This window comes from Anastrepha ludens, chromosome 3 (genome assembly GCF_028408465.1).
Source record: "Anastrepha ludens isolate Willacy chromosome 3, idAnaLude1.1, whole genome shotgun sequence".
Classification (NCBI taxonomy): Eukaryota; Metazoa; Arthropoda; class Insecta; order Diptera; family Tephritidae; genus Anastrepha; species Anastrepha ludens.
Genome location: NC_071499.1, coordinates 54,624,900 through 54,746,075, shown reverse-complemented (window position 1 = coordinate 54,746,075; position 121,176 = coordinate 54,624,900). Strand labels below are relative to the sequence as shown.

General features: G+C 36.9%; 15 protein-coding genes across 27 annotated transcripts; 8 read left to right on the top strand and 7 right to left on the bottom strand.

Annotated features, from left to right (window-relative positions):
- Positions 1-2,891: 2,891 nt before the first annotated feature.
- Positions 2,892-9,412, top strand: LOC128857978 (aminoacylase-1-like). Of its 5 annotated transcripts, none has more exons than XM_054093850.1 (7): positions 2,892-2,955; positions 7,233-7,329; positions 7,738-8,082; positions 8,250-8,396; positions 8,457-8,740; positions 8,861-8,994; positions 9,082-9,412. In XM_054093850.1, the coding sequence occupies exons 2-7, from the start codon at positions 7,245-7,247 to the stop codon at positions 9,284-9,286; spliced, it is 1,200 nt and encodes a 399-aa protein (XP_053949825.1). In that variant the 5' UTR covers positions 2,892-2,955; positions 7,233-7,244; the 3' UTR covers positions 9,287-9,412. The 5 variants fall into 5 exon arrangements, with proteins under 5 accessions (XP_053949825.1, XP_053949826.1, XP_053949827.1 ...); XM_054093851.1 differs by lacking the exon at positions 2,892-2,955 and adding an exon at positions 2,962-3,054; XM_054093852.1 differs by lacking the exon at positions 2,892-2,955 and adding an exon at positions 2,971-3,073.
- Positions 9,413-14,391: 4,979 nt separating this feature from the next.
- Positions 14,392-23,354, top strand: LOC128857977 (aminoacylase-1-like). 4 transcript variants are annotated; one of them, XM_054093845.1, is made up of 7 exons: positions 14,392-14,562; positions 14,971-15,067; positions 20,244-20,588; positions 20,646-20,792; positions 20,951-21,234; positions 22,932-23,065; positions 23,131-23,354. In XM_054093845.1, the coding sequence occupies exons 2-7, from the start codon at positions 14,983-14,985 to the stop codon at positions 23,333-23,335; spliced, it is 1,200 nt and encodes a 399-aa protein (XP_053949820.1). In that variant the 5' UTR covers positions 14,392-14,562; positions 14,971-14,982; the 3' UTR covers positions 23,336-23,354. The 4 variants fall into 4 exon arrangements, with proteins under 4 accessions (XP_053949820.1, XP_053949823.1, XP_053949824.1 ...); XM_054093848.1 differs by having other exon boundaries at positions 14,392-14,568; XM_054093849.1 differs by having other exon boundaries at positions 14,394-14,465.
- A 3,159-nt stretch (positions 23,355-26,513) lies between these two features.
- Positions 26,514-30,633, bottom strand: LOC128857976 (band 7 protein AGAP004871-like). The gene is made up of 6 exons (XM_054093844.1): positions 30,489-30,633; positions 30,276-30,426; positions 29,822-30,187; positions 27,554-27,719; positions 27,323-27,479; positions 26,514-26,747 (listed from the first exon to the last, which is right to left on the bottom strand). Exons 1-6 carry the CDS (start codon positions 30,526-30,528, stop codon positions 26,665-26,667), a joined length of 963 nt encoding a protein of 320 aa, XP_053949819.1. The 5' UTR covers positions 30,529-30,633; the 3' UTR covers positions 26,514-26,664.
- A 4,932-nt stretch (positions 30,634-35,565) lies between these two features.
- Positions 35,566-36,346, bottom strand: LOC128856452 (uncharacterized). The gene is made up of 2 exons (XM_054091755.1): positions 35,952-36,346; positions 35,566-35,891 (listed from the first exon to the last, which is right to left on the bottom strand). Exons 1-2 carry the CDS (start codon positions 36,068-36,070, stop codon positions 35,606-35,608), a joined length of 405 nt encoding a protein of 134 aa, XP_053947730.1. The 5' UTR covers positions 36,071-36,346; the 3' UTR covers positions 35,566-35,605.
- A 983-nt stretch (positions 36,347-37,329) lies between these two features.
- Positions 37,330-38,594, bottom strand: LOC128856451 (band 7 protein AGAP004871-like). The gene is made up of 5 exons (XM_054091754.1): positions 38,489-38,594; positions 38,283-38,433; positions 37,831-38,196; positions 37,608-37,773; positions 37,330-37,547 (listed from the first exon to the last, which is right to left on the bottom strand). Exons 1-5 carry the CDS (start codon positions 38,541-38,543, stop codon positions 37,458-37,460), a joined length of 828 nt encoding a protein of 275 aa, XP_053947729.1. The 5' UTR covers positions 38,544-38,594; the 3' UTR covers positions 37,330-37,457.
- Positions 38,595-41,083: 2,489 nt separating this feature from the next.
- LOC128857513 (uncharacterized) lies at positions 41,084-46,246 on the top strand. Its single transcript, XM_054093264.1, has 3 exons — positions 41,084-41,605; positions 41,738-43,395; positions 45,502-46,246. The coding sequence occupies exons 1-3, from the start codon at positions 41,084-41,086 to the stop codon at positions 46,244-46,246; spliced, it is 2,925 nt and encodes a 974-aa protein (XP_053949239.1).
- A 2,529-nt stretch (positions 46,247-48,775) lies between these two features.
- On the top strand, positions 48,776-62,289 carry LOC128857975 (cell division cycle and apoptosis regulator protein 1-like). 2 transcript variants are annotated; one of them, XM_054093843.1, is made up of 12 exons: positions 48,776-49,306; positions 54,531-54,765; positions 54,821-55,149; positions 55,237-55,740; positions 57,659-58,112; positions 58,806-58,908; positions 58,978-59,282; positions 59,349-59,537; positions 60,372-60,946; positions 61,013-61,206; positions 61,277-61,512; positions 61,591-62,289. In XM_054093843.1, exons 1-12 carry the CDS (start codon positions 48,888-48,890, stop codon positions 62,050-62,052), a joined length of 4,005 nt encoding a protein of 1,334 aa, XP_053949818.1. In that variant the 5' UTR covers positions 48,776-48,887; the 3' UTR covers positions 62,053-62,289. The 2 variants fall into 2 exon arrangements, with proteins under 2 accessions (XP_053949818.1, XP_053949817.1); XM_054093842.1 differs by having other exon boundaries at positions 57,659-58,154.
- A 2,888-nt stretch (positions 62,290-65,177) lies between these two features.
- LOC128856450 (uncharacterized) lies at positions 65,178-67,690 on the bottom strand. Its single transcript, XM_054091753.1, has 5 exons — positions 67,469-67,690; positions 67,208-67,334; positions 66,342-66,540; positions 66,024-66,270; positions 65,178-65,951 (listed from the first exon to the last, which is right to left on the bottom strand). Exons 2-5 carry the CDS (start codon positions 67,331-67,333, stop codon positions 65,864-65,866), a joined length of 660 nt encoding a protein of 219 aa, XP_053947728.1. The 5' UTR covers position 67,334; positions 67,469-67,690; the 3' UTR covers positions 65,178-65,863.
- A 3,090-nt stretch (positions 67,691-70,780) lies between these two features.
- Positions 70,781-75,712, bottom strand: LOC128857972 (N-acylneuraminate-9-phosphatase). Its single transcript, XM_054093840.1, has 3 exons — positions 75,272-75,712; positions 71,930-72,415; positions 70,781-71,864 (listed from the first exon to the last, which is right to left on the bottom strand). Exons 1-3 carry the CDS (start codon positions 75,461-75,463, stop codon positions 71,364-71,366), a joined length of 1,179 nt encoding a protein of 392 aa, XP_053949815.1. The 5' UTR covers positions 75,464-75,712; the 3' UTR covers positions 70,781-71,363.
- Positions 75,713-77,351: 1,639 nt separating this feature from the next.
- On the bottom strand, positions 77,352-80,480 carry LOC128857971 (pseudouridylate synthase RPUSD2). Its single transcript, XM_054093839.1, has one exon. The coding sequence runs from the start codon at positions 80,385-80,387 to the stop codon at positions 78,717-78,719; it is 1,671 nt and encodes a 556-aa protein (XP_053949814.1). The 5' UTR covers positions 80,388-80,480; the 3' UTR covers positions 77,352-78,716.
- A 1,370-nt stretch (positions 80,481-81,850) lies between these two features.
- Positions 81,851-83,208, top strand: LOC128857973 (protein lin-52 homolog). Its single transcript, XM_054093841.1, has 4 exons — positions 81,851-81,960; positions 82,027-82,113; positions 82,723-82,827; positions 82,887-83,208. The coding sequence occupies exons 1-4, from the start codon at positions 81,924-81,926 to the stop codon at positions 83,033-83,035; spliced, it is 378 nt and encodes a 125-aa protein (XP_053949816.1). The 5' UTR covers positions 81,851-81,923; the 3' UTR covers positions 83,036-83,208.
- Positions 83,209-85,032: 1,824 nt separating this feature from the next.
- On the top strand, positions 85,033-86,595 carry LOC128856449 (uncharacterized). Its single transcript, XM_054091752.1, has one exon. The coding sequence runs from the start codon at positions 85,418-85,420 to the stop codon at positions 85,964-85,966; it is 549 nt and encodes a 182-aa protein (XP_053947727.1). The 5' UTR covers positions 85,033-85,417; the 3' UTR covers positions 85,967-86,595.
- A 1,666-nt stretch (positions 86,596-88,261) lies between these two features.
- On the bottom strand, positions 88,262-93,668 carry LOC128857969 (regulator of telomere elongation helicase 1 homolog). Of its 2 annotated transcripts, none has more exons than XM_054093836.1 (10): positions 93,422-93,668; positions 90,959-92,072; positions 90,580-90,905; positions 90,302-90,508; positions 89,771-90,185; positions 89,470-89,718; positions 89,257-89,402; positions 89,053-89,182; positions 88,685-88,978; positions 88,262-88,624 (listed from the first exon to the last, which is right to left on the bottom strand). In XM_054093836.1, exons 2-10 carry the CDS (start codon positions 91,991-91,993, stop codon positions 88,412-88,414), a joined length of 3,015 nt encoding a protein of 1,004 aa, XP_053949811.1. In that variant the 5' UTR covers positions 91,994-92,072; positions 93,422-93,668; the 3' UTR covers positions 88,262-88,411. The 2 variants fall into 2 exon arrangements, with proteins under 2 accessions (XP_053949811.1, XP_053949812.1); XM_054093837.1 differs by lacking the exon at positions 93,422-93,668 and adding an exon at positions 92,131-92,220.
- LOC128857970 (DNA replication complex GINS protein PSF1-like) lies at positions 92,204-93,210 on the top strand. The gene is made up of 3 exons (XM_054093838.1): positions 92,204-92,376; positions 92,430-92,494; positions 92,553-93,210. The coding sequence occupies exons 1-3, from the start codon at positions 92,287-92,289 to the stop codon at positions 92,998-93,000; spliced, it is 603 nt and encodes a 200-aa protein (XP_053949813.1). The 5' UTR covers positions 92,204-92,286; the 3' UTR covers positions 93,001-93,210.
- A 1,639-nt stretch (positions 93,669-95,307) lies between the features above and the next one.
- LOC128857966 (integrator complex subunit 6) lies at positions 95,308-106,150 on the top strand. 4 transcript variants are annotated; one of them, XM_054093831.1, is made up of 3 exons: positions 95,308-95,935; positions 98,110-98,322; positions 100,526-106,150. In XM_054093831.1, exon 3 carries the CDS (start codon positions 100,719-100,721, stop codon positions 104,052-104,054), a length of 3,336 nt encoding a protein of 1,111 aa, XP_053949806.1. In that variant the 5' UTR covers positions 95,308-95,935; positions 98,110-98,322; positions 100,526-100,718; the 3' UTR covers positions 104,055-106,150. The 4 variants fall into 4 exon arrangements, with proteins under 4 accessions (XP_053949806.1, XP_053949804.1, XP_053949807.1 ...); XM_054093830.1 differs by lacking the exon at positions 95,308-95,935 and adding an exon at positions 97,490-98,021; XM_054093829.1 differs by lacking the exon at positions 98,110-98,322.
- Positions 106,151-121,176: the final 15,026 nt, after the last annotated feature.

The following is a 121,176-nucleotide window of genomic DNA, read 5'->3' as shown; positions in this document are numbered from 1 at the left end:
TTGAGTGGATATTTTGCAAATTTCATTTTATCATTCGTATGAGCCCCTCAACACTTAACCATTTCCAAAAATTTTACATGGCGGAATTTCTATCAATTCAGCTCAAAATCTTCAAATCATTTTCAACCAAACATTAAATTATGATCGTCGCATATGTAAATACATACATACATATATTCGTAAGTAAACTGTGCGCGGTGCTTAGCTCGCTCTGAACTACACAACACCTTTACTCCTCAAAGTATCTGCATTTTAATCGTTAAAACATATAATATCACCGGGATAACGGGAACATCGTATGGTTGTGAAATTTTTCTTAATTGTGGTTATGCGTAATGTATGGTTTGATAATATTACCGTTATGCGTGCGAAATCAAGGCTATAAGCCACGTTTCCCATTTTCTTCCACGTGCCTGGATAAGCCTTTTCAATTCAGATCCTTCTTACTTTTACATACTGTTACTATTCGAAAGCACCTGGGTACCTCGCTCTCAGAATAGCTGCCCCGAAATCTGTGAGAAACGCCACACTTCTCACTGCCACCCACAACGTGTTTGTAATTTTGACATTTTTTGATACGGCCCCAACTGATCGTGAGAATTTCTAATGATCATCCTCACATACATACGTATCTGTATAATAAATATAACGTATACAATGGCCATAACAAAGCTACCAAATGAGATAAAACAAAACAGAGAAATTAATTAATATGTAGTGGGAGCAACACTCTCTGAAATGATCGCGGCGATAGAGTAGACTGTTCGCCTGTACAAGTTACACATGTATATGTATTTGAATGTGCACATAGCACATATGCGGAAAAATATGTAAACATATGAGTATAGTACGCAAACCCCGTTGGGAAAACTTGTACTTGTACGATGGAAACAAGCAACTAATTTGACGATCGTCCATCGTTGTTGTTTAACTATTGTTGTACAAGCACAGGTATGAACATTAAAGTATGAAAATCAATAATTGAAATGATTTGGTGCTCCCAAAACCAAATTCTATCGGAATCGGAATTGTACACTCGCGTTCTGTAATACTATCGATTTAGATTTATCGGAAAATATGTTTGAATCTGATTGTTGAGCGTATTTGGTGTTCTGCATGTCGATTTATCGGAAATTTACATTTTTAAAAAGCCGACAAGGTGGCCGAATTCGAGAATTTTTTGATATTGTCGTTTTAACAAAAATAAAATAAAGAAGTGTAAGTATAAATGCTTCTCATTATTTATTCATAATTTATACATTTTTTCCTATGAAGGCGAAACCACAAGCATGCAGCTCAAGCCGCAACTTTGCTGGAAATTTATAAGACACAATTCTGACAAAGCCAAATGTCATATCAAAGGAAGCCACGCAAAACTAGAACAGCAATTACAAGATTTGACTGCCGTTTTAAATATTCAATGTACATTCAGCGATGCAAATGATTGGGAAAAGGTAAAATTTTAGTTTAAATAATCAATTTCCCAATTTAAAAGAAAATATTCATGGTGATAATATGATGATATTGATATTGTATTATATATTAAATAAATTAATATATATTTTCTCTTTTATTTGTACTTAAGCGATTAAAAAAAAATAATTGGCGCGTACACTTCTGTTAGGTGTTTGGCCGAGCTCCTCCTCCTATTAATGGCGTGCGTCTTGATGTTGTTCCTCAAATGGAGGGGCCTACAGTTTTAAGCTGATTTCGAACGGCAAATAGTTTTTTATAAGGACCTTTTTCATGGCAGAAATACACTCGGAGGTTTGCCAGTGCTTGCCGAGGGGCGACCGCTATTAGAAAATCTTTTTCTATCATGCACGGAGATTAGAATCTACGTACTCCCGGATGATAGCACCAACCAATTCGGCTACGGCGACCGCCTCCTAAGCGATCTAACAAACGGTTAACTCTTTGGCAAATTGTTCGCAATCTAGTGCAACGCGTAAACAAAATAACTGATTCGATTCCAACTTTAATACAAATTATAGCATTTTACGCTTCTAATTGAAAATTTCGCTAAAGAAACCACTGTCACGAAGTGACCATTTATCAGATGTTTCAGAATGTCATGAAGAATTGAATCCAAATAAGAAATATATACTTGTGAGATCAAAAATACATACTATATTTTACTTTCCTAACTATCGCTGCCTAAAATTCAAATTTTATGTCTTAAAAGCCATTAAAAGCCCGCGTTAGTCGAATGAGTTGGTGCGTGACTATCATTCAGAAGTGCACTGGTTCGAATCTCCGTGCATGAAATACCTAATGACTGAAGAAGTTTTTTCTAATAGCAGTCGCTTCTCGGGATGTTCCTCTGTCAAGAAAAAGCTGCTCATAAAAACCTTTGCCGTTCGGAAACGGCGTAAAACATCAGGACACACACCACAGATAGGAAGAGGAACTCGGTTAAACATCAGGGTGTAAGCGGCAATTATATATATACATATATGTATATAGGAATGATATACTGCAAGATGGAATACAAGGCCATCCAAAGCAAAATTGTGAGAGTAACTTTGCTAATCACAGGGAATTGACAGCTCAGTTTTGCGTAGTTGACTGTGTTTATTTTTCCGTATATTACCACTAAAATCTCAGTTTTTGATGACTTCTGGCCTAAACGAACCGCTGTCATCTCCCTTATAACATCAGCAAATCAGATGATACAAATTCGCTGAGAGCCGATTAGTGGCTTGGTGTTGATAATATTTTTACATTCTGTACGTGTGAATCCACCAACTGGGGTCCAATTCATTTTCCTACAGGGGTGTCCCCTACATATAAGATTATATATGTATGCACGTATGTACGTGTATATTGTGTGTATCACAACGGTCCTCCATCTCTGGCCAAGTGTGCCGCATATCAAGTGTGCATTCAATCATACGTAAAGCGAGCGTCGGCTTATCAAATATTTCAAAGTGCTTAAATACTCCGTTGAACTGGGTAAACTCTTCAGTATTAAAAGTGTTTTCGAGTACTTTGAAGTGCGTGTAGATAAGTGGTTGTGTGATTTTCGAATAGTTAATTAGAAAGACGTGAAAGGCTAGTAAAATTCTCCAAAGTACAGAAAAGCAAAATATTATATAAAAGTAGCTCGATTTTGCTCTGCGATCGAATCGATCAGTTTCAAATAAAAGCATTTACTTCTAATCAGTGTAATGATGCAAAGTGTGCCAACCAACTTGATGAACGCACATTTGACGTTGCTTCATTTAAAAATATTTTAAGAAAAATAAGACAGAACCAAGGCGAAATTAAAAATATGAAATTACTGTTTAAATTTAATGTCATTGCAACCTGGCACACTTTGTATCATTACTCTATCCTACTAATAACCAGAAATACATTTGTGTACCTTCTATTTATTTTTAATTTAAACAATTAATGATTGTCATACGATGACAGCCGAGAAATTCTAAGGGGGCCTTTTTCTTGTTTTTTTTTTTTTTTAATTTAAAACTAATTTCCAAAATATTTGTTTGCCTTGATTATGTTTTATTCCACATACGTACGTATGTATGTATGTATGTATACATCTACTTCGTTTGGATAATTCATGAGAGTCATTTGGCATAGGAAAACTCGTCAACTTGGCGAGCATTTGTGTTTATTTGTATGTATACATACATACATATATGACCAGATTTTTGCCGGTGTTACATACTTATTAATTCCTAAGGTGATTCGTTTCAGAATTCACTCTCGTTCAGGTAATGCTGTTTCGCTTGATTCCTATAATGCTCTAACTAATGAAGAGAGAAAAGTTGGATTCGATTTATTTTATTTCATATGTCTAGTAACATAGTAAGTAGTTCATTCATAATAAATTTGCTTGAGCAACACATCCATGAATGAACACTAGTTTTCAGTAATTGAAATTGGAGGCAGTTACTAGGTTGTTCAATAAGTTTTGCGGTTCGATAAGAAAAACACAATTGTATGCTCTTTATTGTTCAGAACATCAATACACTTGCTCCAACGAGATTCTAATTTATGAATTTTATCCCTGAAGTGAGAATCTGGAAGGGCTACAAAATACACTTCCACAGCTTGTATGAACGTTTTCCACACATGCATTTTTTTTAGATTTGGAAACAGATGGAAGTCACAAGAGGTCACATCTCATGAATACCGTGGTTGTTCCAACAATTCGAACTTTAATTCATGAACTGTGGCCATTGTTAAAATGCTCTTGTAACACGGGGCAATGTTCTGATAAAAAAAAAATTTTTTCTTTCCCTAACTGGGCCTTTTTCTCCAAATTGTTTTCTTCAGCTGGTCCAAAAGGTTACAATAATATTCAGAATTATTTGTTTTACCAGTTTGAAACTAATCCACACACCACATTCCTTTCGCATCCCCAAAAATTTGATGCTAACAACTTCTCGGCCGATTTCCGGACACAAACTCGATTCAGAAAGAACCAGATTCACACCACTCGTTAGACTTTTGTTTTGATTTAGAATCATGGGGATAGATCACAGTCTCATCCATAGTGACGAATCGATGCACAAAATGCACTTTCTCCTTTCGAAAGCGCTCTAAATGTTGCTGAGAAATTCGCATTCGAATGTGTTTTTATTCCATTGTTAGCGAAGGCGGCTCCCATTTCGCACATAGCTTTCTGAAGCCCAATACTGCAGCCCAATGAGATGCCTAGGGATTCAGTTTTCTACTAAATCTCTTTCAGTCACTCGACAATTTTTCAATACAATATCCTGTATTTTTTCTATGATTTCTGGTGTTATTGTTGTTTTTGGACGTCCTTGACGTGGATCGTCTTCAAGGTTTGAATTCAGCAACCCATCTTTCTATTGCACTAATTGATGGCGAAAAATCCTTATACACTTTCAACATTCGTTCATACATTTCCGTTGCTTTTAAATCTTCCAAAAATAAAAATTCTATCACCGCACGATACTTGATTTTTTCCATTGCAGAAAATACTGTGACACGTCGGTACTAGATGGCTTCTAATCAAAGAATGAATGGACAGATTAAAATAAAAATTCACATACGTTCATATGAAGAGTGTACCAAATTACAAAAAAAAAAAAAATAGGCTAGTAGCAATGCCCTCTCTTATCGAACCGCAAAACTTATTAATGAACATGGTATATCAATAAGTTAATCAATTATATATACTTACGTCGTTGCTGTTTACAACCTCTTCCAATTTTATGATGCCATTTCGCCAAAAATCGCCTGGTCTGGTGTCAAAGGAGGCAGTAAGGGAGCCAGTTTTTAAGGGCCTCGTTGTTACCAAAGGTAACGCCCTTCATATGGTTTGTCAGGGAGCGGAAAAAATGGTAATGCAGATCCGGTTTGACTCTTGGCTTTGGCATATCTCCTGGAGCCACCCACTCCTTTCTTTGCTTCATATAGAGCGTATCGGCACCATTTCTCATCTACCGTGTCGATTCGGTACTAAAATCTCTGTTTATGATCGCGTGTCGCTCGATGGCGGACAAGATGCTGAGAAGCAATTTGAAGGTGACTTTCTTTGTTTTTCCTCTTGAACTCATGAGGCACCCTGGCTCCCAATTTTTCGGTAAATCCCATTGAATGAAGGTGATTAAGAATCGTTTTATGATCGCATTTCATTTTTTGCGCCAATTCACGACTGGTTTGGCGACCTTTCTCCTTCAAAAGTAATTTGACACGTTTTTTATCGAATTCAGAAGGCCTTCCGCTGTGTTACGTGTCATCGACGTCAAAGTCGATATTTTTGAACTTTGGAAACTATTTCCGTGCTGTAGACTCGCCTTTGACACCTTCTCCATATAAATACTTCGCAAATATCCCGCGTTGCTTCGGAAGCTTTTTGACCTCGACGAAAAGCAAAGAAGAGCAGGTGTCGAAAACGTTGATTTTTGCCTCCTGGGAATTCCATTTCTAGGCCTCAAAACTAATAAAAAATTAAATAATGCAAAAATACAATTAACATAGTTTTGTAGAGCAGAAAGAGTTGTATCGAATGAATACTTACCCTTTGCCAAACAGCTAGCAAATCATTGTAAAAGAAAATTAAATATGAAAACGCTATGAACTTATTCCCCAACCCAATAGAAAAATACCATTTTGACAATATATCAAACGCGCTCCGCTTAAATGAAAAATGCTGGGTATCTATTGCACAGATACTATTGACTGAATGTATGAATTAATTATATTAATAAATAAAAGGTGGCGCAAAATTAATAATCCAATTTTGTTTCTGAATAACTTTTTTACGAAACACCAAAATAAAAACAAAATGATTTTGAATAATGGAAATCTTTATTTTGCCGTATACGCGCTCCATTCCTTAATTGTTTTTATACTTCGGCTGTCTAGTTCACAAGGGTCAAATAAGATTGGGGTGCAATGTCATTCGCAAAAGGTGTAAATCTTCCGAAAGGTGATTAATTTTGCCCCACCTTGTTTATATGTAAAGAGTTTTCCAATAAGAGGTGTTATTTTGATATTCAAAGACAAAATGCTATTTTTTAATATAAATGATCGGATGAAGAGGAAGGTTAATAGTGGAAAATAACATCATGCAAATGACCACCACGTCCACGCGTACAGGACAATATTCTTTTCATGAAATTTCCCATAACCGAATTGCAAAGTGGCTGCCCTATGTCCTCGATAGCCTCACGAATTCCATCTTTGCGGTCTTGAATCGGCCCTGGGCTGTTGGGATAGACCTCTTTCTCGTGGCCCCAAAGAAAAAAGTCACAATGTGTTAAATCACAAGTTCTCGGTGGCCAAGTGTGATCACCTCTTCGAGAGATAACACGGTCCGGAAACTTTTCCCGTAAAAGATCAATGGTTTCGTTGCTTGTGTGGCACATAGCGCCGCCTTTTTGAAAATAAACGATCAATACCAGATCAATACGATCCAATTCCGACCATAAAAAATCGTTATCATCTCTCCTGTTTAACACCTAACACCTGTTACTGGAAACCCTTTATAATTGGCGCGCACATCCTTTGTTAGGTTTATGAACAAGCTCCTCGCCCAATTTGTGGCGTAAGACTTGATGATATTTCACATGCAGTTTTGTAAACGGCTGATGGGTTTCTACGAGCTGCTTTCTCATGGCAGAAATACTCGTATACTAGGAAGTTTGCCTTTGTCCGACACGCCAATTGTTCGTCTAGTTTTTCGCAATCTTAATCAAAATAGGGGTTTGTTCATATTTGTTAATACTTTCTAAATCTTGTGTGCACAGATCGCTGTTAAAATGAGCTCTTGGAAGAATAATCAAGAGATCGAAATATTTCGGGAATATTTACGCATACCAAGTGTGCATCCGGACGTTGACTATGGTATGCATAATTTAAATTATATTATTGGCAGGCGCTATGAAGATTGTCCATAACCGCACTGTATCCTTTCTTACATAACAACAAAGTAATGTTACGGGCAGCAATTTTTCGGGTTTTGTACAAATATTTAATATAAAATCATATTTTTAAAGTCATAAAGCTCTTCACTTAGACTGAAACAGGCCGATAGCCTCTGCCGCTAGTTGCCTCGATTTTGTAATATGATTATTTTCAATTATATTTCAAATAAATAAATAAATATTTATGTTAAAAAGAAAATTCTCTGTATCCGAGCTGCAGTGGTAGTGGAGTAAAAAGTTTGGTTCAATCTTCTTCGCTGCCTATTCAATTAGTTTTATTTACCAATTAAATATTCACAAATTCCTCTTACGACAAAACTATTTGTAGCGCCTTGCGTGGAGTTTCTGAAGAAGCAGGCAATCGATTTGGGATTGCCTATTGAGGTTTATCATGCCAGCGGCCCAACCAAACCGGTTGTTGTCATAACATGGGTGGGGCAACGCCCAGAATTGCCAACAATTGTTTTGAATTCCCACATGGATGTGGTGCCCGTATACCCCGAAAAGTGGACGCATCCACCCTTCTCTGCTGACATCGACGACGAAGGTCGGATCTTTGCGCGGGGTTCACAGGACATGAAATGCGTGGGCATGCAGTACTTGGCAGCGATACGTGCCCTCCGCAAGAACGGTGTCACCTTGAAACGTACTATTCATGTGATTTTCGTGCCAGGTAAGTAAATATGGAATTGTAAACCAGACGCTGCGGTTCGCGTTTAACTAATCTCATTATGTGATTTTATGATGCTCATCTCCATATTTATGAGTCTTGTTTACTTTTCTAATGTGTTATTTAAGCATTTACTAGATATCAGATTAAATCTATTCAAATGTTTGCAGATGAGGAAATCGGTGGCACAAAAGGAATGCGAGTTTTTGTGAAGTCTAATGAGTTTAAAAAATTAAATGTGGGGTTTTCCCTTGATGAAGGTGTTGCATCTGTAAATGAAACCTTCCTGGTTTATTATGCGGAACGAAGCATTTGGCGTATGCATTGAAATTATAATTTTTTATTTGCCATTTCTGAGATCTTCAATTTAACTTCAGATGTCCACTTTATTATTAGTGGCACTGCTGGACATGGTTCATTGCTGCACAAAAATACAGCAGGTCAAAAGTTTCACTATATACTGAATAAGTTAATGGAATTTAGAAAACAAGAAGAGGATCGTTTGGAAAATGATAGTTCTTTGACGATTGGTGATGTGACAACAATCAACTTAACCATTGTTAAAGGCGGTGTGCAAAGTAATGTGGTGCCACCTACATTGGAAGCAGTTTTCGACATGCGATTGGCGTTAAATGTAGATCACGACGATTTCGAGAAACAGGTGCGTAACAACCGAGAAGGAGAATTAAGTGATGAGCGGATATGATTCAACAAAGAACAGAAAAAAATGTTTCTTATTGCTTTATTCATTGTTTAATTTCTATTTACTTTCACAATACAGTTAAAGCAGTGGTGTACGGAAGCTGGTGGTGGCATTGAAATTGTATTTGAGCAGCAGCAGCCCAAGGTGGAAGCCACAAAAATTGATGATTCCAATCCTTTTTGGTTGGCTTTCAAGCAAGCAACCACGGAACTGTAATTACTAATTTCACTCTCTACAAATGCCTAAACTATTTTGATTAAATTTTTCTCTTTTTTTATTAAATCTTACTTTTACTTTAGTGGCCTCAAAATCCAAACACTCGTATTTCCTGGTGGCACCGATAGCCGTTATATACGCCACATTGGCATTCCTGCCATTGGCTTTTCGCCCATGAATCATACGCCAGTGTTGCTGCACGATCACGATGAATTTTTGCAAGCCGATGTCTACTTGAAAGGAATTGAATACTATAAGAAAATTATACCAGCCGTTACAAATGTTTAGCAGATTTTTATTCTGTATAAAATTATGTTATTTAAGGATTTTATGTACTTTTATGTGATGAATGATTGTAAATGAAATAAAAAAGGGATAATGATTGCTTACTATTACGGTGCCTGGGAAACGTCATCGAACTTTTTCATTTACTTTATGAGTGTTGCGGCAATTTGAGCTTTATTCGTAATATTCTGTGCAAATGAATGTTTTAAATGTTTAAAGATTAGTGTGAATGTAAAAATTACAAAAGAAAACCGTAATTTTATCGATCAACGCGAGTTTTGTAGCATTCACCTCTTCTTCAGTTTGTATATATATATATAATTGGCGCGTACATCCTTTTTGGGTGCTTGGCCGAGCTCCTCCTCCTATTTGTGGTGTGCGTCTTGATGTTGTTCCAAAATTCGGCTACGGCCGCCGCTCTGCTTCAGTTAGTACTAACCTTAAAAAGGCATCTGTTAAAATTTCATGATATTCAATTCATTAGTTTCGTGAGTTGTTGCGCGAGTGATGCTACTTTCGTTGTTTTCAAAACAACGAATCCTAAAGAACTTCGTGTTCTATTTTTACACTGCTTCTTGATGGCAAAAAATACCGTTCAAGCGAAACAATGACTTGAAAAGTGTTATGGGGACTCCGCTTAATCAGAAACAACAATAAAACAAGGGTTTGCTGAATTGAAACGTGGTCGCAGAGACACCGATGATGCACAACGCAGTGGACGCCCAAATGAGGCGATAACACCGGAAAACATAAAAAAAATCCACAAAATCGTTTTGAATGATTAAAAAGTGAAGTTGCATGACTTAACTTACATCGCTAAGATATCAGAAGAACGTATTGACTTTATACATTCTGTCAAAAATGTACCGGGAATTGTTCCATAAACCGCAAAATAATAGTTTAATTATCAAAAGTTATTTTGTCGTCTTCAAAATAGGTTCCATTCGAAGCAATACACTTAGGCCAATGATTAGTCCAGTCATCATCAAAGCACCTTTTAAACACGTTTGAAGAGATCTTCTTCAGCTCCTTCAGCGAATTCTCCACAATGGCCTCTATCGACTCAAAGCGGCGTCCGCGAAGTGGCAATTTTAGTTTTGGGAAAAGGAAAAAGCCACAGGGGGCTAAATCTGGTGGATACGGCCGTTGTTCAATGATATTTGTCGAGTTTTTGGGCAAACAGGGTTCACAATATGAGCCTTGTGAGACGGTGTGTTATCATGGTGCAAGATCCATGATAATCAAAGAAAACGAATAGCATGACTTTCACTTTTGACCGACTTTGACGTGGTTTTTTGGGTTTCGGCTCATGTGGACAGCGCCATTCAGCCGACTGGTTTGCATGTCAAACTTATATATCCACGTCTCGTCACCTGTCATGATGATGAATAAACGTTGGGTCCGAATTCACTTGCTCAAGCATGTCTTCAGCCACTTTCTTCCGATGAATTGTTTGAAAAAAATTCAACTCTCTTGGAACGAGTCGAGCAGCCACACGTCTTATGCCCAATTGACAGTGTGAAATATTGCGAAGGTCGCGAACTACCTCCATCAAACTTAAATGATGGTTTTCCAGCACCATAAATTGAACTTCGAATGGCTCCCACATCCACCGTATTCGGCAGATTTGGCTGCTAGCGACTACTGGCTGTTCGCAGACCTAAAATATGCTGAAACTGAGGTATATTTTGAGGCAAAGGTTAAATCTACAAAAGTGGTATTGAAATGTTAAAGTAGCGCTGAAATGATTGCTTTGTTCTTGATGAAAATCACGTTGATGAATAAAGCTAATTTTGAACAAAAAAAAAGTGTTTTCTTTGTTACGCCCAGGACTTTTATGTTCATTTGTTATAAAATCTTTGAATGATTCTCTTTGAGCGCACCGCCGAAAAAATTCAAGATCTGGTTACTGCATTCAGAGGATTCCGACACATTCACCATTCACATTCCATGCGTTATCAAATATTAAACAAAAAAATGTTTAAACGAGTTCACAATCATAAAACGGCTTATCTATTTGTAAGTGAAGGCATATAATTGTCGTTTGAAATTCCTTATGCTGGAAATAGTATTTACCTCAACTTCATATAGAAAAAGTGGAATATTTAAAAAAAGGCACACCAATAAAAACCGAGTTATATTGGAGCCACGAGAAAACTAAGTATATTTTGGGATTTTTTAAGCGGAACAATGAAATAAATCTAAATTCTGAGAAAATCCCTTTATTTTGCGTGTCATAAAATGTATAAATTATTGTTTTTAAAATAATGTCAAAGAAAATGGCGACGGAGCCTTTTTTCAATTTTTAATTTACGGTGAAAACGAAGTTTTATTTTAGTTATACGTACATACAGTGGCGGCGGCCGTAGCCGAGTGGTTTGGTAGAAAAAGTGTTTCTATTAGCGGCCGCCCCTCGGCAAGCAATGGCAAAACTCCGAGTGTATTTCTGCCATTAAAAAGCTCCTCACAAAAAACATTTGCCGTTTGGAGTCGGCTCAAAATTGTACGTCCCTCTATTATCATTAAAATAGGTACCCATATTTTCCCATAAATCCTTCTTACATTTGAATATTACCTTCCTGACTCGCTTCCTTAAATCTCCCTAAAGCAATTCCGAGTCTCACGGCATGTATACCTCGCGGACAGTGCCCCGTGAGGACGCCCACGAAATTTGAGTGCTGAGATTTTGTCATCCTCAGAATATTTCTCGAATGCCTCCGATCCACATGTGACTAGAAGGACTTCACGACCTTACAAGTTTGTGTACTTGCCCAGCGCTCGCTGAGTCAACCAGAAGCCCATATTTCCAGGAGTAGACCGCAGGTGGTTAAGGGAGTCTCCTTTCGCAAGGAAACTACCTCTCACAGGCTGAGGTTAGCAAGCTCATCCGTCTCTCAGTTTGCCACAATGACCAGGTACCCAGATTGAAACCAGGCATTCCCTGACCAGTTTTGATTGCACCACAATTGAGCCCAGGGCCCTAATTGCTGCTTGGCTATCGCAGTAAATATTTACCTTCTTAACAATTGTTACGCAAGTGAGGAGCCAATCAGCTGCTTCTATGATTGCGGCTACCTTTGCTTGGAACACACTGCAGTGATCCGGTAACCGGAATTTGAGTCTGATGGGGAGCTCTTTGCAGAATACTCCTCCTCCAATCCTTCCGTCCAACTTCGAGCCATCCGTGAAAAGGTTCACCAAGCCCTGTCCCCAAGTGTTGCACCCAATCTACTCCTCCCTTGATGGTATATGGCACCGAACCTCTTAGGCTGATTGCGGTACATGCAGCAGCAGTTTTGCCCACGATGTATACAGGTTCCACATTTAACATTACATTAAGCGCAAGAGTACGAGTAGTTCGAAGCGCCCCCCTGATTCCAATCAGGGCAGACCTCCAGCTTCTTTACCGGTGTCATTCTCTCCAGTGAGTTCCACCAGAGTATGACTCCATAAAACAAAATTGGCTTTATAATGGTATTATAGAGCCTAAATACAACTCTAGGCGAGAGGCCCCATATTTTGCCCATGCCGCTCTTGCATCCATATAGGCTTATATTGTTTTGCCTTCCTTACTCTCTCCTCAATGTTAAGTCTCCACGTTAGCTTACTGTTAGGCCTAGGCACTCCCCCTTATCAGAAAGTACCTTTTGAGGGAAATTAAGCTCTGGGTATTTTATATTTCCCCGTGAATACGACGAGCTCTGTCTCCGCTGCCCAACGAATAACTACATCTAGATCGTACAGGGTACCTACAAGCCTTCCTCTAACCATTAGTGCTTCGTCGTCCACGTAGGCAATCACCCTGCAGCCCCTCCTCACCACCTCCTCCAGAGAAATGACGAGAGAACACCGCCTTGCGGAGTGCCCCTACTCACCTACCGGCCACGATCGTTCTGTCGCTAAACATTCTGTAAATAAGTCTGGTAAGGTCGGCTCCAACCCCCAGTTTATCCAGAAACGTAGTAATTGCTCTTCGTAAGGCATGTTTTCTAAAAAAAAACAATTCCCATTTAAAGTTGAAATCAATGCATAAGAATTTCAGTTTGAGTTTCAGATTTGAGTTTCATATGGAATTTTAATAAAGGTGATGGTATTTATTCAATAATTTTTAGTCGAACTTTTTGCTCAAAATATTTTCATGTCGTCGTAGGATGAGGTTTTTGACTCGTATTCTTACAGCCCTTAGTTTGGTATATCACTATTCAGGGAAAGGTAAAGTTTTTTCTCGTTTTGAAACGAAACAGAGGTCTGCGTGACTGTATCCAAAAGCACGCAATTATGACAAAAATGCGTGCATTCTGCACTCCTTCACGTAGAATAAATGTTGTAAACGAATTCACTGCCAAAACTGCCAAAAAATATTATCGATCGTCATTGCATTCCTGCAGATCCTTCTTCTTTATTTTTCCAAAACTAAAATTACGAATATGACTCTGGAGTACCAGTTTTGAGTCACTTGAATCCATAATGAAGAAAATATCGAAATGAGTTAGTTATCTCTTCCTTTTAAAGAGTGAAAAAAGAAATATACTTTTAATGTTAAATATTGTAAAGGGTTTTTCAATTGGCGCGTGTCGATTTTGGCGCCCTGTGGCAGCCATTTTGTTTTGGTGACATCTGTCAAATCTTTTGTTTATTATTCAGTTGTTTATGCCAAATCATCATGGCAAGTTACACGATTGAACAGCATGTTCAAATGATAAAACTTTATTATCAGAATGAGTGTTCATTAACGCAAACGTTGCGCGCATTGCGCCCAATTTTCGGTAGACGTGGTGGCCCTTCCTATTTCTTATGGCCCATATTGAACCATATGGACCTAGACGACATGTGGTTCCAGCAGGATGGCGCTACGTGCCACACAGCAAACGCCATTTTATTCTATTTCAACATCTACCCGCCCTTATTGGAAAACCCTTTATTTTATGTTGATAATCTGCGGTTTTTTGCATTATTCTCGCTTTATCAGTTGAGTGTGAAAAGGGGCTCGTACTCGAACATAAGTATGCTAACTATGTACGTATGTATGTGTAGACACGTGTATACTTATATGTATGTAGTATCGAATCGCCTCAAAGTGCTTAAATAAAAGAACTATTCAGTTTAACCGCTCAGTATTCAAAGTTCCCTCAGTTAGATAGCTGAAAAGTTAACGTCTGTTTCAATTGTGCGCGTGGGGAAAGTACGGGCAACTTAGTTGCAATTCTTACAAGTGCACTTGTGTAACTTACATTATAAAGATAATATTAAATTTATAAAGCAGATAAGAATTAAACCACGTAAGAGTAGAATTTTCGCAATCGTTTTGCACAGAAACTCTCTGTCTATAGTGAATAATCCACAAAACAAAAAAAAAAACACATTTGATAATTTGTTTACTGTTATATTGACTGATAGCAGTGTAGAAATAATCAATTGTTGATTGTAAAATTGATAATTAATTGCTGGTGCTTTAATCTTACTCATTGTATCAAGCGTTTTACTGAAGCCACCAATACTTCTTAAGTGGAACATTTAGTGCGCATACTGATGTGATCAAATAGGAAGGTGAAACTGCCAACCGAAAAATATATTGTATGACATGTATTTGAGTCGAATCTTAAATTGAAGAGTCCCTTTCAAATTGATCACATACTAACTAATAAATATGTATATGTGTCTTAATTTACTGAGAAATATTATTGTAGACTGCTGTCAAAATGAGCCCCTGGAAGGATAATGAAGAGATCGAAATATTTCGTGAATACCTGCGTATAGCCAGTGTACAACCGGACATTGACTATGGTAAGAATGATTAAAACATTCATACAAGGTGAAGTCCAAAATAAACAAGACTGAGCTAAAATAGAAACGACGGGGGCTTTGTTCTGAAAACTTCGAGTTTATTTATTCAAAATAATCCCCTCTGGCTCGATATACCGTTTTGCGCGATCTAAAAGCTTTTCGAAAGAAAGAGTGTTTCAGATCATTGATCGGAATGCCCTTCAGGATGTCTGTACAAGCCTTTTGGAAGGCCTCTACGGACGTAAAACGTTTTTCCATTTCATGGCCAAATGCTATTTTCCGAATAGGTAGAAGTCACAGGGACCCTTATTAGGCTAATATGGTGAGTGATTGATGGTTAAAAAGCGATTTCTAGTCAAAAAATCAGTCACAAGAGTGGATCGATAGATGATGCATTATCATGCAATAAGCGCCAACTTCCTTCTTCGCGGTATTCAAGACGACAACAACGCTTCAAAACGCCAAGATAGAAAATTGCATTGACGGCCAAACTGTCAATGCAATTTTCTATCTTGGCGTTTTGAAGCGTTGTTGTCGTTGGCATGACCTCTTTGTGGACAATTCCCTTGAAATCGTAAAAAAAAAAGAGTATCAACTTGATTTTTAACTTCTCCAAACGCAATCTTTTGGGTGGGAGCTCGTCTGAGGCCTTCCATTTGTCACTTTGACGCTTAGTTTCAGGTTCCCGTTTCACCACCAGTTACAGTCTTGTAAAGGAAGTTCTCTTCTTTTTTCGCCTCTTTAATGAGGTCTTTCGAATGTTTAATTCTGAGCAATTTTTGGTTCTCAGTTAACTTGTGCGGAATGAAACGTGCACAGACCTTTCGTAAGCCCAAATGATCAGTTAAAATGCGATAAATCGATGTTTTGGAGACATTCAATTCCGATTCCATTGAAATTTACGAACGATGGAGTGATTACTGATTTTGGGCCGCCCGTATGTTCATTGTCATTTATGTCCTCACAATCATCTCTGAAAGGTGTAAACCACTCAGGAACTCTGGCACGAGATAGGCAACCATCTCCATAGAACTCAATCATTTCATCAATTCAAATGTTTCGGTAAACTTTTGACCGATTTTAAAACAAAATTGGATATTAGCTCTTTGTTCGAAACTCATTTTTGTACCGATGACACAAACATACTGACACTTTAGACGCAATAGCTTCGCTTCCGCTGAACTGAATGTCACCAAGCTTACACCGGGAGTCAGCTAGGATGTCACTTCCAACGCACTAAGTCATTAGAAAGATAGCACCATCAAAACCATTTTTATGACATCAGTCTTGTTTATTTTGGACTTCATCTTGTATAAAGTTTTTTTTTTCGAAACACGGAACCTTTTTTTTTCAAATAAAATACAAAGAAAAAAATTGGCTGCTTTTAGCGTGCACATGTAGTGTTTGCAAATAATTTCGAGCAAGTGCCAGCGCGACCGCATTATATGGTCTAATTTTGTGCCATTTTTCCAGCATAGCTAAAAGTCCTTATCTCTTTAATAAACGGCCGAATGTTAACTTTCAAATGTATTAGCATAGTGACTAACATATTGACCAGTAACTTGACGTGCTCTCACAAAAATTGATAAGTATGTATGTATAAAGGAGTGACAATTGTCATAATTATGAAAACTGTTATATTTTGGCATGCAGACAGAAATTCGAAACAGCTGGCAACCGTCGTTATTATTGTTATGACCTATAGCCCTACAAGACAGTGCTGAGCCCTTTCGACAAAAATTCCAACACATTTACAAGTATTTTAATATATTAGTATCCAATACATGCGCATTATCAGAATGGCATATACAACATTTTTTACTGGGGAAATCAAATATTTCATTTGATATTCCTTTCCCCTTGTCGGGGTAAATTCTACCTCTCTTTTACCAATAGCAATTTCATATAAGTGAAAAACATATCTACTGTACTTTAAATGGCAAGACAACTCATTTGTTTGCTCAAAATTTGGCTGTTCTGAAAAAAGTACTAGTGCGAAAATTTGTTATGTTTGTTGTATGGTCGCCATAGCCGAATGAAAATGCGTGAGTTCGGACTTCCGTGGATGAAACACCGAATTGATATGTAAGAGTTTTCTAATGAATACAAAAAAATATTAACTTTGTATATTTCAAAATCAACATTTTATGATAACGAAAATAAGCAGTTTTTGCCATCAGTGCTGATTACTTTTTGATAACGAAAATGAGTAGTTTGATTATTAGTGCTCAGAAGTTTGTGATGACGACAATGAGGAGTTTAGTTGACAGCAGTTATTACATTGTAAGAATAAAAATGATTAGTTGCCTTGCCTTTTAGAGCATGGTAGATATATAATATTTCTCAGTTATAAGAATTAACTGTTGGTAAAAGAGAGATAGAATATCACACCGACAAGGGGAAACTATCAGTACTTTCCCATGGCTAGAACGAAAATGTGTAGTTTCATGAGGATAGTGATGATAATATGAGTGCTTATATGATAGTCAGCTTTCTTGTAAGGTGAGGACACTATTATAACGCTGAATCGGACTACTACATACAAATGCCCACACAAGGTGATTTCGCTATAGAGCCGATTTGTTTTTTCTGGCGAAATAGCAATACGAACGTAAACAAACAAATAAGGCAACAACAATGAAGCGGGGTACTTTGATATTCAAATCACAAAAACCAAATACAGGGTGGCTGATGAATTTTGCTACATTAAGAAACTCAAATAACTTTTTTTTTAGTGTATGGAATTCATTTATTTTTTTTTTCAAGTTGAAGGTCATTAAATTTTATTAAATGTAGCTTAACTAGTTTTAAAAATAATTGAATTTAAATGCCCCCATGCTCGTTGACACAAGTGCGGCATCTTAGTAAAAAGTTGTTCATTGCTGCTTTGAGAATTGCGACAGGAATAGCCGCAATTGTTGCCCGAATGGATTGTTTTAGTTCATCCAAATTTGTTGGCCTTGTTTTATAAACTTCTTGTTTACATAAACCCCACAAGAAAAAGTCAGGTGCAGTAAGGTCAGGCGACCTGGAGGCCAACGAAATTCGTAGTTTCTTGAAATCAGTTTATTGGGAAATTTTCGTCACAACTCTGTCATAACAGTCTGGGCTATGTGAGACGTTGCCCCATCTTGTTGAAATCACACAGAGTTGAAAGGAATTCTCTTTCGGCGTAGTTCTGGATAGAAAAATTCTTTCAGCATTTTCAAATAACGGTCTCCAGTAACCGTAACGGTGTGACCATTTTCTTCAAAAAAATAAGGCCCGACAATACAGCGTGAAGAAACCGCACACCACACTGTCATGCGAAGAGGATGCAATTCCGTCTCGTGGAGTATCTGTGGGTTAGAAGTACTCCATATTCGACAATTTTGTTTGTTCACATTGCCGTTTAAATCGAAATGGGCCTCATCAGACATGAAAAGGCAGTTTAACATGTTTTGGTCTTCTTCCACCATTTGCAGGATCTTCTGGCAAAATTCCAAGCGAATCGGCAAGTCTGCTGTATTCAGTTTGTTAACCATTTGAATTTTGTAAGGAAATAAGTCTAAATCTTTGTGCATTATTGTTTGCAAAGACTGTCGGCTGACACCAAGTTGAGCAGATAAGCTTCTTGTTGAAACCCTTGGATTGCTTTGTATAGCTGCAGCTACAGCAGCGATCGTTTCCTCCGTCCGAACTGGTGGGTTTCGCTGATAAGGCCTTCTTGCTACTGTTCCTTGCTCAGCAAAATTATTCACCAGTCTCATTATGGTCCATCTGCTCGGGGGATCGCCGCCAAACATCCGCCTGTACTCTCTCTGTACCAAAACTACGGACTCCAGTGCGTGATAGCGGCGGACTATCCAAATTCTTGTTTGCGTGTCCCAGTTATCCATTTTAATAAATTTTAAAGATCAATCTGCAAATTAAAACAAAAATGGAACAGATAACTTAAAAAGAAAAAAAGTTATTCAATTTTTTTTTGGTAGCGGCTTTCATCAGCCACCCTGTACCTTAAATGTTGTTGTTGCTCTGGCAAAGTCACTTTTTATGAACTCGCCTTTATTTGTAGGCTCCATTTCTTTCCTTTTTTAGACTCACCAAGTGAAGCCAAGATCTTCTCCACCTAAGCTTTCCAACACAAGAGAAGACTTCCTCTTCGCCGTAAAGCGCACACAGCTCTGACTGCATTTACCTTTATAATTATTGCAGGGCTAGTACTGCCCTTCTTGTCTTTATTATGCATGTATGCAAGGCAGATAGATTTACAAAGTCTGGCCAATAACTAGAACAAAAAAAAATTGTGATGGCAGCCGAATTCTGCACGACAGTTGACATGTATTCACACACCCGTCCAATAACTCGTTGCTCAGATGACAACGAAGCCACATGGGCGAGACTGTTTTGATTTTTTTCATATATCATTAACACAATTGCACGATCATTTCACACTCGTCCAATCAGTTAGACATTGTGTTAAATTTTTTTGTATATCACTAACACTATCTTAGTTTTTTCGTAAATAATTCGGTTCGTGACTCCAGTTACGTCAGCCTATCAACTGATTCTGTCAAATTCACTGAAAGCCGGACAACGGTCTGTTATTGACCACACCTTCTCAAGTTTTTCCCCGATGGTATGTAAGTACATTTGGTACAAAGCAAAGGGTTTTCGGTGGCGCCCTACTATCGAGTGACTTCTTTAATCTGATGTTAGAGAAGAAGCAGTTCGCCAAGATATCATCTTTTCTAGAATCGTACTATTGCATCCACTCGTACGTGGCCTAGACAAGGCTATAAAGCTCATAGCGGCGTCAGCAGGTCAGCGCCATACAACAAGTTGATGACTAACTTATAAGCTTCTTTAAATAAAGTGGTTTTTGTTCATCGTGAGAGGAGTTATCAATAAAAGTAAAGAAAGTCCTCTACTACTTCAAACAAACTTTAAGGGCGAAAATACTCATCTCAATTTGCCATGAACTATCGAGAGGCAAAAACTTTTTCTACCATTCACTAACTAACTGTGTTTCTTCTTCGAAGTGTGTTTCGTTTCTACGTTCATCAAATAATGTAACAACTGAAAAATACTTTGATCCTTAAGTAGTTTGATAAAATATAGGAATGCTATCGTCAAATGAGTCCTCAATTCGTAGCTTTTCATAACTGAATATGAAAACAAATATATCTACTTTTAGCACCTATCGTGGAGTTCCTGAAAAAACAAGCCACAAATTTGGGATTACCTATTGAGGTTTATCACCCCGGCAGTCCCAGTAAACCAGTTATTGTTATAACATGGGTGGGACAACAACCAGAATTGCCAACAATTGTTTTGAACTCTCATATGGATGTCGTACCAGTGTACCCCGAAAAGTGGACGCACCCACCCTTTGCCGCTGAAATTGATAAGGAAGGTCGGATTTTTGCACGAGGTGCACAGGATATGAAATGTGTGGCCACGCAGTATTTGGCAGCGATACGTGCCCTACGAAAGAGCGGTGTCACCTTGAAACGCACCATCCATGTGATATTTGTACCAGGTTTGTAAAATGCAAACAAGTTTAGGAGTTCAAATTTTGATTCTTCTCTAATTGCAGACGAGGAAATTAGTGGCGAAATGGGAATGAAGGCCTTGGTCAAATCACCAGAATTTAAAAAACTAAATGTGGGATTTTGTCTGGACGAAGGCATTGCATCTGTAAATGAAACTTTTTCACTTTTCTATGCCGAAAGAAGCCTTTGGCGTGAGTTATATATTTATGGTTTAACTGGAGGCAGATGCTAAAAAGAAAAGAAAAAACAAAATTAGAAGATGTAGTATTTTTGACTTGAGTGCACGAAGCGCATCTACTAAAGTATTATTTTAATTTGATTTATTATATTGCATTTCATTATATTTCAGATGTCCACTTTATCATTAGTGGCACTGCTGGACATGGTTCATTGCTGCTCAAAAATACAGCAGGTCAAAAGTTTCACTATATACTGAATAAGTTAATGGAATTTAGAAAACAAGAAGAGGATCGTTTGGAAAATGATAGTTCTTTGACGATTGGTGATGTGACAACAATCAACTTAACCATTGTTAAAGGCGGTGTGCAAAGTAATGTGGTGCCACCCACAATGGAAGCAATTTTCGACATGCGATTGGCGTTAAATGTAGATCATGACGATTTCGACAGACAGGTGTGTACGTAACTATGGTTAGGCTAGGTTAGGTTGTCCCCTATGGGACACTCTCAGACTCATAGCCCATTGTGAATTGGAATTAATTATGTGTTAATATTGTGATTTTTTCCTTGTAAGTACCTTGAAAGGAATTGAAGATGTAATATTTTCATGCAATTCCATCACCTGGAATTGCAGGTGTAGTTTAGTTTTTTCGATTCCTCAAAGAAATTGTAAAAGTAATTGAGGAGCTGAAAGTTCAATCACGAAAGTTTGTCGTTTCCAAAAATTAAGGTAGGAACCCTACATTGGACATTTTTTAGCTTCGTCTACTGATCCTCTGTTCGAATTTCTAATTGGATCAAACCATTGAAGTTTTACTTCAGAATGCCACAATTGCACACTGATTTGCGCAGATAAGGTAAAATATTTCTCAAATAATTGATGTTGCTTCAGGTGGTATTAACAATACAATTAATTTTAGTTCAGATCGTCTCCAGAGTCAACTAGGATCCCATTTTCACCTTGCAAATATCTGCTGCGTCAGCAAAAGGCTTCATAGCAGCAGCAAATGCTCTAAGTTACAGGAAATTGAAGAAAGCGATTTCAATTCATAAGTCAATAAAAAATTTAATACATTTTTTTCGATTATTTTTTATATTACTTTGAGGAATCGAATGGAACTGAAGGCAAAATGATTATTTTCAATTGCATTCAAGGGAGTTAAAAAAAATGTATTGAATGTTCAATTCCTTTCAAAGTATATATACATATATTATTTATTTCTTTTTAACTAAATAGTTTTATATTGGCGAAACTTTGCAACTTCGCGATCGGTTTTAAATTTAACAATTAATTCACAAAATAAAATCTTGGATTAGGTGAAATAATTTCTTGTTTTAATATTAGACTTGGCAATTTCCGCTAATAACTTCTATTTGTACCATTTTTTACATTCAAATATTAATTAAAATTTATTTTTTAAACCGTTCGCAGTTTGTTTCTGCTACCATTTTTACCAAAAAGCATTTAATTTGTTCCACTTTATTCACCTTCTTAAATACAACCTTTTGTAAGGGAGTGTCAAAAATCGAATGTCACTAGTGAACAAATCTTTAATAATTGAATCACGCGTAACGAGTAAAGCCCTGAAAAATGTAGCTGGCTTTAGAATAAATGTTTTTGAAGGCGATACAAAACTTAAAAAAAATTATCTTAATCTTTTATTGAAAAATTTCTTATATTTGTAACACAAGTTGCACCTACATATGTACTATACATATTTATATATCGTTTGCCGATTTCTCACCACTAAAGTTACATACTTTTGCTTAGGCCCTTAATTGACTATTATCAAAGGTTACCAGGCGCGTGTCTCTTACATAACTACTCACACCTTTTTGTCTCACACGTATTTTGATTTCATATCAGCCATCTTATTTAGACCCAAAGAGTATAAGTGGAATGTTCTTTGTTGCTACCGGATTAAATTCAACTTCGTTACATTGAAGGCTAGACAAACACTGTACATTTGTTTACATCACTGACATGCAAGGCATCACCCCAAACAATACTTAATAGAATTTCGTTAATAACTGAAAAATCACATGAGTTATAGTTGGGCAATACTTTCAGCTAGTCAAATGTCAAATGTCAATCAATGATTTTGCAATAAAAAATTTCCTATTTTCTTTTTTTCTTGATTTTTGATAAAGCTAAGGACGTGGTGCACAGAAGCTGGTGGTGAAATCGAAATTCAGTATGAACCAAGAGAGCCAAAAGTGGAGGCAACAAAGTGCGATAATTCCAATCCTTTCTGGATAGCCTTTGGCAAGGCTACATCGGAATTGTATGTTATAATTTCTTTCTTTCATTCTATGTTTGTTTTAATCTCTCAAATTAATCAAAATTTAGGAGTCTTAAAATCCAGCCACTTGTTCTCCCCGCCGGTAGTGATAGCACTTACATTCGTGAAATTGGCATTCCAGCGCTTGGTTTTTCTCCCATAAATAATACTCCGGTATTACTCCATGATCACGATGAATTCTTACAAGCCGACGTCTATTTAAAAGGAATTGAAATTTATAATAAAATTATATCGGCTATTGCCAACGCATAAATCATTAAATAAAATTTTAATTAAATTAATTAAAAATAGTTGCAAATTTTAGTACCTGAGGGCATCATTTTTATTATAATAAACGCATAGAGGAGGAAATGTATTCAAAAACTTGTTTGGCATTCGTTTAATATTTTTCACCTTTATGGTACTCTAATTACATGATTTCGCTTTTATGGTACACGGTTTTTAAATCACAACAAAAAATTTGTTTTGGTTTTATTCTGGTAGGTGTGTGCGTTATGCCATTTACCCGTATCATATTGATGAATGTACTCTTTGAAAAGCTCGTTCAAAGTTACCAAACGCCCCCTTTTCCAAACGTCAACCGCAAATATTAAGATAGTAGAATTTTACGTGAGGAAGAAGAAGAAAATCTTCAAAGTCATTTGTTCCCATAATTATGAAAGTCATCTTAGTCAAAATTTCAAAAAAATGAGTATTACTTATTTCACATCCACATTATCTTAAACTATATGTATTTAATGTGATTTTCACGATATCGTCAAAAATGAACCTATAGATAGTGGATGCATTCTCAACGTTATACGGAATTCATTTAGTGTTAATTATGAAAGTGGTCTAAGTCAAAAATTTGAAGAGATTACATATAATTTATATTTACTGAGTGGAAAAATCCAAGTATGCAATAATGAGAAAGAGAAATTACATCTTAAAGAAAGTCATGATGTATCATACATTTACAAAATATCGAAAGAGCTAGGAACTGTCTTGCAGAGTACCAGAAAAACGCCAAAGAAAATTCCAGCGAATACTATGGATTCTCATTTAATTTACAAAAAGCACTTCCGCACCCTAAACTGTCTGTTTCGTTAGCCCATAATATAAGCGAAATATGCATGTTTATAACTTTTTTTTGTTTTTTACATCCCAATTTTTATTACATCTGTCCATGGAAACTTAGTTACTTTTATAACTTGGGTGCGAGATTAATTGTTACTTGAAATCAGCATTTAAATGGCATGCTTCAATGAATAGCTACATAGCTTACATTTAATACATATAACGGGTGATTTTTTAGCTATTATCTCTTTAAACAGTTGGTTTAAACAGCTGACGCACGTTTCGTGTTTTGTTTCACTGTCAAACATCTTCAGTTTGGTCTAAAATTTAACCATGAATCATCTTACAAACGAACAACCCTTGCAAATCATTGAATTTCATTATAAAAATGCGTGTTCTGTTAAGAAAGTTTATCGCGCGCTTCTTCCATTTTATGGTCAGTTTAATCGATCCACTGAAGCGGTTATTCGAGCTATTGTGACTAAATTTAGAACCAAATTTACATTATTGGACATCAAACCACCAACACGCTTACGTAGAGTGCGAACTGAAGAAAATATCGCAGCTGTATTGGCCAGTGTTAATGCTGGCCATCAATTATCGATCCGTCGCCGTTCGCAGCAATTGGGCCTCAGTTACTCAACAACGTGGACAATTTTGCGTAAGGATTTAGGTGTGAGGCCTTTCAAAATACAGTTGGTGCAAGAATTGAAGCCGAACGACCTACCGCAACGCAGAATTTTTGGTGAATGGGCGCTTGGAAAGTTGGCCGAAGATACACTTTTTTATCGAAAAATTGTGTTCAGCGACGAAGCTCATTTTTGGATCAATGGGTACGTAAATAGCAGAATTGTGGATTTTGGAGTGAAGATCAGCCAGAGCTACCAATGTATCCAGAAAAGGTCACAGTTTGGTGCGGTTTATGGGCTGGAGGTATCATTGGACCGTACTTCTTCAAAGATGCTGCGAATCGTAACGTAACTGTGAATGGTGAGCGCTACCGTGAAATGATATCCAAATTTTTTTTGCCCAAAATGCAAAAGCTTGACTTGCATGACATGTGGTTTCAGCAAGACGGTGCCACATGCCCCACAGCACGCGTAACAATGGACTTGTTGAGAGGCGAGTTCGGTGAACATTTTATTTCATGTTCGGGTCCTGTCAATTGGCCACCCAGATCGTGCGATATAACGCCTTTAGATTATTTTTTGTGGGGCTATGTTAAAGTTCATGTCTATTCAGACAAGCCTGCTTCAATTAACGCATTGGAAGACAACATTAAAGCATTTATATTTTTTCTGAATTTTACGTGTTTTTTTTTGGAAAACTTTCCTATAGCTCTTAAAAAATCACCCTTTATATATATATATATGTATAAGTATCCTGGCCTTGTCCTGGATGCCAAGCTTAGCTGGAAACTTACCCTAAGCAACAAAGGCTCTAAATGATCTACAAACGTCTAGCAGAAAAACCTTGGGTCTGTAGCCCAAGAATTCTCAGATGGATGTACATCACGATAATAAAACCAATGGTGACATATGGAACGGTTGCTTGGCATATTATTAAGATCGGATAACAACCACGTCCACTTTTTATTTTTGAAGACTAAATTTCTAATTACTCATTGCCTATTAATAACCAGACCAAGTTAAATTTTACTGAAGTGCGCGGGGGTGAGAAGTTCCATCCGTACCCAATTTAGCCTTTCTTACTTGTTTCTTTAAGATGTTGCGAGTTTTGATATCCACCTCAAGCAACTTTCTTTCGAGCGCACTCTCGAGATTTACTGTCACTCGCTCAATTTTCAATATTTCGCAATGAAAAATTTGGAGAAATTGTTCGAATGTTGCATTATTATACTAGAAATTTATTAAATATCTGCATTGGCAAAAACAAAAAATTCTTGAAAACACAACTTTCCTCACCGAATCAACCTTACCCTCCTTAAATCGGTGGGATTACACTGTTAGAGTATTTTAGAACAACCTCAGCGAAGGTAGCAAGTCCCCTGATAAATGCTGCCGAAACTGATCTGTTGTAATAAGCCACTACTCGATTAAAGGTTCTTACTGATATTTCTAATTAACCTCGCAGGATCCTTTAGCGAGATACCATTCAAGTCGTGCGTTTCCAGATAGGGTGCTCTAAAGAGGTAATACCCGGGGTTAGTGAGAGCTGCACAGTGATTTATTATTTGTTATGCTGCTTCCTGCTATTCGTCACAGAGCCTACAATGATATAATAGGCCTAAATATGCGAGTAAAACGATTCCGATCATCAAAGCGATCAATATTAAAAAAAAAATTGTAAATGTTTAAATCTATTTGTGTCATGTGGAGATCCAAATGTTTTTATACATGTCTGTATGTGTATTTGTATGCGCACATAATTTTATTTCTTTCTCATAATAGGTATTTAAGGATAAAAGCTAATTAAGAAGTAATGATTTACAAAAATTTATATTAGTAGTTATGCCAGAAGATGTTGTCCAATACCTCCAACGATGGTTATGCTCCTTTTTTGTACTATTCGATGCATCTACATATTTTAGCATCATCTAACGCCCTATATGCTTCTTCCAGTGCTTCATCAACAGCGCCACTTAATTCTAAATAGAAATTAATTTTCCTAATTGATTTTATTGCTAATAAAAGAGTCTTTCAAATGTCTCGCCTAGATGTTGTTTTAAAGCACGGCTCTTAAAATTTATATGTGAAAAATGATATCATTTAAATGTTCACCTTAAGCACGTCCACAGGTAATATCCGCCAAACAGTTGATTCATGAATGACTAGTCGTTGAGAATGTCGAGATATCGACGTTGAAGGTTGTTCAGCAACACCTTGCGCTACAGCAGCAATATTCTCAACAGAGTGTACAGTTTTTGATCTGTCAGTCCTTTTTTCTATTTTCGACAGAATCATTTTCTTGAAATTTTTTTATCAACCTTAAAATTGTCGACTCAATCGGATGATTTTTTCCACAAAAAATATCTTAAAGATCAACCATTCTAATAATGGGATTCAATAATTTCAACGCGTTGTTCTATCGTGTAAAATTGCACATCTGCCTATTTGTCAAATGTCAGAGATGATATAAAAAAAGTACTACCTAGAAATTATTCACTACTGACATCTAAGAGCCACTTTTGAAAGACCCTTCATAAGGTAACATTCAACAAACCCATTTCGTCTGGAACTTTTTTCTTAGATGAACTTCCCTGACTAGGCTCACTTCCTTTACCAAGCACTAGTTGTTTTATCAAATTCACGGGAAACGGAAATATTATATTTTTGTTTTGATCACCAGAAATAAGACTTAATGTTTGCAGATAACGTAACTAGATAAGCCAGGTTGTGATGAAAAATAAAGAAAAATTATTTACTAATAATCTGTGATTCTGTACAAATATACCTGCAGCGCTACGGGATTGGAAGCCATTACATCAGATGCAGCCCTAAGGGCCTTGGAAGCGCTCAGTTCGCCTTCCGCGGAAACTACCTTTGCTTTCGCCTCTCTGATTGCTTCAGCTTCGGCAGCCATTGCTCGCTGCAAATTCAATGGCAGGCGGACATCCTTGCTGAAATTCAAAGATTATTTTATATAATATGAACAAGAAATACAGCTCTGTTCTATTATTTTTCCCTCATCTCAAAAAGGCTAAGCTCTCGACAGTGACTAGGAACTTTGCAATCACAAACCATGGAAGGCGCAATTCTTCTCAGTTCACAGACGTGCTTCCCGCATTTTAATCTTAACCCCGATCTAGAGATGATACGTTAGATAGTGATAGTTCTGACGAATATTACTTTGAATCTGATAAGACGGAAGATGACGGCATTACTTCGTCAAGTGAAAGTGAAATCCGTGCAATGAAGAGTCCACTCAGGCATTATAGCATTAGCAGTGATAGCAGTTTGTTTATAATTATTTTTTTGATTTTATAAAAAAAATTTCTTGTATTAAATAAAGCCTTAGTTTTTATAACATTCAACGTATTTATTTTCTTTTCAGTGCACTCCTAAACCCATCGTCCTCAGCGGCTCCGTCCCCAAAGGGTTAATATTTGTCCTAGCAGCAATTTTTGATTACAGGCATCGGTTGTTGCAAGGCGGAAAAATACTGGCAGGTTTGCTTTAGGAACCGTTCTGAGCTATTTCCGCTAAGAAAGATGCAAGATTTTCTTCTCGAAGTTGTAAGTATTGGATATGGAAATATTGCCAGAGTAATCCAAATGCAAATATCCTTTTTAAAATAAATTATAACAAACGTATACATCATATAAGTGCATTAGGGATTCATTAAAAATGTTCACATTCCGTTTTGTCCGCATTTCACTCCATCCTCCAAAACCAGTTTATCGCCAAGATGACTGATAGACACAATTATCGAACTTACTATTGCACAAAAGATCGAATTTTTTAAAAGCTGTGTGCTGCAACACAAAACGCCCAAGAAATGTTGATAATCATTCACGTGTTAACGAATTGCAATCTTGCGAATGCAGTGCTTACTTTCAATAAACACTATGTTTGGGCAATCCACTTTGGAAATAAGTTTTTAATATTTCCCGAAGTTCAAGCTTAAAGCGACCCACTTCGTTTCGCGAAGCTATAATATCATAGCTGAAAGGGAAAATGTTGAACCCTCAGCATTTATGTAAAGCATAAAAAGCAACTCGTATTCGGTCCACTCTTTTTAGCTATAGATTCAAGGCAAATTTATTAATAGCTTCGCCTTGTATAGATTAGTTCAATTTACATTCGCTGTATTTAAGTTTTTAGGGTTCTTACAGTCAAGCAAGACAGAAGGTCGATGGAGGTCTAATCGTATCTAACATGTCTTTGTCAAATTCTTCTATCCCTGCATTGTTTCAAAAATGACGCCCAAATTTATTTTCACGATAACGCACAGAAGAACCCTTTTTGTATTTTATATTGACCAAAAAACAAAAATCGGCCGCCGTAGCCAAATGAGTTGGTGCGTGACTACCATTCGGAATTCAGAGAGAACTTAGATTCAAATTTTGGTGAAAGACCAAAAATGAAGAAAAAGTTTTTTCTAATAGCGGCCACCACTCGGCAGGCAATGGCAAACCTCCGAGTGTATTTCTGCTATGGAAAAACTCTTCATAAAAAATATCTGCGTTCGGAGTCGGCTTGAAACTGTAGGTCCCTCCATTTGTGGAACAGTGTATTCTTACTTTTGTATGATGCAAAATGGTGGATACCGAAGAAGTCAGGTTGATGAACTGATCGATCTTTCCAAAAGCATGAACGTAGCATTCATGCATGAAAAAAGCATTCAGAAGAATACGACTGGGTTATCTTGATCATGTCATATTTACGGACGGTGATGCTTAGCTGATCCGACATTCATGACTGTTAAACAACGACAATAATGTCGCTTGGCAGCGCAGATGGCAGGGTCAAGTTGAGAGAGAACTGTCTCCGTAATCAATTAAATAAAAAGTAATCAACTGCAGTGGCAAATAAGGCAGAATATCAGCGCCCTTGCATACCGCGCAGCAATTGTATAAATGATAAAGGAGTTGGTTACAGCTTTCGACAATCTAAAGCTCAATATTCGGTTTGCGGTTATAAACTTCTTTGGTGGGAAATTGCTTGTTCGTACTTTCTAACATCATCTTGGTTTCCTCTACTTCTATGTACTCTTACTCACATTTCAACACGTTCCACATACACTCCCCATGGTGTTGTAGCGGATTTTAAGATTGCTGCCATAGCCATCGACACTGAATCTTTTTCGGACATCAATTCCAAAACTTGCTTTTGTCCAGCTATATTGCGTAGTGTCGCCTGCGCCAGCATTCTGGTCGCGAAATGAACTTGCTCCACTTGTATTACGGCTAGCAATGGATCGAAAATTCTATAATAAACTGCTGCATCAAGACTAATTGTTACGTGATCCTTTGTGAGAATTTCCTGCGCTGGTACATCGTATGATATCGTACGCAAGTCAACTCTTACACAATAATCGACACATGGGATTCTAAACACAATACCAGGACCACGTGCTCCACCACGCCTGCAATAATGCCATAAATTTTCGAATTACATGGAATAATTGAAGCTTTAAAGGGAAGAAGACAACGGAAATGCATTGGTATACGCACTTTAGACGGCCGCATCTGAATATAACTGCCCTTTTATATTCTGGCATAACAATCAAAGATAAAAATATTGATATTGGAAGCGTTAGTACAACAAAGAGAAGGCTTATGAAAACGATGGCCTGTTCAATACAGCTTGGTTTTTGATTTTCACCTGAAAATATTGATGACCTTCTAATTACTGATTCATTTATGTCTGCAAGTGTATGATCTCACTTGTTGCAAAATATCGAATTTCTCTTCTGTTACGATTCATCTTTAATCTGCTGACAATTTTGCAACACAAATTGAATTAAACAATATTTCGAAATAAAATAATATTTTTTTTATTATTTTGATGTTTTCTTTAGTTTTTATTTTCCTATTTACATACATATCGAAACTGTATACCTAAGAAAAATCAAAAATTCGAAAAATTCAAATAAGGTTTTTAATTTACTATGCATCCCCAAGTAAAATAAAAACACTTCGTCTTCTTCTTCTTAATTGGGGCGATATTGGCCGAATTTAACAAAGCGCGCCAGTCGTTTCTTTCTCGTGCTAACCGGCACCAGTTGAACACACCAAGTGAAGTCAAGTCCTTCCCCACCTGATCTTTCCAACGCAAAGAAGACCTTCCTCTTCCTCTGCTACCACCAGCTGGTACCGCATCGAATGCTTTCAGAGCCGGAGCGTTTGTTTCCATTCGGACGACATGACCCAGCCAGCGTAGCCTCTGGATATTTATTCGCTCGCATTGAAAAAAACGACACACAACACACCTATGGAAAGTATTCAACGTCTTGCATGCGTACTCCTACGGCAGCACTCGAAAGAATACTCAACCTACCACCGATTGACATTGCGGCAGAAGATCTAGCAGCTAGATCTGCCGAGAGACTTAACGCAACGGGTGAATTTACCTGTAAAATATTAGAACATAGCTCAATAGGTATGAGCTATCGGACCAATACGGATTATATGACTCCGAAATACAATTGGGTGAAGAGATTCCGAACAACAATAAAATAAAAGGGGTGGAAAAGAGGTATGAATCCTGCCTCCAACACGCTTAATATATTTACTGACGACTCGAAAATAATGGACGAAGTAGGTGCAGGAATTTATTGCGCAGAGCTGGACATCAGGTGGTCAATTAAGCTCCCTGACCAATGCAGTATTTTTCAAGCAGAAGTATTTGCGGTAGGAAAAGCTGCAGAAATAGTACTAGCAAAGGCATCAAGCAATTCCAACATAAATATATACGTTGACAGTCAAGTGGCAATAAAGTCAATAAACTCAAAAACGTTCTTAGGACCTGGAAAGCCATAGAAAGGCTAGTCGCAGACAGAAGGTTACACATCTATTGGGTACCCGGACATAAGGGCATTACAGGAAACGAAATTGTAGATGCGATTGCCAAAAGCGCTGTTTACATACAATTCGAACAAGAAAACGTCATACTGAAACCTTTAAATACGGTATACGATGACATTGCTGCAGACATGAAAACACGGATAGACAGGGTGTGGAATAATCTAGCCACTTGTAAAACCGCGAAAATCATGTGTACACAGAATGCAGATAAATACGCCAGATTCGTACTAGCCCTGTCTAGAAAGGAAGGCAGAACTATCGAAGGTATACTGACAGGCCACAATTTGTTAACGGCACACGCGCACAAGATGGGAATTGCAAACATGGATAGCTGCAGATTTTGCAATGAACTACATAGAAGAGAGGGAAACTCTTGAACACCTTCTACGTTCTGGCCTTGCATTAGCTAGAACCCGAATGAAATGTTTAGGAGCTCTACAATGTGAGAGGTTCGAATGTCTCTCGGGGTTAGAACTTCAGAGTTTACTTAGATTCGCAAAAGACGCAGGCTTATTACAAGAAGCCTACCACAAGGAAACAAGGGCGAATAGGTATATGTGACCTAACCTAACCTAACTAACTAAAAAAATTTATTATGGCATTATTTCAGCTAACAAGTAATACATGCATGCAGTTTGTTAAGAAATTGTTTTGACATATTGTAATAAACTATTCACTTTATTTGCGCTTCTTTAACTAAAACCATCGCTTCTTATTGAATTTGCAGAGCCTTTCAAAATTGTTTCATTAACTTACATAGTTCCAGTTTCATGTGCTATTTCGAAAACATTGTGACCCTAGTACAATAGACGAAGGACTCAGAGAGTCCTGGGGACTCCACGCCATTCCATTTCCAAACTTTTAGCTGTGTTTACCGGCCATTGGACGGTCGGCACACGCGCGGAAAAGCTAGCTTTACCATTGCAGAAACTGTGGGGACCTTTCAGTGAAGGAGACTATTGGCAACTTTCTTTGTAAATGACCAGATTTGGCAGCTAGACAATTAAGGAGCAGTGCGCCAATCCCGTCAATCTTCTCCATTATATCAACAACTCTGGCTGGCTGTAGATATCTGCCTATTGGAGATCTCATAATGTTATCAAAACAGCGATTAGTGCTCCTTGGCGAGTACCAGAATGGTACTTCAACCATTTCACCTGCGTACTTGCCTACCAGTACTTACATGGTTATGAAAATCACGCCACAAATAGGAGGAAGAGCTGAGCCAAGCACCTAACAGAAGGGAACGCGGCAATTATTTATTTATTTTTTATAAATTATTTATATCAATTAAATAAAACCAAAGATTGGAAGAAAATTATGAAAAATATTTTCTTAAGTTATATGTCTGAATTTCGTTGAATTAGTAGATATCAAAATACGCTGACATCCTACTGTTTTACGGACTCTGCGAAGAAGTGTCGTCGCGCGCACGTAATGAGTACATGCACGGTATCATACTCGTCGAGCGTCTGATATTAGCGTCTTTGCTTGAACTAAAGACTACAAGAAACTGGTTCTGTTATGAGAAGACGTACTGACATAGGGCAACTCCGTAATTTTGACGAGAAACAAGAAAATGAAATACGTCGTCGCTTTTGGGCGTACCCAACCACATCTACGAACGTTGTTGCAGAACAGCTGGGTTGATCGCAGTACATAGAAGGAGTGGCTTGTAATGCATACTACTGGACAGTACTCATATCACTATATGCCTGCGGAAGTTATAGAAGAACGAAATCCTTTGAGGCGACTAGACTTTTACAGATTTATACTCAAATATACAGCTTTCTTCAAACACAAAAAAACAGGAATTTTGTGGACAGCCAACTACCACTTTTGATGACCGAAAGACGAAGACCACACAAATAAAAAGAGAACGAAATGGTCACGATGAAGATTTTAATGAAGAGCAAAATTGTAATGAATAAAAAAGTTTAAATTGTTGAGCATTTTGTTTTGGTCAAGAGTTTTTGAAGTTTTCCTTTTTTATGAAATTTTACCATCCACTGGTTGAGTCCTAAATCCTCCTTCGAACTACGGCCCCTATTATGAACTGCATTCGATCTTCGATATTCGTTGGTTGTCGAAGATCGAAAATCGAATGTCAATTTGGTATTATGAGCGGTGCAACGCTGTCGAAATTTGCGTTGTATACCGAATTTAGAGTCGAATGCAATTTTGCTTTCGATTGTGTAGCGTATTGTGGGAAAACTTGTTAAAATGTAAGTTGTTTGCGATTATTTATTGTTTTATAGTAACCAAATAATAAATATATACTAATTTTGTTAATATTATGCAGGAATATGTTAATATATTGCGAGGAATTTACAACGGAGCTGAATTGCTTGGGACCACCAGTTAGAACGGCAGCAAAATGGATTAAGGTTAATAATGTTTTTTTTTTGTGATGTTTATAGAAATACATTTTTATTTTCTTATTATTTTCCCTTGGCAGGTATGGGCTGAAATACGTAGAGGAACTGAAATACATATTTTTTTCGAATGACGAATAATTGAATAAAGAAAATTTATAACAAAAATAAAACAGAAACTGTGGCGTAAAGGTTTCTATTTAATACTTTTTAGATTTTTCTATAATATTCTAAGAATTTCATTTCTTATGTTTTCTGCTTCTCCGTTATTTGGCTCCACTTCAATATCTTCAGCATCGTCGTTGAGGGTCTCATCGGATAACTCTTCATCCGGAAGTTGAACATTATAAAACAAGCAAATGTTGTGGAAAGCTGCACACACATTAATAATTTGTGTTGCTTTTTTTGGAGAATAGTGAAGAGCTCTTGGCTCGGGTGCACTGCTGCAACTGGTTTTTTGTACTGGACAGTAGGTTCATAAACGGCTCTTTAGATAATCTAAAGTTCTTTAAAAAACTGTAAGGAAATTTCTGTAATATTATGTACGTCAACACATTTTGAAAATACTAAACTTACTCAGTGGAAGCCATTTCAAGGGGGTTGGATGCGCCTCTCAAATGTTTTCTACTTCTAGCTAGTTCCACTAATCTTTCATCGTCCGATAAATCGTCCAACCACACCTCCGTTGTACTCATTTTCACAAAAAATACTTTTTTTTAACTTTTAAAATTGTTGTTAGCAAAGAATTTCAACACAATCGGTATTTCTTTTATTTTGATTTGCTGTATCAGCTGAGAAAAATTATCGAGCGATCGAAATTCACAATAGTCCTATTCTTCAACGAATGAGCACCATAATACCAAATGAAAATTCGTTCGATCAGCACTTTCGACTATAGTCGAAGATCGAATGTTGCTCATAATAAGGGCCTACATCTTTAATTTAAGCTTTGTATTTTTTTGGGTAGCTAAAAATACATACTAATTTTTAAAATAACTCCTTGGAAACACTTGATGAAAAATCTTAAAATCAAAGGCCTCTATTATGAGTTGTATTCGATCTTTGATATTCGCTGGTTGTCGAAGATTGAAAATCGAATGTCAATTTGGTATTATGAGCGGTGCAACCCTATCGAAATTTTCGTTGTTTACCGAATTTAGAGTCGAATGCAATTTTGCTTTCGATCGTGTAGCGTATAGTGGGAAAACTTGTTAAAGTGTAAGTTGTTTGCGATTATTTATGGTTTTATAGTAACCAAATAATAAATATATACTAATTTTGTTAATATTATGCAGGGCGAAAGTCGTGAGTACCAAACAACAATTAGAAAGGCGAATCCCCAATTCGCAAAAGGGATTTGCACCAAACTTCAAGCAGCAAAAAAATGGGAGGAATTTAAAACGGAGCTGAATTGCTTGGGACCACCAGTGAGAACGGCAGCAAAATGGATTAAGCTTAATAATGGTTTTTTTTTGTGATGTTTATAGAAATACATTTTCATATTTTTTTCGAATGACGAATAATTGAATAAAGAAAATTTATAACAAAAATAAAACAGAAAGTGTGGTGTAAAGGTTTCTATTTAATACTTTTTAGATTTTTCTATAATATTCTCAAAATTTCATTTCTTATGTTTTCTAATTCTCCGTTATTTGACTCCACTTCAAAATCTTCAGCATCATCGTACACATTGGGTTGAGCAAGTCCTAGCATACCTTCATTACCAATACTCAATTGGTACGATCCCTGAGCACAAACTCGCAGAACTGTGACTAGCTTTAAAATATTTGGAATCAATTTGGCTCGGGTGCACTGCTGCAACTGGTTTTCTGTACTGGACAGTAGGTTCACAAACGGCTCTTTAGATAATCTAAAGTTCTTTAAAAATCTGTAAGGAAATTTCTGTAATATTAAGTACGTCAACACATTTTGAAAATTCTAAATTTACTCAGTGGAAGCCATTTCTAGGTGGTTGGATGCGTCCCTCAACTGTTTTCTACTTCTAGCTAGTTCCACTAATATTTCATCGTCCGATGAATCGTCGAACCACAACTCCGTTGTACTCATTTTCACAAAAAATACTTTTTTTACCTTTTAAAAATAATGTTAGCAAAGAATTCCAACACAATCGGTTTTTCTTTTATTTTGATTTGCTGTATCAGCTGAGAAAAAATTATCTATTGTAAATGCGTCGAGCGATCGAAATTCACAATAGTCCTATTCTTCAACGAATGAGCACCATAATACCAAATGAAAATTCGTTCGATCAGCACTTTCGACTACAGTCGAAGATCGAATGTTGCTCATAATAGGGGCCAAAGTTTTACCGAGCAGCCATTTCTAAGCGTTAGGGCATGGTTCAATATTTACAGACGATTTTTATTAATTGGTATGCTAAAAACAGGAACAAAATTTGACTCTTGAACGCGGAGTAAACACAAGTCTTTTGTTTTTGAGTTTGGTCCCTATAACGTCAAAATCTATACACACAGATTGACAGTTTAGAACATTGTACAAAGTTACGAGTAAAAACACTCTTCTTCTACTTATTTTTTTGACAGACACCTAGGTGTAAGTTTGATAGGCACCCAGATGTGTGTTGGTGGGGGTGCTTGGTCGTTTTGGTTGAGCATATTGGCAGTAAACATTTACGAAATATTGAAAATAATAGAATATCAACAAAAAATACATAAAAATGGACTTGGAAAATTTACAATAACAAAAATTGCTTTTTACTGAGAAATATCTGAATTTGTACGACATTTTTTTTACTTTTTGATACGATTTTCTATAAAATTCAATCATTTTTTATGCAACCATCTTACCGAAATGAGCGTTTTCAAATCAGTTGATCTCAGCTGTAAGCATTTTTTGACAACCAATTGAGAGTGTTTTAACTTATGTGTCTGTACAATGGTTTCAAGTAAATTAAACATAATTTGACATTTTAGGGGCCAAATAAATAGGAAAAAATCAAATGACCTGCTACTGCTACTGCTTGTTCAATGTGTCTTGGTTGCCACACATGTTACCAACATATATTGACAGCCGCGTGCACCTGGCGACGTTTTTCTTGCACCAAAACTGGAAACAGCCATGGTAGAAGGAAAATTCGTACATAAGAAAATACTAATTCTGCCAATCCTATAAGGAGCATTTATATAAATTTACGAACATCGATTTGATTACTGTTTCATCCTATGACATAACAGATTAACCACAACCAACTTCACAATTCTCAATATAAGTTTAAAAATTTCTTAACAATCCTACCTCTTCCTGTTAATCCGTATGTCGTACGTCATGCAACTAGTAGCCGTGAAATATACAGGTGGATTATCTCTTTATAATTATTTTTGCTTTCGTGAAATGACAGTCGGTTCGAATTAACAAAACAATTTATATATCTCATTATTACACTACTACACACATACTTGTACATACATATGCAATTTTAAACATCCATCAGCTCAATTGGAAACGGAAATATAATGGTTGTATTACGTTCAGCGGCTATTGTATTCATAGTTTGCAAATATCTCAACTAAACAAAGATTTGTACTTGAAATTGCTTTTCAATTTAATTTATTTTGTATTTAATTACTTGCAGTGCAATTGGGTTCACTCCAATTATATCCGAAGCCTGTTTCAGTGTTTTCGAAGCGCTAAATTCACCTTCGGCCGCTACAACCTTCGCCTTAGCCTCACGAGTGGCTTCCGCTTCCGCGGCCATAGCTCGTTGCAGAGATAGCGGTAGGCGCACGTCTTTGCTAAAATAGACAAACAAAAACTTAAAGGTTATGTAGTATAATCGGCAATTTACTTACATTTCTACAAGTTCTACTTTAACGCCCCAAGGATCGGTTGCTTCGTCCAATATGTTTTCAATGGCGTTCGAAATGGCATCTTTCTCAGCCAATAGCTCCATTAACATTTTTGTACCCGCAACATTTCGTAAAGTCGTCTGTACTAGTAGCATGGTAGATGCTTCAACATTTGCTACTTGAATAATTGCTCTCAGCGGATCCTGTATTCTATAATAGATAACGGCATCCAATGCTACTGTCACTGAATCCTTTGTGAGTACCTCTTGGGGGGGCACATTGAATGCTATCGTACGTAAATCAACACTTTGGTACTCATCGATGCAAGGTAAAATGAAAAATATTCCCGGACCGCGTGGACCACCCTTTCTGCATGCATGTGCATATTATGAATGCACATACATATGTATTGTGAATAATTTACTTTTTTTATGTTATTTTTCACAGAAACTCACCTTAAACGTCCTAACCGAAATACAACTGCGCGTTTAAATTCCATCATTGTGACTAAACAATAGAGAAGTGAAAACGGAAAAAATGCTAAAAATAAAAGAAATGAGCACGCGAATGCAACTCTCTCGAGAACGGTCTCATCCTGATTTTCAGCTAAAATAAATTTTATTTACTTCATGGATGTAATTTAGATATGTAAATATAGTACTGGTTGTAACGGGACGGCCGCCATCTTGAGAATGTTTTCCATTTAATGAAAGCATTACTAAGAATTTTCAATACACTTTATAATTATTGTTAGCGATATTAATTTTTAATTTTAAATGTCATATAAAAAAAACGTTCAAAGTTATTTTTAAACATTCACATATAAACATAAGTATGCATGTATGTATATGTATGTGATATGAAAAAATTATTATTAACAAAAAAATTTATCTCCTTTAGATCGGCATGCATATTTATGTATATACATACATACACAAGGTGTATTTATTAATTTACAAATTCGCCTTGTACATAGATTAACGTTCGTATCGAGACGGAAATTGAAAAACGGAAATCATACAATCGTCCCGCCAAACATATTATTACACATTATGTATGCATATACTTACGCACATATATACTTATAAAGGGTTTTTCAATTGGCGCGGGTCGATTTTGGCGCCCTGTGACAGCCATTTTGTTTTGGTGACATCTGTCAAGTCTTTTGTTTATTATTCAGTTGTTTATGCCAAATCATCATGGCAAGTTACACGATTAAACAGCACGTTCAAATGATAAAACTTTATTATCAAAATGAGTGTTCATTAACGCAAACGTTGCGCGCCCTGGCCCATTTTTCGGTAGACGTGGTGGCCCTTCCAATTTCTTATGGCCCATATTGAACCATATGGACCTAGACGACATGTGGTTCCAGCAGGACGGCGCTACGTGCCACACAGCAAACTCCATTTTATTTCATTTCAACTTCTACCCGCCCTTATTGAAAAACCCTTGTTACGCCAAATGGCTTAGAATTTTAATTTTTAATTTAATTTTATATATTTAATTTAATTTTAATCATTATTATAATAATTTGTTAAATTCCATAATTTCTCATAACGTTTCAATATTAAGCTTACTGTTTTCTAAAATACTGTTCAATTTTCGTATATGAATTTAAAAATATCACTATATATGTATAAACACCTATATTACATAAACGTAACAGAGCAATACATATTTACTGTAATTACATAAATTTGAACTCAATCCGTTAGGCTAAGACACTATAAAAACTCGAATTTAGAAATAAATAAATCACTTGTGAAGTTACCACCGAACGCGCTCGCATTTTATTTAACAGGCAATTGTTGTGTTCGCGCATCCTTCCCACGTAAAATAATTTCTCTTAAAAACGCTTAAGAATTTTCATGGCGCCCGAGCAGGGACCTGATGCGTGAGGCAGAATATACTTTGAACATAAGCAAACTATTAAGGGAAGTAATTCCAAATACAAAAAAAAATAATAATAAATTGGTGAACATAATCGGAAATTATTTCGAAATACACAAAACAATAAACATATAAAAACGATAAGTGCTTTAATTAGTAACAACAATTGCCTGCGCGGTCCGTTCACAAGCAAAACAAAAAGTCGTCTCGCAAACAAAAAATTAAAAAAAATAACAAAAAAGACAGCAAAACTAATATATGTACATACATATGTATATGCATATACAAAAAGTGCACAGTGACAAGTGAGCCCCCAAAAACCAAAAAAAAAAAAAAAACGTTAAAATTATTTAAAAAAAAAAAACAAAAAAATTATTTAACAACAATAAAATATTTATTGCCAAAAAAGTTAAAAAAAAAAAAATATATATAATAAATAAAAAAGAATAAACTACAATACACAGTGCAAAGCTGAAACAGTGCGGTGCTTATATAAACGGTCACAGTGATATTTCGTCGCCCTCGTGTATATATCACTGTCCGCTGTCACAGTTCTCGCAGTTATTGCCATACTCGCCGCTGCTCTCATCACTGTAACCGTCGCTGCTACTCTGGTCACTGCTGCTGCCGTCATCGCCCGCTGTCGCTGCAATCCCTACCGCTGGTTCTGTCGCCGCCAGGAATGACCTGCACCTGCATCCCTTGCAAAAGGAAAGTCAAGGCTTGCAATAAGCCTATACAGGTAACAAGTGCAATAAATTGAAAGTTGTGGTTGTTGTTGATAAACACTCTCAATTTTTTGCATCCCCTTTTCACTTTCTTGCATATATATACATACATATATGTACACACTCCCATATGTGTACATGTACCATATATACAATTATCTATACAAATATACGTATATAAAACTCCGCGAAAGTGAAACAAGGGTACGTTGGGATTTGATAATAAAGGGTGTGACCTTAAATGCGAAATCGTCAATAAATTTAAAAAACAAAATTAAAGAAATTGAAGACCTTTTTTTCGAACAATAAGTTCAATTAAATTAAAATTATTATAAAGTTAAATAAATTTTTCGTAAATACGGATTATTTACAAGGAAATAATTTAAACAAAAATCGATTTTTCGCAAATCTGTTGAACAATTTTCGTAGTGTTGTGCTACTGTGCTTGCTCATCCTTTCGTGGCCTGACCACAGCCTTGTCCAACAGCTATTTTTCGTTTTTCTGATTGAGATTTGTGCAGGCTATTCAGCCATCTTTTCGTTTTCGTTTTTTCAGCCACAAACTCTCACAGAAATTTTTTCGTTTCTGTGGACATTGAGCAAATTTTTCGGGAGTTTAAATAATTTAACTCAAAATGAGCAAGCCAAAGACAGCAGTTCCAAGTCTCTCTCCAAGTAAGGAGATTATGGAATTGAAATCACTAAAGCGCCAGCGAACTGTTGCGAAAAATAGTATAGTGCGCATAAAAACGGGTCTCCTCGATAAAACAATGTCGTTAGATCCAATTGAATTGGAGTGTCGACTGGACATTTTGAACTCTTATAGCGATAAGCTTATGAAGTGCCAGTCGAAAATTGAAGAAATCGACGAGGAAGACATAGCCCGTGGGGAGTTAGAGGACCTAATAGTGGAAACTAAGTCCGTTATAAAATCTATTCTGGCGAGAAATAAATCGTCAATAGCCGAAACATCCTTTGTTGCACCTCACAGCTCGCGACTACCGAAAATGTTGCTACCGAAATTTAAAGGGGAATATTCAGAATTTAAAAATTTTATGAGTCTGTTCGAGAGTTTGGTGCACAACGATCCTACAATCCCAGACATTGAGAAATTTAATCACTTGGTTAACTGTCTGTCTGGTGAAGCTTTGGGAACGGTAAAGGCCTTCCAAATGTCGGACGAAAATTATTCGAAGGCGTTGGCTAGTCTCAAAAAAGTTTATGACAATAAATGCTTAATATTTTTCGACACAATTTCCAAACTTTTTGAACTGCCAACTATCCCAAAGCCATCTGCGCTTTCATTGCGCACAATGATTGATACAGTGTCGGCTGTTTACGACTCGTTGCTGTCGTTAGGTGACGAGAAAAACATCACAAACGCTATCATAATTCATCTGGTAATGTCAAAAGTCGACACCGTTACTCGGTCAAAGTGGGAGGAACAGTTGGATTATGATAAGCTGCCATTATGGCGTGAGTGTGAGGCAGCATTAAATAAACGCTACCAACATTTATCTGCCGATGAAGCCTCAACGTCGAGGCTCAAGCCGTCAAGCAGTCACAGCATTCAGAAACCCCACCTTCATGCGGGAAGGACGAAAGCTGCCTTAGTGACTTCAAATATAAAACAGCCGGTGTGTCCGCACTGTAAATCAAATGATCATAGTATACCCGCGTGTCCTACTTTTAAAACTCTCTCTGCTCAGCAGCGATTTGAGTTTGCTAAATCAGTCCCCTTATGCATAAATTGTTTGCGAAAGGGGCACTCAGTTTCAAAGTGCAAAGCGGATCGGTGTCGTGTTTGCAACCGTTCGCATCACACGTTGCTGCACCAGTACCCTGTATCCTTTGCAACTGCACCACAACTTTCGACCTCGCATGCCATGCACACGACGAGTACGCCAGATCGGGTTATGTTGGCTACAGCCGTAGTCAACGTAAAAGGTAGCTCCGGAGAGTACCTTGCTGCACGAGCCTTGCTGGATTCTGGATCTCAGGTGAATTTCATGACAGAGGATTTGGCGCAGAAATTACGAATTCGTCGCGAAAGTACGACCTTAAATATTATCGGCATCGGAAATGCAACCAAAAAAGTAAGGACGAAATTAAATACGTTTGTAAAATCGCGGGTCAATAATTATGAGTTTTCGGCACAGTTTTGGATAATGCGATCCATTTCAGCCAGCCATCCAGATCGTAACGTAAATATTAATGGCTGGAAAATTCCTAAAAACATTAGCTTAGCGGACCCAGAATTTTATAAGGCTCAAAAGGTAGATCTTTTGTTAGGTGCTGAAACATTTTTCGAGCTTTTAGCTGTAGGCCAGATCAAGGCCAGCTCCAATCACCCAACATTGCAAAAGACACTTTTAGGCTGGGTTGTGTCTGGCAAATACGCCTCCAACCAACGTCCTCCTCCCACAGTCAGTAGCACATTATGCCATACTGAACAAGATCTAGCAAATATAGATTCCATTGTCCAAAGGTTCTGGGCGATGGAAGAAATACCTTCAGGGGCTAGTTCGACAAAATTCACACCTGAGCAAATAGAGTGTGAAAAATTTTTCGTAAAAACCACTAAAGTTTTGCCTTCAGGAAGGCTTCAAGTAAGACTGCCTTTCAAAGATGACCGTAAGTTACTCGGTAATTCCTATGAAACCGCGTCTCGGCGGTTTCAGGCCCTGGAGAGAAAGACCTTGAAAGATCCAGAACTTCGTCAAATGTATCTGGACTTCATGAATGAATACATCGAATTGGGTAACATGAGCCCAACAAATAATAAGATCCCGAGTGAGCCACACTACTTCATTCCGCATCAATGCGTTCTTCGGCCTGAAAGTACGACGACTAAATTACGTGTTGTTTTCGACGCATCAAGTCGTACCTCTTCTCAAATTGCGTTGAATGAAATCTTGATGGTTGGGCCGACCATTCAAGAAGAGCTGTATTCAACACTTCTTCGTTTTCGTTTGCATAAATATGCATTTACGGCGGACATTACTAAAATGTACCGCCAAATTCAAATGCACGAAGAAGACAAAAACTTTCAGCTTGTAGTGTGGAGACGGCATCCATCTGAGCCACTTCAAATCTTTCGACTTAACACCGTAACATACGGCACTGCGCCTGCTCCATTTCTCGCTACACGGTGTTTACAAATGCTCAGCGATGCCAATACACATATGTATCCACTCGGCTCAAAGGCAATAAAAGGAGATTTTTATGTAGACGACCTGCTTACAGGATCCGATAATTTCGAATCTCTAGATCTTATTAGAAGTGAGGTAGTTAAAATATTAAACTCGGCAGGATTCAATTTATCTAAGTGGTTTTCAAATCACCCATCATTTTTCGATTGTGAGAGTTCTGAGAAGGCCTTAAACTTCAATCACACAGACTCCACAAAAACACTTGGAATCCATTGGTTGCCGAAGGAAGATTTGTTTCGGTTTGTCTTAAATGACAACTGTACCAGTTTACGAGCCACTAAGCGAAACATATTATCAGTTTCGGCTCGTCTTTTCGATCCTCTTGGTTTACTTGCCCCACTAGTTACCAAAGCAAAAATCTTATTGCAAGAGCTTTGGCTGCAAAAACTAGATTGGGATGAGTCGATTCCATTGCACCTCGACACCAGCTGGGAAAATTTCAAAGCCAATCTACTGCAGCTACCATCAATAAGCATTCCTCGGTTTGTACACACCGAGTCGAGTGCAAGCTGCCAAATTCATGGCTTTGCCGACGCCTCAATACGAGCGTATGGCTGCTGTATATACATACGTAGCCATTCGGCTGGTGGAACGAAATGTACGCTGCTTACTGCAAAGTCTAGAGTGGCTCCGCTGAAGACTAAATCTCTTCCGCGTCTAGAGCTCTCGGCAGCCCACTTGCTGGCCAAATTATGGTCACGAATAGCGACAATGTTGAGTCGGCCAATTGAAAATATAAACTTCTGGACAGACTCCGAAATTGTTTTGCATTGGATCAAAACGCATCCATCTGTACTACAGACCTTTGTTGCAAACAGAGTGTCCGAAATCCAAGAGTTGACGGATAAAGCTACTTGGCGACATGTGCCAACTAAGCAAAATCCCGCGGATCAAGTGTCTCGGGGTTGTAACGTGGACGAATTGAATAATTCTATCTGGTTTAGCGGTCCACAGTTCCTCCTAGAAGACCCTGCGTTATGGCCAACAAACACCCACTTCCAGCTCTCTCCAGGAGACGAAGCATTAGAGAAGAAACGGAACGCAACAGTTTTAGTTGTTCAAGCAAATGAATCGCATCCAATTATGGAACTCACCAAAAGAGTATCTTCTCATCAAAAACTGCTTCGTATTGTCGCTTACATATTAAGATGGATAAAACGCATTAGAAACCCATCTGCGACATTCACACAAATGCTGACGGCTGAGGATATTAAATTAAGTTTCCTCAAAGTCATTCAGGTGGTTCAACATGTTGAATATGGTGAAGAAATTATGAAACTCACCAAAGGTACCACCCTACCCTCAAGTTTGCAAAAACTTAATCCATTTTTGCACAACTACTCGGAATTGTCGCTGTCGTTTAATTTACTCCGAGTAGGAGGCCGCCTATTAAATGCGCCTCTCCCATATGATGCCAAGTTCCCACTGCTCTTAAGCAAGAACTCGCACTTCGTTACCACATACTTACGGTACCTACATTTTCGAAATCACCATGCTGGAGCAAAGGCATTGGTAGCGCTTCTCCGAGACCGCATTTGGCTGGTCAATGCTCGAGAAGCTTGTAGTCGTACCGTTCGAAACTGCACACACTGCTTTCATTATAAGCCGAAGCTGCAATCCCAAATAATGGGAAATTTGCCTGCCGATAGGCTTCGTGCACTACGACCCTTTCTAATATGTGGAGTAGATTTTTGTGGTCCCGTATATACTACATTGAAAATACGTGGTAGACCCCCAGTAAAAACATATATCGCAGTGTTCGTTTGTTTCACTTCAAAGGCAGTACATTTAGAACTAGTAACAGACTTGTCTTCTAATTGTTTTATTTTCGCCCTAAAAAGGTTCATTGGACGCCGAGGAATGCCGCGGAAAATATACAGCGACAACGCCACCAACTTCGTCGGCGCCGATCGCAAGCTTCGCGAGCTGAGGGATGCTTTCGAGGCCCAACAACCGGAAGTACAGAAATACGCAATGGACGAAGGATTCACCTTCGCCTTTATACCACCCAGGGCACCGCACTTCGGCGGGTTATGGGAGGCGGCAGTGAAGTCCGCCAAACACCTTCTCGTGCGCGCAATCGGCAACGCGCTGCTCACCGCCGAAGAACTACAGACGCTGCTCGTCGAGGTCGAGGCCGTACTCAACTCGCGACCCCTGGTACCACTGAGTCAGGACCCGAACGATGGAGAGGCCCTAACACCAGCGCACCTATTAGTTGGGTGCCCCCTTCGAGCGCTGCCACCAGCCCAAGTATCGATGGACCCAATGCGTTGCTGCGACAGATGGCAACTTGTCTGTTGTCTCAAGCAACAGTTTTGGCGACTGTGGTCCAGGAACTACCTGTTGGGTCTTCAACAGAGGAACAAGTGGTTGCATCCGAAACGCAACCTCGAGCTGAACGACCTCGTCCTGGTTCAGGAAGACAACACACCACCGCAGCAATGGGTGCTCGGCCGCGTCGCCGCAATCGTAACAGGGCAAGACGGCAAAGTCCGCGTAGCAGACGTGGCAACCAAAGCGGGCGTAATTAAACGCCCCGTTCACAAGCTCGCCGTACTGCCATCAGACGTTGAAGGACCATGAGCCTTTCAAGGTGGCCGGTGTTACGCCAAATGGCTTAGAATTTTAATTTTTAATTTAATTTTATATATTTAATTTAATTTTAATCATTATTATAATAATTTGTTAAATTCCATAATTTCTCATAACGTTTCAATATTAAGCTTACTGTTTTCTAAAATACTGTTCAATTTTCGTATATGAATTTAAAAATATCACTATATATGTATAAACACCTATATTACATAAACGTAACAGAGCAATACATATTTACTGTAATTACATAAATTTGAACTCAATCCGTTAGGCTAAGACACTATAAAAACTCGAATTTAGAAATAAATAAATCACTTGTGAAGTTACCACCGAACGCGCTCGCATTTTATTTAACAGGCAATTGTTGTGTTCGCGCATCCTTCCCACGTAAAATAATTTCTCTTAAAAACGCTTAAGAATTTTCAACCCTATATATACATATTAGAGGCACAAAGTACAGAATGCAATGAATTTTATCATTCTTGTTTTAGAAATGCAAAGGCCATTTTGAAAAATTTATATCAATATGATAATTCTCGTAGGCTTGTAAGGTAAAAAAATTAACCATAGATAACAAATTAACTATCCCTACGGAGTAATAAAAATCAAAAGCGAAAGCAACAATCCTCTCTCAAAAGCAAGTATAGACCTTTTTTTCGCCAAAAATTGGCAAGTGGTATAAATGAACATACATATATTGGCAACGCTGACGCAGAAAAGTGGCGAATAGAAGGCGCCTATAGTGAGTTTTACCAGTTTTATGATGTATAAGGTCTATGAACCATATAAATCACCTATAAATCCACCAAATTAATCTACCCGTTCACATATGGCAGATTACCTACAAAATTGGCAATCAGCTTTCAATACTGCTTTGAGAGGTTTTTCTTCATAGAAATTATTTTGGTGGAATATTTCGGTGTTTTTGGTTTCTTTAATTATTATTAACGATATTAAGAAAATATAAGGAGAGGGAATAGCTAAGTTAATTGCACAATTAATTGGCTGCTAATAATAAACAGTTGGAGAAAATCCGTATGCGACGTTTACTGAGGTTGCAAAAAATTATGGCAGGAATGCGCATGGGATATTCTATATTACATTTTATAATAAGTAATAAGAGGACAAAACATTTATGGACACACGCTTTTTTCTGTAAAATGAATCCCTTCTTAATAATATTTAACAAAAATTGTATTTGAATTATATTTACGGACCTGCTTTCTTTGCCGGCATCTATTTCATGTAGTTTTTATTTTGATGTTTCTCCTTACATTCGTAATAATAATTATCGATAACACAGAAAACACAGGGCTCTATGTCGGAAAGTATCGTTATTATTTAGGATTATTTTATAATCTTAGATGTTGGGAGAGAAATTTTGTATGGGAAATCGCGCTTTTTAATTTTGAGTTAAGCGTGAGTTACTCGATGACTTTATTGTTGCTTTTGCACGCAAATTTTTCAAGTTAATCGAGCATAGGATAGCCAGAGGGGAAATAGCGAATAGAAGAGGCCTAAAGTTATTGAGCAAGATTCGCCGCTAGCTGGTATTGTTGACCTCATTTGACTGGTATAACTCACGACCTTACAAACCATGTAATTTCAGGCAGCTCTATTCCCGCGTTGCCAATATATGTTCATTTATACCAGTTGCTTCATCTATTCGCCACTTGCTAACGCTTGGCGAAAATAAGAGGCCTAGTGCGAAAAGCCTTAAGCGGAGCAGAATTTCCATCCATGGTTTTTGGCGCAGTGCGGGCACAAATCCCAAATTTTCATTGACCTTGGATTTGTTGTTAGTATGTGGCACAGTTTGCTGATTTTCTATTTTTTTTCAGACAGTCGTCGAGATAAGACTAAGCGGAAAAATCTCAAGTGTTGAAAAAAATATCCTCTGGAGCACTCATTTCCATATTTCGCACGTAGAGGAGCGCCTTGCTGATTAAGCAGTGTCAATCGTTAGCAAAGAGAGACCGACTAAATTGTCGGCCGATAAAGTATGCAGTGCAATGCTGCTCATTTTCCCATATTGGCTCAAATAAAAAAGTTCCCACATCCAACCTGTCTTAAAATGAATGTTGGTCTCGTCATAAATATATTTAATATTTATTGATATATTATCGATTTAAGACTATCGGTAATAAATTCCTTTGTAATATTAGGGAAAATATAAACAAAAGTACTAATTAAATGAAGTAAAATGAAAATATTGTAAATACTTGAGACAAAAATTTTCCATCAAAAAAATATTTGTTTTATATGATAAATCCGATACTTCGTTGGTAAAATATTTTTGTAAGCGTAATTTCTACAAAAAATAAATTTTTCGTGCTTTATTAAATATTTATTAATGGAGCAAAAATTTATTATATCCTCTTATTGAACAAAAAAATGAAAAAGTACTGAAATACACTTATGTTACACGAGGGCATCCCATCATGCTAAACGTTTTATTATAGATAAAAAGTACAAATACATCACTGCTATTTGATTAATACAACTCTGTAAAATCTTAGCATTTGACAAATAAATTTTTCAGCATTACTTCAAAGTGTGTAATCGTGAAATCTCTTTCTTAGAAAAAGCCGATTTTTTGTGCATATAATAATTTTGTGTGACAAAAAGTATGTCATTTGGTGGGCAGCAAAATCAGCCTTGGCAGCGTAAAGGCGGATTCTATCAGGACGCTGGACAGGGTGGAATGTTTATGCAGCAACATGCGGCTTCTCAATCTGCGTTTGGCCATTCGGCCATTTTTTCGCAAAGTGGCGCCGCACCCTCCGTATCTTATCCCCAGCAACGGTCGAATACATTGAATCCCGTTGCTTTTCAACAACCCAATAATGGTGGCCAAACAATGACCAATTCAATAGGCACCGTAACTAAAATCAATAATGATTGTGGGCTTATAAACGATGAAGTCTTCTTCTACCGCAATGCATGTAAGGGCGTAATCCCGAAGTTGGGTGACCGCGTCGTGTTCGAAGCTACTTATTCTACAACTGGACAATTCAAATGGAATGCAACATTGATTCAACTAATGGGGTAAGCAAATGATTTATAATAAAAAGTATGTATGAAAAAAATCGAATTTATGGGGCGCATGGAAAAATTGATCAAAAAAGTCAAGGGGAGGAATGATTATTTTTACAAAAGATATTAACAAAAAAAAAAACAGTTTTATAACGTTGCTGTTTTAAATGTTCTTTTCTCCGATCACTTTTACCACTTGGATCAAACCGAATGTTAAACTAAATCAAAATAACAAAAAGAAAAATTGGATTTCATATTGTAAAGTTCTTGTCAATTACATTAATATATTGTTTTCCCCGTATATCTCTGATAAAACATTATTTTATAGTGAAAATCTGGAATAAAAAATCACGCGAGTTTTTATTCCAAAGTTTCGCCTGCGGCACTGTTCTTATAAAACAGGATTCTAATATATTGATTTGCTGGTTTATCTGTTGTCTAAAATGTGGTCTCAAATATGTCTGCACTACAAAGCCAAGCCCACACATAAACATATGTATATGTACCTATATACACTTATCAGAAAAAGTATCCGTACACAAAGAAATAAAAGCAACATATTAAGTAATGGATCGTTAAAAAAAGCTAAAACATTGGCTGTGCTTTCCTTTTCTACCACGATATATTTGCTTATAATGTCTAAGTGCGTGGACCGAATTTAAAAATTATAACACGCAAATGTAGTCACTATATCAGCCTTTTGATTTATATTACTTTTTATAAATTAAAATTAAGAATTCATAGCAATTTTTAACGTTAAAAATTCATCTTTTTTTCATAAGCTTGAAAAAATGCCCTATTACAGACGCTTATTTCACTTAAATACAAACACAGAAAAGTAACAAAGTCACTTATAAACATTCTTTATTACATTAAGATTCGATTTAAAGCTATTTTTACTAAATAATAGTCCAAATTCTATTAAAATTCTATTATTACAAATGATCTTCTAACCGTTTGTAATACCGTGCAGAATAAATTTGAGGAGTGAACTGTCAAACGAACGATGAGAGAGAGAAGAACAAAGCGAAATAAGAAAAACCCAGTCAACCAAAAGGGAACAATTCTTTTATTATATATACATATATATTACAAAAGCAAATATTTTTACAAATACTGAAAAATTGGAATAAAAATCGCGCGATTTTTAGTCCAAATTTTCACCTGCTGCGCTTTTTTGATTTCAAATATACATGTATATTACAAAAACAAATATTTTTACAAAAAAAAAATTTTTATAAATAGTGAAACAATGCAAAATCGGACAATTTTTGACCTAAATTTTCGCCATCGGCACTCATAACTTTTACGATAAAACAACGTTTTCATAAGTGCTGTGAAATATAAAATCTAAGTTAAATGCTTGCTGGGTTGACGACTGCTGTATACTCTTCTCTTCAACTGTATTTCAGTACAAACTGCAAATGCGGTCGGAAAAAACCTAATTTTTAAACATCTCCTGGGGGTTCTATAGGGGCACTAGAAGGTTGGGACTTTCACAGTTATAATGGTACAACCTTGCTCTTTCTAATGGGCGTGGTGGGTGGGGCCACGCCCCCTCCCTCTTCGCCCCCCATTTAAATATATCGTGGTAGTAAAGGAAAGTTTTGCCAAAACATTTTTAACCTTGATGAGAAATGTTTAGTTAGTAATTTTTCTACAATTTCTATACATTTTTTCCTTACATTAAAAATTAAAATTTCCATTTCTTTAAAAATTAAATTTCACAAAACGAAAACAAAACAAACTTCACTTCAAGGCAGCAGAAAAAGTATTCGTACATTGCAAAATACGGTAAAAGTATTCATATTTTAAAATAAATTAGTAACTTGGGGGATAACCTTTCCGCTTGAGGGCCTCCGCAAGTCGATGTGGCATAGTATTCGTCAATAAATACGTTTTTAAGTATTTCATTGGAGGTCATACTGTACTGACGGATCCTGCGCTCCAGTAAATCCACAAATGCTCAATGGGATATAGGTCTAGGGATTGGGGCGGGATACTCAATTGGTGATTTGTGTCATGCAGCAACCAGAGCTTAACATTATATGGCGAATGCTTGGGATCATTATCATGCTGAAGCCAGAAATCATCACCAAGGTCCAACTTTTGAACGCTTTGCATCATGCTAGTCTTTAAAATATTTAAATAAGAAGATTTATCCATTGTTGACTCTATAAAAACAAGTTGGCAACTCCTTGTGGTGCCAAAGACCCCCAGACTATCGCACCTCCCCTGCCATGCTTCACAGTTGGTACAAAATTTTCTTTTTCGAACGCAGTACCGGTCTTACACCACACTAGTTTTTTTCCTTTAATGTCAAATATGCAATATTTACGTTCCTAAAATTTTGAAGTGTTGCTAACATATTCGTTTGCAAAATCCATGCTTTTTTTCTGTTTAATACGGATATGTACGGTTTTCTACGTTTTTTCATATTTGAGAAGCCGTAATTCGAAGATTATTTTTCACTGATTGCAATATGGTTCGTTTTTCACGTACGATCAGCTTGCTAGGTCAACCAGAACGGAGCTTTGACTCAATTGAACCAGTTGCCATAGATGACTAGATGTGAAACTCTTTTTCTCGTGAGAGCGCTGAAAAATGTGAATTTTTTATAACATTTTCCAATATTGTCACACCGGTAGAAACATGAATTGGGTATTTTTGAACCAAAGGTCTGGAATTTTTAGTTTCCACACCACCAATGAGGTTAGTATTTAGTGTGCGGTTGCCCAATAGCCTTATATCACTCGTAAACACCTATATATACTAAAAATAAGCACAATCCGTATGAAATATGTACATAAATAAGCAAAAAATTTAAAAATTTATATGTAAATGAAATTATTTAAAACTGAAATACAAAAGTAATTTAATAATAATAAAGTAATGAACGCGTAAATATCTCAAACACAAATTCAGTTCCCTTACCTACGCTTTTCAACCATAGAATATTTACGTATATACAAATTTACATAAACCAACACACAGCTTTCAATAAAATTACATTATGTACATAAGACTAATTAAAAGTAAAAGTCGAAAAGGATGTAACGAGCTTTGGATTCTACAAACTCACTTCAATTCAAATTATTACATTTCAATTGAATTAATTTTAAGACAAATAATTATAAGCATTTCAACATGTCATTTCTCCATTAAGCAAAAACGAACTGTTTTCGTCTGTTATTTTTGGCGCGTTTCTTCTGGCAGCCTGCCATTTCGCCTATCAGCTGTTCAAAATCCCATAATGTGTGAGTGCTGCCAAGTTTTTAAACGTCCTCATGGGCGAGCCCTCTCTCTAAATGAAGAAGTTTCACATCTTATTATCTATGGTTTGAACAGCATACTGTACAGAAGAGTGACTTCCTTCTATGATTTGCCCAATTTCGTGGAAAAATTTGCCTTCATTTGTAAATTTCAGAATAAATTTTCTCTCGCCAACACTAATTTCCTTAGTTTTGAGAGCCATCGATATTTCTTGTACACAAAAACTTTAAAATAACTCCAAAGTAATGTATGTAGTCACAGCAAAGTCAATTACAAACTAAAATAAAACCGTTATTGGGTATGAATATGCCACTGCATACTGCGGGGCATAGATAACTAGATGTGAAACTTATTCATTTTGAGAGAGAGCGCGCCCATGAGGACGGTTCAAAACTTGGCAGCACTCACACATTATGGGATTTTGAACAGCTGATAGGCGAAATGGCAGGCTGCCAGAAGAAACGCGCCAAAAATAACAGACGAAAACAGTTCGTTTTTGCTTAATGGAGAAATGACGTGTTAAAATGTTTATAATTATTTGTCTTAAAATTAATTCAATTGAAATGTAATAATTTGAATTTAAGTGAGTTTGTAGAATCCAAAGCTCGTTATATTCTTTTCGAATTCTACTTTTAATTAGTCTTATGTACATAATGTAATTTTATTGAAAACTGTGTGTTGGTTTATGTAAATTTGTATATACGTAAATATTCTATGGTTGAAAAGCGTAGGTAAGGGAACTGAATTTCTGTTTAAGATATTTTACAAAAATTAAAGGTAATCTGCTTTAACTTATTCTGTTCGTTGTTTGAGAATTTTTTTTTGTTACCCAATTTCTGTGTTATATTAAAAAATCGCAATAAGTCATGTTTTTAATTATAACTTATGTTTTTCGCGTTCATTACTTTATTATTATTAAATTACTTTTGTATTTCAGTTTTAAATAATTTCATTTACATATAAATTTTTAAATTTTTTGCTTATTTACGTACATATTTCATACGGATTGTGCTTATTTTTAGTATATGTAGCTGTTTACGAGTGATATAAGGTTATTGGGCAACCGCACACTAAATACTAACCTCAATGATGGTGTGGAAACTAAAAATTCCAGACCTTTGGTTCAAAAATACCCAATTCATGTTTCTACCGGTGTGGCAATATTGGAAAATGTTATAAAAAATGCACATTTTTCAGCGCTCTCACGAGAAAAAGAGTTTCACATCTAGTCATCTATGCTGCGGGGAATCCCTGTTTTCATGTGTACGGAAACTTTTTCTGCTTCGTTTAAGTGAAGTTTTTGTTTTGTAAAATTTAATTTTTTAAAATGTACTTAGGAAAAAATTTATAGAAATTGTAGAAAAATTACTGATTAAACATTTTTCATAAAAGTTTAAATGTTTTAGATTTCCTTTGAAGAATTTCTTAATATGTTGCTTTCATTTCTTTGTGTAGGGATACTTTTTCTGGGAAGTGTATATAAATTTCTCCGTAATATATTAGTAAATATTTAAATGCTGCAATATTAAGTCAGCAACCCTTTAACGCCTTATAAACAAAATGTAATTATCGCTACATTTCAATAGAGTCAATTATGGCTTCATTTCGTTACGCAAACATGCATACATTTTTATTAACAATATATAATATTATATTTAAATTAATATTTACCGAGCTTTATGGAAAATATAGTTTAAATATCTTACCTTGTGTAAATGGAATTGAGCTATGACCTCTAAGAATATTTACTTTCGTGTACTTAGTGATAAAAGTTGAATAAATTGATAAATTGAAATGTTTTTTATTAGCAACTTTGAACGGAGAAAAAATCATTTCGCTCGTTCAGATTATTAGCACTGCGATCGATACCCATCAATTGGTTACCCCTTGACTTTTTTTGATCAATTTTTCCATGTGAACCATAAACTGGATAATTACAAAAAATTTCTTTTAAATCTCAAAGGAGCACAATGTCTCATCAAACGCAACATTTACCGTCGCTAATGGGAAATAGTGGCAGAGCCGGTAGTGGCTATAATGCAGTCCCGCCTCCGAACGAATATCAACTTGCGCAAATGCAACAACGTCGTCGTTCACCAAGGCATTCATCGCCCATGCGTGGAGATCGTTCGAATGTGCGAAATGATCGTGAAAGAGATCGACGCGGTCGTAATCCACTTTCACGGGAACGAGAAGATGTAATTGGGTCTAATATATATTATATCATATATAATTGAATCAATTTCTACTTAGGATGAAAGAGATCGCAAACGTCGGCGGGCGGATAGTGAACGTAGCCGCGAGCGCGCTATATCATCCATAGGGCGGGGACATGAAAGAGATCGTGCTCGCCCTGAAGGAAAGCCTGATACCGCTTTGGAACGCAGAGAGCGTGATCGGGAGCGTGAGCGTGAACGGGAAAAAGAACGCGAACGTGACAGAGATCGTGAGCGTGAGAGAGAACGCGATAAAGAACGTGGAGAACGTGCCGAACGCAGTCCTTATCGTCCGCCGGTCAAAGGTCGACGCACCCGTGCAATTCGACGATATATGATTCAAATACCTAAAAATATTTTGGCTTAGTAAGTTTCTTTTTTTAATTTATAAAAGTAACTTCTATATATTTTAAGCCATCTTAAATCGGTCACTACGTCTTTTCCATTTTCCAGCAAATCAGCTGATTTACAAGAGTTACGTCAACGTTATTCAACACTATATATTCCATCGGACTTTTTTCACGCCAACATTTTGTGGCCTAAAGTTTTCACACCGGAAAATGCTTTTTCACTACGTCGCCCTTGTCGGTTTCATATAATGCATCGCATAGTGGATTCTCCATTTGAACAAAACAATGACGTTCTAGAACCTTCAGATGCTGATTACTTGTATTCTGCTAAAGTAATGCTTCTAGCTTGTCCCCCAATTACTGAACTTTATCAAAAATGCTTCGAAGAAGACGACAATGACAACGAACAGAATGCAGTACATCCATCTCGATTAATTAGTTTTCTCGTAGGTACTAGGGGGAGAAATGAGCCTATGGCCATTGGTGGCCCCTGGAGTCCATCGCTCGATGGTGAAAATCCTGACAAGGACCCTGCCGTATTAATACGTACGGCTATACGCACATGCAAAGCATTAACTGGAATCGATTTATCACAATGCACCCAATGGTATGTAAACTAAATATTTATATAGACAATTGAAGCAATATATGTATGTTTAATGCTTGCAAAATTTGTTCGAAAACAATAGTAGGGCTGTTGAAATTAAACAAATATCTAAGTTACGTTCAAAAACATAACTCCTATTATTAGGCGAACCTAAAATTTATCCGACAGGAATTTCAATTTAAAAAATTTAGAAACTTAACACTTTAAGTGCTGGAAGTGAAGAGGGATGAATCCAATTCCATTCTTGTGATCTAGCACCCTCCTCGGAGTATGAAAGTCATACGTAAATTTTAACAGAAAAAAATGTAGTGTGTATTTCGTCTAAATTTCTACTGTTCGTATATACTCCTTTAAAGTTTTCGCGCCTAGACTGTCCATACTTCTTTACCAAATTCAGAAAAACGTAAATTGGCTCTTCTTTATTTTCTTACGTATAAACGGAATAGATAAAAAAGTTATCTTAAAAGTCAAAATATGATATTATCTTATCAAAAGAAAAATAGCAAATGCTATGCAATATTTTTATATTTACTGCCCCATCTGCAAAAGGGTTTCCTTGATTGCAGAACAATTTTATTAACGGCTCACATCTATTTATTAATTTTTAGCGATGTAGGTTTAGTGGCCTCAACTTTTCGAACTCTGCTCTATTATATCCACACTGTAGTTATTTCAACCAAAGGGAATATTGTGATATATTGTATATTTATACTACACTAATGGTGCATACAATGTTATGTGAAATAACTATAATATTTTTTCATACAAAGATTTATTTATGTTAAGATTTCCGATTTTTTTTACCCACTGTGTGTTTATCATCGAAACAACCTAGTGGAAAATTGGGGCGTGCATTGCCTTTATCTTATAATGAATTAAATGTGAAAATGTATGCAAGAAAGCAACGCACGCGAGATACTCGAGGAGAGTATGTGATAGAAATATCTGCAGTATAAAGCGTTGTTTAAGAATTGTAACAAAGCGAAGCTCTCCGAAAGTAATATGTGGGCGTCCTACGACTTACCTTCTGCATTACTATTTATTACTACTTTTATACTGAAAATCTTCATATCACATTACTTTTTCGCTTACTTTGCGTTGAATCATTTCTGCAATTTTTTCCATTCATAATTTCATATGTTGAAAAAGGCATGTATCACCCTACTTCTCCACTGGGATGAGAAATGCCACGTATTTGTATTTTATTAACAAAATAATATTCTTTACAGCAAGGTGCACACACATTTTATGCAACGAAATATTCAATTTATTTTCTTAGCGTCAATATTACAATACTATTGCGGTTGTGTACCCCGTTACCCCTTTTCATTCAAAATTTTAAATAACATCAAAACAAAAAAAAATAAGAAAAAACAAAAAACAAAAACGAGCACAAAAATTTTCCACATTCCTTATGATTTTTTTCTTTCTTTTCCATGTTCGTAAATGCGTCTGCTTTGCTTCACCATTTCACTGGTGATTGCACTCATTATATACAATAACAATAAAAAATAATCCAAACCAAAACTCACAAACAAACTGCGTTCTGGACGACACCTCAACTCATCGGATCGGCAAATATCAACATCGTCGTGGAACAACAAAATAAAACAACCGACACGAATATGCCTGTCGTGGAACCGGAACTGGAACCGGAACCGATGGATAATTGAAACTGCGTTCCTCTCTAAATTTTGTTGTTTCTCTCGTTGTTATTTGATGTGATACCTCAACACCCACAACTTTACGTGATGTCAAACCACAATTACTACTCACTCAACACTAACAACAAAACTTCAATACGAATGTTGATGCTGCATATTCCCGGGGGCTTCATGATAATATGGTCGTATGTCGAACGGCGATTGGAAATCGATTTATTCGATTGGGGTTTCTTTGGTTCGATTTGTTTGCATAGGTACCGCTTTGTGGAGCTTCACTATCATCGTCAAGATCACAAGAAGAAGGACGCACAACCGCGTATTGAAACCGTTGTTATATATTTGCCTGATGTTCATTCTTGTATGCCGAATTCAACTCAATGGCAAGAACTTACTCACGTCTACAAGAATGCCGTTGAAGGTGTAATCGCTCGTAAAAATGCTGCTGCAAAGGCAGCTGCTGCAAGCACCGCCGCCGCTGATGCTGAAATGGCCGATCCCTCGCCTACCGCTGCTGACGGTGATGCTGCCGATGCTTCGGCCACCGATGCTACAAAAGAAGAACCGGATAAAACCACTGGAGATGAAAGTGTAACAACCAATAACGAGAGTGGCGCGGAAACCACATCTAACGGAGTAGGCGAAAATGCTGCTGATAGGGATGCTGAAGACGGAGCTGACACTTCTATGGAAGTTATTACTATAGAGGAGGTAGAAATAAGCGCTGATGGTGACAACAATGATGATCAAAAGGCACACATGCAAATGATATTTTTAAGTTATTAACAAGAATAAGTTTTCTTTAATATGTTTGTATGTATGCCGTTGTTTAGATGAGCCTTTTTGTTTCGTCGATTTCGTTTTTATACTCGTACCATATGATTGCATTATCTTTCACGCGCTCATAACGTGGGCGTTAAATGAAATCTTTTAGCGCAGCGCATAGATTGAATTTTATTTTTTTTTTTTTATTATTCAATTAATTACATTGGACAAAGTGTCCATACTACATAGATAGTTTTGTAACCTCCAAAAGCAAGCTGGCTATGTTCCGTTCGAAATGGCACACCAAATAACATATTCGCTATCTGCAAATACAGTATTTGATTTAAGCATTTGAAAATCTTCAATACAAACGCCCCATTTAACAATTAGGATTTCAGTATTATGCGCAGATTCCGTCAAATTTAAAGTTCATATTCACATCCTTTTGAATAAATTCAGTTCAATAATGTCGGCAAATCAGAGTTGCTGACGATACTCAATTGTGCGTATATGTTTATGTGTATATAATTAACACTAATTATTTAGAAAAAAAACACTGAAAATGCAGAATGAAGACATTATGAAATAGTGTACGACGATGTAGTTCAACTTCGCTTTAATAACACATGCTGATTTCAGGATGACCAAACGGAAGCTACACATTATTCTAAATTGGATTTGAAGTCGATGAAGGTGCAGGAAATACGCGATGAGTTAGCTGCACGCGATCTCAATGCTAAAGGTATAATTTTATTCGTACTCCCATAAATTCGTAAATCCATATCCGATTACACACACGCTTTTTTGACAGGTGCCCGCAATATCATAATGGCTCGCTTGGCAAAGGCATTAAACACTGAAAAGGCGGAAGATAAGGAAACGAAGAAGGCAGAGCCCAAGACCAAACAGGCCAAAAATCAAACCAAGCCCGTTAAAAAACCCGAAACAGTTACCAAGAAAACGGAGCCAAAAAGTGAAGAAACCGCAGAAGACGAAGAAAACGATAAATCTAAGGAAGAAGAACAGGAAGACCAAGAAGAATGGAATGATGTCATTGACGTTGATATGAGTGACATTGTCATACTTGACGAGTATGATTCAAGTAAAAATCCAGAGGTAAATCCTTATTGCCAACATTTTTATTTTACTTTGTGAAAGCAAAACATATTTTGATTATTTCAGGAAACACCAAAAGAGTTGAATGAGAAGGAGAAAGGTCAATTGGTTCGCCGTTACAAATTACCAACTAAAGAGCACATTGTGGTACATCCAAATAAAACCGCCAAAGGTGGCAAATTCGATTGTTCAATTATGTCCTTATCCGTGCTGTTGGATTACGGGCCTGCTGATACAAAGGAACGCTTCTTTGAGGTATTGGCACTATTTTATACAATACCGAAAAACTAGTCAAAGACAGTCGGAAAATAACGATGGTGATGAAACGATTAAAAAACTTCTTTTGGCGGCTTAAAAGTTAATATTATAGTATACAATGAAATTAGTTTGTATCAATCATAGTCCGTCTCATATAGACGAAACGATCCAAAACCATATCCAACCAACTACTGCCAATTTTCTTAGTTTATGGAGAATTTTCTATGCCATTACAACGAACAGGAGTTCGAATTTATGAAAGAACCAATCAAATGCGCGAAACTCAAATTTCCTAGGTCGTCTCGCAAATCAAAACGAATTTTCGTTTTATCTTTTCAAAGCTAAGAAATTTTAGAATAAATAAATAATTGGCACATACGCTTCTGTCAGGTGTTTGGCCGAGCTCGTCTCCCTACTTGTGGTGTGCGTCTTGATGTTGCTCCACAAATGGAGGAACCTACAGTTTCAAGACGACTCCGAACGCCAGATATGTTTTATGAGGATCTTTTTCATTGCAGAAATACACTCGGAGGTTTGCCATTGCCTGCCGAGGGGCAACCCCTATTAGAAAACACTTTTTCTTCATTTTGGTGTTTCATGCACGGAGATTCAAACCTACGTACTCCGAATGATGATACTCCGATACACAAACGCATTCGGCTAGGGCGGCCGCTAAGAAATTTTACCGGGTTGTTTTTCGGCCATAAGGCATTATAAACTTCCAAAGAGATATTCTCTCTTCTTTCGCTCAGAGATATTCTCGCTCAGCTCTGGCTTTGTGATGATTTTATAAAAAGAAATATATACATTTATTGCTTTGTTACTCCATAGGTGTCTATTTTTGCTGAATTATTCAACGAGATGTTAATGCGTGACTTCGCCTTCAATATCTACAAAGAGATGTACCTTTATAAAGAAGAGAACAATGCTTCCAAAGATGCTGCAAAGGATAAGAAAGAGGGTGACACTAATGGCGAAGGTAAAACAGATGCTGAAACCATGGAGGTCGATGAGGAGTCAAAAGCTTCTACGGACACAAAAACAAATGCTGATGGCGCTGGCGACAAAACTATATCGGAGCGTAGAGCTTCAAAACGTAGCGTTGATGTAGAAGCAGACACAGAAACGCCATCTAAGAATGCAAACGAGCGCAAGCAAAAGTCGGCTACCGGCAAGGATAAGGAAAAGGAGAAAGAAAAAGAGAAAGAACACGTTTCAGACCGAAAAATGATTGTTGTGAAGCCACAACTTTTGCTATCATTTATTTATTTTGACACTACACATTGTGGTTACATATTTGAAAAGGATCTGGAAGATTTGTTCACTGTGCTGGGTTTGAATTTATCACGTGGCCAAATTCGCAAAGTGCTGGGTAAACTTTCCATCCGACAAGCGTTTTACTACCGGTAATAAATATGCTTAGTGTAATTAAAAGAAAATTATGGTTGTAATCGATGAATTGCTTATTTTAGAAAACTTACTGATAAGGAAGAATCAGTTGAGGCACCTCCTAAAATTGAGGACGTAGACGATATACCCAGTGAGGAGTTAAATAAAATTGCGTTGGGAAACAACGTTTACATCCCGAATGAGAATGAGCTGAGTGGTGGCGGCGGAGTTGTGGAAAGAGCGACCTCTTCCAAAACCGATGCAAATGATAGTGATGGTAATAATATAGTTTTATAGCTTTTAGTTTTAGGTTATTTTATTTTAATACTGTTGCCCCGAATGCCTAGGTCTAGTCAACTATAAAGGAATTGTTATCCATGTTGGCAAATTATTGGAACAAATCAAACGCACCGAAAAGAACTACGGAGACTTAGAAAAGTTGTACAATGATCTGCGGAAGCAGCACACGGAATTGCACAGAGATCATACCAAGGCTAATACTAAAAGCAAAGATTTACAATCCGAGGTGAAAACCTTGAGCCGAAAACTATCTGATGCAAATCAAGATTTATTTGCCCTTAATGTGAGTACACTCATATGCTTGTGTTTCTTTTACAAACTAAAAACTTGTTAATACTAATTTCTTCATTTCTAATTGCAGCGTAAATATAGAGATCAGCATAATACACTCTCAACTATTTACAACCGTGTAGCGCCATATTTCAACCGTGAGAAAGACAAAGATCATAAATCGGATAAGGATGCAGATAAGGATAAGGATAAAGATAAAGACAAGGATGCAAAAGATAAACCTAAAGAAACTGCTAAGTCCAGCAAAGATAAGGAGAAAGAGAAAGATAAGGACAAAGAAAAGGAGAAGACGAAGGAAAAGGAAAAAGAAAAAAACAAAGATAAAGAGAAGACAAAGGAAACTGGCAAAGATGTTGAAAAGAGCAGTGGAGACAAAGGCGCCAAGGATAAAAATGAGGAAAGCAAAGCAGTTGTCATAAAAGAGGAAAGCAAAGAAACTGTCATAAAAGAGGAAGAATTTATAGCCGAAGAGGATGAGGAAGATGGAGACGAAGAGGAAGAGGAAGAAGTAGAAGAAACCAATGAAGACTAAAAATGCATTTATTTCAAGAGTTAAGCAGGAGCATGATAAGAATATATAATATATGTATGGAATGTTACACCAATTTTTACTAAAGCCTTTGTACGGCAGCGAAAATACTTCTAAGCACATCATATGATGTCAATATCTTCTTCAGTATACACTGTAACGCATATTCACAGTAATAATATTGAATGAATTTGCAAAAGTACATTTCAAATAAAGAATTACATTGGTTTGATAACAGTACATTCACTTTTAAATTGATTAATGATGTTGTTTCACAAATGGAGGTACCTACAGTTTTAAGCCGACAACGAACGGCGGATTGTTTTTTATGAGAAGCTTTTTCATGGCAGAAATACAGTCGGAGATCTGCTATTGTCTGCCGAGTGGCGATCCCTATTAGAAAAAACGTTTTCTTCATTTTGGTGTTTCACTGAAATTCGAACCTACATTCCATCCGTATTGGAATTAGGTTTGATTATTTTCACATCTAATTAGAAATTTAAAACGGATCACTTCAAAATTTGTGAACTGAATCTAGAACGCTTAGACGTTTTTAGCAACACCAAAATTGGTAATCCTTTCGAGGCTGTAGAAAACTTATGCGTGAACACGCACACACTCCCGGGAGTTAAGGCCAGACATTAGAGCTACCTTTGCACAAAATTAAATGAGCATTTAGCTGAGGGATTTGAGGTGGCACATCATCCACCTTTGAAGGGTTAGGGGCATTGTTAAAGACATTAGATGTTGAGATGAACAAAGTTGTTATCTTCTCGAACAGCCAAACAGCGTCTCTGAATGGTGGAATGGATTTCTGTCATCTGTAGGTAATCGACCCAACCTTTTTGCACAAATTTTCATAAGTTACCAGCAAAGACCTGATTCAAAAATTGTAAGTTCGATGTTAAAGACGTATAACTTACCAACAGAACATTGGTCGGCCACACTTACGATAGCGTTACTTGCCCATGATTCGTGTCATCGACTCGGAGCTATGTGAGTGCGGAGAGGTAATATTTTATGCACACCAAGTTTTTATTATGTCAGACCAAATCCAATAAGGAGTAAGGAGTAAACAAAAAGCCATTTTTAATTGTGTTTTATATACATAGTACGTGCGAGCAAGGGTAGGTAGTCGCTCCCACGACAGTCGGTTCTACGCGCGGACTGTCATTTCAGCAGCATTTCCCAAACTAATTTGGGTGCTGCTACACCAACAATACCGACGAGATCCAGGACAAAACCGATCGACAATTACTAGACCGAACCAACGATCCTTGCCATGCCCCTTGACTCCATGCTATCCAGAGTCGTGCTTGACAAGAGATACAGTGTGGTGCTGCCAGAGGCTCGATGAACTTTGTTGTGAAAAACAGATGAAGAGGCAAATCGATATGTGTCTGTATCGACAGTCAAGCTGCGCTCATGGCCTTAGACAGCCCCCCAACCGCTAACCGCTTCAAGGGCAGTCGAGTCCTGTAAATCCAGACTGAACTATGTCGGTAGACATAATAGCTTGATGGTAACATGGGTCCCGCTACACGTGGATAACGAGATCTCTGACTCTTTAGCCAGAATGGGCTCTGCGGCCAACTTTCTTGGCCCGGAGCCGTTCTGCCACTCCCTTCTGCAGCCATCAAAGCAACGGTTAGCAAACGGGTTACTTTAACCCACAAGCGAGCTTAGCAGGCTGAGAGAGGCTGCAGATGGACAAAACTGATGTTACCTGTCATGTCTAACCGACTGTCACAGTTCCTCCTGTCACTAAGCAGAGGGGACTGTAGGAGGCTGATTGGACTGATGACGGGCTACTTTCTATGGGCAAAGCACATGGAAAAGGTGGGCATCTCAGACAGTGCACTCTGCCCAGCATGTGGAGAGGAGAACGAGACGGCGGACCAGTTTCTGTTCGTCAGCCTTAGCTCGAATCAGGCTTGAGGTCCTTGGCACTGATGTGTTAAGAAGCGACCACCTTGGCTCCTTGGCACTACAAGATCTACTCAGATTTCTTCGGAAGTCGAATACATTTAAAGAAAATTGAAAAGGGAATACAAGGGCAGTACAATGGATTTAATTGTCCCGACAAAAATATAAAAAATACTGGAACGAACAGTGTACAGACTATAAACGATATTCCTTGGGAGACACTTACCACCTTCTTAAGCTTCCGACCCCCGAATGCCATTATCGGAGTCCAACCACCATCCATACCAGACGAAGAGCTCCAGCTACCCCGAGAGATCCGCGTAAGCTTGGCACAATTACGTTCTGGATACTGTAGCAGGTTAAAGTCCTACCTGTCCAGAATTGACCGCGACATACCAAACATATGTCCAGCATGTGAAGGCACCCCGCACGACTCTAACCACTTTTTCAAATGACCCATCAAACCTACTCACCTAATACCCCTCTCCCTTTTGACCCAACCTATTGAAACAGCAAGTTTCCTGGACCTACCCTGAGATGAGCCAGACGAAGACGACCGGTGTTGTACATAACACTTATAAGTATAATGCTACAACAACAACAACAACATCCATCTCTCTCCTTCTCAAAACTTCTATTTACTCTCTCTTTCTCTCTCTCTCTTTGGTCCAACATCATGTTTTCCGGTCTTGACCTCGGTAACCACACTGAACATTTTCACCGACCACAGTTGAGATAGGCTACACTAGACAGGGCTAGACAGTTCAAACCCACCCATCTAACACCCCTCTCCCTCTGGACCCAACTAATCGAAGTTTCCTGGGCCTACCGTTAGATGACCTAGACGAAGTCCACCGGGTATTTACATTGCACTGACAGGGTTTAGTATTGCTGCTACTACAACAACAACCGACCATAGCTACAACAGCTGATACGTTCCCACTACAGTCGGTTCTACGTAAACCGAACGGCCCGGATTTATATGCGGCCAAAGACTGTCACTTGCAACACTCCCCGTATATGTATGGGGAATGCTGCTACAACAACAACACCGTGGAGATGATGAGCCTGACTTTAAAATCCAACTGCTGCAACAACAATGCTAAATTAAAACTATTGCTAAAATGTATGTATGTACTTACTGATACGTTTACGGTAACAATCTCGGTAGAAAATAAACCGGAACAAAAACTCTCAGAGCATTTAGTTTAGAAAATACGTTATTTTATTGGTTGTGAAAGCAAAGTGCTTAATTACTTATAAATAAGACACAAAAAATATGTTTAGAAAAAAAGTTTGTTTGCACGATTCAAACATTTAAGTTTTTCAAATATTTAACTTGTATATATGTATATGTGTACGTGATTCACTTAAGTAATACTTATACGAGAACTGTCCATTTCATTATACTTAGTATTTTGAAATGGTTCATTTTTTAGTTCCTTACAATATTTCTACTCTCTAATTCCATTTGTAAATGGTGTGCGTGCCCAACAAATTGCTGAACTTTGCCTAAGCGATTAAATATTTGCTTACAGCTACGAGATTATGACATTTTATTTAAAATTTAATAGAACATTTAAGCAGCCCATAGATTTTGGTACTCAAAAATTTAACATTTATTTTTTTAAAACGAAATTTAGCCTGCTTATTCATTACTAGGGTAATTAGTAAGGATGACAGTCAAATTATTCAAACATATGCTATTAAAAAAATTAAACATCCTGAATGAATGCTATAAAATACACCTTTCTAAGCACAACAACAAAAGTAAAAAGTTGGTAGAAACTCCGCTTTTAAATCCATACCAATAATACGTAATCGATGCATACGTCTCTACTTTTCCTAATTATCGCAAAATCAATCCATTTCAATTTACTAAAAACTCTTAGGCATCGTCGACGCGACCCATTGGTCGCAAAACGATACGTGGATCAGGTTCGAGCATACGATCAGACTCTTCGGCGCTACTGAGGCTACAATTTATAGAGGATTTCATTTAAATTTCGTAATACGAATTTTATGAATGAATACAACCAAAGGCTCACCAATCTTTGTTATCAGGCATCAAATTTCTACGTTCTTCTTCATCACAGCGGTGCGGCAACTCTGATACTGGTGCATATTGTGTATGCGATACCAGCGGATCTGTAGAAGGATTTAACGCCATTATGCCTTCACCACAAACACCTCCATTCTGGCATTGCAATTGTCTAGCAAGTGATTTTTTCTTATCAAACAATGGACATTGACAAATACAATTACGCCGCCAATCAGCCACCGTTATGTACACGCCTGAAAGTATGCCAGAAATGAGATTTGTTAGCATGTAAATCCAAAAAAAAATATATTATATCTTCGCTTACCAAGGCAAAACAATCCGGTTGCCGAAAAAAAGGCACCCGAGATGATCATGCCAATTGGCATTTGTGAACAAGTCATAACAGCATCGTCATCGGCTAGATCCTTGGAGTTTCTATTAATGAAAATGTGACCTGCGATGGAGCTAGCTACTACTGCAATGCCAGTCGCTAAAGTTATAAGCCCAAAAAGCAGCAGCATAATCTATAAAATTATACATATGAACGTTATTTTAGTTTTAAAAAGATATACTCGTACATAACCAAAAATTGTTTATTACAAGAAAATTTAGTTTTGAATTACGTGCATGCACATGTACATACATCCCCTATAAATATAAAATGGTGCTACATATCGCACATATTTTTCAAGTCACAACTCAAATTTCTAAAAATCGTTATTACGGGTTTTTGATATACATTTCTAATAAAGCATTTATATTACTCCTCATGCTATATAAATAGAAATGGTGAAGACGAGGTTTTCACTTAGACCCTACCCAGCGTGACAGTGTCTTATGATTGCCTTTTATGTTTTCTGGCAAACTAATAAAGATTTTTTGTTCAATTTCCATAATTATAATACCAAACGTACGTACGTGCATACATAGAAGATAAGGGAGAATATTAATATTCTCTGCTTATTCTATTCGTGCTCGTTGGATAACTTTTGTTACATAGTGCATAAATTTAGGAGACGAAAAAGTGATTCGCAAGCAAAATATTTACTCGCATGCAAGCAAACTAAAATCTCTTTGTTAATCATGCCATCGATAAAACTTGCAGAAATGTACGTTAATTCAGATTAAAAAAATAATTGCATTTAGTTTTAATAAATAATTCCAGAAATTATTGAGAACAATGACTATTACCTGAAATCGAGGATTGCTCAGTAATTTGCATGCTATTGAACGACTGCTATTGTTCCTGCCTGGCCGAGGCTCATAAGAGACCGATACGGTTGTTGGTTGATAAACTGGATCTGCTCCCATTGGCATTCTACGCAAAAAATGTATTATTGTTTTTATAAAAGCATTCCACATTATTGCTTCTTATATCATTGACCAATATAAAGCGTTTGTTATCTTATTAGCAAAATAATTTGAAGGTCAAAATGAATCCTGAGTTCATACCTTAATTTTTGTATTTAACTCAAATTTCTTTGCTTCAGCGCCTGATTCTTGTTGCTTCAAATTTTAATTTAAAGAACTTGCTAAGTTTTCTCGATACTCAAAATTCAATATTGAATTCTTTACAAAATATATACTTGGCCGTCAACTACTGTTTTTTTTTTAACAATGCAAATGCATCCTTTTGTGTCCAGTAGGAGAATCGGTGCTGCCAAACAGTATACGAAAAAATTAACATAAAAAAAAACTGTTTGTTAACCCTCAGTGTTGCTAAGAAATGTAGAGTAGCAATTGTTTTTCTGCCTTTTAGAGAAGCTATTTTCATAACACTGATAAATTTGATATTAAGGCTTACCTTGGGTTTACACAGAACAATGCTCTAAAGAAAATTGAAAATACGTATTAGCTGTCGATAAAGAGAAAAATTGTTGTGTAATGTCCAGGTAGTTATAAAGACAATCCACTTTTATGCAAACCGCCGTTAGTGTCGTGCCGTACAAATTACTTCCTTTCTCCGGATTGCCCGCTCTTTGTGATTAGCTTTTGCTATCTTCTGCGAATTGCAAAGAAACGCCACCGAATCGATTATTTACGCCATATAATTTGCCAAATTTACTGTCTTCGAAAAATCATTTCCACTAAGGAAGTTATAAATTTATTAGAAAAAAAAATGTGAGCATTGCTACTGTCTCTACAAAACTGTCCATATTTCGCGCTTTTGACAACCGATGACATCAGAGCTTTGGATAAACTAAGTTACTTGCTTGTGAATGTTTGTGGTTTTTAAATTAAATAAACTAATGTAAATTAAGTTCCTCGTGTTCAATTGTGAAAGCACGAATTATAGCAATATTTTCAAACGCAGTTTTTTTGCCGATAAAAGTACGTTGACATATGCATTAATTACCAATAAATCCACAAAATTAATCTACCCGTTCACATATGGAAGATTACCTGCAAAATTAACAATCAGCTGTCAATACTGTTGTGAAAGGTTTTTCTTAATAGAAACTATTTTGGTAGAATATTTCGGTGTTTTTGGTATGTTTAATTATTACTATCGATATAAAGAAAATACTAGGAGAACGAATAGCTAATTAAATTGAGCAATTGGCTGCTAATAATAAACAGTTGGAGGAAATCCGTAAACGAGGTTTACTTAGGTTTCAAAAAATTATGGCAGCATTCAAAATTCGATAATTTATTTTATTTATGGACACACGATTTTTTTCTGTTATATGCCAGTAAAAAATGAGAAAATCCACAAACTAGCAACAAATGAAAATTTAAATTACATGGGATTTGTGTCCGCACTTCGCCATACACGATGGATTTTCTTCCAACTACAACAAATCCCTGGGAAGTTTACCCTGTTTGTGGCCAGCTTAAATGAAAGATTCTTGCAAGATTCGTTTACTCGACTTTACTGCCGGTAGACAAACAGTCATGGCTAATTAAATTTATGAGAATATTGATCCATTCTTTGCGCTATTGATTGGCAGCACTGTCATTGTAAATGGTAACACTGACAAGTGAATGTATAAATAACATTAAGTAAATTACTAAATTTAAAGCTTTAATTTCAGGGACAAATTTTATGTTGAAAATTTTAATGCTCATACGCTACCGGAACGACCCCGATTTATATCGGGCCAATGACTATTACTCCAGAAACAATTCCCAAACACTTATAGGGTAATATTATGCGGTAAATATTACACCCATAATTATTATTATTATTATTACAAACTGAAGCTTATAATTAAAATTGTAAGCCTAGTAAGGAAAGCTATGGCTGCTAAGGCCTTCAGCTTCTTCTTATGATGTAAAATTAGTATAGTTGAATGTTGATTTAAGTATCCCGAATACATTTTCAACAACAATTCTTGTGGAAGAATGTTAGGAATTACTTAGTTTCTTCTTCTTCTTAATACTACCAAAACAGATGATTTATATCAGTGCTGACAATATGCATAAGAATGATCCGGATCGTTCCAATGTGCATTGATCGTGATACTGAAATCCCCAGGGAAACACGCTACATGTCTTCATATATCTTATGGTGCTTACACTCACCAACGTAAACGTCCGCCCGTACCCCCGAATCATAAGAAAGATTGTTGTTTCTTACGATGCTACGGAACGGAACGGTGGTGAAAATTCTTTCACATGGGGCTCTCATTAGTTTAATCGTGTCAGCTGATACGGGCGTACGTTTACGTTGTTGAGTGAGAGCACCATTACTTCAACAAGGCTGTTACAAACACCCAGTATGTGACAAGAAGTTGTTCTCGTTCCCACGACAGTCGGTTCTACGTTACTGGAACGACTCGGATTTATATCCGGCCAAGGACTGTCATATCAGCAGTATTCCCCATATATGTATGGGGAATGTTTATGCTGCAAAAACAACAAGTTTTTCTGTGAACTAAGTTATAATACTCTGAGGTCTTCATGCCGAGAAAGAAAAGCCACTGAAAATCCCGAAAAACGTTTCGTTGTAAAATTCCGCATACTAAGTTTTTATTATACTCAAAATAAATGTTTTTAAGTACATTGGAGTCGCGATAACTCGTAATCCAAGAGATTCCCAAAATATTACAAATTATTTCGATTTTCGAGTTACTAGAGACTATCATCAACCGAGATTACCAGTTATAAAGCAAAACGAAAAGCAAAAGTAACAATGAAAATCAAATGCGCTTTTTTACTATTTTGTCAATTACGAGGTACAGAGCGAATTGAATAATGAATACGAGTGTAAAACACTTTCACCAACGACCAACTGGAAAACAATTAACGAAGTTGTGTAGCTGAGAAAAATACGGACCAAATTACATATATTTTGTAAAAGTTATCTAGGTTATCGCAATTCCTTAATTCTAGATATATTTAAATTAATTAGAATTTGTAGTTCGGTAGTTTAAAATAAATACCTGCGGGCATTTCACAAAACAACATGAGTCTCCTTAGCAGTTTGTTGTTGTTGTTGCTGTTCTAGCAGCATAAATATTCCCCATACATATACGGGGAATGCTGCTGAAGTGACAGTCCTTGGCCCGATATAAAATCGGGTCGTTCCAGTTACGTAGAACCGACTGTCGGGGGAACGCTCCGCAGCACTTTCTTTCTGTGTGGTTCTAATCCAATATTTAAACTATTAGCCATTGATAGCATTGGCTCAAAAAATCATCTAATTGAAACTAGAATAAGAACACTATTAAAGATTAGGATTTATTTACTAGGAAAAAAGGGTTAAAGTCAAATAAGTTCTTTTTCAAAATTCCACGGATTTATTTCGAAGTATTCCGTAATTACCTTCATTCCCCACATCTTAGTACGTTCAAAGGTCCCAAACGCAATACTAGCCTTTAAAAAAGTTCAATGATCATACAACTTTTTTCAACATTTTTTCTCTCAAATACATATTTATATTTAGTAAAAGTATTACTATAACTACTATGCAAAATATGAAAGCAAATAAAAAATTGCAAAACTTAAAGATATTGATTAAAAACTTTTAGCTTGTAAATTTGATGCTTCCCTTTAAAATATACATACTCCTTCACATATGAATTCGAATATACTTAAATACTTAAGTAACTACGTATGTATATACCACTTACAAGCGTGAAGAGCACAACCAATTCAAGTTAGTGTGCAGAATAAGGGTAGATTTCAACGGTAACTACCTACATGCATATCTTATTTATAGCTACGTATGTACGTTGTGTAGGTATATATTTATGTCGTATCACGTGAAGTTTCGAAGCCCTTACTTTGTTGTGATTTATTGCAATTTATTCATTGTACATTCGTTTATATTTAGGATCGTAGAATGAGCATGTGTTGGGGGTGTATATCTGAGAAATATGCACAGCCTTCGTTACAAAAATATTTAGCTAAACAAACTGTCTGAGCTATTTTCTGCTTCACTATTCAAATAATCCATTGTTGGTAGTGAGCCCCCGCGGCGTTGTCTGCATTGCTCTTGATTCAAACGTTCGCTGAACCATTCATCATTAGACTCTTGCCCAAACTCAAGTGGAGTATGATGTGTTTGATGATGTTGAAGATCACTGTAACAGGTACTTATGGTTCGACTATGACTAATTTGACTACCTCTACGTCGATACTGAGGTAAAGCAGCTATAGCACCGTTATTGCCATGCACTATGGAGGATGTTGTAGTAGCGTTGCTTTGTGCGCTTGTGCTGGTCGTGTTGCTATTTGAGTTAGAGCGTATATTCCGAGTGTTGTTTAGTGTTGGGAAACATTTATATAAATCTAACAATTGCTTAAGAGTAAAATCCGGTTTATGTGGAATATCGTTCAAGTCGATCTCGCCCGGATTAAGAGGTATCCAAAATGTGGCACCCAATCCAGCCAGACAGCCTCCCTAAAAACGAATGGAATACAAATTAACACCTTGGTCTGTGAAATAGTCTCGCATTTTCTACACACCTTAATGTCCGATTCTAGTTTATCACCAAACATAACACATTGCGATGGAGGAACTCCCAGAAAGTTGCAGGCGGCGTAGAATATTTGTGGATTCGGTTTTTCCCATGGCAAATCTGATGAAACAAGGATGCAATCGAAATATTGACTTACGTGCAACTTGTTTATTTTTTCCCACTGTGCATTGGATGGCCCGTTAGTAATGAGCGCCAGTAAGAAATTAGCTTCACGAGCACGAATTAACATCTGTATGTAATCGGCCGATAAAGCTAGATAACGATAACGAAGTTGTAGCCATTTTGGATAGATCTGCTCAGCTAAATGTTTGTAGCGAGGTGGAAGAGCTTCACGCCATAAGTAAGTGCGCCAGGAGTCTAGAGATGTCTGCGAGTTATCTGGGCAACGACGAAATGCTTTTAGAAATGATTGAGTAGCAAGGCTAGATTCTTCTTTCGACAAACCAAACTGATTTTCGAGCACTTCACTTAGCTACAATGGATTTAGGAAAAAATTAACAATCATGTATTGTAGAATATTTTGTTTAAATAATATATTTTAAAAATTGCATGCATAATGAAGCCCTTCATTTTTGAATGAATTTTAGTAAAATTTAATTTGAATTGGCTGTTAACTATAGGAATATAAAATCCTAGTAGACAATGAGAGTTATAGCTGGTAACATTAAAGGGACGGACGAAAATTTGGTCTTGACATATAAAAATGGACATAAGCTTTTCCCCGATCTCAATACTAAGCCGGATCTAAATGAGGTAGAGAGCAATATGTGTACAAGTTTAAGCGACTTTTATTAAGTCCTTATCGAGATGTACACATTTACCCAAAGGAGACATGACTCCTCCCACTTTTCAAAATTTGTGTTGCGTCGCATTTTTTTTTTTTTTTTTTTTTTTTGGTTTATAATTCATATCAAATTTGATTAATTTGGAATCTTTATCACGTTTTTTGCTTTTTTTAAAATTACCGTTACCTTGGATGAGGATTGAAATATATACATTTTTGCTCTAGTTAACATGCGCACGAGCGAAAGGACAGACATGGCTCATCATTCTGAATAGTTTGCTATATATTTATATACATATGTCCACATCTATCTCGATTGCTTTATGTTGTTATTGTATGTATATATGATACTCATGCTGCTTGTTGTTGTAGCACTTTACAAAGCACAGTGTAGTCATCGACTGTCGTCGTCTATCTTATCTAAAGATAGACGCAAGAAACATGCTGTTTTGACGGCATTGGCCCAGAGGCAAAGGGGTGTTAAGTGAATGGTTAGACACGCGCGGTGAATGTCGTAATTGCCTGTCTGCATACCGGGATGTGCAGTGGTTGTTGTGTACAATCCTGCAACTCTACGGTAGCACCCTACCAGGAACTGCTTGCTGAGCTTAATATTGTGCTCTTTGACAGGAAGCGTGCATGCCTTCCTTACGGAAACATCAGGAAGCATCCCGTCACCGTCCTGCATGTTGTACTCTGTCAGGTCGTAAGTTCCGTTCATTGCGTATCACTAGTTTCAAACCTCCGCGTAATTTAGAACTGAAAGGTTGATTGTCTTATACATATGTCGCCCTGCCAGTGAACTGTGGTCACCAATATATATCTCATGTTATGGTAGGACCAGGAAACATGCCGTCCGTACGGGTTGAGTTCAAAGAGAGAGAGAGAGGGGTGTTAGGAGAGTGGGTTTAAGAGGGCATGTGAATAGATAGTTAGTATCGTGCGCGGTACCTTCACAAGACGGACATACATCAGGGTCGATTCTGGAGTTTACGTGCTGCCATATCCAGAACGTAATGAGGCCAAAGGCTGTAGCCGCAATAAACTAGCCCTAGACAGGTGCTGAACCTCACCCGAAAGTTTCTTTGTTGTTGTTGTTGGAGCAGTATAAACATTTCCTAGTCAAGTACGGAAAATGCTGCTGGAGTGACAGTCCTTGGCCGGATATAAATCTGGGTCCTTCCGGTAACATAGAACCGACTGTTGTGGGAACTAAATTTTCTTTGTCTTTACCTGTACTATCAGCTAACGACCTGAAGTGCTTATTGCAGTTTTGAACTAAGTGACGATCGCGATTCCATACACCAAGAGGAAGAGCCAACTATAGAAAGTGACCTCAAAGTCGGTTTTACGTATCCGTAACAATACGGACTTATATCCGATCACGACCTGACACTACAGCAGCATTGCCCAAAACATTTATGGAAAATATTTATATTACAACAACAACAACCACAATAATTTAGGGGTTGTTTATCGGCGAAATTGATGTATCATTGACTTCCAGTGACGTTTGACGTTTTTCGTACATGTTGTGAATAGAGTCGCCGTGAGGAAAGTTTGAGATTTCTTGCAATGAAGACGCGTTGTAGCCTGGAGTTTGACTTTACTTTTGATCCATCGATGTCATTGCCGGACCAATATGGAATAACCGTTAGCCTATGAGATCAAAAAAACTCGCTCTGGTGACTGAAAAGGCTTCGAAATGTCACTGACGAGTTTCAATTACAAAGGTACATTGCGGACCACCCCTTAAGTCTCTGTGGGAGAGCGGATTCTTCAATATCAAAAAGTATCATGGCTTGTGTAAGTGTGCTAGTGGTTTATAAACTCTGTTACATGTTGGTTAATTATGACTGCGGTTATTCAAAAGGAATAGAGCGCTAATCGTGATCGCTATTTAGCTTACGGATTTTTGGACAACTGTTTACAATTCGTACTGAAGTTTACTCAACTTATCGTAATCCAAGACAAAAAAGGTACTGCTGGGAAGGAGTCCTCAAGATCATCTAGTAAGTTTTGTGGCCGAGGGTTTTAAATTTTCTGTGTATTTATGTCGTGGAATGCAACGGTCTTACAATTTTTAATGAGTTTGACAAATAAATATTGGCGATACACGAATAGATTCTCCTTTGAATACTTTGAAACTTTTACAACAATAAAGTTCTTCCATACCGTGCAAATATATCTAAAGATAATATATCATTGAAATTCCCGGACACGGAAATTTAAATCCGCAAAAAAAACTATATGTCCAGTTCTTTTTCCGTTTGTTCTTCCCGATTTTACATACGCTTCTACACAGTACAAATCATTTTGCAATTAATCAGCCGATTACGGGATTTCCGCAAACACTTCTCTCTTTCCCGGAACATATGTACGTACATGTACATATATATATATATAAAAATTTAATGCAAACGGGGAAGCAAAAGCGACGCGTGTGCTAGTCACCCTTACTTCACCTCTTTTTATCAATAAGTCAATGGAAAATTTTCACTGATTCCTCGTGCTTCCCCAACCCATCCTTTTCAATCAACCAACCTTTTTGACAGCTTTCAAATCACCCGAACGGGTAGGAATCAATGTGTTGTCCAAATCGAAGAAAAGTGCAGTAATCTTTCTTAGCTTTTCACCCAATATAGCGTTATTTATATTGGCGCTGTTGGACGTAGTTACACATAAATTAGCAGCATTTTTTGTGCTTTTGTCGTTTACAATTTCACCTTCGGCCATCAGAGTAAAAACTTAGTGGATAAGCGAATTTTTTCGCTGATGCAATAAAAAATATTATTTTACACGTTGTATTAGTATTAATACAAATAGCAGGAACACAATTGCTTATTGTGATAAGAATTTGAATACGTTTTAGCACCAATTTAGCTTAACTACAATTTATCAAATAATTAAAACTAGGAGACCGATCAACTGCACACAAATTGCAGCTGAGTAGGTTAAATGGAACTGACAGCAAAAGTGAATGGATAATGGTTAATAAGCAAAGAGAATAATTTCATAAAGAGAATTTTCGTTTTGTATCAAAAACATTGCCAAGTAGCAGTGTTGCCAGATAATTTTTAAATTAAAAATTCCAAATAGTAGTTCAAAACATACCAATTGCTGTCTGTATTAATTTAAAATACCTCTATATTTGAATAGTGTTTTAAACATAAAGTAAATAGTTATTATATGATAGTACAACGCAAACATTAAAGAACAAAAACTGTAATTTCATTAAAAACTATAGGTGCTTGTATGCACTTTATTTTGCTTTATGAGGATGGTGCATTTTGCACCACCTGCAATCTAGTTAAGAGTTTTTTATCAGATTTCACCAATTTGCTCGTAACTTTTACTTTAAACATTTTGGATATTATGAAAAAAAAAAACTAAATAACGAAGTGAGTATATTTGTATTGATGTGCATAAATTGGAACTTGTTAGATCACTCATCAATAATTCCAAGTATAAATTGAAAATCGCTTTAAATAGCGCAGCGCATTTCGCGTTTGAGAATGGAGAATATGGTCATATACCTCATTATTAAAAATAGGTTATTGATCATGTTTTGAGCTCGTATTTCAAAATACGTTTTTTTATATTCTTGCATAAATTGATATACACACACAAGTTATTGTACCTGTATAAAAACATTAAACTAAGCCAGTGTATTCGAAAATTTAAACATTCTGACATATTCATATTTGGACTCAAAGCGCATATTTTTGTTAGTGCCACAAAACTATGGAATTCTATACCGACTATAATAAAACTTATAAAACAAGCGAGGTGTTTCAAAACTGTAGTTTCTAACTAATTCTTACCCATGATTAATATAAAAATAATCACAAGTTCATACAAACTTTTCAAAGACTAACTTTTTCCCAGGTTTAAATTTCGTTAGGCTATTGATAACTTCATAGTTCTTAGACGATGCAGTGGTTCAATAGCTGCAACTGCTCCTCATGAAAGTGGAGCAGCTCCTCAGAACCTCCTCGATATAATAGTTTTTTCATAAGACCTTTTTTTGGGCTTCCATTATTAAAATTTAACTTTTTCGGATAATTATTTAACGTTTTAATTTTGTTTCGGTTTACTGATGTTGTTGTAGCAGCATTATCATTCCCCATACATATACGATGAATGCTGCTGAAGTGAGTCCTTGGCTGGATGTAAATTCGGGTCGTTCCGGTTACGCAACCAACTGACGTGGGAACGTTTTGGTTTACTCTAACTAAATTACTTTAAATTACTAATGAGGTAATTAGCTCTCAAAATTATATATAACGTAATTCGCGGGGCAATTGGAAAATTAATGGGTATGATAAACGGGTGCCCGCGCGAAGAGCCCCCTTAGACAAATCATCAAATTCGTCCATTGTGATGTTGGTGATGTCAGAAGAGGAAAAACAGAGTGAGAAACAAACGAGGGGAAGAGGAACAAGGGACTTTGCATCATTAACGTTCTCTGGGCTTTGGATTGGAGGATGAGGACCAAATGGTGGATAAAGATTTTGCACGAAGAATTTTTACTGGCAAAATCTGATAAAGAGTAGGCCAGCCAGCAGCTGTTCAGTGCTGTGAAAGCAAATAAGTTTGATAAAAAAACAAAAATCAATTGCAATTGAATTTTCATATTGAAAAAATATATATGTAATTATAGAAACATAAATGGATTACAACTCAGAAATAAATAATAAATAAATTGTTATGTCATAAAAACATGTACGGTGACTAATGTAATCGTACATACTCACTGTCAAACACTAATAGTGGGATTACCTTAGATGTACACTTAACTTAACTTACGTTAAGAACATAACGATCCTTTCTCAAGCTGTCAAATCAGCTTATGTATGCAATCTTATGCTAAGTAAATAGGAGCACGCAATTTCTAAATATCCTTTTTCGTCTCATTTTTAAAGGTAATCCCTACCTCCTGTAACTCTATCTTTACTCTATACCTGGACTTCTGCTCTCCTCCAGCTAAATAATACTTGATAGCACTTTTTATTTTTTATACGCTCAAGCGCAATGTTTTTTGACCAATTCTGTTTGTTGGTCTTCGAATTACTGACATCCATAATTTAAGGTGAACGGATGAAGAATAAATCAGTTGCTTTAATACGACCAACTTGTAAAGATACGCCTTGGTTTAGTTGTTTTGTCACAAATTGTCAGAATTTCTTTACTTTTATTTCCCTTTATAAAAATATTGAATGCAAATATTTATAAATTTTATATGTGATTAAATTTGAACACTCAGTATGCGTGTACGATTAAGTGTAAGAGCCACTGTGTATCAACAGGTTATGATGAAAACTTTATTTAGTAGGAAACAACAATGAAACGTTTATATATGTACGTAAGGGTTCACTATTTGTGAATTAACTGTAAGTATGTATTTCTGAATTTATGTATGTTATGTAAAAATTTAAGCTTAGATTAATATTTAGAGAAATTGATAGTTGGTTTACTTTAAACGGCTTTGAATATGAATATGTTTTATAATAAAAGTTTAATAGTAGAAAGAATGGGGTATAATTTGATATGAATCCATAAACACATAAATATTTATTATGTCTCTCCCTCTCTTCCACGCTATAAAAATAGTTTTTTTTAATTTTTGAGCATTTTAAGAGGTCAATGTGATCTAAACAAAGTACGCGTAGAATCGTTGATAAATTTACATGTCAACTATATTGTCAAACAATACTTATATTATTTATAAGTCATTGTTAACGTTTATAAGGTTTTGTAACCATTATGATTACTATATTTACACATGTATATACTTTGACTTATATCAAACCGAAATTAAATGCCTAATTGCTTAACAAATAGTCGAAATTTTCTAGTTTACAAACATACACGTCTACAATAAAAATAACTTTATCAGTACAAACTGTATAAAATTGATTCTAATATTCATCCATTCATTATATACCAGAATGTCACAGCTGTAAATAATTGAAATTGGTAATAATTCCTATTCTGTGGTTTCCTTCCAATCTGAGCCTGCCCAGTCGGGTAGCTGCGTCTCATATTGCCAACCAGGACCTCTATACTTCCATGCGTGCAAATACATAATTAAATCCTTCGGTTTGGGATCCTTGAAGCGTACTTTACACTCATAACAATCTTTATCAACACTTAGCTTGGCTTTATTATACGCAAAATCAGGAGGATCATGCCCCGTTTGCGTTCCAACTGTCACTTTATTGGGATGCCCTTCGTTATTTTGCTCTGCCAAATTAGTATTTGTATTAATCACGTCAGCAGCTGGCAGATCTGTATTGGTTGTAGTCTCAGGCACGGTAGAGCCATTTGCTATAAAATCTTGTTTTGGCAAATTTAATCCTTCGCTCCCGAAATCTCCATCGATGCCCAACCAATTTTCAGCATTATGCACGTGGATCAAGTCTTTTACCAGTTCCTCATCGGTTCTACCACCAATATCTCCGCCACGACCTTTGAGCGGCCCAAATACTTCGTGATTATATAACGGATCATTTACAATGGGATATCCTAAATATTGTAAATGTACACGTATTTGATGCATTCGCCCAGTTAAAGGTTTGCATAATAGTACACTTGTTGTGCCATTGTAACCAATTTTTTCAAATGTTGTGGAGCATTCTTTACCCTTTAACGAAACTTTGCAAACACCTATCTTATAACTGACTACCTCAATGGGTTCCTTACATTCGACGACACCATCAGGGAAGTTTCCATCGACTCGACATACGTACTCCTTTTCCACGTCCCTATTTCGAATCTGTTGTTCCAATAAACGCGCTTTTTTGGGTGTGCGACCGAAGAGCAATAAACCAGATGTAAGCCGATCCAAACGATGAATTGTGCGCAAGTTCTTCAAGTTGAATTCTTTAGCCAAAATAAAAACAACAGTATTATGGCGATACCGTCCACATGGATGAACCGGTATTGAAGCTGGTTTGTTTATAACCACTATGTCTTCGTCCATGTGCACTATGCTAATAGATTGATCAGTAACAGGCACTTCATGTCGGTGAACAGTATTGGACAGCAAGTCGTTATGTTTTAATATATAATCGACTGGTACATGTTCATAATTAACTTTAAGTGACCCGGTCAATATGCTACGCTTATATTCCTCGGGTGGATGGGCGCGGAATTCACGAGAAAATACATCTAATATTTTTTCACCTACCCAACGTCCTTTGGTAAAGGTAGTAAAGGTGAAATAGTAAGGATAAACTTTTCGTAATCCGTTTTCAAAATAGTAAGAGGTCTCATCATATCTGTCATCGGAGAATCCTGGGCGTTTTGCTTTTAAGGCCTTCGTTTCAAACCTAGCTTTTTTTAATGCTTCTGTCTGCTCTACATCTTCAGCTTTTCTCTTTTCCGGATGACCGACTTTTAATTCAAGATTGTTAACCGTTGTTGTGTGCCTACGAACTGGTACTACGCTGGGATCGACATTATAAAACCACGTGCAAGTCAGCGGCTCTGTAGTGGGAACAGGTTGGTAGAGTATGTTTTTCAATAGCACTATGTTTTCTTCATCCACCGTCGCGTCTCCGTGTTGCGTTTGAGCATGTCGTGGCATTTTAAGTACAACTTGATTTTGGAAACCTGGTAACATACGGTAAAACGTTCCAAATTTCGTTAAATGCATTAAGAAACGATAATTTAACGCCACAACCAACAATTTCAACGGAAGGAGCACAAAACGAACTACCCGAAATAGATTTGTAAACAACCTGGGATGAAACGGTTGCGGCAACATAAATTATTGCAACGGCGTTATGATTAACTAAAATGTCAACATCATTGATTGTAGCATTGTATAGACATAAGTAGAAACAACCTCAGCTGATTGTCAAAAAAAGCCCATAGCTGAGATCACTTTATTCCAACGTTCTTTAATGTAACATGGTTGTATAAAATATGATTAAATTTCATAGAAAATCGTATCAAAAAGTCTCAAAAATTGCGTAAATGTGCACATCTTTCTCAAAAAATCATTACTATAGCTAAGAAATATATTAAAAATATTTGTTATTGTAAATTTTCCATGTCAAAGATATTATTTTCTATTTTTTTGGTTTGAATGATGGCATAAAAATTCTAATTTGGCATAGCAAATGCCCTAATACGCTCAAACAAAAATACTAAGCACTCACACCATCAAACACTTGACTACCAGTCAAACTCAATCCAGGGTGCCTGCCAAAAAATAGAACGAAGAAAAGGGCTTATAAGTACTTGCATTTTTGTACAATGACTGTAGACCATTGTACAGGTAGGGTTGCAATTCTTATTTTGGTCTCTAAATTGTAAAATGTTTTTTAACTACTTGGCGGGGGCGGGCTAGTTAAAAAATTGAAAGCCAGCATAATTAAGACGAAACCCGAATTTCCATGGCCGCTGGTAACCCCCTTTTCTTAGTGCGCTGAACCCCGTTCCACGTTTATAGTTACTGAAGGACCTCTATGCAGCAAATGTTTTCCAAACACTCCTTCTCAGGGCTGATATAGAACCTAACCACGAACCCGTAGTCTATTTCTGTTGCCTTTCCCAAAAATGCCCCACCCAAAACTAAACTTCGGTTAAATGCAATCAATGCAACGATTAATGCCATCTTAAGGCCTTTTTGTGCCTTGAAATACATACGGGGTAGACCACATTGTTTTTTTGCCGCATGCTGTAACAACCAGCAGGCGCCCTCCCCTCTGCGGCTTCTTTGTGTAATGCCCCGGTTCCTTTTCCAAGCACCCCAAATATAACCTCCACGACTTCCCGAAGCTCACCAAAGCAGCATCACTGTCTATTCCTTTCATTAAATAAAGCGGAGTCAAAACCAAATTTTTAGCGAACTGTTTAAATTTTACAAAACAAAAGAAATCCGTTGGCCGTGGTACTTTTTTTATTAGATTCCTGATTTTCGTAAATAAATTTTTAATTTATGTATGTTGTAGTTCTCAGAAATTATGTTTCTATCCCGTAGCTCCTGAGCGAATTTTTATTTTTTGAAAGAATAGGAATACAGAATTGAGCCTACTTTAAGATGTTAAAGATTTTAATTTTTTTTGGCTAATAAATAAAATTGCAACTCTGTGGTTGTTTTTACTTTTGACATTAATTATTTCCTTCACATTGCTTTTTCTCTAAAATTCGCATTATTATTTTGCTGTTTTGTGTTTAATATAATATGTCGAATCCTCACAGAAGTCGCACGCTTTTAAAAGGTTTTACAAATATATATTTATTCTATAAATGGCAGTAAAGGTTTTAACCGACATTTATTATTGCAGGGTCTATAATGAAGGAGGACTCTCCTGAAGATGGACTGTATTCGTTGGAGAAGTTACGGACTTCCCCAGAACTGTGGCCTGAAAAAAGTAAGTTTTATGCATTAGATATAAAATATATTTTTCCACTAAATTAACAGAAATTGATGACGGTAATAGGTAATAGTATATGAACTGATGCATACAGTTTGTTCAGCAGTAAGAGTTGTTATCTACAGAGACAGCGCAGAGATTTATTCCTCTGAGCAAATATTTTTTCAAAAACAAAAAGGATCTAAAATCTGTTTCTCAGATATGCAACTATATGACTCCGGGTGACTCAAGTTTGATCACACAGCATTTTTACAATTATGATAGCGCGGCTGATCAATTTAAAATATTTGGGTGAATGCGCTCATCCTTGCTTCCATTAGATATAGTGCATTACATCAGCTGTTGTGTTTTAGCTACGATTATCCGTTACCACGACGGTCCGTTCAATGTTTAATTTCATAAATAATATAATTTTCACAAATTTAATGAAAGACCGCATCACCATTGTGTGTAGAAATTTTCACGTGTCCAATATTTTGTCGATTTTCTCAATTATTCCTCCTCTTAGCTGTTCAGAAGTAAACGTATTTTTGTATTTTGCGACAGTTAACAAAATAATGTATGTATGTCAAAAATTTTGAAGTTTGAATTTTGTTGACTTTGCAGTTCCTGGTATAAGTAATTTTATTGCAATGAGTGACACACCTATACGTACACCGGTACCACAGTGGTCGAAGGACCTCTCCCAGGAAGACATTAACGCTATGATGCGTAAGTTGTGTGTTAAAACCATAATTGATTCCTAATTTGATTGTCGTACGCAATTTCAGAGCTAAGCAATATGCCGTTCAGTAATCTTATAATGGAGATAAAAAAAATGTACGATGAAGCATACCAGCTGGGTGTGTCGGAAGCCAAAGAAATGACACGCGGCAAATATTTGGGTATATTTAACAATGCTAAGAAGAAATCTATTTGATTTGATTAGTCAAATGCTTTCAACTTAGTTTAAACTTAATTATTTGCAATAATTTAATATTAATAAAATTCTACAAATTAGTTTTAATTGTAAAAGCACTACTAGACTATACGAGTACAAATGCATTTATAATAAAGAATTACAAATAATTAATGGTGCACAAAATTAAGAAAAAAGAAATACGAAGCCTTAATAATCTGCTGACAGTGTTGGCAGAAATTTTTGGGGAAAATAAAAACGCGATTGCGCACAAATGGTCATCTCACTCTCGTAGCCAGATGTTTGGTACATATATAGGTATCAAAAATATAGGGTATTTGAAATTACAACTCTAACAAACTGTGTGGTGCAATAGAACTTATGTCTTGAATGCCTATTTTTATAACGAATTGGGCGTTGAAAGGTAAAGGTCTGGGTCGCTATAACCTACTTAAGGGGGTATTCTAGTCTAGAAATTTGAAAAAATCGAAAATTTTTTTTTTTCAAAATTTGATAGTTTAACTATTCAAAAATATCTCCCAAAAGGATTTTTCAAAATTCGAATTATTTTCGAAGCTACAACTATTTTAATGACGTGGCAGCTACTCTGGTTTGAGCGGACAGCAAACTTTAAACGTGTTTTTCTCGAAACTACTTCTTTCGATACGGTCGGCACGATATCTCAAGTTCTAATCAACCGATTTGCTTGAAATTTGTCTTGAATATTCCTTAAATATATCTCTATCGTATGAAGCTCGAAAAACTGGAAATTTCAATTTTTTAATATGTGTAAACAATTCGCGAAGGCTTAAAAATAAGAGAAAAATCGACCTAAATTTTTTGAGTAGCTGCCATTTTATGGAAACAATTTTTTCCCCGTTTTTTCTGGTTCATACGATAATGACATTCATATTAATTAAGAATTTGTATTTTTTTTTTTCAGATGACCACAAGGGTAGAAATCGTGACGACGGGGACACTGCCTTTTTTTCCCCCCTTCCACTTCAAGGACGCATAACTCCATGAAAATTCATTTTTTTTTTTTCAAATTTATTTTGTGTGCTCCTAATATATGAATAAATAAATGATAAAAAAATGTATCGTAAAAATATCAATAGCTTTGTTTTATTCATCGTCAAAAAATGCTCGAAATTCGGGCCTCTAGACTAGAATACCCCCTTAAGAGCATTTGAGTTGAACAAGGTAATTTTATATTTATCTATTGATAAAGCTATACTAAGTATATTGGTAAAAAGGTATGTGTATATATAAAGATATATATATATATATGTATATTTATATAATTGGCGCGTACACCCTTTTTGGGTGTTTCGCCGAGCTCCTCCTATTTGTGGTGTGCGTCTTGATGTTGTTGCACAAAAGGAGGGGCCTACAGTTTCAAGCCGATCCCGAACGGCAGATATTTTTTATGAGGAGCTTTTTCATAACAGAAATACACTCGGAGGCTTGCCATTGCCTGCTGAGGGGCGACCGCTATTAGAAAAAACTTTTTTTTATTTTGGTCTGTCACCGAGATTCGAACCTACGTTCTCTCTCGGAATTCCGAATGGTAGTCACGCACCAATCCATTCGGCTACGGCGGCCATCCAGAAAGGTACATTTATTTAATTCTTTGCTCATTGTATGAGGTATTTTTTTATTTGAGATTGATTAAAATCGGCCAATAACCCCAATCCATTTTCATATTTTAATTTAGTTAAAAAATTGCTTAAATTTGGTGTGAAATACGATTTTAAAAAGAATATTTGAAAACGAAAGCGCGGCACCCCTCACCTTCAATACAATTTGCGTATTATTTTAAAATCGTGTTTATAGTAATATTATACATATATAATGATATTCATGATACTCTCTTCTCTACAACCTTTTAATATCCATCAGATTTGTTTGTTAACCCAATGAATTTGCTTTCATAAGTTAACGAACATTTTACACCCTATATCCTCACTGACGTCTTCTCGGACATGCTCATATCTTGCTATTGATTGCATTCAGTATTTTGCATCCAGTTTTGTTTACCAGCAGTTAAGGCAACAATTAAAAAATAAGTAAACCAGTATTTGCTTGCAAAAGCTTATAGCCTAATTTTGAATGTGTTAACAAATACCTTCAAATATGTGAAAAAAGCATTATTAAAGTTATCAAACGAATGAGTTTCCTATATTTAATTTAATCAAAGAGCCCTCAACCTTTTCCAGTTAACAAATTACACTTAGCAGCCAACTAGTGCATCGCACTCACACTCACACATACGACCTTGCCCTAGTTTGTGTAAGTACTATTTGTACGCCCAACCAACCCACAAAACAACAAGTGACAACGAGCCAAATAGGCAAATAAACAAATACTCACACACGCTCATTCACGCTGCTGACCACTGTGATGGTTGAGGAAGGCGGTTGTCTCAGACAAACAGGCGCTTCACTTTCGAGCAGCATGGTGGCCAACGCCAGCGCAGGCAACAATGTCAAGGGCGGCAAATATGTGTGGACGGACCGTGAATTGTTGATGCACTTACAAAATTATACACCACTAATCTTGCTTATCGATTTCGTCGAAAAGACGCGGACGAAACGTTTCTATGAAGCAGGTGAACGCTACGAAATACTTATGCTGATATTTATCATGCGCAAAGGAGCACCCTTTTGTGAGAATAAGCGTTTTCCTGAAGAGTATTGGGTGAATTTATCGGTAGGGCCCATTGCCGAAGCATTCGACCGTTTGTCGGCCGCCATTGATATACCGGATCCACAGCTGCCCATACATATGACCGTTACCGATTTAACCAGTTGGAAGCAGATGTTCGACGCAGCAATGCTAGACATACGTCGATTTGCGTACTATACAGAGCCGCAGCAGTTGGCCGAAATCGGCGTTTTTAATCGTAATACATTTGAGGAACGTTTCGGCCTGCATTGGCGTATTGAATAGATGCATAATTGTTTCTATTTTATGCTTCATACATTTTTATGCAGGCGCCAAATGGTAAACTGTTGAATTTAGTTTGATTATTGTTCCCCTCTTTGCGACTACTCTTTTCGATTGCTACACTTTCATTGCGCGCTGTTTGTTACATCCGTATCCGGAGTGAAAAGAATGTGCAAATAAAAAATTTAAAACTAGGAAATTTAAACCGTGCCTTTACAACCGCAAATTAGTGAAAGTACTAAAATATATGAAGCAGGAGCGCATCATTCAAATAATCACTATTTGTTATATCTAAGTAAAGGAATTTAAATGAGCAATGCCTCACTTATCAGAGAGCTCTACATACATATACATACATAAGTATGTACATGTTCTAAAAACTATTAATATGTATTTAGTGTTCATGAACTCATATGTTTATGTGTATTTATATTTATAAGTTCCGTTAAACAATCAACTCGAATGAAATTAAATACGCCGAAGGAAAAGCGAAAGTGACTGTTAATGTGATTGTTTTAAATATCAATTGAATATATAATATATAAATATCAATTAAATAGTGATGAAGTGTAATAATAAATTACATACATATATGCAAAGCAAAACTACTTATGTACATACATATATAAATATTAATAATAAATATAAATACAATAGTTACTTACTTCTTAATTTCAGGCAGAGATTAGCTTATGGCACAAATACTTACATACATTTAGAGACACCATCCCGGTTTGAGACAAAAACTATGTTTTTAATGATAGTTCGCACTAGGACTCGGACACGTCCGTTACCTCGGACAAATTCTAACACCCCCTAACCCGCGAGGGGGATCATGCAACCAGACTTAATCTTCTTCTCAATCCCATATGCAGGTGCTGTCAAGCGAAGGGAGTGAAAGAAAGTCTTATCTACTATTAATGCGAATGTCCAGGTCTAGCTAGAGCAAGACTTCGCTCTTTCGGTAAGCCTTTCTTACAGCAAATTAATGACATCTCAGACATCGAAATGCAGAATTTACAGCTATACTTGGATCTTACAAAATGGATAATCTGCCTTACAAAAACAAAAAAATATAATAATAATAATAATGACACGAGAACAGTGGTAGTAAAACGGTGCTGGTCGCTAATCAGGATAATTTCAGTAGAAATACTCAACCACTTCAACAACAACAACAGGACTCGGATTTATATTCGACTAAGTACGGTTTTTATGGTGTTGTTATGACCACCATTGGAATCATTGAGGACCCAATGTGCCTGTCATGCTTAGAGGAAGCGGATAGCACTGGTCACTTTCTCTGTGAGTGTTCTGCTTTTGCTAGAGCACGGCTACGAGTTTTGGGTTCCGATGTCGTGAGAATGAGTAATATTCGTTCTCTAAAACTGGGGGATATTTACAGATTTGCCAAAGAATCTGGAAAATCCTCACAGGACGAACTATCTCTATCTCTGTCTCTATCCTTTCATATCTCTTCATCTGATACTTTTCTCCTTCCCTCCTTGACTATCTACCCCCTTTCCAGAGCTTTAAATACAATGAGGTTTTTAGCCTGAGTGTTTTAGGAGCCACCAAATCTCCTGGTGCTCCTTGGCTCGACCTTTTCAAATTCCAAAGTACGATTTCTCCAGTAATCTCCAGCAAAATTGTTTCAAGAAGAAGATATTGAAAATAGTATAATATTTGGAATAGGAGTAGCTGCACACTCGAGTAGAATAATAACTACTAAATAAATAAATATCGCCGTTGAAATTTGCTATTGACTAAAATAGTCAAAGTCAATCAAAGTTGTTCATCTACTGCATCCTTAAACTCCGTCAAAGCTTTTTGCAGTTGAGCAACGTAGAGTTTTGATTTTGCTTTAACTTTCAGTTTGCCAGCATAAAATAATGAAGTGCATATTGGATTGTATACATTTAAATTGTAGAGTATCATAGATGTGGAAAATATATATTTTACAAAAGCTTAAAAATATCGACCGCCATAGCCAAATGGTTTGGTGCGGGCGTGACTACCATTCGGGAGAGCGTAGATTCGAATCTCCGCGTATGAACATCAAATAATAGAAAACGTTTTTTCTAGTAGCGGCCGCCCCTCGGCAGGCAGTGGCAAACTTTCGAGTGTATTTCTGCCATGAAAAAGTTTTTCATAAAAACCATTTGCCGTTCAGAGTCAGTTTAAAACTGTACGCCCCTCCATTTGTGGAACAACTACAAATAGGAAGAGGATCTCGGCCAAACCCCTAACAGAAGTATACGCGCCACTTTATTTTATTTTTTAAATATCATAAAATTCAAAACAAATCGCACTGGTTTAGTGACTGACGCAAATCGATATTAAAAATAGTGTTTATTTTAAAAAATACATACAGGTGTTTGATGTGAAAATAAAAAAAATGTCCCTTGCATTTTGAAATAACTCACTATAAATACTATCTTAAAAAAACTATGACAAAATATGTGCCGTGCCTTCATCAAACAACAATTTATGCGAACTTTTTATAAATCGTCGCATGCCACGTAACATATAATGCAATTCGGGTTTGCCCATTATTCGCACCAAAATTTTCAGAAATTCTTCGAATTCATCCTGACGGCTATATGCCATCAGCCCTGCGGTGAAAGCACTAAAGTCATCTGGTGGCAGGGAACTCCGTAACTACAAAAGCAAAGTATATGTAAATTGGATAACCTTTCACAAGTTTGTTACAAAACTTACTATTCTTAAAAACTCCACGCGCTCTTGCGGCGCTTCCTTCTCTATTACTGGAGCGTCATGCGATAATTTCGTTTTCGATTTGAAACCAAATTCATTTAGAGCGAACTGTGTACTACTTGTGGGTGACTCAGGAACAGAGGTATCCGTAATTAATTTGTAGCGCTTCTTCTTACTATTGGTAGGTAATACACTAGAACTTTGGCCGCTACTACTTGGGCTTGCAATCGGCGAGTTTCGCTCACGTTTGTAAATGCTAACTTGAGCACTGCTGCTGGCGCTATTAAAATCTATAGCCTAAGAAGAAATTGAGTGCGCATACGATTTATAAATACAAAGTAGATGACAAAAATATATTTTTATTGCCTCACCTTAACATTAGTATCAAGCCGACTCATAAAGTCCATAGCGCTAGGTATCTGACTATTTTGTGAGCGTCCTGCGGCTGTTTTGTAGTCATCAGGTGTCCAGCTTTCAATAGTATTGGTTTTCTCAACTTTTCTGTTGGTTATTTAGTCGTATTGTAATCACTACGGGTTGCTTATCGAACAGATTAAATTAAGAATTTAACTTACATCGCCATTGAATGTGCTGTAGCAAATTTTTGTTTCGCTTCAAGCACCAGCTTCGGATCCGAGAAGTAGCGACTATGAACGATACCAGCTTCCTCACATGTTTCACTTACAAGTGCTTCTATGCTGCGCTCTTTCGGTTTTGGCAGCTATTGAATAAAATTATTGTTAGCCACATTTGCATTAGCTTAAATTTGCATAAACATTATAATTAACTGTTTTGTCAGCATTTCGGAAGAATTCACGTAATTCCCGCACAATCGAACCGAAGGGCACACTTTTTGGTGTCGCACCTAAATGACCGCGCACCCATTTCGATAATTGTGACACCTGATTAGGTTGGGCAAAGCGTACATCACACAATAGGATAGCGCCGTAATCATGCCGATGACGAATGACGCGTCCAATCGCCTGATTAACGGCGCGAGTCGCTTCCAAGCTGTACCATGCTTGACCTGTTAGTAGCTAAATCAGATTGTAGTTAGAACACGTACAACTTAAGTGTACGTATACATACTTCATTTTCTTTAGTGCGATTATCTTCCAAATAGCGTTTCTTCAAGATAACTTTCGGATCTTTCATTGGCGGGAATGGCAAACCTGTAATAATAACCGCACGACCATTGCGATCGGCGAAATCGAGACCCTCAGATACTTTGCCGCGACATACTGCCATAAAACAAGCGCCCTTAGTGTCATGTATGCTCTTATAGAATTCCTCCATAGTTGTGGTAAAGCTTTCTTTGCTGCGTGGTTCTACAAAAATCGGTTTATGTCGACACACTTCAGCCCATACCCCGCTTGCCTGCCAAGCATTCACGCACTGGTTGAGCAAAGGGTATGAAGGGAAGAAAACGAGTAAACCATCTGGCACGATGCGTGACACATTGAGTATTGTTTGACCCAGGGAGCTAAGATACTTGGGATTGTCACTGATGTTATGGATTTATTGCGTTTTGTAGCAACAATTGTTTTTTGGAATGTACATGCAAAAAAGTAAAAAGGAAATGCATTAGGTAATTGAATTCATGCAGTTACTTATTCTCACCGATTAGCAAAATTTGATATCAGTTGTTCTCGATCGGGTCCTGTACCAATGATTTTTACAAAAACTTGCGATTGATTAACAATATGCGGATTTTCGAGACTTTGAGCAATTGGTACGGCTAATTCCGCTATTAATGGCTTCAAAGGCGCTAGAGTACCACTTGTCAAAATTATGCTGCGTGTTTGAGCATTCAAAAGTTGTTCCATGCTACAAAACATAATAAAAACATATAATACAATATTAAAAACGTTTAATTTTTTTATATATTTTTAACTTACCCAAAGCCGGGATTGAAGCACCAGTAATTAATAATTTTTGGTAATTTGGTCGAAACCGTACTGTTACTTGATGCCTTTGAGAGCCAGCCATCTTTGTTAGAACCTTTGTTCTGTTGTTTTACTTCCTCAATCTGTACATGCACTTTAAAACTTCTGTGAACCTTTTCTACAATATCATCCTTTTTAACAAATACAACGCTTAGAAGATTGGAAAATGTTTCGAAGCTAGCACCTTTCCGGAATGCACTATTTTGTGACTGAACAGTCATGTATTGAATTAGACGTTCGAGTAAACTAATAGTTGCAGGTGCTATAGCTGGAGTTATCTGTGCAAGTAAAAGGGATATTACTTTAAACCGCATATAAAGAGAGCACTTACTTTCGCTGCGGCTAACAACTCAAACATGTACGAAGGCGGGAACGTTGTTCCTTCTGCTTTGTTTTCAACCACAATGTTATCAAACGCCTTTTCAAGGTCCAGGAGCATTTCTTTCAGTAACGCTAGATCCTCGAGTTTGAAATCTTTCGGTTCATCACCGCTCATAAAATCCAATGAATTTTCATTCATCATTGCCTTCATCACATGCGTCACATCATCAATAGCCAGCGCTATATCTGATGAACGTATTTGCACCGATGCTGACTCTTCGCAAATTTTTTCGATATTGTGAGCCTCATCTAATATCACAATAGTATTGCCCAATTCCACTTTATTAGCTTTTCGTGCTTTGGGATCCAATAGATAGTTATACGGCATAAATGTAATATCCGCCTCGCTGGTCAACTCTTTGGATGCATAATAAGGACACACTTTAAGTTTCTGCCCCACTTTGACTAAATCTTCTATATCCATTATCGGCGATTCTTTTAATTCTGGACTATCTTTCTTCGATTCGACACGATTATAGAATGAACATGTACGCGTCTGTATACGCAATTTGCAAAGTTGTACTTTGTTGGAGTTCCCTTGTTCGCGCATAACTTCTGGATGAATGCACAACTGGTCGCGTGAACCGAGCACTACTGCACGCATAAATGAGTAAGAAGTACGCTTCAATTCTTGCATGGCTTGTGTTAATTGAGAATGTGTACGCGAGGAGTATATAATTTTCGGAATGCCCCAATTAGCGTTTCTCCCTTGTATTGCATTCAATTCAGGAACGCCTTGCTGGGACGTTGCACCACCTGCCACATTCCTTTGTAGCATCGATTGCAAATCTGCTCTTCGGGACAGTAGCCAGGCTAGGGATGCGCATAGAAGGCTAAGTGTTTTACCCGTTCCGGTTGGAGACTCCAATACACCATTAGTTCCATCACGCAGGCAATTGATTACCTTTTCCATATAAGCCGTCTGCACATCGTATGGTTCAAAAGGGAAATGTACTGGTATTCCTGCGATAATGTACTCCGGCATTTTAGGGTTTACTTTGCTAGCTTTTATATGATTTCAGCTCGACTTTAATTCAGAAACACATTTCGTCAGTTTGTAAGTCCTGCAGAATACAAATTTTAACAGCTGATTTTGACAGCTAAACACATTTTTTGGCGTACTCAAACAATTTTTTAACATGCTACTCAACACTGGCAGAATGTCAACAGATTGGGCGCATTGTAGAAATAAAAAGTAAACAAAAGAGCAAAAAGCGCCCAAACTTCGCTTGGTGAGTCTTTCAGTTAATAGAAGTATACGAAACGAAATCAAATAAAATGGCAAAATCGAACAAAATGTTTGCTGATAAAGCCTTCGAGCTAATTAAAGAGTTGGAACGTTCTTCACAAACAATTCCCCCTTTCGATGTAAGTGCAGCTATATTTGTAGCGTTTGAACAATAATCGAATATGATTTACAGGACGACGGCGTACGACAAGTGTTGGAGGAAATCAAAGCTATATTCGAGGAGAATTGTGCACAAGCGTATGTTGTGTTTTATATTAATGGAATCTAAAAGTTTTGCTTACGACTTTCCTTTTAGCGCCAACTACTCAACCTCAGGCGATCGTACCCTATGGCCTCTGCTTAATTATCGTCACGCTGCTTTACAAAGAAACAAACGTTGCCTTTTAACATATTTGTATCAGCGTTTGCTGCGTATTAAAACGCTTCGCTGGGAATTTGGGCCAATTATTCCTGCGGACATTAAAGCTTCATTATGCGAACCTGAGGTGAACTTCTTTAATACATACTCAAAATCTTTAGCTTCCTACATGCGTTCCATTGGTGATGGACAGGGCATAGATTTGACGGGTGACTTGCGCCCACCGAAATCGCTCTACATAGAAGTGCGATGTGTTGAAGATTACGGTAAGTTTGAACTTGAGGATGGCGAAGTAATTTATCTAAAAAAAAATAGTCAGCACTATTTGCCACGGGCCCAAGTCGAATCACTAGTACGGCAAGGAATTTTACAACATATTGCGTAGAACTAGTAATAAAATAATATAAGTAACTAGTGTGTAAAAATATTTTTTAATTAAATTCCTTTAAAAGCATGTTATTGAATTAAATGGAAAATCATTTTTAATTCAAGTTGTAAGTTGCAATGTAGCCTTTACATCTCGGTTAAAAATTTCAACCATAACTAATATTTTATAAGCACTTGTGGAATAAAACGGTTCGAAGATAAAAAAAAAACGAATAAACTATCTCTAATTTTTAGAGAATAAGTGCTTAAAATTATGGCGAGAGCAATAAGATATATTTATGTAATAGTTAATTATTTATCATTAGGAGAAATGTTCCTAATCGAAGGAGGAAACGGAATCTTTGAAGTAAATCACCATATTTGTAGTAAAGACAGAAAAATAAAAATATGGGTGTGTTCACCACACACTCAATAATTACAGCAATATTGCAATCCAGTTATATTTTTGGCGGCATGAAGCTGATTAGCTGCTAAACTTTTGAACAATTTATTTCGCGCCAAACGTGTTTCAAAATATTGACCAATAACTTCGTTTCATTTGAACTTAATTTAGCACACTTCAAAGTATAATAGTATTTATTAAATAAAAACTTGCTATTCTCCTTCTATTTCTACTTTTCAGTGAAACAAATTTATATTGCGCTAGATATAACCATCAGGTCGTTAACATGTTACTGCCAGAACGCATGACGTTAGCATTGTTGCAGAAATTATGTGACAGATGCGATCTTATAAAAATTTGCACTGCCACAATTATTACAGTGCGAGCACACCTTATGTGAACTCAGTCCGACCACGACTTTTAGCATAAAAATATGCAACTTGTTGAATTATTTTTGTGTATCTCCAAAACAAGTAACTATTTAAGCCGCCAATGAGACATCTGCTTTCTCCATGCAAATATTTTTTGTATATAAACTAAATGTATATTTATAGTTGAATTGGTCAATTAGATTCATAGATTTCCCATTAATCCTTACTATTGTATAGCTCTAAGCATATTTTACATCACACTTCAATTCTACTTTTTGAATTTAAAACGAAGCCATCTGTTTCGTGATCAGTGCTGCCATCTTTGCGTGACAAAAAACACGAAAACATGAAAAAAACATTTACCACACTAAAAATATAATATTAAATCAAAGAATACTTTTTGTTCGTGACAGCTTGTATTATCAAAAGTGAAAACGTAACATATAATGTAAAGTAGAAGTCCCACACAAAATGTATACGATTGTGTAAAAAAATGTACCTTTATAAATTTAAAATACACAAGTTGTATCGCACATTTATTTCAGAGACTCTTCCCTTATAATTTCCAATTTGAGGATTTGTCATATTTTTAATTTTGATAAATGTGTTTACTATTGATGTTACAACTTACATTGGTAAATTATAATTGTCTGAATAATTTACTCTTTTCAATCCGTTTTTTATGTTGAGCAATGGGGCCGCTATAGCCGAATGGGTTGGTGCGTGACTACCATTCTCAATTCACAGAGAGAACGTCGGTTCGAATCTCCTTGAAACACCAAAATTAAGAAAAACATTTTTCTAATAGCGGTCGCCCCTCGGCAGGCAATGGCAAGCCTGCGAGTGTATTTCTGCCATGAAAAAGCTCCTCATAAAAGTATCTGCCGTTCGCAGTCGGCTTACAACTGTAGGCCCCTCCATTTGTGGAACGCGTCTTGATGTTGTTCACACCACAAATAGGAGGAGCTCGGCCAAACACTCAAAAAGGGGCGTACGCGCCAATTATATATATATACTATATAATACATTTACAGAAAGAAAGGGCAAACGATTTAGAAAAGTATTCACTGCGCTGAAATCACGCTAAATTTCTGCATTTGAGGAGGGAGATCACTAGAGCTAGCTAAATTTGCCACAATTTCAAATGGATTCAGGCCTTAACTCGTACCCATTTTGAAACGGGCCCAGTATGACTATTGCATTGAAGCAATAGCTCTCCTTCCACTGCTAATGCTCGCCAAAGTTTCGAATTCTTTCGCCAAGGACAGTATATTCAGTGTTGTCACAGTTTTAAATATTTCAATTTATTTTATGTTTTTAATGTTTAAGAAATTCATGTATATTGCATATGAGTTCAGAAAAAATCACCAAACATGGTACTAGACACTAAATGTTGTTTTAGTGTTTTAAATTTTCACAACCACTAAATCTAGTGCTTAAAGTGCGAAGCTGGCAACTATGCTCGAGACTGTCTTTCTGATTGAACAATTGTCATTTTGCCTTTTTGATTTACGTCGTAAACGTTATGTGGATGCTTCGTATTTCGTTCACAAATGTGAACGCAAAGTAAAATTGAGAATTGTGCTTGCATGTAGTTGTTCGTCGTTGAACGAGACCGATACCAATCCCAAGAGCAAAACCAAAACGAGACGAATGCTTGCAGTCCAGCGAAATTTTGACAGTTTGTTTCTTGCTTTTGGAAAGAAAGGTTGTAATCACTTAAAAGCACCGGTTGAAAAATATAATCGAAGCTAAATATTCGGGACGGAACAAAAACAAATAGCAGTGTTCGCTCGCGGTGGTGATAAATTTGTTGTATGTAAGCAAATAGCAAAGCAGAAAAGGCAGCAGCGCTTAAAAGTGTGAAACAAAGCGAGAGAGAGAGAGAGAGAGAAGTAGAAGGAAGAAAGAAGAGGTGACAACAGCACTTCACAATAACAATACACAGTGGATTTGGGGAATCTTTGGTGCTCCCGCAGTGGCACTACGAATAGGCTGTTCATTCTCTCATCTGCCTTGCGTTTATATATGCATTTGTTGTTGGATTGAATTATTCGTTCCATCGCACCATACACCTATTGCACAAGTCGAATACCACTAGAACGCCTCTTTAGGAAACTGATGGATGAAGAAGCTTTATTAAGCGCAGCGTATGGAGTGTAGCTGGCAAGCAAATAAAGGTACCGCACAGCGTTCTACTGAATTGGGATGTCTCCCACTCAAAGGGATATTAAAGTAGCATAAAGTGTTTGTGAAAACGTCCAACGAGTGTAAGTTCAATTCGTTACATTTGGAGCAAACGGATTGAAACATATAGTGACAGCCACTGTAGCGGTGACGGCGACGTCAGCTGTAATACCAAATACAAACTGGTAAACGACGTTTTTTACGCAGACGTTATTTACAAAAAGACAAAAAACCAAGCTTGAAATCAAATTAACGAAAATGGTTGAGCACAGTTTGTTCACGCTTGCCGATTCACCTTACTGATAGCAATAGCAGTTGTTTTGGAGGTGTTGCTGCATGCAGTATTTAACGACAGTGGTAGTATAAACTACTTATCAGTGGCAGTCGCGCGGTGCTACACGTCCACCCACCCACCAATTGAACATTGCGTACGCTCGCACGTTTGGCGGACCGCTCGCTCTTCGCTTGCAACAATCACAATTTTGTTTACAAATTTCGGTTGCACGCTACCGCTTACAATTTTCTTAACCTCAAGGACGTGTGTTTGATTTGTATTGGTGCGAATTTTTTAGCGTTTCGTTAATAGTGGTGATTTTTCAATCGCTAATTGTATGAGGCGCGTGTTTATGTCACGAAAACTTCCAACGTCAAACTGCCGTTTTACACAACATCTGTGTTGTCAACTCTTTCAATTATATTTATTCAAGAATTTATAAATTTGAAAGCCTATTTCAAGCTTGCAGTCGCTATTTTACCACTTTATTCTATGCGGGATGTGCTTTTAAAATACATACAGCCACCTATTGCCAATGCAAAGCTACAGAGATTATTCTTTTTAGGCGAACATTCTCCTTTTTTACTTTTGTGTGTTTTTTCTTGCCAAATGTCAAAGTTTCGGTCGTTTATCGGTCGTCTCGCTTTCGCGCACGTGAGAATTTTTCCTTCGGTTTCTTGGCCTAAAAGCGTTACCATGTGGAATTAAAACGCGTGTTCGATACAAATGCATAAATGCAGGATTTCAAGATACTTTTAGAGGAAGAATTGGTTCTGACTTAGTACCAGTTTTCAGTGCTAGTTAATAATTTTCCAGTTAAACTAAGCGTAAAAGCTAAAAGCCAAATTTTGCAATCTTAAACTTAGGTTAAAAAATTCACTACAGTGAAACTAGCCATTAATAATTGACCCGTACAATTTTGGGAGAAGTAATCGGGCTCACCAATTAATGTGAAATTGCTTTAGTTTTATTAGTGTTTTTAACGGCTATAAAATATCCATAGGGTCCATTGTAAAGTTGATTTCGAGAAATTGAAATGTTAAAAATCTAGATAAAATATGAATGGTGAAATAATAAATAGCTTCTAAACACTTGAAAAAGTTAACATGGAATCGAGTAGAAATATCCAATATGTGTAATAACATACCGATACAAATCGAAGCTACAATATTAACATTTTTTCAATATAAATTTTTGTAATAATCTGAAAAAAGAACAGATCGAAGTAATATCCGTGTTCAAAAATCCCAAATGTGATATGATTGATTATTTTATAATATGATCAATTTCGTAATTTTACCAAGTTGACAGCACTGCCGCTGGTAGCATATCTTGTCACTAAATTATTTGCTCTCTCAGTAGAGGGGAGGGCGGAAAATAGAAAAGTTTTTGAATTTGTGTCATAGCTAACAAATGGCAAGCGGAAAGTTGTTCACGAACGCCTAGATAACAAATAGTAGCGTGCCAATATTAATAAAAATCACCTGCAACCCGAATAGTTGGAATCATTCACTTAAATTTCAAAATGTACACAATAATATTCCAAAACAAACGATTTTTTTTTTATGTCAGATTCGGTAACAAATAGGAAAAGAGCATTAAAGAATTTTGCTGTTTGAAATACATCCAGAAACGCCAACATCTTCTATGTGTTCACTTGTATCGCTGTCGTCGCTACCGTTTGCTCGTTTTCCACACGCAGTTTATCCATGTTTGGGAGTGCAAAGTTATTACTCAGCTAGATACTTGTATGTCTTGTGCTAAGAATGAAATAAAGTTCTTTGCATTTTGAAATGGTCGAGTCAGTGAGTCTGTCTGCTTTGCTGTACACCTGTATTACTCACTTATTTATCTCTTTATTATTTAACTGCTGTTTTTTGGTAATCTCCGCAGTGTTTGGCGCTCTCCGGCAGCTCCAGTTGGAAATCGTGTGTTGGTGTTATTGGAGTGCAGCGCCATCTATTGCATTGCCGAAAATATCAGTGAGTTTAAACCGGGCGCATGCACATTCTTTTGAGCGTGCCCAGTTTTAAAAAGTGCGGACAATCAACAGGCTCCTCCACAGTGGCGTATCATATTTATTAAAACATATGCACACAGACTTTGGTATGATGACGTATTTTGAGAAATGCTTGAATTATGCATATTTTTCTTCTGATCAAATGAGCTAATTTTAAATAGGGCTGGTATTTTTAAACTTATATAAATCTCACTGATTGGTGCTGATAAGTTATGCGATTCTCAGACTTCTTTCATCGAAAAGAACAAAGATTATATTGTTTTCTCAATTTAATGCAATTGTTGTTCTCATGAAAATATTGGTTTTTAATAGCACAATCTAAACATTTATGGTTTCTTATTAAAACTAATTATTGTACAAATATACACAAGCATAGTATTAAAAAAAAGCTTTTCAAAAACTCTATATTTTTTTTGGCAAAAAAACAAATAATTTAATCATAGTCACCAGCGGGCATACTGTTAGCACCTTTGATTTACAGATGCATGCCAATGCAGCGAAAAAATAAGTCACAAAGGTATTAACCGGAGCGAATGATGCAATTAAGAAAATGAAACCAGAGCGGTTTTGCATTGCCGGCACGACAGGAATTTATATCATGGCTGTGTAACTAAGCCATTCAAATAGCATTTCAAAAATGTTGTAGGTAATATTTTATGCTGCTACAATAATAACAACGTAGGGCGTAAATTTCCTTAACTACATTAGTTTTATGCAGTCAGAAACGTTGAAGGAAATGTTCGAAATCAAATATTAGTATTCTACACTCAGATTATCAAAAGCATTTCAAGCCCGACCATTAGAAAACAGCCTAGCTAAAATAGAATTTCTATGAGAAGGAAGTTTAGAAAAACAAGCAATGTGAAGAAAAAAAGCATTTGCTAGTCAATATTAAATATGTTAATTCAGTCTATGGCATGGTAGATCTTACAGACTAGTGGTATGTAATTTAAAGTAGTATGTAATTTTTCTTCAAACTAATATGCATATACATACATACGTAAATAAAAGCTCTCATGAAATATCTATAGAAAGTAACAGTACAGAGCGCCAACGGCATATTTAAAAACAGAACTTGGAGATGAAAAGTCAGTATTAGTTTTTTTGATATTTTATTACACTCGAAAAGTGCTCCGAATATGGGTGTATGAGAAAAATAGTTGGCTGCGAACACATAGGTGAAATGGATTTTGAAACAGAAATGTTTCGCTGGGTGAATTTAAACTAATCTGACCGAGAAGTTCAGAGACAAAATTTTAAGAAAAATAAGACTCAATTCAAAAAAATTAGTAATCGACTATATCATGTCTATGCTATCTTAATCGATTTTCAGGTGTAGGAAAATTTAGAAACATGAAAATTTCAAAATGCGATATCTCAACGAAAAAAATGATATTAGAGCAAATTCAACGCCATTTGAAAAAAGAAGGCTTGTATTTAAAGATGCCATCCTTTAATTTTAGTGAAAGAAAACATCTGCAAGGCTACATAACCTCAAATATGGGCAAAAACGGAAACCAGAGCTGATAGAGCAATTCTGAGGCCAGATTTGGATTCAGCGCATCATAAACCTTCGGAAATATATAGTCTGGTTTCTGGGTCTGATATGCTGTCGGCCTGTGTAATTGTTCTATACAGCGATCAGAACTCCACTACCCTTGAGGTGTGCAGTTTTTAAAACATTCGTATCTTTGTGATAAACCAAAATTTCATTATGATTTCAATCAAAAAATCCAAAAAATATCAAGAAAAAAATACAAATGTCATATTCAGCACGAGAAGTGGCTAAAAAAATATCCGCATTTTAGACATATTTTAACAGATTTATTCAAAGACTTATTAACTACTTGGTTAATTCTACATTTTGATTCTTTTGAAAAAAATCTGACCAAAAGTAGGATCTTTAGGAATGTTTCAACTACAGCACCTAGAGAGTAATATTTTTAGGATAAAGGAATACTATGCCCTGTTTAGAGAACTACTTCACAAACTTGTAAAAGTCCCAACAATTCTGATTCATCCGCTCCCTTCATCGTCCACAATAATTTTTTGATATTTTCAATATACAGAAACGACTATCCTACATTTTATAATAGTATAGATTTAATTTTTGGTATACATATTTTCTTACTAATTAAATTATTGTATGCTTCACTCTCAAAAAATATTTATTTATAATCCCAAAAACACAATGAATTTTTCTCTCTCTCTCTTTAATTACTTTTCTCTGTATAGTCCTTAATTGAACGCTTAATATTTTCTATGTGTTTCTTCCAAATTGTTTTTCAGACATTTTACTGCGATTTTTATTTCCGGATGTTGAAGCAGATGTAAATCAACAAGTGCATTATTTTGTTCAAAAACCTAATATCGTATTTAGAAAATACTGGAATACTGAATAACTAAAGAGAAAGAAATAAGTGGAAAACCGCAATTCATCGATAGTTGACGAGGATTTAAACGCGCTTGCTGTGTGGTCGCTATGACCATTATACTATTTTTGGTTGACACGTCCGCGTCGATGTGCCAGAAAGCGTACGTAAATGGCGTACAAAAGTCGTATCTGGACATAGCGAAGGGCGCTGTGGAAACATTTCTAAAATATCGTCAACGCACACAGGATTGTCTTGGGGATCGCTATATGTTGATAACTTTTGAGGAGCCCCCCTCCAATGTCAAGGCCGGGTGGAAGGAGAATCACGCAACATTTATGAATGAACTTAAAAATCTGCAAAGTAATGGACTAACTTCAATGGGTGAATCGCTAAAGAATGCCTTCGATTTACTAAATCTGAATCGCATGCAATCCGGTATCGACACTTACGGTCAAGGTCGATGTCCCTTCTATTTGGAACCGTCTGTAATAATTGTGATCACTGATGGTGGACGGTACTCGTACCGTAATGGTGTACATCAGGAGATCATACTGCCGTTGAATACACAAATACCCGGAACCAATTTTACAAAAGAACCATTTCGATGGGATCAACGACTTTTTTCCTTAGTTCTACGCATGCCTGGCAATAAGGTCGATGAGCGTGTTGAAGGTAAAGTACCGCATGACGATTCGCCAATTGAGCGCATGTGTGTCGTGACGGGCGGGCGTTCGTATCGTGTGCGTTCACATCATGTACTCAATCAATGTATAGAGAGTTTAGTACAGAAGGTGCAACCGGGTGTTGTGCTACAGTTTGAACTAATGCTACCGAAGGAGGGTCTGCCAAATGAAGCTATGCAAGATATTATATTCCAACCAATGAAGAAAATGATCTACGTGCAAAAGCATATCACACAAAAGACCTTCCCCATCGGATACTGGCCATTGCCGGAACCATACTGGCCGGATCCGAAAGCTGTTACATTACCGCCGCGTGATGCGCATCCCAAACTAAAGGTAGTAGCACCTGCCGTCGATGAACCACAAATGGTGCGCAGTTTTCCCGTCGACAAGTACGAAATCGAAGGCAGTCCACTAACGCTACAAATACTTCAAAAGCGTGAAATGAATAAATGTTGGCAGGTAATTATATCGAATGGGATGCATGGATTTGATTTGCCATTTGGCTACTTGAAGGCTTCTCCGAATTTTACACAAGTTCACCTGTATGTGTTGGCATATAATTATCCGGCATTACTGCCGCTACTGCACGACCTCATACACAAGTATAACATGAGCCCGCCCAATGATCTTATGTATAAATTTAATGCTTATGTGCGCTCAATACCGCCCTACTACTGCCCATTTTTGCGGAAAGCGCTGCTCAACATCAATGTACCGTATCAACTGCTACAATTTCTGCTGCCAGAAAATATTGACAACTACTTGTCCCCGAACATTGCCAACCAGTTGAAGCATATCAAAAACACCGCTAAGCAGGATCAAGAAAATCTCTGTATGAAGGTATATAAACAGTTAAAACAGCCGAAACCACCGTATCGTCAAATCGAAACAGCAAAACTAAATCCGGGTGTACCGTTGCGTCGCGATCTTGTACGACATCCTTTGCTGAGAGAAACCTTTTCCAAATTGCATGCAGAAATTGAGCCACTTGAGAATTACACCATTGTCGTGCCACAGTTGACACGCCAATCTTCGGCGAAATCGTACCGTAATCCGTTCGATATTCCACGTCGTGATTTAATGGAAGAAATAGCGCGTATGCGTGATGCCGTTCTTCGACCAGCGCCAACAAGTTTAGTGGCTAAAGATTCGGGGCACTGCCTACCAATTGCCGAAATGGGCAACTACCAGGAATACTTGAAGAATAAAGATAATCCATTGCGCGAGATTGAACCAACGAATGTTAGGCAACATATGTTCGGCAATCCGTATAAAAAAGACAAGCATATGGTCATGGTGGACGAGGCTGATCTCAGCGATGTTGCTCCAATGAAATCAAATAATGGAGCTGGCGGTCCGCCACTGCCGGGCGTACCAGGCGGCATTGGTCCAAAGAAAATCGATGCATCACGTACGCGTAAGCGAAAGGCAGGCCCAATTCGTAAGGATTACATATTTAGGCGCACTTCCACAGATGTGCGACCCAGCACACCGAGCCTGTCTGTGACGTCTTCGATTTCCTCGAGCGCCTCGGTTTCCTCGCTATCTGACTTCGATGAAGATAGCGTTTCAGAGACAGCGTCCATATCGTCAGGCATGTCAGATGACGGAGACTCGGATCGGCTTGTGGTGGCGTTCGACTTCAATGAAGACGAACCCGGGGACCCGCTAATAAATGGCTATGTACGTAATTTTATTAATGGCATCAACGATGAAAGTAGCTGTGATTCTGATATGATCGTGCCCAGTGTTGGCCCGCTGAATTCAACGGCTGGTATTGCGGTGGGCATTTTGCCACTGACACCTGTTGCACAAATGCAAACCAACAGCAGTGTATTGACTCCTATGTCACCACCCGGCTCGCCACAACCCTATATGAACAGTTATGGCCAGCCAATTATGACGTCCGCAGATGCATTGCCTGCTGTTGGCTCAATAGTGGCGCCAAGCGTATTGGCTAATGCTAACCAATCAATAACACCCAACGTCTTCGCGTCATCGCTCCAAATCAATGGCAACGCTTTACTTGGTATTCCTGCTGCGGCAGCGCCGGTGGGCACACCAGTGCCCATTGCAGCAGTGGCCACGCCGTTAATTGTGTCCCCAGCTCCTGCCTATCAACACAACGATATTAATGATGCTCAAGAAATTTCTCGCATATTACAGCAATGCCACAACGGCACTTCTAATATATCGAATACAACTTCCGCGCCGAATCTTGAATTGGCAGTCAACGCAGGTGCGATTAAAATGGAAACGGAGTTGGCACTAATGCCACCACCATCATCCACGACAAATTCGCTAACACCTGTGACGCTTTCCGCCAACTTTGATACACTGAAACGCGAGTCAATGGCCAATAATGCGGGCGTATGCAACTCTAATCATTTGCCCAATCACAACCAACACAACAATATAAACAGCTTAAGCAATAATATTGGCAATGGAAATATCCAGCGTAATTCTAGTATCATTTCGTCGCCACCACCTCTCACAGATGAGCAGCGCGATGCAGCGCGCAAACATAACCTAGAAATTCGAACACAAGTTTTTCGCGATATACGGCGTCCAGGCCGAAATTACTCGCAACTATTGGAGCATCTTAATCTAATCAAAGGTGATTATGATATGAAATCAAATTTCATAAAAATGTGCATCAGCGAATCTATGCGTTTTCGGCGGAAGCAAATGATGAACAGCATACAAGAGTGGTGGGATAAGAAGCAAGAGCAATCACAGGCGACAACAACAAGTTAACAATTACTGCTTTGGAATATAAATTGAGCAATTGAGCCATTCACAGACACAGACAGTCGTATACGGTATAGTTATTGTGAAAATACCCTAAGATCATCGTAGACCACCGAGCCACCGGCTGATCTTTTCAAATGAACATTCACGCCCAAAAATGAACAAAAATGCGTTATGCGAATTGGAGCGCGAACTCAGGCATAAATGTGGAAAGTGCATAAATATATATGCATGTGTGGGTATGAGTGTGTCCGTGCGCAAGGGAGGGGGCGGTCCTTTTCGTTTGAGAAAGTGGGTGCTATATGTGGTTGATTAAAAAACGTGGGCTTGGCAGTTTGGGTAGTTGGCTGTGACGTTTATGTGTGCGTGTGTGCGAATAACTGCCGGCAGTAGGTTGCATACAAGTTCAACAAGTCTATGCACATATGGATAAATCCATTTATAGCAAAGTGTCCACGTCTCCAAATGGGTTTCAAGCACTTATTTATGATTAATTTGAAAGGATGTACATATTTGTATATTTCTCGCCGGGTTATGCCAATATTAGGGGCTTTAAAAGAGTTGGAACATTTTTTTGATTAAAAAATTTTTAATAGAATAGTTCCTAGAAGCAATTATGAGGCGTTGAAATTTCCAATATCAAATTAGAAGAATTTTATAGTGAGAGCTACGTATAAATATTTAAGTGAGGTTTTAAGATCTTTTTGTGGATCTAATAATTTATAACGTTTTCATTTTAATGTTCGGAGGAAAAATAGTAAAAGGTATAGCAAGCTTTGATTTAGAATTTTAAATATAGTAAAAAATAATGCATGCACATTTTGCTTGTGTGCTTAAATATTTATTTAACAGTAAAAGCATAAAGAAATCTTATTACAAATTGATGGCATGTTTTTTGTCAAAGTAGAAATTGTATAAATAACCGTAAATTGTACCTCTGTGGACACTTTGACTACATATCCCTGCGCATACAAATGTGCACAAGTGACTGAATGATCAACTCGGAAATAATGCATCCTATTTGCATATTGGTAGGTGTATAGCCCTCTTCAAAATTCATATCGTACTCTGCATACCGGCAGTAGTAATTTCCAGTTATTTCATTGCACCGCTCTAAAGTCAAATACATTGCAAGGTAAACATTTGGACTACAATAAATTGTTATGGTAATGATCGGTCTGGATTCTCATCAATGATTCCTTCCTTGCGCGCCACCATTTGTTTTTATTTTTATTAGAGCCTTGGGTTCCATACTTTTATTCGTTTATCTTTAGAAGATACATAAGAATAGACTGATACCTTTATAACTGATTCACCACGCCCACAAGCCCATTTCTAGGTATAAACTTATGGCCTGAATAATTTTTAAGAAGATATAGTCAACTTGTCAACTGGGCAATTATTCTCCCTTTAACAGCCACTTAAAGACAAACGTGATTGCGCTGCTTTACTAGAGTAAAAATAGAAGGTAATTGTTTTGCTTTGTTTAAAACACTTCAAATTCCTTTATTTTCCAAAAACACAAATATTAAGTTTAAATATGAAAAACGTGTCGAAACAAAAATGTAGGAAAAAGGGTTAGCGCGCTAGGCGTATCGCCTAATCACCCTATGTTTTCGTGTAATTTTATTCTAGTTTAACTTGCTTCTACATAAAATACAACACTAGTTAATAATAAAAAATATATAATATGTGTATAGGCATATAAAAAAATGATCAAGGGTGACTCTAGCGTATGCAGAAATTTATTAAAAACTAACTTAAATCAAATTTGTGTGTATTCAATCAAATTCGTCTGGAACTTATAAAAAAATGTTAGTAAAGAATTAATTTTGAGTGTTTTTATTTCCTTATACATATTAATTTTTCAATTTGATGATTGTATAAAAATATCATACATAACGTAATAGAATGCGTCTGTGCGGAAAATTAAATCAATTATTATATAAAGCAGAACGTAAAATTGTTTGAAATATTGATACATAAATTACGAACATAACGTAAATACATAAGTAAATTTTTGAATGTAATTTAAATATTTTATAATATTAATTATAAAAGAGTGCAAGAGATACAAATATAATTAAATTTATGAGAAATTTTTAAATACTTTATGCCTACATATTTATACAGGGTTAGTAAGTTAAATGAAAACACACCGCAACACATACGAAATGATAGGAAGAGGTCGTTAGGGAAAGCTCATTGAGTTCTTCATTGATTTAACAATTTCATAAATATTTTCAGCTTTTACGATCATTCCTCCGACCCACTGGCGTATGCGCGAAAGCAAGTCGTGCAGTCGCCTACAGTTATGAACGTTATGCATATGCGTATGTATATATGAATGTTAGTGCCCATGCTACGTCGCTGATCAAATGAAGAGCTTCCCATGGATTTTTTAAAATAAAGGAAAGTATTGGTACTTATTATTTAATGGACAATTATTAACTAATTTATTGAAGAGCTGCTGCCTTTTTTAAATGCCGTGCAATCTGATTGCAGTTTTTAAATATCGCAAGGCGGATGATTCTCTTTTTTGCTTAGAATATATTTATATTTGCCTAAATATATGCAATGAAATTCTATGTGTGTGAGACCTGTGAGACTAGAAGCTGCTTATCGCCGATAAACCAATAGATTCTACTTGCAGAATGGATGTGAAGAGAAAATTGCATGCATATATTTAAAAGTGTGCGTGTGTGTACAATGAGCAGTGGCCTTAATTTGGCCTTAAATGATGTTCACACATGCGAAATTATCGAATGAGATTGCGATAATTTCTCTACCCGTTTACACGGTCAGACTTAAAATTAATTCAATTGGGTGACATGTTTGTGTACGCTTGTTTGATTGGAGATTCATGTTGGTTATTATAAATATTATATTATGGAAGAAAGCAAAAAAAAAAAATGCAGCTATTGATTTAGCTCCAATTTTTCGGTGCTAGTTTAACTGCGCCGAATTTTTAAAATGCGAAATTAAGCGTTTAAATTTTGTTTAGTAGGAACGCGGCGTTAAACTTGCATTGGAAAACTTAGTCATAATGGCATAATTGACCGCCAGTAGTAAGTAATTGGCAGAAATGAAAAAAAAAATACTTCAAAGGTTTCCAAAGATTATTGCATGCAAAATCCGTGGCTATATTTCATAATAAAAATAAATCCACACATTACCGAGGGTGAAATTTTGTTTGGTTAATCCACTTTTTAATTACGCATTAAGGCATCAAGCTCGAAGTAATCCGGTAACATTCTGTAATGCTCGTAATGCGCATAACTTCCTGTAATAATTAAGAGAAAACAAATTTTTTTTCGTTAAGCATTACTACTATTTTCGCTGAATTGCGAATGCAATTAGTGCAGTAGTGACCAGAGGCATAACAGTTCAAAATCAATTTGATTTTTTTGCATTATTATTATTGTCAAAATTATGTGGCAGATGGTAGGAAACTTCATATAATTTATCACATTTAACACCACAAAGACGCTTTAGATATGTAAGTAAAATTTGACTCAAATCAAGGAAAAAGTTTATCAAGCTGAAGAACTGCAGAATGAAAAAAGTTCTCATCATCTTTCAAGGGTTGGTTTAATAAAAAAAAAAAATGAATTTTGGGCCTCGATCATCTTTTCCAAAATCATTGACGAGAATAAAAAAAAACAATATTAAAATCGGTTGAAATTCTAGAATTTTTCATCAAAATTGTTCGAAAATTCCCACTGTGCGAATCCACGAAAAAAAAACCACGATGGACGGGGTAAACTAGACCTCGTCAGAAATTTTTAAGCTTTTGCCGATAAAGTAAATTTTCGTCTCATCAAGGAGGCAAAAAATTTAGACCCAAAATCACCTTTGGAGCAAATATTTTATAATTTACCTTCGAAATTTTGTGACGTTTTTTCGCACAGTGCTTATTTGGGTTTTCCGATTTGAATTAGTACATTTTCAAAATATTTGCAACCTCAATGAAATCTACAAGGTGAAGTCCAAAATAAACCAGACTGAGCTAAAACAGCAACGACAGAAGCTTTGTTCTGATAACTTCGATACATTGTTTTGCGCGATCTAAAAGCTTTTCGAAAGGGTGTTTTAAGTCATTGATCGGAATGACATTACAAGCTTCGGAATGTCGGTACAAGCCTTTTGGATGACCTCTGCGAACGCAAAACGTTTTTCCGTTTCATGCCCAATGGAATTTTGTGAATAGGTAGAAGTCACAGGGAGCTATATCAGGCGAATACGGTGAGTGACTGATGGTTAAAATGCGATTTCTTCTCAAAAAATCAGTCACATGAGTGAATCGATGAGATGGTGCATTATCTATCATGCAATAAGCCCCAGCTTCCTCCGTCGCCGTATTCAGGGCGAATTCGACGAATTCGATGCAACAAGCGCTTCAAAATGCCAAGATAGAAAATTGCATTAACGGTTTGGCCCGTTGGCACGAACTCCTTGTGGCAATTCCCTTGGAATCGTAAAATCAAATGAGCATCGACTTGATTTTTGACTTCTCCAAACGCGATCTTTTGGGTGGGTGGTGGCTCGTCTGAGGCCTTCTATTTGGCACTTTGACGCTTAGTTTCAGGTTCACGTTTCATCACCAGTTATTATACAATGTTGTGAAGGAAGTTCTCGTCTTTTCTCGCCTCTTTAATTAGGTTTTTCGAATGTTGAATTCTGAGCAATTTTTGGTCCTCAGTTAACTTGTGCGGAATGAAACGTGCGCAGACCTTTCGTAAACCCAAATGATCAATTAAAATGCAACTCGGATTCCATGAATGATGATGAAGGATGATTCCGGTTCATTTTTGATAAATTTACGAACAATTTCGATGGAGTTCTCGGTGATTACTGATTATAGGCGGCCCGTATGTTTATTGTCACTTATGTCCTCACAACCATCTCTGAAACGTATAAACCACTCATGAACTCTGGCACGAGAGAGACAATCATCGCCATAAACTTCAATCATTTCATCAATTCAAATGTTTCGGTAAACGTTTTACCGATTTTAAAACAAAATTTGATATTAACTCTTTGTTGGAAACTCATTTTTGTATCGATGACACAAACATACTGACGCTTTAGACGCAATAACTTCGCTTCCACTGAACCGAATGCCATCAAACTTTCACTGGAAGTCAGCTAGGGATGTAACTCCCAATGCAGTAACTCGTTGAAAAGATGGCGCCATCAAACATATTTTTATGACGCCTGTCTTGTTTATTTTGGACTTCACATTGTATACAGATTTCAGGATGCTTTTTTTCTTGAAGTTATGTTTCACCCTCCAAACAATTTGCAAGTGATTTATGACTAATTTGGTGAGATCACAAAAAAACCGGCATTCGTTTTTAAATACTTATAAATTGTTTAATTATTAGGGAGGGCCGATTCTTATGAGAAAGAAGCCGTCGAAAGTAGTTCTATAACTTCTTCTACCCCACAAGCGGGCGAAAGGCTAAATTAGAGTTTGCCATATTTTTTTTATCAGAGCAGACACTTAGAAAAGTGGATAGTCGTGCTTTTGAGAGCTTTGTCTGTTTGCTTTATTAACACATCTTTTTCCAAAAGTCTCATACAATTTCTAGTACAAGGGTGGCAGTCAGGGAATAGATTTTCAGCCGTTCCACTCTTCTGAAAGTTGGTAGTCTGCTAGAGCTCTTGAGTTCAAAAGTATTACGCGTTTTGCCTACTTACATCGTGACATCGAAGAAATCGAAATTATCAACCATAATCTTTGAAACCGTAATGCTTTGGCGAGGCTAAGAAGGCTCTGCTTGCGCCATTACTTCTTCGGTTGTCTAGGAGACGCAGACCTGAGCTCAGTGAACATCCATAGGTTTTTTTTTGTAAGTAAATGGGGAGACGCAAAATGAGCTTAAATAACGGTATCAACGGTATTGGTCCACTGAGATTAAGTCACTATTAAATAACTACCAAGAACACCTACAACTTCCAAGCCTGCCAGTCACAGCTGAAAGAAAAAGTTTCCTCTACCGGGTTGCGCGCGAAAGGCAAAAACTGGCCAGCAGTTGGGTTCGAACCTAACACAAAACAACTTTAATAATTCAAGGAGGAAAGTTTTGAAGGATAGTTATGAAAGCCCGATTATTTTCCTACCTTTAATAAGTAAAATTTTTCAAATCCAAATGATTTGATAAACGTTTTTCGAAAAAAATGTTAATTATGAATATGAGGCGCCAATCAACGGCGGAGTTGTGGAACCCGAGCTGCAGGATACCAGAGGGGCCACCGGTTGCGAATAGTGATACGGCCTTCAGGTATGAAGGATAGCTGTGAATAAGTATTTATTTACATATGTATGAGCAGTCCCGGACAAGCAACGGGCAGGAATAACGAGTGTGAGTGGTCTTGTCGTGGAGTATGGCAAGTCCTTTATAAAATCCACAATGCTCGATAATTCCTATGACAAGGCGAGCAAATGCGCTTTAAAATGATCATTCTGCCCTGATTCCATTTCGTAGCGTCTGCCTTCATGTGAGCAGCGACTTAAGCCACGTCTGTCTCGTTGCGAGCGGTTCCCTCTTGGAAATTCTATTCCTTGCAAGCTATATTTAAGGTAGCTGCCCCACCACTCCGAAATCGCATTGGTACTGAAACCATGTAAAGTTAGAGGAATCGGATTTTAAATTGAAATAAGACAACGAACATTCAAATGAATGGGCAATCTTTATTATTTTTGTGTAGAACCATTAATGACGTTTTTTTTTTAAGATAATACCTTTCAAACGTTGACCGCAATTGCGTCGTGATTCCTCCTTCCGTAAACACCAATCGGTATCTTGTGAATAACTTTAGTAATGTTGGCTTCCAATGCATCAATCGAAGCTAGTTTATTCATTGATTCCTCCAGGCCATAGGCCGCACCAAACGGTGGTTTTTAATGAATGTAATGGCGGCCGCCGTATCCGAATGGGTTAGTGCGTTGGGAGTCGGCTTGAAACTGTGGGTCCCTCAATTTGTGAAACACCATCAAGACGCACACCGGAAACAGGAGGAGGAGCTCGGCCAAACACCTAAAAAGGGAGTACGCGCAAATTATATACATATATATGCGTATATATAAAAGCTGTTGTGTGTTGAGTGGCTGTTCAAAAATGTGCCTCATCGCTGAACAAAATTCCCGAAATGCGGATCTTCGTCGAGTTTTTAAAAGATCCCAACGACTGAAATTATGACGCTATGAAAATCGGCCGGCTTCACATCTTGGACTAGCTGTTTTTTATACGTAACATTTTTGCGTAAAATCGCCTAAATAGTGCCATAAGATAGGTGAAACTGTTGAGATCGGCTCCGAATCCATTCTTCCAGGCCGTGGGCGAAATTCTTATTTACAGCTGCAATATTCTCTTCAGTTCGGGCTGTACGTGGTCTAAACGGTCGAGTATCATCTAATACTGTAAAATTATTTTGAATTTTGCCGATGGTTTGCCGAATAGTGCGTTTTGTGCTTGATGAACACTTTTCACTGAGCGTCGATTTTCGAAACGAAACTTTTACGATTTGTAAACGTTGCTGAGGCGTTAGTCTTTCCATGATGAAATGTCAATGAATACTGAAAAAAAAAATGTATTTAGTTTGACAGTAAACACGCGCGATCTGTCAAAAACCCCTATTGGAAAAACTACCTCCAATCTGATCACCCTTTAGAATCCGTATTTCATTGAAAATGAGTGTCTTTCGCCGCAGAAATGAACTCTCCCTAATACACATACGTACGTACATATCTGGACTCTTCTAATCGTTTGCATGTGTATGAATGTGAGCTTGTGTTCAGATTCAAAAATTTAAAATTATTTTGTTAATTGCAAATTGTGAGGCATTCGATATTATGATGTTTCTGATTGATTCGTAGAATAAATTTTATTTGTGTAAGTATATTATTTACACATGTTCAGTGAATACTCGGTACGTATTACATTTGTTTTTTTTTCGCAAAATTAGCGCAAGAGTGCTTGCAACACAAAACAAAAGAATCTGCTGAATACGATTTTGTCATCTGCTTGTTTTTAAAATTTGACGAAGTGAATGACTATGACGGCGACAGTGATTATATTCCTTGAGATCTCTTCAAGGTTGTTGTTATGTGGGTTTATTCGCATAGACGTGAGATTAGGCGATACGAATACTAATATTTAAACACACGAATGCCTCCTACACCTGTTATTTGAAAAATCATTTCTGAAATGGTATTCCAAATGACTTGTTTTTGTTTTTTATTGCATAGTATATTGTGAATTCATGCATCCGTAAAAAGATATACATACAGTAAATAGTAGGCACACTGGCGGCCACGTATAACTTACTTTGATAGAGAAATGAAATAAAATCCTGTACGTAAATATAAAAAATAACTCAAAGCTGCAAGCTGCTTCTGGTAGGTGAAAGTTTAGTTCAAAAATGTTTGCAAACGCGGAGGGTGTTGCCATTATTGCTATGTACAACAAAATGGTCGAAAATACAAAAAAAAAAAATAATAAAATGAAAAAAAGACTGGGTTAACCGCTTAACCGCTTTAACTTTATACTCATATTTGTAGCAATTTCCAGCAGCAAATTTTTGGCCGTTTTTTAACTTCCCGGATTTTCAGATAACTAATCGGCCCCGAAAGCTTTAAAATCGCCTAATATTAACTCGAAGACAGTAAAAGAATGTATCGACGTTTTGACAGAATCTGCTCTGGGTGCCGGGTCATAGAGACATAGAAGGCAACTGCAAAGCAGATTGGGTACCACATTACCGACGCAACCAGACAAATTGAACCTTTACCTTTAGCCAGGCACGACGAGAGGGGGGGATCGGGTACTTTTTCCCCCGGGCCCGTAGTTTTCAGAGGGGCCCGGACTCGAGATTATGCGTATTTATATGAATTAGACATCATTGGAAAGGGCCCGCATTTGCAATTTTCCCCCGGGGTCCGGATTTTCCCCGGGGCCCGGATATGCTCTCTACGGCCCTGTCTTTAGCAACTAATTCCTTTTTAAGTTCCGTTAGAGGAATGCTGAGAATATCTCCCATAATTGAGCATTTACGCCTAGCACTCCAAAAGCAATCTGAAAAAGGTTAATTTTTTGAAAATTGCAAAAACAAAAATACACTCCAAAAATACGCAAAATAGGTGCATATTTGAATTTTTTCATATGGAACAAACAACAAATTTCCAAAAATCAGGTATTTTGCAGCCAGTTGAGACTCGCACTTTGTTACACAAAAATAAAAAAATTGCGAGGCGGTTCCTACATATTCCACCTATTGATATACATATATGTTAAAGGGATAGCGGCCAAGTCTATAATACTTCCGAGATTAAAACAGCAAGATAGACCTGAACAAAGACTATAAAACACGAATACCCCACAGAAAGAATTGGCAGACCAGAGGCATATCAGATGATAGTAGTCACCATATTTATGCTGACGGCGCAAAGACCAACAATGACACTGAATCGGTAGTCTACTCGGAATAATTATTCTTAAATTGCTCCTTTAGACTGCTAGACCGGTGTAGCGTCTTCCAAGCTGAAATTTACGCTATAGACAAAACAGCAAAAACGATAAGACTAATGGACTTACCGCTGGTAAACCTTAACATTTTTGTTGATAGTCAAGCAGCGATCAAGGCACTGACCTTAGCGCGCATCAATTCAAGATGTGTTAAAGAATGCAGGAGGTCGCTCTCTAAATGAACTATACATTGCGTTTGACTTGAGCATATCCGCGGACACCAATAGAAGGTGGTCTCTGACCAATAACTGTAGGGTCTCCAAAGCGCTCTGGCGAAAACTGAATCTTAGAACGACAAAATGTCTGCTTGGATTCAATAGATCAACTACCAGCGTGCTCCCAGGTTTTATAACGGGTCATGGAGTATTGGCACCCTAGCCAGTAGAATGGGTGTACCCCAAAATGACTTCTGCAGAAATTGTGGAGATGATGAAGAAATTGAGTCGGAACAACACCTCCACTGTGAATGTCCTGCACTTCAAAGAAGACGTGCCAAATATCTTGGCGATTATTTCTTTGAAGACTTGGGAAATTTGCAAAATGTCTCATTCTAGGGACTAGTTACCTTCTTAAAAAGATTTAAGTGGTTTGCTTTTAGTTAGGAGATGTAAATCGAATGCACGTATCACAATGAGCTTAAGGGCCACTGAGAGTCTTAGACAAACAACCTTGCTAACATAATCTAACCTACACTAAAATTCAATAGGCCATAAAACTGCATACCCAGAAAAATTATTCAAACTCTGGTTAAAGAGTAGAAAGTTTTGATAAAATTCGAGAAATTTTGTACAAAGTGTAAAATTTCCCTTTTATATCTTGTTTTGTTGTTGTATAAAATGTATTTTTATAAAAAATAATGGTGCGCCTATAATATTGCAACGGGGTGTATATGAGAAAAAATCTTAGTGGTACGATTTAATAGCGGATAGGGCAAGTATACACGGGAGATAGAAAAGATAATAAATAGAAGGAGCAAAATTGTTTGTAAACCAAAAATTTTCAATAAAAAATTAAAAAAAAAAATTGTGTCAGTTCAACGGCTGAATTCCGTCAAACTCCCTGAGAACCGAGTAGTAGTACCGCGAAATGCGCAACCTTCTGTATTTTACCTGCAGTGGCCAAAACTGCTTCATCGAGTTCAAATCAAGATAATTTCAAAACCATTTACTTCCAGACCGATTCTCACAAGTAGATTTGTACTGGTTAAAAAGTAAAAGTGCACTCGCTGTGTGTATTTGTTAGGGTCATATCGGTCCTGAATCAAAATCATGAAACAATAAAAATTGTACAAACAAGTTATTTGTTTGAAAACGCGTTCAAGGGGAACGAATTCTTGAATAAGCTCCGCGGTGAGTTAAGCGCGGCCGCCAGTGTATATCCGTGTATGCACGTATGTAAGTATGTGAGTATATTTATTTTCACAAATTTTCTTAATTACGAATTTTTCGCAATATTTGCACTAAACAATTGGAACTTTTCAAGAGAATTTCGAAATTTTAAGCATCTTAAACAATGCGCCATTGACAAGAGCAGTGGAACAAACAATTTCTCCACGGCTTTCTTCAGGTATTCAAATGCAATGTCAGTGCTTCATCTAAAAAATTGCTTAAATGTTTTGCACACATACATGCATATGAGTACATATGTATATAGACAATACACGATTTTTTTCAAGTAACTCAATTTCAATTATTCTAAAAGCTTGAGGCGTGGGCAAGCAGCGGCAGAATACACGACTGCAATCCATTTGAGGCTTCACTAAGCCACCGCCGGTTCAAAAGCATCCCTCTGACTCATTGCATTCCCAGTGTAAACAAATTTTTTACCAATTAAAATTATGTTGTGCTATTTTTAAAAATATGATCACCATCCTCATTTGTCACTGGCAACTAGCCTACATAGAATGTCGCCAATAATTCCATATGGAAATGTTGCTAATTTTGAAAATATGTATGTGGGTTGATATAAATTTTCTCAGTTTAGTTTTTATTCGTTCATTTTAGTTTATTTGTTAACGTCATTGAGTAAATTTTGTTTACAAACAATTTTCATAACTCTAGAATCGTCAATTAACTACAAATTAGACAATCTAATGCCAGAAGGAGACAATGGAGCAGCCTTATTTATCAAGAGCATTTGCAAAAATTTCTTTCTCTCGTATTTTCTTATTCTAGCCCACATATCGACGTGAATTCGTGTGTGTTTGTATGCGCATATTACTTGCATTCCAGATCATTTAGGATTGTGTCGTCATAATCTTCAAAAAAAAGTCACAGTACTTTCTCGGTAATCGTGACTATTGTTTGTTGGGAAAACTCTATTTTTGCAATTACTAACATTTGATCAATGCAGCCTGTCTAAACGCAACTTTGGGTTTTTATATCCACGCGGTCTTGCCCCTGGGGTATTATAATTTTGTTCGCCGTATCTCCGTGCATGAAACACCAAATTGAAGAAAAAGTTTTTTCAAACATCGACCGCCCCTAGATAGGCAATGGCAAACCTCCGAGTGTATTTATGCCATGAAGAAGGTCCTCACAAGAAATATCTGCCGTTGGGAGTCGACTTTAAATTGCAGGCCCTTCCGTTTGGGGAATAACAAGACGCATGCCACAAATACGAGGACGAGCACGGGAAAAAACCCAGAAAGGGTGTAAGTGTCAATTATATACAAGGTTTGAGTGAAAATGAATGAGCCTTATTTTTTTAAGCAGTTTTATTAAACCTTTTGGCTTATACAACTAATATTCTTCAAAATAGGATCCTTGAGCGTTAATACACCGCTGGTAGCGGTCCTTCCACTGCAGGAAACATTTTTTAAACTCATCCGCCGGAATCGCGTTTAATTCGGCTGTCACAGTTTTTTGGATCGCCTCGAGAGGGGAAGAAGGAGGATGATGACCAAATGATGACTACTTAAGTCTAAACAAGCCGTGCTTCAATTGGGCCGTGAATATTACGTGGAAGTGTGGAAGTAAAACTTTAATAGTCTTATTCTCTTCAAAGCATATTTTTATATTTTTTTTTAAGAAAATTTCATCAAACAATTGGCTGACTCATAAGAATGCATTGTAAATGGCTAAATTGACAAGAGGCTAATTGAAGAAACAAAAATTGAATGGCCTAAACTTTCACTTTATACACAAGATTTGTATTGGATTGTATTGACAGTCGAACTGCACTAAGAGCCCTTACTAACCCACGCTGCTCTTCGAAATTACTCGATGAATGCAAGACAAAACTGAACAGCAAAGTTTGTCTTATTTGGGTGCCTGCACATTGCGGTACTACAGAGAACGAGTTGGCTGATAAACAGGCTAATGAAGGCTCTGGAAGCATATCACTAGGTCCTGAGTCTTTTCTAGGTGTTAATTCTGCATCGATTCAACTATGGATTGACGACTTCATGAGGTCTACCCATAGAAGACGTTGGTCTGAGTTAGGCTCCTGCAGAGCAGGCAAGTGCTTTGTGAAAGAAACAAACAAGAAATTAGCGACCTTTCTCCTAAAACTTGGTGGATGAAGTGATGGGTGATATTGCAGTGCACAACGCCTGTGGTCAGCATACGGCTACCATGGGAATCACAGGCGACGCAATATGCCTAACCTGTCGTGAGAATGAGGTCACTGCGTAGCATTTTCTCTGTAGCTGTCCGGCGCTTTCTAGAATCAGACTTAGACCGTAGACCGTTGGGGTGCGATGTACTGAGCATGGATAAAGTTCATACTCTTTCTCTTCCGGATCTCTTAAGATTCATCAATGAATCCAAAAGATTCTTTGAAGTGTGACCTCAAACCAATTTTTACGTTATACCATCCATACCTGAACTATCATGTCTCTCTATTTCTTCCACTGCAATCTACCCGGGTTAGTACAATGATCTTCGTTACTGAGTGCTTGGACTTGTCCAACACCCCACAAATTTAATCAAATTTGCAGATTTTGTTGTTTCCACTAATTTTTGGCAGTTTCCGAATTAAAAAAAAAATTCGACACAGGTAAAGTTGTGCATCAAATGAAGAGGTGATAATTAGCGGCGGTGGGTATTTCAAAGACCTTTCCCAATTCGTTTCAGAGATGGGTTTAATTGCTTGGAAAACCGCTGGAAAAACTATGAGCTTATGGAAGATTATATTATATTTAAGACTAAAAGTATGTAAAAGGTCTTTCAAAAGACACGCCTAGATGTTGCTTTAAAAAAAATTGAAAAAATTTACTTATATATTCTTTCAGGTTTCACTATTTTTCCACGAATAAAATCAGCCAAGCAGTCGATTCATGAATGCCTAATTGTTGGAAATGTCGAAATATCCATGTTGAAGTTGGTTCAACAAAACTTTGCGCTACAGCAGAACGTGCAGTTTTTGCTCTGCCAGTCTAGCTGCCTTTTTCCATACTCAGCTTTTTCAAATTTTTTCACCAAATTTTTTTAAATGTATGTTTATTTATTTTTCTTATTGCACAGTATCAATGAATTGTCATTTCATTCAGCCCATTATTTCCATACAAAAATCACGAATTGTGCGATATGTTGTTCTTAAAGATCGACCATTTTCATAAAAATTTTCAATATTTTAAACGCGTTGATCTATCGTGTAAAATTGTGCATCTGTCTACTTGACAAATGTCAAAGATGACATAAAAAAGGTACCGTCAGGAGGTATTCACTACTGGCATCTAGGCGTCACTTTTGAAAGACCCGTTACATGTGCATATGTAGTAAGTAAGTATGCATATTCACTCATTTATTCATATCGTTTCATTATTAGTCTAAAAATATATCGAAGGACCTAATATTTGGCCCTACACAGCAGACGGTATTAAATTGGTTTGAAAAACTTCACACAGGTAAACCTGACTCACATTTCAAAGTGTCTATGAATTACCGTTGAAGTGCTAACAACCAAACATTTTATTAACTCACTTAGCTCCACTCCTTTTCCAATGCCTCTCTTTCTACAAATCTCATCCTTGATGGTGTGATATAATCATATAAAATTTGTGTTTCAATTTTTCCATGCGAATTCCAAGCAAAAAAAAAAACAAAAACTATTTTTCAATAGATTTGCTTTATCTCGGCTGTCATAGAAATATTGGCACATTCATTCAGACACATATACATATATTACATTTGTATGCATGTACACAGATGGGTATTAAAAAGTTACATTGAGATTTAGAGATTTTACTAGAATATTATGACTCTCATTTGTTTATGTCATTTCAATAATCGCCCGTTGATTATCGTGATTTAAAATATAACTGCTTATAAATACGGCTTTGCATTTCCTTAACAGGTCAACAACGCGTACCGGTTACTCCTACACATCGTGAGGAGTAATTGGAGTAAATGAGTGAAAAATGTAATGGCCTTACAGCATTGAGTTATTTGCAGGTCTTCTGCAAGAGAATGTTTGAGTAAAAATTATGTGCTCGCAAACAGTGTGGTAGGTGTGTTAAAAAAGGTTTAGTTTGAAAAATTAAGAAAAAACACAGTGCATTTACGAGTATCTACAAGGTGTCGCAAAAGTAATTATCCTATCGGAAGATTTATAATTTTTGCCATTAGCGTCGTACGTCAATCATAAAGGGTCGCACGCCAATCAACAGTGACACCTAGATGTCAGAGTGGAATAATTCCTAGACCCTAGTACCCTTTTTGTATGCCATCTTTGGCATTTGTTAAGTAGGCAGTGTACAATTTTACACGATAGAACAACGCATTAAAATTTTTGCGAAAACTTGTCGCAAAATTCGTGATTTTTTATGTAAATAATCGTCCGAATGAGATAACAATTCATTGGAAAAGATTTGGTGAAACAATTTCAAAAAGCCAGCTAGACTGTCATACCAAAAACTGCACATTCTGTTGGAATATTACTGCTGTAGGGTAAAGTGTTGCTGAACAACCTTCAAATTCGATATCTCAACATTCTCAAGATGTATGCAGACATTCTCGAATCGACCGTGGCGGATTTTGCCTGCGGAAGTGCTCATTGTGAATATTTAAATGAAGTAATTTTTTACATTTAATTTTTAAGAGCCGTAGTTCGATTAAAAATAGTTAAACTTGAAATAATCTAAATTTTTACATTTTTTTTATTTAAAAAAAACATCTATGCATCTATCTTTTGAAATATCGCTTATTTGTCATTTGTGAACCATACAGCTGGAGCATATAAACAGACAAGCAATGGAGCGCGTAAAGTTCCCCATTTTATTTGTATTCAAAAACAAAATTAGATGATTAATTTTGCACCATCTTGTATAATTACAGCAATGATGATTTCAATAAATAAGTTACTCGGTTATAAGTTCAAAAAAATTCAACAGGGAAAATTTAAATTAAATTTTTATTAAATATTAAGTTTTAGTTAAATTTAAATTTATGGGAAATTCTTTTTCTTTTGATAATATTAGTTTGGGGAAAAGATCTCCATTATTTTCCCGGTAGATGGCAGTAGTGATCGATATCTCGTAAAATATCCATCAAATAATTTAAAGTTTATGCCCGTTGTTAAGGTGACATTTCATACTGAAACAATTGTTTTGATGTTTGTTGTTTGTCCCATTCAGTTGTGAGTTATAGAGTGCTAACAATGGAAGCCAACAAAGAGAAAATTCGGCACATTTTAAAGTTTTTCTTTGATAAAGGCCAAAAGACGAAAATGCAAGCTAGACCGCTGAAATTGTGAATGGTGTTTATGGTGCCAATACTGTAACAGCTAATTAGGTGCAATTTTAGTTTCGTCGTTTCTGATCAGACATTTTTGATGCCATAGAAATTAGCGAAGTTAACCAGTATGTTAGTAGTCGTAGCATCGTCCAGGAGCTAAAGATCGACCATAAAACAAAAATAGTACACAAAAATGATAGATTTCTTTTTCCCCAAGCTAATATTTTCCACATTTCCAACCAACCAACGTCTCACGTGAAATTAAATATCGGCAAATATCTGACAATAAAAACTTAAAATACTTTATACATTCTTATTCGCTTAAAAAGAAATCGAATGAATTAGCTGCTTATTTCCTGAGCTTAATGTTTTGTAATATGTCATACAATTTTTTTTATTTGTTTGAAAAAATATGACTGTAAAACAATCAATATTTATTAATATCTGCAGGTTTTCAGTAAATAAAATTATTTTTTTTCCTTGTTCACTCCTCTCGGTAGCATAGGGCCTCGAAAAGACTCTTCCAACGTACACGATTCTGTGCTATTGTTTTTGCACCGTCCCATGTGATGTCGGCATCTGCTAGTTCGCGCAACATCGACCTTCTCCAAGTGTTTTTTGGTCAACCGCAACTTCTGATCCCTTGCAGGTTCCAGTCTAATGTCATTCTCGTGATGCTATCTGGTGGTTTTTTCAATATGTGACCTATCCATCGCCCCTTTCTGCATTTGATTTGCCTAAGGATGGGTTCCTCATTCGTTAATCTCCACAGTGCGTTGGTGTTGTTGTTGTAAACATAAACATTCCCCATACTTACATACGGGGAATGCTGCTGGAGTGACAGTCCTTGGTCGGATATAAATCCGGGTCGTTTCGGTAACGTATATAGAATCGACTGTCGTGGAAACGCTCCACAGTGCG

Excerpts from the sequence above, each read along its gene's own strand:
- LOC128856449 (XM_054091752.1), top strand. The coding sequence starts at position 85,418 with ATGGTTGAGGAAGGCGGTTGTCTCAGACAAACAGGCGCTTCACTTTCG.
- LOC128856450 (XM_054091753.1), bottom strand. The coding sequence starts at position 67,333 with ATGCCAATGGGAGCAGATCCAGTTTATCAACCAACAACCGTATCGGTC. Across the intron at positions 66,541-67,207 it reads TGAGCAATCCTCGATTTCAG|ATTATGCTGCTGCTTTTTGG; the intron begins GTAATAGTCATT and ends ATAATTTTATAG. Across the intron at positions 65,952-66,023 it reads ATGCCTGATAACAAAGATTG|CCTCAGTAGCGCCGAAGAGT; the intron begins GTGAGCCTTTGG and ends TATAAATTGTAG.
- LOC128857975 (XM_054093842.1), top strand. The coding sequence starts at position 48,888 with ATGTCATTTGGTGGGCAGCAAAATCAGCCTTGGCAGCGTAAAGGCGGA. Across the intron at positions 54,766-54,820 it reads TTTCACGGGAACGAGAAGAT|GATGAAAGAGATCGCAAACG; the intron begins GTAATTGGGTCT and ends ATTTCTACTTAG. Across the intron at positions 59,538-60,371 it reads CAAAGGAACGCTTCTTTGAG|GTGTCTATTTTTGCTGAATT; the intron begins GTATTGGCACTA and ends GTTACTCCATAG.
- LOC128856451 (XM_054091754.1), bottom strand. The coding sequence starts at position 38,543 with ATGCTTTCATTAAATGGAAAACATTCTCAAGATGGCGGCCGTCCCGTT. Across the intron at positions 37,774-37,830 it reads AAAGTAGAACTTGTAGAAAT|CAAAGACGTGCGCCTACCGC; the intron begins GTAAGTAAATTG and ends TGTCTATTTTAG. Across the intron at positions 37,548-37,607 it reads TGAACCCAATTGCACTGCAA|TTGAGATATTTGCAAACTAT; the intron begins GTAATTAAATAC and ends ATCTTTGTTTAG.
- LOC128857970 (XM_054093838.1), top strand. The coding sequence starts at position 92,287 with ATGGCAAAATCGAACAAAATGTTTGCTGATAAAGCCTTCGAGCTAATT. Across the intron at positions 92,377-92,429 it reads AAACAATTCCCCCTTTCGAT|GACGACGGCGTACGACAAGT; the intron begins GTAAGTGCAGCT and ends TATGATTTACAG. Across the intron at positions 92,495-92,552 it reads GAGGAGAATTGTGCACAAGC|CGCCAACTACTCAACCTCAG; the intron begins GTATGTTGTGTT and ends CTTTCCTTTTAG.
- LOC128856452 (XM_054091755.1), bottom strand. The coding sequence starts at position 36,070 with ATGAGTACAACGGAGTTGTGGTTCGACGATTCATCGGACGATGAAATA. Across the intron at positions 35,892-35,951 it reads CTAGAAATGGCTTCCACTGA|ATTTTTAAAGAACTTTAGAT; the intron begins GTAAATTTAGAA and ends ATTTCCTTACAG.
- LOC128857972 (XM_054093840.1), bottom strand. The coding sequence starts at position 75,463 with ATGGCCGAAGGTGAAATTGTAAACGACAAAAGCACAAAAAATGCTGCT. Across the intron at positions 72,416-75,271 it reads ATTTGAAAGCTGTCAAAAAG|CTAAGTGAAGTGCTCGAAAA; the intron begins GTTGGTTGATTG and ends AATCCATTGTAG. Across the intron at positions 71,865-71,929 it reads AACTAGAATCGGACATTAAG|GGAGGCTGTCTGGCTGGATT; the intron begins GTGTGTAGAAAA and ends ATTCGTTTTTAG.
- LOC128857513 (XM_054093264.1), top strand. The coding sequence starts at position 41,084 with ATGAGCAAGCCAAAGACAGCAGTTCCAAGTCTCTCTCCAAGTAAGGAG. Across the intron at positions 41,606-41,737 it reads CTGGTGAAGCTTTGGGAACG|CCATCTGCGCTTTCATTGCG; the intron begins GTAAAGGCCTTC and ends ACTATCCCAAAG. Across the intron at positions 43,396-45,501 it reads CCGACCATTCAAGAAGAGCT|GTTCATTGGACGCCGAGGAA; the intron begins GTATTCAACACT and ends CGCCCTAAAAAG.
- LOC128857971 (XM_054093839.1), bottom strand. The coding sequence starts at position 80,387 with ATGCATTTAACGAAATTTGGAACGTTTTACCGTATGTTACCAGGTTTC.
- LOC128857978 (XM_054093850.1), top strand. The coding sequence starts at position 7,245 with ATGAGCTCTTGGAAGAATAATCAAGAGATCGAAATATTTCGGGAATAT. Across the intron at positions 8,397-8,456 it reads TGCGGAACGAAGCATTTGGC|ATGTCCACTTTATTATTAGT; the intron begins GTATGCATTGAA and ends ATTTAACTTCAG. Across the intron at positions 8,741-8,860 it reads ACGACGATTTCGAGAAACAG|TTAAAGCAGTGGTGTACGGA; the intron begins GTGCGTAACAAC and ends TTCACAATACAG.
- LOC128857977 (XM_054093845.1), top strand. The coding sequence starts at position 14,983 with ATGAGCCCCTGGAAGGATAATGAAGAGATCGAAATATTTCGTGAATAC. Across the intron at positions 20,589-20,645 it reads CCATGTGATATTTGTACCAG|ACGAGGAAATTAGTGGCGAA; the intron begins GTTTGTAAAATG and ends CTCTAATTGCAG. Across the intron at positions 21,235-22,931 it reads ATGACGATTTCGACAGACAG|CTAAGGACGTGGTGCACAGA; the intron begins GTGTGTACGTAA and ends TTTTTGATAAAG.
- LOC128857969 (XM_054093836.1), bottom strand. The coding sequence starts at position 91,993 with ATGCCGGAGTACATTATCGCAGGAATACCAGTACATTTCCCTTTTGAA. Across the intron at positions 90,906-90,958 it reads AGTTGTTAGCCGCAGCGAAA|ATAACTCCAGCTATAGCACC; the intron begins GTAAGTGCTCTC and ends TTACTTGCACAG. Across the intron at positions 89,403-89,469 it reads TCCGAAATGCTGACAAAACA|CTGCCAAAACCGAAAGAGCG; the intron begins GTTAATTATAAT and ends TTTATTCAATAG.
- LOC128857976 (XM_054093844.1), bottom strand. The coding sequence starts at position 30,528 with ATGAATCGTAACAGAAGAGAAATTCGATATTTTGCAACAA. Across the intron at positions 30,188-30,275 it reads TTCAGATGCGGCCGTCTAAA|GCGTGGTGGAGCACGTGGTC; the intron begins GTGCGTATACCA and ends GCATTATTGCAG. Across the intron at positions 27,720-29,821 it reads TATGTGGAACGTGTTGAAAT|CAAGGATGTCCGCCTGCCAT; the intron begins GTGAGTAAGAGT and ends TTTGAATTTCAG.
- LOC128857973 (XM_054093841.1), top strand. The coding sequence starts at position 81,924 with ATGTCGAATCCTCACAGAAGTCGCACGCTTTTAAAAG. Across the intron at positions 81,961-82,026 it reads AAGTCGCACGCTTTTAAAAG|GGTCTATAATGAAGGAGGAC; the intron begins GTTTTACAAATA and ends TTATTATTGCAG. Across the intron at positions 82,828-82,886 it reads AGACATTAACGCTATGATGC|AGCTAAGCAATATGCCGTTC; the intron begins GTAAGTTGTGTG and ends ACGCAATTTCAG.
- LOC128857966 (XM_054093829.1), top strand. The coding sequence starts at position 100,719 with ATGACCATTATACTATTTTTGGTTGACACGTCCGCGTCGATGTGCCAG.